A 121896-nucleotide genomic window follows, 5' to 3' on the forward strand; every position below is an offset into this window, starting at 1 on the left:
GGTTGATTGCAGGAACAAACTCTCATCTGGTGGTTTAGAGGTGGGTAATTGGAATTAATTCAGTGTAGAACTAGATAATCCTTTAGAGGGGATGAGCAGGTGAAATGGGAAGTATTTGTTTTTTTTTTTGTTTTTTTTGGCTGATGCTCTATACACTTGCTTTTTTGCATCATTTGCTACTCCTGCTACTATTACTACTACTACTAATAATAGTAATAGTAATAATAATCTTAGTAGTGTGTCATCCTGTAGTGCAGCTTCACAAGGACTGTGATCCTGGGGAAGTGGGAAAGAAGGAAAAGAGCAAGTTACATAAAGGAAAATAAATAAATTACATTGCACCAGGACCCAAGCTCATGATTATATGCTACTCAACCTCAAGCAGTATGAAGAAAGTAACTGTCTCTATAGCCAATTCAATAATTTTGTGTTCTTTTGAGTGACCTCTCAATAATTCAGGTTGTGACAAAATAGTAATTAAATCTGCAGTATGCGATTGCACTGGTCACCCATGTCAACTGGATTCACAGCCTTAGATTTCTTTGTGGTTCTTGGCTAAGAATATTTAATTTAACTAATTTTTGTGCTTTTTAACCCTTCCCCCTTCTTATCGTGTCTATCCTTTCTCTATGCATTTTACTCCTCATATTCAAATTCCATATCCCTTATATCTGAGTAACACCACATTTCTGAAATCCCAACAATGTCTGAATTTGGTGTCATGACCAGCACTTCAAATTCATCAAATTTTTTTACTGTAATCCTAGCATTGGTGTACATGCTAGCTGCATCATATCCAAGTATCATCGTAAGGGGAGGAGCATGACGGCCAGGTTTTTGAGTATTTTTGATGTGAAAACATCTACGGTGGCACTGGAGTAAAACCGATTGGTAAAGAAATTTTCTTACGAAAATGAATGAAATTTTTTATGGAAATGATGCAATTGACGTCACTTCCTGTTAGGTGGCTATTAGATTTTTAAATGATGTCACATCCTAAATGGTGCTAACAATGCTAACTCAGTCACTAATGTTGATTCGGTAGAGTAAGTAGGTAGTTGATGCACTAATGTATGCTGATGCATCTAATAAACCTCCAAACAAACAAACAAACATCATACTAAGATATGGAAATGACATCACTTCCTAAATGATGCCAACTCAGTTATTAACATTGATTTATTATTATTATTATTATTAATAATAATAATAATAAATCAATGTTAATAACTGAGTTGGCATCATTTAGGAAGTGATGTCATTTCCATATCTTAGTTTTGGTAGAGTAAGCAGTGGGTAGTAATATTATGCAAGAATAAAAGATTCAAAGCCACCAAAGAAGCCTCTCGTGTTGAAAAGGAACAAGTTCAAAAACATATGGAACGAAAAAAATGCAGACTTTAATAAAATCTGCTTCTCAAGATTTTGATCAACATCAGCCTTCTAAGTAGCGTAAGTAAGTGATCAAACCATTCAAAATTTTTAAATAGTTTTATTCTAGTGCTGCCATAGATGTTTTCACATAAAATAAAACATCTTTCATGCATACAGGGTACACACACTGCTGTTTTTTTTAGTTAGACCTAGGAACACTAATGTTTGTTTGTTTGTTATTTGGTTTTTAGGAGCATTAGCAACTAAGGCCATATTGCTCCGGGATATGTGGTGGTCATTCCCTGACCTTTCCGCGTCCTGTATTTGGTGGTGACAGGCTCGAACCCCGGTCTAATCAAGAAGCGTGTGCTATGCACTGCTGCTCCTTCCCACCTGTCAGGACCACTTATATGCATTCATTTAGATCATGATTTGGGGGCATATGCATACAAGTACACACACACACACACCTGTTCTTACTCTTAGTTACCCTCACACAGCCCATATATTAATTGTTTCATGATTACTCCCAGCAGGCCTCGAAATATACAGCACCTTGCTTTCAAGACTGCTCCTCATTCCACTAGAAGCAGTGCAAGAATCACTTTCACCTCTGCCTGCGGCTGTTGTTAATGTATTAATCTGTGTAACCTCCCAAGCTAGCAGTTGGAAGGTTACTGACTTGAGTTTCAACTCTTGTTGGTGAGAAGGTATGCAGTGTGAAAACATTAGCAACTCAGCTATGGTCTTCACTTTGCCTACACACATTTAAATAAAACATATATACTTCTCCACTGGAGCAGTACATTTTATTTAGAGTAGTGCAATGCTAAGACAACTTGTAGTGAAGGTGCCTTCACAATATGAGATCAGTGCACTAAATAGCAAATAGTTTGCTATTTAGTGCACTGATCTCTGTTTGCCTGACACTACATAGAAAAATAGCTTTGTCAGCCACATACAATAATGTTCTTTAGTGCTCGTAGCACTGGCTTTCACCAGTCACTTAATTTACTAAATTTTATTTCTCTCACATCTGATATTGTGTGGATACTTCTTGTCATTGTTAGGTGGCTGTTAGATTTTTGGCAGCCAACTTGTGATGAGTGAAGGTGCCTCCACAATATGAGATCAGTGCAGTAAGGAGCAAACTTAGTTGCTCAACACTACATTAGCATTAGTAAAGGCATTTAATGCAAGAAAGCAAGCTTATGCAGCATCAGCCAAAAAAAAAAAATAAAATAAAATAAAATAAATAAATAAAAATAAATAATCACTTCCCCTTCACCCCTCTGTTCGTTCGAAATACCTGTCCAGCTGAGCCTTAAACTTATTTAGGCCATCAACTTCCACGACAAGGGATGGAAGTCTGTCCTGCCAACCAACCACCCGCTGGCTAAAAGCAAATTTCCTCACGTCTATCCTACATCTGTCTTTCCTCAATTTGAATTTATGCCCTCTCAGGTGATTATTCTGAGCAAGAGGAAGAATCCCATCAGCATTGAGCATGCTCAAACCATTCAAGGCTTTATACACCTCTGTCAGGTCACCTCGCTGGTGCCTAGTCTCCAGACACTGTAATTTGCAAAACTTAAGCCTTTCTTTGTAAGAGCACCCCTTTGTTCCATTCACTAATCTTGTTGCCCTTCTCTGTACCCGTTCCAGCATCTCCACATCCTTCTTGAAATGAGGCCTCCAGACCTGTATACAGTACTCTAGGTGTGGCCTGACCATTGCCTTATACAAGGGAATAATCACCTCCTTATCTCTGCTAGAAAAATTCCTATATATCATCGACAATACACCATGAGCTACTCTTGCAGCCTGTCTGCACTGATCAGAAAACTTCATATCTGCCTTCACACAACCACCCCCGGGTCCCTTTCATTCTCTACCACTGTCAGTGTAGTACCAGAGAGTTGATACATTGCTCTGGGGTTGCTGTTTCCCATATGTAGTACTTTACATTTGTCAATGTTAAACTTCATTTGCCATCTCTCAGCCCATCTGCTCAACCTTTCCAGATCCTGTTGCCGTAGCATAATGTCAGTAGTGTCCTTGACAACCCTGCCAACCTTCGTATCGTCTGCAAACTTGGACATTAAGCTTGATATACCATCATCAATATCATTTATAAATACAGAAAACAATAATGGACCCAATACTGAACCCTGAGGGACTCCACTAATAACATTATTCCACGATGAGCAGTGTCCATTGATTACCATTCTCTGTCTTCTCCCCCTCAACCACCCCTTTATCCATAGCAGCAATTTGCCTCCACTGCCACACTGCTCCAATTTGTGCAGCAGTCTTCCATGTGCAACAGTATCAAAAGCCTTTCTAAGATCCAAGTATATAATATCAAAGTTATTCCCTGCATCCAGTTCTTTTGTGACTGCATCATAGTATCCAATCAAATTGGTCAGGCAAGACTTCCCCTTAACAAAACCATGCTGTGTCTGAGCTATAACTGAAGTCTTGTCTAGATGATCCTTCAGTGCTTCTTTAACCAGTGCCTCCATTAATTTTCCGGGAACAGAAGTTAAACTAACAGGTCTATAATTACTTGTGTCGCCCCTTGATCCTCCTTTGTGAATTGGGGTCACATTTGCACATTTCCAGTCTATGGGTACCTCCCCTGAGTCCAAGGAAGCTCTCATAATTATGGCTAAGGGTTTGCTTACTTCCTTTGCTGCCTCCTTTAATATAACTGGATAGATCCCATCCACCCCAGGTGCCTTTCTTGTATTTATCTTCAACAATTTCTCCTCCACTACTCTCAGTTATTACAAGATTCTCTAGCTTACTGCCAGAGTTGAGTACACCTCTGGCATTCCCCACGCTGAATAACTCCTCATGTGTGAATGTCGATGCAAAATATTCATTTAGTTTGTTAGCTACCTGAGCAGGATCATCAGCAGTTGACCCATCGATATCAAGTGAACCAATCTGATTCATCCCCTTCCTTCTAGAGTTTACATAAGAAAACTGTTTTGGTCACTACTTACAGTAATGTTTTTTTAGCATTTTTGGTACTAGCTTTCAACAATCACTTAGTGATGCAAATAAATTAATTTTTGTTTATACTGCATGCTCAACCTTTCAGCTATGGTAGCCTGTTATTGCCAATGAGATGCTTTAACTTTACAAGCTTGCTTAAAATTTTTGTCTAGTCACTCTTTAATTTAGATCAATTTCTTATATCCAAAAGTTTGCTCAAATAATTAAATGTTTGCCCAAATATTTAATTAGTCTTTGGAAAAGAAAATTTTTGCGTAATTATTCTCTAATTATCCTTTCTCAATTTAAATTTGTCCACATATGTATATCACCTAAAACAGAGTAAAAATGTCTTCACCATTTAGTTTATTCAACCCTCTTAGCATACTGAGGTGCCTCCGTAGCCAGGTGGGAAGGAGCAGCAGTGCGTAGCACACGATTCTTGATTAGACCGGGGTTCGAGCCTGTCGCCACCAAATACGGAAGATGTGGAAAGGTCAGGGAATGACCACCGCATATCCCGGAGCAATATGGCCTTAGTTGCTAATGCTCCTAAAAACCAAATAAACAACAACAATCTTAGCATACTGAATAGTTTTAGGAAAGTATTTACACTATGGTATAAATTTTGGTTTATGTGTATTTCTGAAATTTAATTTCAATATTAGCATTTTACCTAAATTCAGTCTGTGAAATTTAGTTTTATAACACCTTAAGGATTTTAAGTTTACTTTTTTATGTATTTTGGTACTTCATCTAATTTTATGTGCACCAAAAGTGATTATATTTCACTCGATCATAAAATGAACCATTTTTGTTTTTCTTTCAAACTAGAAATATCATTTTTCAAAAGAAGAAATGCGTGCTTTACGTGAATGTAATCGAGAAAGTTTTTATTACAGATGTAAGTATTTACTATTTAGTATTTGTTTTTTCCTGCAATTCATATGTGAATTGTAATATGAAAAAATTGCAATTTTTTGGCTGAATCCTAGGACAGGTCTACCATTCACTTAATGATAGCATTTCCTCTGACGATTGCTTTCTGTTAACCCAGATGAGTTATGGGATCCAAGTTATGTGGGATCTATTGTATAATTTGGTAACAGCATTTAGGGATTCTATTTTGATTGCATTTCTATTGATGTACATTATGATTTGGATCTCTGTGAACATTCTAGAATGCATGAAGAGGCTGCTACCTTGTAATATTATCAAGTGACACTAGCAATGTTTCTGAATAACTAAGGGTTATATCAGATTTGTATTTCTGAAAAGTGTCACTAAGAAAATTCAGTAAATGAGAAAAAAATCAGATTATTAATTTTGCTGTTTCATTTATAAAACTGACAGTGTATTTATTCTATGAACTGAAGCACATTGAAAAGCTGAGTGAAGGTCTTGTGATCGATAGATCATTGTGGTGATGTAAGTGCTAGTTATGACTTGCTCATAACTAGCTGTAATACTGCACAATGACTGAACACCTTCTGAACATCTCCATTGTTACCTTATAGTTCTAGAAAGTCACCACCTCTTCACACATATTTAGCTGTGTGAGAATCATTAAATTAGGAGCTATCACTTAGTCACTAACTGAATACCGATTGTTAGAACTCATTAGGCGGACAGTATGGATTTTTTAGTTACCAGCATGTGCATTCTGTCCTAGAATTTTAACCATGTACTTATTAAAATTGTCTATAAAATATCATTGTAAATACACCATAGTTAGCTCATAATAATAAACTACATTTGTAGTGACAATAGTCTTCTCTTATTAATGAAGCATTACTTATTTGAGGTAGTGCAATACATGGTAACTCATTGTGAAGGTACTCACATTATGAGATGCAATTAAATTGATGCCCTTACACTACGAATGTAATTTATTTTTATGAGCTAACTATGGTGTATTTACACCAATATTTTATAGTTAATTTACACTCATATCCTATTATGCCTTGTGCATTTATATTTTTATTATTAAAATTGTGTAGAAGGCAGTGAAAGAGCTATTAATTAAAAGAATGTGTTTATTAAAAAATTAACTTTAATCAGAGTTAATAAGATGCTCATCATACAATCGTGGTGCATACTGTCTTTAATGGAACAACAACCATATGCTTTTTTGGCACATTTGTGTGTGTATATATATTTTTTTATATATATATTCTAAGTGCGTATTGTCTTCACTGTGCTTGCCCATCTGCAAGTAACAGAGGGATTTCCAGGTGACAGATTTTCATGAAATTTTGTATTTGAGCCTGTGATAAATATTTGTTGAGTCAAAACAAATTTCATTAAAATTGGACAAATAGAAATCCAGTAATTATTTTTTTCATTTTTCCCTACAAATTCTATGGAAAAAAAGAAATTCATAGATTAAATGTAGTTTTAATGCAGTATTATTAGCTTTAGATGGGCTGTGCATGCCTAACCTGTATTGTTATGTAAAACTTATGAACATAATGTCACTTATGAAGAGATATATATAGAGAGAGGAAAAATCGACTTAAAAAAATAAGAGTAATAAATATTATATAGTTGTAATTAAACTGAATGACTAAGTTTAGAGAACATAAAAGTATAAAGTTATAATCTTAGTAATTAATAGATAAGGAGATAACTATATTTACTTTTCACTTCTATTAATCATAGATAAATAAAGAAAAATTCAATTAATTTAAGAAAAATTGAATGCACCTAAAATGTAATGCACTGTGTGCACTGACTAACATTTTTTTTTTTAAAACACAAAGAGCATACAATTATACTGTGGAAACTTGGTAATAGTACAGTGTTAACACACTTTATAATAATACAGTATTGAAAGGGCAATATAGATTTACAGGATAGAAATATATTATATGCATAGTAAAGTTGAAAAGTTTAAATTTTTGCTGCATCAGCAAAAATAAATAAAAAATCTTGTGTGTACAACTTATTCACTCTTTTATATTCTTCCCACCACTCAGCTGCCCCTTAATTTGGTTGCACTGTCAACCTTGACCAGGGAGGCTGTTTATTCTTGTGGTCAACAATGTGCTGACTAAATGTCCCAGCAGCTCATATCCCCCCTTTTCCCCTGCTAAATTTCCAAGCTTTCTAACCAACACCTTTGTAGTCTCTCCTTATAGGTTCTCTCTTTTCTGTTCTCAGCAGATGTGTCACCCATCTTTGGATCCTATCAAAGAAGTTCAGTATCTTTCTTTATATGCAGCCTCCCAACTTGAGCACAGTATTCCAAATGTGGCCTCAGCAGTGATTTGTTTAATTGAATAATAACCTCCATCTTCCCAGATAATATACACACATAAAAAATAATTAAAAATTATTATATATGGTAAAATAAAAAAGACCATGGTGGCTAACACTAGAGAAAAATAGCAAATAAAAATGCACAAAAAAATGTTTTCTCTGCATAAGATGGCGCCTCCGTAGCCAGGTGGGCAGGAGCAGCAGCAGTGCATAGCATAATGCTTCTTGATTAGATCAGGGTTCGAGCCCATGACCACCAAATACAGAAGATGCGGAAAGGTCAGGGAATGACCACCGCATATCTCCGGAGCAATATGGCCTTAGTTGCTAATGCTCCTGAAAACTAAATAACAAACAACAATCTGCATAAGATGTACAGGATGTAATACTGTTAATAAATACCAATACTATTAATAATAATAGTAAAATCCTGTTGCGATGAATATCGTTTGAATGAAAATATTTCTGGTCCCAGCCAATTCCCCTTATTATGAGTGTTTTATGAGTCTCTTTTGAACAAAATACTTAAAGAAAAATTTGATGCAGCAAATTATTTTTCCAAGCCTACCTGTGCTAAAATGTAGTAGTCGTAGTGGCAAATATGCAAGAAAGCACACTTATATAGCATCAGCCAAAAAAAACTACACACTTCACTCATCCATAACCTCCAAAAATGTGTCTAGTTCTTCCTTGAATTTATTCAGACCACTCACTTCCACAATGATAGATTGAAGACTATTCCAACAATCAACCACCCACTGGTGAAGGCAAACTTTTGCGTATCTATCCTGCAACCATCTTTCCTCAACTGGAATTAGTTCCCTCATGTGGGTAGTCTTAGCAAGAGGAAGAATGCCATCAACATTTAGTTTACTCAATCCATTCAAGATCTTAAACATCTCAATCACATCTCCTGCAGGTGCCTAGTCTCTAGACACTGTAGTTTGAAGAACTGAAGCCCCGTTTTGAGCAACCTTTTGTTCCTTATACCAATCAGGTTGCCTCACTCTGCATCCTTCCTAAAGTGAGACCTCCAGGGCTCTATACAGTACTCAAGATGTGGCTTAACCATGGCCTTGTACAAAGAGATGATCACCTCCTTATCCCTGCTGTAGCAAAGTTTCTATGCAAAACCCCATGACAAAACATTGACAAAACCCCATGAACTGTCCTGCTCAGAGAATTTCATATCTTACTGCGCAATTACATCCAGGTCTTTTTCATTTTTTGGTACTGTGAGTATAGTACCACATGTTGATAAGTTACTCTGGGATTATTGCTACCCATATACTCATGTCAGTGTTAAACTTCAACTGCCATTTCTCAGCCAATCAATCTAATTTACCAAGATCTTGTTGCATTAGTGCACCCTGATTACTATCATTAACCACCCTGCCAACCTTTGTATTATCTGCAGACAGACATTAAGCCTGATATACTTTTATCAATATCATTAATAATTTGAATATTGAATAAATATTCGAATGTTGAAAATTTTTGAATATTGAATAAATATTGAAAACAATAATGAAAACAGTAATAGGCCCAACACTGAACCCTGGGTGACTTCACTAATAACATTAGTCCACGAAGAGCAGTGCCTGTTGATAACTACTGTCTTCTTCCACTCAACCATCCCTTTATCCATAGCAGTAACTTACTCTTAATACCACATTGCTCCAGCCGTCACCACCAAATACGGAGGATGCGGAAAGGTCAGGAATGACCACCGCATGTTCACGGAGCAATATGGCCTTAGTTGCTAATGCTCCTAAAAAACAAACAACAACATTGCTCCAGTTTGTAGTACAGCAGTCTTTTATGTACAACAGTATCAAAAGTCTTCCTGAAATCCAAGTATATGATATCAGAATTATTTTTTGCATCCAGTTCCTTGGTCACTGCTTCATAGTATCTCATCAGATTGGTTTGACAAGACTGTCCCCTAACAGATCCATGCTGTGACTGCAGTATAATTGCATTCCTGTGTAGATGGTCCTGTTTTACTTTTTAACCAGTTACCCCATTATTTTCCCTGAAACATGTTAAGCTAACAGGTCTGTAATTACTCATGTCATCTTTTGATTCCATTTAAGAATTGGGGATTTATTTGCACATCACCAGTACATAGAACCCTCTCCTGAAGTCAAGGATGCTCTCGTAATTGGCTAAGGGTTTGCTTGCCTCCCTTAATGTAATTGGATAGATTCCATCCACCCCAGCTACCTTTCTTGTGTTTAGCTTCTACAATTTCTCTTCCACTTTCCTTTCAGTTATCACAAAATCATTTAGCTCCCTGTTAGAGGTTGAAAAGCTTCTGGCATCCCATCCCTTAAAAAATTCCTCATTGTGTGAATTTAGATACAAAATACCTATTCAGTTTGTAAGTAACATGAGCAGGATCATCAGCAGTTAACCCATTGACATCAAGTGGCCAAATGTGATTCAGTCTCATCCTTCTGCTGTTGATATTGTCTTTGCTGTTTTTCTTTGCATTCTTTGTCAGAAACTTCTCATGATCTTCCTTTGTGACTTGATTACAGACTAATTTATATGTACCATTATATTCTGTATCATCTGATAATTTATATGCATCCCATTTGCATTTTTCTTCTCTACCAAATATCTCAATACTTCATCTTACATCCATTTAAGTCTAATAAACCTCGAACATTATTTCTTTGTTGGTATGGAAAGCCTAGTACTTTCATTATTACTTCCCTGAATGCTTTCCATTTGCATAGAATTTAAAAACTGTGTGAGACCACAGTAATCACCCTTACAAAAGCACTTTTCACTTTACCCTTGACAGTAGTTATGTCTTTAATTAAATTCCACATTAGCACAGTGTGATTACTGCCACATAGTATTGGTTTACACTGAAAGAAAAACTTTTTTAGAAAATTATGAATGGCACCATGTGGTTCATGTCGTAAGGAACAAGAATGACTGAATTCACTTGGGAAACAAAAATGAAAGTAGTAAAATATGCGGCTATAGACATCATTCTGTACCACGTTTTCCACATTTTTGATGTAATGGTATACTAGCATCTTACAAAAATATATCAGATGGTATGATGAGGAAAAATGGATACCTGTAGGGATTTTTGTTGTAAGGGAAATTTAAAAAAAAAAATACTGAAGTTGAGGAAGGCATACCAAAAACAGATATCAAATATGAGAATAATAATGATTGGTTCTCCTGTTTTCGTGATTTTTTTTGCTCTAGAAACATTCCCATAAGTGATTTGCTTAAGCAGCAAAAGAAGTGTCAGAAAATGTGATTTATTGGAATTCTGAATTCACGTATTTTCAGTTGCACTAAAACTGAGTTTTCACATAATACAGAAAAAAGGTGAAAATTAAAACCAGAAATTGGTATAATTATATATGTTATGTATATACAATATTTCTGAATGTATAGTATTTGTTAAAAATAAAAGGCTCTTTCAAAAAAAAAAAAAAAAAGTGCTCCGAACAAAATGTTTACTCTTGTAGTATATGTTTTTCTCTTTTACTTATTCATTATTGATTTTAAGGTCAATATTCAAATAAAATAAAATAGAAGTTACTACTTCTGTATATCAGAAAAGTGCATCAGAATTATTTGAAAAAATAATGATTCCTTTGAAATAATTTTCAGTGATATTCATTAAAATGAAATTTCTGTGTTACAAAATGAGGTACTTGTCTGTTGTCTTTCCACTAGTAGTTACAGCATCAGAGCTGGTATAACTTTCATTCTAATTAAATACACATGTACACTGGTTAGACTTGTTACTTACACTGACAGGAAGATAATAGACAAGTACCCAAAATGAAAAAAAAAAAAATATAGGCTGCAACACGAGTGTGATGGTTCATTGTTTCTGCACAGCCACATTGAATACTTTCCACATAAATATGGTGCCGTGATTGAAGAGCAAAATGAAAGGTTTTGCCAAGATATCAGGATAAATAGAATGAGGCGATCATGGCAGACTACTGTTGATTTTTGAAAAGGGGTTCATTTGATGAGCATTTCAAAAAGGGCAAAAATTTATCCGTGTACCGCAGGCCCTTGTTATAACGCGGTTCGCTTTACGCTGATTCGCTATAACGCTGTTCTTATATTATAACCCATGTCTGACTATAACGCTGTCACAAATCACTATAACGCTCTTTTACAGATTGCATTTTTGGCATATTTAACGAAATCTTTTCATTTGATGGAGTGGATAGCTTGAAAATGAATAACAAAACAGCATTAAAACATTTCCCACACCGAACTTGAGAAAATTTCCCACGCTCAGTGAAATTTTCTCGCACACTAATTTAATTGCAGTACAGTGACTTGTTACATAGTTCCGAGATTAACATTTTAAAATATGATCAAGTATATTGCTTGTAATATTTGCATTATATGCATTTATCCGAAGTCTAGTCATCACTCAGTACAGCATTAGACATCGTGCGTAACAGACAGTTTACTCAAACATTGTATCATAATTAATGCAACCAATGCAGTTACATTTTTGAAGAGTTAATAACAGCGGATAAGAATGAAAAAGCAACGTCTGGACGCAGTACGGAGACTACAAATGTAAGAAAAAGACTGAATTTGAAAATTAAATTAGATGTTTTGAAGCAAATCGATTCCGGTCAATGACAAGCGGATGTCTGCCATAATTTAGGACTGGCAAGTTTAACTGAAAGAACAATTATAAAAAATAAAGAATTAATTTTAGCAGCAGGAAAGACAGCTGTTCTCTGCAAGCAACTAGGGCTACTTTAACTAATTTTATTGAAGATAATATCCAATGCAGAATTCAGTAGGTTAAATATTATAAAAAAAAAAAAAAAGAGAGAGAGAGAGAGAGATTAGCCTATATGATGATCTGAAGAAAACTCACCAAAAAAAGAAAAAAAAAAGTGGAACCATTTAAAACTAGTAAGGGCTGGTTGAATAGATTTAAAATCCAGGGAGAAGCCGCAAGTGCAGATCAAGGACCCGAAACTTTCAAAAAAGAACTTGTTAAAATTATTGAAGAGGGGTATTATGTGTTATACTTCTCAACAAGTTTTTAACATAGATAAAGCAGGATCTTTTTGGAAACGAATGCCTAAAAGAAGTTTCATATTGAAAGAAGAAAAAAACATGCCAGATTTCAAAGCGGCAAAGGATTGGTTGACTTTATTGTTGGGTGTTAATGCTGTGGGGGATTTAAAATTAAAACCCCCTTTTAGTTTACCAGGAAGAGGGCCAAAGTACAACCCAAAATCGACAAATTTTTCATGATTGAATTCATGATTTTAATTGGAATTTTAAGTTTAATTTTGATACATAAGTAGTTACCACATAATTATATATGCATGTAATGCAAAATATTTTATATGTACAAATATTTGAATATTAAATATTCTGACTGACATTTGTGCATCTTTTCACTACCGTTTATTATTGATTAGGAAATATCCTATGGCACCGACCGCAACTCACAAATACATATGTTACCTTATGGGAATGCGGTGCGTGCTTAGCGCAGATTCACTTAGCGCTCTGTTTTTCTGGAACAAATTATCAGCATTAAGCGGGGGTCACCTGTACAAATAAACTTCTCAGCCACTAAATAAAATATTGATTTAGTGAGATGATTGAGCACCAGTATACATTACCTGTAACTCTTAATACCCTGTACTGAAAACTCTTTGCTGATATTTGAAATATGTATTTTTCATTTTGTGCAAAAGAAAACTGATGTAATAAAGCAGAATTAAATACAGATTTGGCATTATCACCAAATTTGATTAATTTTGCAGATTTAACATCATCAACTTAAAGTAGCTAAAGTTCACTTATTTGCATTATAAAAGTTATGGTCTGTTTGTGGGGTCAGGAAAGGATCTGTTAAAGGAAGCAATTTCTATTGCAGAAATGTGACATAGAGTATCCTAGCAGTGGGGAGGGGAGCATTCCAGTAATCATTGTATAATTTGGTAACAGCATTTAGGGATTCTATTTTGATTGCATTTCTATTGATGTACATTATGATTTGGGTTTCTATGTGACAGGAACCTTTGATTCATATTTACTGTATTTTAGCATTAATTTAGTACAGCTATGAAGGTGAGTTAGTGAGCTCTTCATGACATCAATTCTGTATGGACGAGCATTGATTAGTAAATCTTTATTAAATTTATTTTATAAATGTAAAATTGTTTTAATTTTTTATTACAAGCACTTGATATAAAATTTCTTTACTAAGTTACCAATGCCATTTAGTGCCTTCAAGTATCAGTGGGGCTGGAGATTATTGATTCTGGGGTAGCTTCTGGATCTTTCTCTTAGGCGGCACACTTTTCCAGCAGCAGGCCACAATATTTCCAACATAATATTGTGGCCTGCTGTGGGCAAAGGTTGGCCACTTTTGCATTAATTTCATGATTTTTAAGATTGATAGGCACTGCAGCTCCACCGATTTTAGAGCCATATAATAGACTTGGCAAAAGTTACACCCTTGTATACTTTATGATTAGCTGAACTGTCAGAAATATAAACAAAATTTTTGTTTAATTTCCTTTTTTTTAAAACATTAAATAGGTGATTTTTGAACTGGCTTTAAAAGCTTTGCATCAGAAATGGTTACAGAATCTTTTTTGAGTATCCTGGATGTTGTGGTTTCACTAGATGCTCATTTGGAGTGAACTGAGTTCAAATTCTGTTGAACACTGGATGAATTCTTAAAGGCCTTGTTAATTGGGACCATAGTTACCTGATTTCAATCATCAGGAGGGAGTGGGGGTTTACCCTTAGTGAGTTATTGTGGGTTTTTCAGTCGTCACAGCAGATTGGTCTGTGAACACACACACACTTATATACTCATGATATGCTAGAGAAATCTGACCCAAGATGTAGATGAGCTTTAAAAAATATACACGGACAGGGTTTTTTTGAGCACAAATGGAGTCTGAGTTCCTTTCAAGATTGGGTAGAAAGGAAAGGTTGGAGTTTACTCTGAGAGAACTCATGAGCAGACTTTTGTTGGATAATGGAAGACAAAAATGTACAAATTAGCTGTTGATTTGTTAAAAAGAATTACAAAGTTTAAATATGTTACTTCCTTAGGTCCAAAACAATAATATTAGTATTGGCAAATGATGAAAATGATGCAAGGAAGCAAGTTTATACAGCATCAGCAAAAAAAAAACACCTTTCCACATCACTTGTCCATTCCTTCTAATAATTTGTCTAATTTTTTAAATTATTCAAGCTACCCACTTCCATAATACCAGATGGAAGCCTGTTCCAAAATCAACCACCATCTGACTAAAAGCAAACTTCTGCACATCTACTGTACCTTTTAACTATCCTTCCTCGGTTTAAATTTATGGCCCATTATGTGCATTGTCTGAGCTAGAGTAAGGATGCCATCAACATTTAGCTTACTGAATCCATTCAGATCCTTAAATACTCAATCAGTTCCTGATGCTACAATTTGCAAAACCAAAGTTTTTCTTGGTAAGAGTACCCCTCTGTTTTCCCTTCATAAATTTGGTTACTCTTTTCTACACTCATTCCAACAGATCCTTCCTAAAATGAGACCTCAAGACCTGTGTGCAGTATTTAAGATGTGTCTTAATTATTGCCCTATACAATGGGATAATAATTACCTTATCTCTGCTGGAAAAATTCCTGTATGTCATTGAAAAAGCCCCATGAGCTGTTCTAGCAGTCTGTCTTTGTTGCTCAAAGAATTTCATATCTGACTGCACAGTTAACCTCAAGGCTTTTTCATTCTCCACTATCCTAAGTACAGCATAATGCAAGGTACAGCATATGCTACCCATATGCTGTACCTTGCATTTTTCAATATTAAACTTCAATTGCCACTTGTCATCTTATCTGTCTAATTTTTCTAGATTTAGTTGCAGTAACGATTGAGTGTCCAAACAGTTTGCTTAACCAAAGTAGGTTTCTCTCCTTCATCACTACAAATTTCAGGTTCGTTTACATCTCCTGTGAGATTGATGCACAAAGTAGCAGCCCTAGTGTGCTCATTATTAGTGGAGTCTGTTGGGGTTCAGTGTTGGGTCCATTGTTGTTTTCTGTATTTATAAATGATATTGATGATGGTATATCAAGCTTAATGTCCAAGTTTGCAGACGATACAAAGGTTGGCAGGGTTGTTAAGGACACTACTGACGCTATGCTGCTGCAACAGGATCTAGAAAGGTTGAGCAGATGGGCTGAGAGGTGGCAAATGAAGTTTAACATTGACAAATGTATACAGGTCTGGAGGCCTCATTTCAAGAAGGATGTAGAGCTGCTGGAATCAGTACAAAGAAGGGCAACAAGATTAGTGAATGGAACAAAGGGTTGCTCTTACAAAGAAAGGCTTAAGTTTTGCAAATTACAGTGTCTGGTGACTAGGCACCGGCGAGGTGATCTGATAGAGGTGTATAAAGCCTTGAATGGTTTGAGCATGCTCAATGCCGATGCGATTCTTCCTCTTGCTCAGAGTAATCACCTGAGAGGGCATAAATTCAAATTGAGGAAAGACAGATTTTGGATAGATGTGAGGAAATTTGCCTTTAGCCGGCAGGTAGTTGGTTGGTGGAACAGACTTCCATCCCTTGTTGTGGAAGTGGATAGCCTAAATAAATTTAAGGCTCAGTTGGACAGGTATTTGGAACGAATGGAGAGGTGAAATGGGAGTGGTTTTTTTTTTTTTTTTGGCTGACGCTGCATAAGCTTGCTTTCTTGCATTATATGCCTCTACTAGGCTTGCAAACCGTTTTTATAAAACCGGTTAAATCGGTTTTCATATTGAGTTGTTAAAACCGAAACCGAGCTTCTAAAACCGGATTTGAATATTTTCTTAGTTAGCCCTTGAATATAGTTTTTTGTTTGTTCGTTTGTCTAGATCGTTCAACTGCATTATGTTTTAAACATGTGTTTTATTTTATTTTATGTTTAGGTACGAATCTCATGGGCAAGTGGCCCAAATGTAGGGGGGGTACCTTTTATCTTCCCACCTGTATCATGGCACGATGCAGGTGTACTCATTTACAACTGAGTGAATCGGAGCGATAGCGTAAAAGAAAATGCTCAACATTTCTCCGTTCCATCTATCTTGTTCGCCAGGCAAGTTATGGAACGTGCCTTATTGATAGTTACCCACTAGAAACAGATTCACTGAATATTGCATCAAATTTCGTTCGTAGAAAGTTTTTTGCTTCTTTATTCCTATTAAATTTGAGATCAAACGTTCTCCAAAAAGCAGCTTCATCAAATTTAGTTTTTATGTAATTTTGAAAATACAGTAGATTTAATTGGGGGAAAAAATTGCGAGTAAATAAATAAAAAATTTCTTTCGTGAAAATTTTGAAACTTGCCTCGTTTAGACTCTTCATTCAGTGCTTGCGGGAGGGATGCATAGTATTGTGCCTTTGTGATCTTCAATATTTTTATTTAAAATTGTCGATGATATAAATTCCTACTAATTAATATTTATTACTCTTAATATGTCTAAGATGAAATCAAAATGTGTGGAATTATTTTGCTCGAAAAAGCAAAGATGAAGCACAATTTTCGAAATTTCAGAAGATAATGAAGTCGTATGGAGGATCTACATCATTTTTGATGTTGCATTTAAAGAAAATGAATCAGATTGACATTAAACAAGATAACAGTGAACCTCCCGTAAAAATGGTAAGAACATTAGAAAACTTTATCGTTAAAAAAATCTATGGAAGAAGAGATTTCAAAATTAGCTGCTTTAGATGGATTTTCTTTTAATTCAATTGCCAAGAGTGAGTTTATACAATCAAGCCTTCACCTTCAGAGAAATAAATACAATAAATTACCACCAGCCTCAGTGAATGGAATTAAAAATATGGTTCTGAATTATTATAAAACTAAGAAAGAACTCATTCAGCATTTCAAAAATTCATTGGTTTTGGGTGCACAGTATTCATTGACTCTAGTCGAATATACGTCTATACAAAATAAAAGGTATATGAATATAAATGTGCATTAAAAAGACAATCATTGGTCGTTAGGTGTTATTGAGATTAATGGTTCACTTGATAGCAGAAGAACTGAGCAAATTGTGAATGGACACTTGAAGGAATTTGGTTTGAACTTGGATGAGGATATTGTTGTCTGCACCACCGATGGAGCAGCAATGATGATTAAGTTTGACAAGAAAATCACGCCTAATCATCAACAATGTATAGCCCATTGTATACATCTGTCAGTTATAGATGTACTTTATGAAAAAGCAATCAATTATGGTGCCACAGTCTCTGAGTCTCCCAAAGACAATGAAGAAAATGAAAATAATGAAGAAAGTAGTGATGATGATGAAGTTGAAGAAAGACAGCAGAGCATGCTTTATATCAAACCGACTTTACCGATGAGCTCATTTATTTCTTCAATTCAATGGCCAATATTGCACAAACTATTAACAAAGTCAGAAAAATTTGCAAGCTTTTTCAAAAATCGCCTACCAAAAATGACATATTAAAAAATTTTGTTAAAACAAAATTTAATGGGAAAGAATATAAACTACATTAGATTGCAAGACTAGATGGGATAGCACATTCTGTATGATTGAGAGATTTTTGAAATTGAAAAATTGCATTCCAAATGCTCTATGTGCAGTAATGTCAACTGAAGCCGTGTCTGACGATGACTGGAAAACACTTGAATTGCTATGTGAAACTTTGCGACCAGTTGAAATGATTCTGAAGGCTGTAACCTCAGAAGATACAGACTTACTTAAAGCAGAGTCTTCAATAGAATTTCTGCTTGCTAAGCTTGATACAGCAGAAAACCCATGCTTTAAAGTTTCACCAAAGCCTTTTGCAGCATTACAATGCAAGACAAAATTGCCAAATTGTGGCTTTGCTGAGCTATCTACACAACCCCAAAAAGTTTTTAGGAAAGAAGATTCAGATTCAAGAACTTGATTTTCCAAGTAAGCAGGTTTTGAAAAAGCATGCTGAAGAGATTTATCAGTGATTATTTGCAAAACATTCCGAAGGAGTCTTAGCGTTGAATGAAGAAACTGAAAATAAACGAACTGTTCTTTTAGAAGAAAACAAAGACTCGTCTAGTTCCGATGTTGGAGATACACTCATGCGAGAGTATGATAGTGTAATAAAGAGATTAACTAAAGAGCCTTCAAAATATCTGAGTGAATTGGAAATCAGCAAAGAATTTAAAATTTTGGAGGCAACTAACAGTAGAAGTGAAAAGCTGGATAAAGTTTATAGAGCATTGCTGACCATTAAACCAACAAGTGTCCAATCTGAGAGAGTGTTTTCGATCACTGGTCTCTTTAACACAAAAATAAGGTCAAGTCTATCAGGAAAAATGCTTAATATACTGTGTTTTTTAAAGGATCATTTTCAGAAAAAAGCTGAGCAATAAATAGTAAAGTAATTTCCCCAAGCTGTTTTTTTTAACATTATTTTTAATTATTTATTATTATTATTATTATTATTATTATAGGGCTTATTATTTTTTTGTTTACTATACGAGAAGATAGTTTTTATTCAAAGGATTTGAATACAATTTGTAATTTTGTATAATCTCAAGCTGGTTACTTTTTTGGAGCATTTTAATTTTTTTATTTTTTTTACTATAAGAGGTGATAGATTTTGTTTAAAAGATTTGATTACGATTTGTACAATCTACCCAAGATAAAATAAATACCTGTGTTATAAGCTTTTAATTATTTTCCCTAAGTCTGAGAAAATCGGTTTTAAAACCGGTTTTAAGAGTAAACTTCGGTTAAACTTGGTTTTGAAATTTCTCGGTTTTATGCAAGCCCTAGCCTCTACTACATGTGCAATGAGACTTTTGACCCAAATTACTTGAATAAATGCTAATCCTGTTTCAGGTAATTACACCTTTTTTTCTTTCATATCAGTCTGAAAAACATTCATCAATTAATTGGCATCCATTCACATTTCAACTCTCAATCTCCCCACTCTTAACTTTTTGTTCTTTTCGTTAATCCTTTCTACTTTTGTGCCTTGGAAGATTGGTCTACAGAGATTAAAGCATCAAGTATCGTCTGTCTTTTCAAATCATACACCATGCTAATGTACTGTAGATTCATCTTATGTTGATAGTTACCAGAATAAAAGTCTTATCTTTTCTTTTGGAGATTATTATTATTATTTTTTTTTTTATGTATTTTTAACCCTTTCATTAGTGAGCTTGTCAGATGTGTGTGGGTTCACAGTAGTGAGGTTTTCTATATAGCCAACTCTGTGGAGTAAATTTTTTTGTGTAATTTTTGTGTAAAAATTACAAAGGTGAAAACTTTGTACCTGAATGCATTTAAATATTACTTTGTTCTTATTTTGACCTGATTTGATTGAAAAAAAAAATTAAAGAATAATAGCAACCTTGAGGGGTTTTTTTACAAATTTTTAATTTTGAATGAATTTTTTTCTGATTTTTTACAATTAGACATTAGTTTTTTCACAAAAGACAGTAGGAAATACCACGCACACTATCAATAACAGCGGCGTATTCATTCGCCTTATTAAAGAGCTCTCAATTCCTGAAAACGCTGTTATGACATCATTTGATGTAGTGTCGCTATTTATATCAATCCCTGTCCAACAGGCCGTGCACTGCACCAAGAGGCTCCTTGAGAATGATTCAGACCTTTCAAACAGAACATTACTGTCTACTGACGACATCTGTATCGCCCTCAACCTGTGCTTGTCAAGCAGCATCTTTACCTTCGAGGATTCTGTATACCAGCAAGTACATGGCACTGCTGTGGTTGCCCCTGTTAGTTCCGTAGTAGCCAACATTGCCATGGAAGAATTGGAAGAACAGATATTCCCGAACCCACGAGTACCTATTACAACATGATGCAGATACGTCGATGATATCTTCACCGTCATCCCACGTGGCTCTGAAGCAGTATTGCTAGAATATCTCAGTTCCCTGTCTGTGTTCATCCAGTTCACTCTAGAGTCAGAGGTTAACGAATCTCTCCCATTCCTGGATGTCTTAGTAAAACTCGAGGGGCCCACATCTGGAAACCTCAGTATACTGTAAGCCTATGTGGTGTGGACAGTTCACAAACTGCAGATCCGGCCATGCCCCCAGCCATCTCAACAGCACTGCCCGCACTCTATTCTCCAGAGCTTGGAGCCATTCCAGCACAGATGAAGCTAGGAGCAGCGAGATTTCTTGAGTGAGGACTGACTTAATCAATTGTGGCTACCCAACGCACATACCAGACAAGTGCCTATTGCAAGCACAGGAGCTCACAGTCCACCTGAGACCACCAACCCAGGACAGTATACCTACCACCTACGTTCCCTACTATCCAGGCGTGTCAGGCTGAATCTCGAAAATCCTCAGAGATACCGCATAAAATGCATGCAGTTGCCTGGTAGAAGCTTACGTTCTCTAGTTTCCAGTGTAAAGACCCCTATCACCCCTCTCTTATGCGGCAGACTGCTACATAGGAGAGACTTTGAGATGTCTTCAAGACTGCCTTGCAGAACACGACAGAGCAATTCGCGTTGCTGAGACTGATCAGTCTGCAATCGCAGAGCACTTCTGGCTACCCACCACGACCTCAATCCCAAGCGAGACTATGAAATAATAGACCACTCCCGGCACTTTTGCCACCGCCTCTGGTTAGAATCACTCAGTATATTGAGCAATTCAAGAGCCATGAACTGCTGCAAAGGCATGAGACTGCACCCCATCTTAGAAACAACCATTTTATGCCTCGAAAACTGCGCATGTCTGTGCAGCAACAATAAACGCCAGTTTAATGATTGAATAACATGCCTTCACGCGCCTCACTGCACGTAACTGTGTCCATTAAGTTCAAATTCTGTTGAAAAAGGGACACGATTTGTCTTGAAAGCTACAGTATCTATTTGTAATCAGATATTCTGTATCTATTTGTAATTAAATTGTTTTTACTGGTTAACACTTAATCTTCTTTCAAATATAACTTTAACAATAAGCATGACTTTCAGGCCTCTTAATTTATTTTTCAACCCTTTATAGAAATAAAAAAGAAAGGCAAGAGTCTCACTGAGGACATACTACATAATGTATTTGCTTTTTAATAATTTATTTTGAAAGCATTTCTTTTTATTACAGCTCTTCCATTTGCTGCAGCAGCCATGTTAACTGTTCATTACTGTGTAAGAAGAGGTAAAATATAAATTTTTTCATCTACTAAAGTTGTAGAACTTAAATATGCTTTTTAGTTTATTTAATATGTCATATCACAGTTTGAAGCCTCTGAATAATTCCATATGAAATCAAACACTGTTTCAGGTCGGAACATATAATATAACTACATGTTGGGTACACATAGATGAGAAAGGTACTTCTGCTTCTGTTCTCAAAGCTTTTGAGGGAATTTCTTTCATCCTCAGCAACAAAATGTAGCTATTAGTTTGTTGTTTAATGTGAGTTTTGTTTATGTCTGTTAGTGTTTTTGATATGCTTTGTTCTATAAAATTATGTTCAGAAATGACCTGTCAAAGAACATTGAAAAGTTCTTTTGTAAAGTTAGGTGATTTATGATGTGTGGTAATTGAATTAATGGTGGTCTGATCCTAAGTTAATTTGGGATGGGATTGTGGTATTTATATCAATTTGTACAGATAGCATGCTGCAAATATCTGCCACCACATAATTTCACTTATGGAGCCTCCTAATATTTCCATTAAAGAACCATTATTTATGTTGATCTTCCAGTATAGTCTCCTTCATGAATAGTAGATACCATTTTTGTATCTCTGCTTGGCTTGCTCTTTATCAGTATTTTAAAATATTTTACTTGGTAAAACAGTGGTTTAGGAACATTTCTGCTGATTCTCTGTTTTGAATAGTTAGATTGATATATAATCAAATGTAATTGAGTGCTTAAAATATTAATTTCAGATCTCCAGAATATTACTTATAATATGACTTCTAAAGAACAGCATGCAGTAGTAAAAATAATAGTACCTTACACTGGGTATTACTTATAAGAATCATAGATCTGTGACTTTCAGCTATACATCACTACTTGCTGTTGCATCCATTTTGTTATTTAGTTTTTAAACCTCTCATCTTTTTGGATGTACCAGTGTGTAAGGACTAGGTTTAAATTTTCTTTTTATTTTTTGTTCAATTCTGAAAAAGTGCTTATTGTATAATATCATTATCTGTTTGAATGTTAATGGAAAAATATGCCCTTTTAGCTTAAAATGAAATCACTTAAAAATATTTACCAAAAAATTCTTATTTTTATTAATGTTATAAAACTGAATGAAGTGTAAAGGAACACTGGTACTAGTGACTTATAAAAAGAGATAGGCAGGGATATCTTTGAAAAACTGACAAACATTTGTAGTTATGTTTCAGCTGTTTTGATATTTTGCAGTCATTTTGATCAAATCACACTCAAAAAATTTGCATTTGCATTGAGCATTACATATATCAGTATTTATTTATTTTTTTTTTTTCAAAAAGAAAGAAAATGGATACAAAACATTGTTGCAATTCTATCATGGCAACAGTCTCAAGAGTTTAATATGATACTTGAATACAGTAAGATATAAAGAAAAATAGAATAACCTTACTTTTTTATTATTTTTTCAAGAATACAGTAATAGAAGCTCACATAACATGATTGCTGTAGTTTATTGACAGATTATGTTACTTTGAGGTATAAAATTAAAGACTAAAAGTACTTTGTTTTATATTTTTTTCAAGTATTTTTAAACATTTCCTTTAATATCATGTACTACTAATGTTTTTTACTGACTTATTTTTTTAGGATATCTACAATCTAATCCTAAGTGGGGTTCTTCACTTAAAGTTATAGGTATGCACTTTTTTTTTGGAATTCAAAATATTACTTTTTTTTATTAAGTAATTCTTGTTTAGTAGTTGTTTTTATTTGTATGTTATACAATGAATTTTAAGCTGTTTAGTGTTTCTAAACCTTTACTGATATATACTATGATTACATATCAATAAAGAAAGCAGCCTTTTGTAACTTGACTAATTCCAGTGTAATCTGTTTAGTTCTGTTGAGCTTTCGGGTACAAAGGTAAAAATTGTAACATATGATAAAATGCACCTATTCTAACAATGTTTATATAAAGTAATTAGGCCAGATCTTAATATTGTATACAGACTTGGAAACCCATTTGAGAAAATTGTATCAAGAGAGATTTGTTATGTTAGTTGCTGTGTTTGGGGGCTAGGCATCTTCTGGGTTACATAATTGATATGTTTAACTTGGCAGTTACTGGTGCCTAGTATGATAGACCCTTTGTCGAAATAGTTGATGTGCATTAATCACTGGTATGAAATTAATGGTCATTACTCTGTCTGCCTTGCTTATTATACATACAGGTCTCACCTGAGTAATTTTGGTAGTTATTTTATTGCTTTCCAAGGCCTTACAGTGAAAAGGAAAAATATAAAGCCAGTAATGGTTTTACTATTTTTCACTTAAGCATTTGTTTAAATGACAGCAATACTAGTACCTGATCAGACAAACCTCTTGGTGAAATAGCTGTTTATAGTGCTTTATTTGATGTTTCAAGGTTCATGACTGAATCATACTTGAAATCATCATTCTATTTTATCCTACAGATGTGTAATTTGGTTGCATTCTATGGATTGTACTGACTAAAGCAGACTGATAGTATTACCATCATGTTCTACATCCTGAAAGTATTAAATTTTTAAAAGTATGTATAGTGATGCTCAAGTAAATTGTGTTGTCCAGTGGGATCAGGGAATTGAGTATGCCATGAAAACAGACCACCATTATTCCTCATTGCCGATGAATGTAACACTTTTTTTTTTTTTTTTGAGATCTCTTGCATACATCACAAACTACATGTTTTGCATTGGTTTTTCATAACTATGCTTCAGCACAAAGGTCCACATTAATCCTAATAAAGTGGCTGAGCAGTGGGTATTCACTTCCTGGCCACTGAATGTGTGTGGCATTTGTGTACTGTCTGTATTTCAAAATATATTGATTGCTCCAAAAATTTCTCTAACATAATAATTTGTGGTAATTATTTAAATGTGCATAAAAATTGCAGGTGCTGGATTTCTTGGCTGGCTAGTAGGAAAAATTTCATACCGATCTGCATGTGAAGAAAAATTAATGCGCATACCGAACAGCCAACTTGGAGAAATTCTCCGGACAAAGAAAGGCTATCATTCAGAAATGTAGGTAATTTGTAATTTATTCTTTTGGATAGACAATATGGTTTTATATTTATGTACATCTCTAAAAATTCTAGCTTTTAATTACTAATGGTTTTTAATTGTTGTAAACAAGGTCTTTTTGAAAGATTGGTTTGAAGTATTTGTTATTATTTTTAAATAATAAACATGGAAAGCAATAATTACTCCAGATAGAGAGTTAGCGACATGCATAATATTCAAATTTTGACATGCTAAATTTGAAATAAATGTTGAAAAAAAAAATTTAAAATGAAATAAATATTTAATTTTTTTATATATTACAATCCGTTGATAAAATACGAAATATTTCTATACTGCAAGCAGAATTCAAAAAAATCCATAAACTTTTTCTAGAAATTAAAAATAAAGTTTATACCTATCAGGTGTAGCACCACCATATTTATAACAATTGGGGGCACCATGACTGTAGGGTTAATAGATGGCAGCACAAAAATAGTTTAAAAATAATGAGAACATTGCTTCTGTCAGCCATTATTAACTGATTTTGGCTTATAAAAGCTAAAATTAAAGACATTCTACAGAATTCAGATCCCAAAGTTGAAAAATTAAATTAAATTATGTAGATGTAGAGAATATTATTATTTCAAAAAAAAAAAAAAAAAGAGTAATTGTTTTTTTTTTTTAAAAAAGCTGGTCTAGTTTCTCAAGTTAAAATAAACATTTTCAGCCAAGCCAAAATAAGAAAAAATTAATATTTAAATACATTTATGTGTAAAGTTTTATTTTTATAAAACTAAAATTTTCTAAATAAACTCTCTACAGAGCCCATCCCTATTGAAAACTGGCTGTACGTACACTGGTGTGCAAAACTTAAGGACCAACACTATTTCTAAAGGTTACAACCACAAAATCTTTACTTAAGTACTCTTTACTGATGAGAGTAGATTCAGTCTCAGCAGCGATTCTGGACATCAGCTAATCTGGCGAGAGGTTGGCACGTGGTATCACCCCACAAACATCACTGAAAGGGATGAATATGGCATTCGAGGTATTCTTGTCTGGGGGAGGCATTATCTTGGATGGATGTACACAACTCCAGATACTGGAAGTCGGTACTGTAACCGGTGCATGCTACTGTACTTAGGTAATCCTTCCCCATGTCATCTGTTCTGAGGTGCCATTAGCCCCAAGTTCGTGTTTATGGATGATAATGCCACACCCCATTTCACTGAAGCTGTGATATGCTTTTGGAAAGTAAGGACATTATTTGTATGGATTGGCCTACCCGTTTCCTCCGATCTTAAATCCCATTGAACTTATATGGGATACTCTGGGGAGACACCTAGCAGCACATCCACACCTACCAGAAAATGTTCACCAGAGAGAGGAATGGACAATGTTACCGTAAGAACTTATCAACAATGTTGTTCTAAGTATGGACAGGTGGTGCAAAGCCTGCATTGACATTAGGGGTTGTTGTTGTTATTTGGTTTTTAAGAGCATTAGCAACTAAGGCCATATTGCTCCTGGGATATGCGGTGGTCATTCCCTGACCTTTCCGCATCCTCCGTATTTGGTAGTCACGGGCTCGAACTCCGGTCTAATCAAGAAGCATGTGCTACGCACTGCTGCTCCTGCCCACCTGGCTACAGAGGCGCCGACATTAGGGGTGGCCATATCTCTACTGAGGACCACCTCTTCCCTTTGTTCCATCTTTGGCAGTGATGTATCTGTATCATGGCAGCCAGTGCTATGTTGCCATTTTTGAATAAAGTCCCTCTGTACCGTTTTGTTTCCATTGTTGTGTCGGTGTTGTTTCCTTCATCATTTCTGTACCTCACGACGTTCCTTAGGTATGCTTTTCCCATATCTAGGCCACTCCTATGAGAAGCTATAGGTGAAAACCTGGCTGGTCCTTAAATTTTGCACACCAGTGCAGTTCATGTTTGAGTATCTCCCTGTGATGGAGTTAAAAGTCCCCTCAGTGACATTGACAAGGAACGTAGTACTTTTTCTGTTCAAATGAGTGCAATCCCTGCAAAATAAATTCCTTTTACTAACTAGGACAAGCCATATTGATTCATGAAGCCAGAATTAATCAAATACTGGCTTGCATCATAAAATTCCTCCTGTTGTGCTTGGGCAGGATTGCAGACAAGAATAATTATATGTTATACTAATTGCAGTGTTGAAACTACCATACTACCACAGTGGATAGGCAAGGAGTAAGGGGCCCAATGACTAGTTTCATATGGCTGTTAAAGGTCATGTGGTAGGCCGATTGACAATCTGGCAGAGAGGGCATAAAATTTATAGTTTTGCAACTGCCTAATTGACAAAATTTTCAATTTGATGTATTACCAAAACCTCATTAGCATTTTTGGGAACTGAAAGTTGATTAGTTACATCACTGATTGCTATGCCGGGCAGACTTATATTGTTTTATTGTGCTTTATTGTGAAATATATTCCTGGTTTCCTCACAATCGAATCTGCTAATAAGATTATCTCTTGTTGAACCAATATAGTCCGCTGTTGATGATTCATATTTAGGGCCTGAATCAAGAGAGAGAGAGAGTTCCAGTGACATATCACTAGACACTTGAGTTCCTGCTAAGTTCCTGGTTCTGTTATGCCCTAGTGCATCAACCAGCTTTTTCAGTGACCCAGTTTCATCTATTAATGCAGCAAATTTTAATTTCAGATTATCTTACTCCCTGCATCTAGTTTATAGAAATGAGTCATCATCATCAAGGGTGACCATTTGTGTGGGAGCTTTATTCTGTGGTTAGGCAGATTTGTGATTTGTACAGATTAGCAGCTGTTCAGAAGAAAAATAACACCAAAGTAAAAGATAGTCTTTTTTTAAATGCAGAGATAGATAGAATATTTCAGATATGTTTATGTTGAGAAAGGTTATATGTCAGGGTTATTTTCAGTAAAGATGTTCTCCTTTCTAATAATCAGTGTTGTTGAAGATGAGTATGAGAATAGCAGACTGCTTCTGCAAGAAATAAGATAGGACTGGATTTTTTAATGGAGGTTAGTTTACTCCCCACTAGAGAATTACATAAGGATTTTGCTTTTAAGGAACTGGTGTTGTTGATTGGTGGTTTGGATATTCAAGAATTGTTGTGGTTTGTGCAGAGCACGATTTGTTGATCTGGAAAGTGAAACGTAGTGTATTACTATCAGCAGAAATATGGATAGTATTTACAGTCATAATAATATTTACTATATATAATATAAAAAGTGGGGGTTTTAAGAATAGAACTTTCAGGAACTCCGTCATTAGCCAGTAAATTAAAAGACAAAGACACCTACTATCACATGCATTGACTGAATGGTAGCTGGTTCTGTCTTCTAATTTCAGAGAAATAGAAAATTTGCTACCATTTGCAAAGGTTGGACCATAAGATGGAAGAATAAGTATTGAGCTACTGCAAAATTTTCCATGGAATTTGTCCACACATGTGTAACATAATCTAAAGTGTTACTAACGGATTGGTGCAAATGGAATCCCTTGCTACTTTTTTAAAAATGCCACTTTATCTTTTGCTAATGCTATATATACATCATACATATTTAGTTTTGATGTACTATAACTATTCTTTTAATATTTATTTGTGTAGTATTCTGTAATAGTTCAGACATTCTGCTGCACATTGTGGGGTGCTATGATGATTGAAGCTAATAATGGTGCAGTCCAGCTATGCTATTTACCTTACTCCTTTTAAGATTTCTAGTTTCATAACCATATGGAAAAGAACTGAAATGTTCCAGTAAATAAATAATATGCCTGTATACTTAACTCTTACCAGTCTATTTTAGTATGAATAGTGTTATTTAAATTTCTGTCTAACATTCATTTTCAGACCCTCATCTGATTATAGTGGATTTGGTAAGAGAGATGAAACACTTTCTGTTGGGGAAGTGTCAAAGTATTCACAATCAGAAGGTGCAGACTATAGCTCTAGTTCAGCTTCTCTAAACTTAGACACTGACAAGAACATACAAAATCAAGGTTTGGATGACAGCAAAAGGCCAAGTTTAGACAGTTGAGTAACTTTGATATATTTCTCTAAAGTTTTCTGTTTTTCTAATGTGGAGTATTAAAAAAAATGGAATGTTTTGAAATTTAACACCACTCTGCATAACGTATGACTTGAATTTATTGTTTTTGGTCTTGTACAGATTTCAGGAGTGACATCTGTGTGCAGTAAATTTAGCTTATATATCACACAGATTTATTTTATTTCAAAACATGAAGTTTTATATTGACTGCACGTGAACAAATGCTCTTTAACTCCTATAATTATATTTATATAAAAAATTATTATTTATAAGATTGAAATATTAAATCTTATGCTCACCTTCCTTTAGATCTCAAAACTTGGACTAATTAATTTAATTAATAGTATTCGCAAATTCATTTATATACATTTGAAATTGGCTTTGTCAAATAAATATGAAATTTTCCACATTTGAAGTAATCTTAAGTTTACTTATTTGTACAGCCTTATAAGATGACCCCACCCTTCAGTGTTTTGTAAAATTCTTATAGTACACCAGTTATCTAAGCCGCTATGAAAAATGGCTTTTTCAAATATAAATACAACTCACCCTGCTATGAGGTGTGATGTACATTCTGAAAAAAAAAAAAAAAAAAAACAACCAGCACATAGAAATGTGTGTTACAGCATGCACATTTCCATATTAACAGTTAGGAATAGATTCCATAAAAGATATATTGCTAGCACTTACTTCAGTTTCAGACTTATTTTTATCAATACATACTACACAATGATTGGCAAATAAAATAATATATTAAAAATCAAAAGTTATTATATAAAAATTTATTGAAATAAAACAGACATGGAAAGCGTTGTTTTGTTTTGTTTTGATGGCAAATTTTTCAGTTGGAGGAAGGGAAATCTTAGTCTGGTCTTAGTCTTAGTTTTAGTCTGGTTTATTCAAAGAATAAACAAAAGGTCAATTGCCTAGCTTGCTTTTCTTTTTTTCTCTTTTCAAATAAATCTGTAACTGCCCATCAGACATCCAATTTTCTGTTGGGCATGCAGCTTCTCTCGTTGCCACATCAGAAATCATTTTCACCAAACATTAAATCTTCCATTTATATTTCAATATTTAAAACTTTCCATTTTTTTAAACAGTATTGTCTTTTTTTTTTTGCACTCATTGTTTACAGTATGGTTAGTAAGAATATGTATATACTAGATGTACCTGGCGTAACATATGCCGTCTTTCTGATTATGGCATAAATAATTTATTCTAGATCTTTCAGTCTTTACCATTCTTGTTTAGTGGTGATATAATTCTACAGGATTCACCTGTGGGATACATGCATATGTCTTTATTTGCAGGCGGTTCCCCGTCTTCTCCAGCAAATATTGCAGCAACCTCCATTTTGGATGTAGGTGCATTATATCATTTCTTAACCATCTCGTCCAATTGTTGCATTATTTCAGCCACAAACCCTTGCTTTGATTGTTTTTCAATCCATTTTGCTGTTGCTTTAGCAGAATTGAAAATATAAAGTTGTCCATATCCTGGCTTATTTGCTTTGTTTGGATATAGTGGTGAGACCAAATGGTAAATCTGGCTGTGTATTCTAAAACAGTATAGACCATTTCCAAGTGGTAATTTAATCTCTGCACCCATTGATGCGGACGCCACTCAGCAATGACGTTCGCACCCATTGATGCAAACGCCATTGCTGTGTTGTACTCCCATATATGTTCTCTGTAGTTATTTGCTTCACGTGTATAACCTGTAAACTGTTGTAATAGAATAGGTATCTCAGACAGTGGGTCAAGTGAAACCTTTCCATCATGACAGCATTTAGTGTATTTATTCAATGTGTTTATTAACTCACATCCCCAATATCTTGCATTGCAATACTCACAGTTGTAACACATATCTCCTATATCATGCTCTTCCACATTAATTACAGCTTGTTGATTATTTGCATCCGGTTCTTCTATTTGATTAGTCCTACGCATTTTGCCCATCTTCTCATTTCCAGTCTTGCTTCTCTTTCTGGTAGTGTGACTGCCATATTAGATATGCACATGATACAAACACGATACGCACAAGTGAGATACAGAGTAATGAGTTTCTGAAAATTTATTTATGTTTTTTATGATTGAATATTTCATGGAAGGGGAAACACATTTCAACATAATAATGTGAAAATCCACAGAATTCCAGATACTATAGCAAATGCAAGAAGATCGAGTTTACTACCCATTTATAATTGATTACACTACCAGAAAAGCCCAATTAACCGGAAACTGCAAATTATTTTTATTGTTTTATGGTAGTGACTTCCAAAAATGTGCTTTAGAAAAATATCACAAAGGCAATAACGACTAGTGAGTCAACAGCAGGAATTTACAAAAAGGAATGGAAATGTTGAAAATTACATCTAACATAATAGTAGGGTTTCCCCAGCACAAAAGCTCAAAAATACCATGTTATGAAAGGTTTCTTGCAATTCTCAAACTGTATTAGAGCAAAACCGTATTATATAAGTACCATGTTGTGCGAAGATTTCTGCAATTCTCACACCATGTTATATTGAAACCGTGTTGAAGTACCCTGTTATATGGGGGTTGCCTGTATATTTTTTTTTAGTTTCATGCTTCATACCCCCTGCTTTCTTGCATCAATTTACCTATACTAATACTAATGAAAACACTCTTTATTCTACAGGTTTATATAACACGATATGAGATAGCTTTGCAATATGAGAAGTGTAAGGTTAAGTAGAATAACTTTAAGCTGAGTATCTGTTGAGCTGTGTCACATGACATAGATCAGGTAGCGATAAGATTGTTATTGCTGTTATTGACTGAAGGAGAAGGCTTCCTGGTAGGGATTCTTTGATGCAGACAGTGATAGAGATGTGAGCATCAGCGTACTTATTACTTAATCTACATAATGTCTTTGCTCAACAGCTTCAGCTCTAACTGGTTTTTTGTGGTCCAGGACTTTATATGTATTGATGAAGAACTAAAGCTCTCAGTGGGTTGATAGGTTTGCTGCATTGAGTTCACTTGTTATTCTCAATGGTAGGCTTTTGTTACCCATAAAAATACTTTTGACAATGTATCACTTCCTGCTTCATTTTGTACTTTGTGCATCATGGCCTATGTTGCTCACATGCCATAAAAAAAAAAAAAAACTAACCAATCAATCAATCAGTAATCATCTTGCTCTTTTCTAGTTTTATGGGGCGCCTCCATAGCCAGGTGGGCAGGAGCAGCAGTGCATAGCACACGCTTCTTGAATAGACTGGGGTTCGAGCCCATGACCACCAAATACGGAGGATGCGGAAAGGTCAGAGAATGACCACTGCATATTCCCAGAGAAATATGGCCTTAGTTGCTAATGCTCCACATAACAAACAAACAAACATCAAGTTTTATAGAGTTGATCCTTATCTTTTTTTAATATCCTTGCCTTATCATTCATGTCTTCAAGCCATATTCTGCAATTGTGGGAGCATTAAATAATAATAAAATAGCCACGAGAATGGCTTATGCAGAACAATATTGTAACCCTTCAGTTGGTAGTCCAGAACCCTTAGCTCAATTTAATTCAGTTTCAGAATGTTTTGGAGCATCAAACAGCACTATATGCAAACAGCACTACTTGCTAAATTTCTGCACCACAGCATACCATGTCATTGAATGTATTTTTATTAATTTTATAGTTTGTGACATTAATATGATGTAGTTTTTTACACTACATATGGAGATACAGATAGGCAATTAATAGAAGTGTTTAAAATAGCAGTAATTGTGCAGTGTTTAATATGTTTTTTCTTAATGTGTTTTACCTAAAATTTAAATTTTAGATCCTTCAGTTTCTACTGGAGAAGAAGAAAAACCATCCAAAGATTTTGTGACATATGATCAATTAAGAAAACAAAATAGAGCAGAATATGACGTGAGACATTCTGGATTGCATCGTCCTTCTTATCAGGCCCCACCGACCCAGCCAAAACGAGAACCACAGAAAGGTCCATATATTCCTGCTGAGAGTACAGGTATTTACCATATGCTTTTAATTTGAAGGAACTGAAAATTAAAACTAAACCACTTAACTGAAAAGTTTAATTAAATTAAACATTGATTGGAAATTACGTGTACACAACGTATATTAGTTTAATATGATTTTGAAACAAGAGTTTTAGTGACTAAAGAATAATTATTTTATAATAGCAGGACTATTATTCAATTTTTTTTGTTCTGAAATGCTTGTCTGTTTCCTAATCTGTGCCTTCATTAAGAGTATTATGACAACAGCAAATCTTATGTTTGGCAATCTAAATGAAAATGAATTTCTACTAATAATAAGTAGAAGTTCTTATCCAGTTGTGTAGCCTTGACAGGATAGTATTCGAAATATCAAATTTTTATTGAGGCTTGACTGTGTGATATTGAAATGTGAGGTATTCAGAGTTATTTCTAAATTCAACACAATGTACAGCTTATAAATGAATACTAGGCCTGAGAAGTATACATTATATATAAAAAAAAATAGTTTAGACTGTGCATCACTTCCTGTTCTCATCTTCTACTTTGTGCATCATGCTAACATACTATAAAAATTCTAACCAGTCAGTCAGTCAATCATCCTGCTCTCTTGAAGTTATATTTTTGCTATTAGTGTAATAGTTTTTGCTTTAAGTATACCAATAATTACTGGTATACTAATAACAAAGACAAAAAATAGTTTACCAATCAGATTTTAATGAGGTCGAGGTCTCCTTTAGCCTGAAAGTGGAACATTTTCCACCAGTTTATGGTATAAGTTAACAAAAACGTTTCTCCATTTCTCCAGTAAAAGTTTTTAATTGAATAACTGATATTGGCCTTCATGAACATGTTGTCACACATTCGCAGTTCATCCCACAGTGATTCTGTTGGATTCAGATTGGGACTTTAAATGGGTCAGTCCATTATTGTCCCAAGATTCTTCCCAAGCCAAGCCATTACACACCAAACTTTATGAAAGGAGATATTAGCTAGTTGAAAAATGTGCTGTGCCATAAAGTTGCCTCAGTATTAGAAGAAGAACATTATTGAGGATGCTGCAGTGTTGTTGTTTCTGCAAATGACTGTCTACAAAAGCCAAGTCGAAATAATCAGTATTTTACTATTTAGTATTAGAATGACCAATTTTTATTTATTTTGTATGATGTAATCAAAACACGAACGAACCAGTTTTTTTTTTCTTGTTTCCTTCGTGTATTGTGGCCATGATATCCAACCAACTGGTTGGTTCGGCACCATTGGATATCCAGCCCGAGGCGGGAATTGAACCCGCGACCTTTGGGTTGCCAGGCAGGCACTTTACCTACCCGGCTAGCCCAGTCGGCACCAATGATGTAATGTAGTCTCATCCGCACACAAAAAAAAAAAAAAAAAAAGCTTGGCCTATTGCATGGTAAATAAGTACCTAATTCCTCCTTATATATTTTTTAAGCTCTCAACTTCAGCAATCCTGGATGAGCTGTACTTACCCTCTACAAAGCCACATGCACCTCAATCAACCCCCCCCCCCCCCGCAAAGTCTTTCTAGTTTCCAGCATTTGCAGACCACATCTTTGGACTGTTTACTTGTAGGTATCACCCTTGCACTCCTTACTATCTGCCCTTAATTATCTGATTTGTAAGTTATTCTTGGGATATTATTTTCCAGGTAAAGGCCTTGCAATTCATAAGATTTTCAATATTTCACTGACCATTCATGTAGCAAGCCCAAATTGTTTTTAAGAAGTATAGCCTGCTTTCTGTTGTTCATGACTTTTCTCACCTTTATACCCTCTACAAATTTTGACAGCATGCCTTCATCATTGTCATTTATGGATGTCAGGAACAGTCCCCTTGAGCTCCTGTCACCTTTCTACATTCAAATTCATCGACCCCCATTTCCACATGGAATATTGATTATAAATGATATCTCTACTTCTACAGCTTCATTTATACCTCTCTGCTAACACTTTGTCCTCTACAATATTTGCATAAACAACAATCTACAAAATGTGCTTACTTATGTGTGCCCCAACAGACCTGGAACTAAGTTTGTGAGACTGGGTGCAGAACCCATGTGTAGGGCTTGAGTGGATTGTACCTTATGCACCTGCCTAGAACCAATACTGCTTATGGTAGTGTCATGTATGTGTACAAAGTTTGGCTACTGCTTACAAGTTGTCAGTTAGTCATCTGATGTTATAAACCAGATGAAGCAAACATGGAAGTTACTTTATACATTGCAGCTGTCAAAATCACATCAGATATATGTTGAGAGGGATTACTTTTGTCGGTGTAGAATTCGCTCAATGCATTAGACTTAAGTTACAATGGGTGATAAAAATGGCATGTTTTTAAATTAAATTAAATAATTTAAGGGTGTTGATGAGTAGTTGAGAATGACCATATTTTTTTAATTGAAAAATAACTGTTACTCATGAATTAACCTTGTTAGTATATCACTTTTTAAATTTATTATTCACATAAACAGACAACAGTATGTGGTGCTAAGTTTTTCATACAGTTGAAAACTGCAAGAATTTTACAAGTTGTTTCAAGGACCTTGTGGTAATGAGATATTGCCACAATCATATTATTGCTTATGTTTCCCACTCAATTTAAGATTTAAATAGTTTAAATCTCGATTTAAATAGTTTAAAGAAGGCCAGCAATAATTAGAACAAAAAAAAATTAGGACTACTGGGTGGAGCTACTCTACTTTTACAAAGAACAGGTGAATGAGTGTCTCCTTTAAACCATGGTTTAATCTAGTCAAATTGTTTTTCACAAGCTCATAAAAAAACAAAAAAACAAAAAAAAACACAATTCAGTTTTTATTTTGGGTATATTGGATGTATGTAGTTTAAATTTTCCTTATCACTGTTCTCACTTATAAAAATTTAAGAATGTGCATGTGTTTATTTATACATATATATGTAAATACAATTAATAGTTGCAGTACTACTCTTTACTCCTCATATAGAGTTTCAAGCTGTATGTACACAGATGTAATTTGTTGATAATGCATTGAAACAATCTTAAAAATGCAGGTATACATTCATTTTCACAAAAGGGCTAAATTCATCATTTTTACTGACGAAGTTGTTTTTAGGTGTATCAAAGTAGAGTCAAAAATAATGTTGATATTTAATTGTTGTCCAATAATATGGACAAATCATGCTTCTGGATAGGATCACAAGAGAATAAATATGGGACCTTCCATGAAATATGAAAAGGTTAGCATCTAAAATTTTGTAAAGGCAAGGATTCATTCCATCTTCTATATGCTGTTCCTTTCTGTCTTTGAAATCTAAACTTAGGAAATCTGTTTATTTATTTTTTTATTTGCTTTGATTTTTACAAGTTATTTATAATATAAGTGACAGGAATTTATTATTTATTTTCATGTTGTTGCCATAGCAATAGTTGCAATACCAAAATTGCAATAGAAGTTTGGAATAAGTGAGAGCAGATTATATTATAACTGTCCCTGTTAGATTTTCATAAAAATATCTTTTCTTATCTAATTTCAGGTGATAAGAAGAACCAATATGGAGATGTGTGGGATAATTAAATGACTTAATGCAAATAGAACAAAATTAGGATGATAGTTGTATGCTTCTAAAAGAATTATATGATGCTAGGTAAAAAGGGCATAAGTAATAGACTTTTTTTTATGGAAAGCTAAAATAAATTCTATAAGACCAAGCACTTTAGTATAAAAGAACGGTTGATTATCTTATACCCATAGTAGAATTTATTATTTTGAGAATTACACTGTAATACTTGTCTACTGTTATGACAAAACAGTATTTTAAGGTAATTTTGGATATAAACTTGATTTCTGTATAGGACCTTTATATTTATTTAATAAATAGTTCGTTAAAATCTATTTCAATGGGATCTGTATCAACACATCTCCTGTTTTGTTTTTAAAGCTAAGTAAAAATAATGAAAGATGAATAGAATTAAGAGAATAAATATAATGACAGAAAAACATAACTTCTTGACATTCTTTCATGTGATATTGGTATTATATCTTAAACTTATTCTACATTTATTTATCGTTAACATTTGAAGCTGTGTTTTAACTATAATGTTTGCCTTGCTAACTCCTGTAATTAATAATACAGAAGTCTGTAGCACTATAACTACTTCATGCCATGCTATTTAAACTTTAATTCCTAAGTCATTCTTCATTTTTTCCAGCAGTGGTCCATTAGGGAAATTTTCAAAATTAAAAATCTTATGGCATTTCATGTACCTTAACCCTTAAGTATTTATTACACACATACACAGATATGTAGATGTATCCACACATATTCTTAATTTATGAATGAGCCATTTATTGCATATGTGTTCAGTCCTCATGGGTTGAACACAAATGGGGCAGTTGGTAGGATTGCCGTCCTCCTCACACTGGGTGCAAAAGACCTGAGTTTGAGTACTGTTGATGATGAAAGGAATTTTTATGGGTCTGTTTCACAATGTGGCTGAGTTAGTCAGTCTCTGGTGAGAGTAGCATGGTTTTTCTCCTGGAAACGGTTTTTTCATCCAGCAAACAGAAAATTGACCTCAGAACACGTGCAATTTACAGAAACATGGAACAATATTGCCTTGGTTTCTGATGCTCCTAAAATCCTACAACTTGGAATTTGACATATGTGTACAGACTTTTAATTCCATTAGAAGGGGATTTCTTATCCACATATGCATTTTTTTTTCCTCTATTCACTTGACAGGCATCATTTGACACAAATGTACTTATGTATGTTTGCATCAAAATAATTTCATATTCTTAGTGAGTAAGAAACCTTCCAGATTAGTCATTTGGCACAGCAGTATGTACTGCCCATTTGATTGGCCTTACCTAGGTTTAATCCCATTGCTTTGGAAAAGATGCACAAAATACTGAAATTTCTAGAATAATAAAAGATTTCTAGATAATAAAACCATCATCTCCCTTTTCTAGAAATGAACACACAAATTCATAAATCTTCAAGTCTTATAATGAATAACTTAATGAATTAAATAGCAGCAGTTTATCTTTGTCAAGGTGCACCTCTTTATCTACAAAATTTGATGTACTGGAAGAATTGAAATAAAAAATACTTGAAAACAAAGATTTAAGGGGATGTTAACATCTCATTTAAGAAAAGTGTTCACTTTTGCATTGGGTTGTTAATTTAATGAAATTAAAAATGTATATAAAATATTAAAAAATATATAAAATGCAAAGGGATGTTATTTTATTCACTTTTTATTATCTTTTATTTTAATTAATTTTCCAAGTACCTGAAACTTCACTGATTAAGAGGTGAGTTTTAATGTACATATGCCTCAGCTGTCAGCAGCACATCTGCTGTCATCAATATGTCTTCAGTATGCTGGTGTTTGATAACTGCAGTAAGTCTCCAACTTACAAATGGAGCATGTTCCAGAAGTTCATAAGTCTATCATTCAAAACTGAATTCATTTTCCTATAGAAACAATGATATAAATGGTTGTTTGGTTCCCCAGCTAGCCCACAAAACCTTTTCAACTCATAATGTAACTAAAAATAGTAGAAACAGTACTGCCACATTATTTGTATCTAAACAGAAATCAGCAAAACTTAAGAAATACAATATGCTACTTTACATTTTCATTTTCCTGAATGTTGCTGCTGCTACTGTACAGGGATAGAACTTTCACCTGAGAGTCAAAAATTCTTACTGCTCTCCAACCACTTTGAAGTGAACACGTGGTAACATACGATACACACAGTTATTTTAGAATTAAAGCTTGTTTGGGTAATTAATTTATGGCATAGAGAATAAATGAATCTCCAGCCAGAGGAATTTGCAAAGTTATTATAAACATTTTACTGTAGCCGGTATACCAGCACAACATTTAACAGTAAGCTATGCATTTTTCAAGGCATCATGTGGTCTTGATTTCACAGTGGGTATATCCTTATCATATATATTATCCAAATGTGACAGTGAGCTCAAAGTTTGTTGGAAGGTAATGAGATTGTCCATTGTCTTTTGTGTGCAAGATTAGAGACTCATTGATAATTAGCAATATGGTAATAAAAAGAGTTTGAGCCCCACAGCTCTTAAGTGGAGCCAGTGCTGGCTACAAGCATGTTCAGCCAGTTCTGTCAAACAGGGTCCCATTCTCATATGGTCAAAACAATATTGTTGATTAATGTATTAAATATTATTCATATTTATAATTTTTGTTCAGTATAATATAAAATATTTAATTATTTCTTAGTTACTGTAAAATTTGAAAAATTAAAAAATTACTATTACAAAAATACAAAAACATCCTGTATAAGTTTTGCACAGCCCCCTCAAGTAATTCTTGGTGGGCCAAGCCAATTTTTTGGGCCAGCTCTGAGTGGAGCATTTGGCTGGCATAACACATTCAAGACCAGCTTTTATCCATTTCTATTTGACCAGGAAAAGAAAACCTGAAGATTATTTATTCATGAGAGCATTATACTCTGTCTTATGAAGCTTTGTTCATGTGTTTTGATTTTTGCCATTTATTGTTTAATCTATCATCTCCTTTGTTTTTTTCAATTTGTGTTGCTACAGTACTCTGTTTTGTAATTAATTTATAATGACTCATTTTTTAAGGCATCCCTCAGTTATAATGGCCCCTAAATCTAAAGGAACACAAAAAAGAAGCATACTTTATTAGAAATTCATTGTAAATTATAAACAGACTTAAGAAAGCTGCTTGTTGGACAGTTTTTGACTTCAGATTCTAGCATAAAACCTTAACATTACTAGTAGTAGTAGTAGCATATGATGCAAGGAAGCAAGCTTGTACAGAATCAGCCAAAAAAAAAAAAAAAAACACACTTCCCTATTTCTCCAATCCATTCCCTCCAAAAGTTTGTCCAGTTCTTCCTCAATCAACCACTTGCTGTCTAAAGGCAAATTTCTACACATTTATTATGCAACCGTCTTTCCTCAGTTTTAATTTATGCCCCCACCAGTGTGCAATCTGAACAAGGGAAAGAATTCCATCAGCATTGAGCTTGCTCAAACTATTAAAATCCTTAAACACCTTAATCAGATCACCTCACAGGAATTTGCAGAACTGAAGCCTTTCTTGGTAAGAGTAGCCCTTTATTCCCCTCACCAATCTCGTTGCCCTTCTGTGTACTCCTTCCAGCAGCTCCTACATCCTTCCTAAAATGAGGTCTTGAGACCTGTATGCAGTAATCAAGGTGTGGCATGACCATTGCCTTATAAAAGGGTTTAATCACCTCCTTATCCCATGAGCTGTCCTAGTAGCCTCTTTGCACTGCTCAGAGAACTTCATGTCTGATTGCACAAATACCCCCAGGTCATTTTCATTCTCCACTATCCTGCGTATAGTACCATACAGTTGGTATGTTACTCTGAGGTGACTGCTACCCATATGCAGTACTTTGCATTTGTCAATGTTAAACTTCAGTTGCCATTTCTCAGCCAATCTGCGTAACTTTTCTAGATCTTGTTGCAGTAGCATACTGTCATTAACAACCCTGCCAACCTTTGTATCATCTGCAAACTTGGCCTGATATACCTTCATCAATATCACTGATAAATATAGAAAACAACAATGGCCCAACATCGAACTCTGTCTTCTCCCACTCAACCATCCCTTAATGCCCAATTTGTACAGCACCCTTCCATGCACAACAGTATCAAAAGCTCCTGAAATCCAAGTATATATCAAATTATTTTTTGCATCCAAAAAATAATTCCTTTGGGACTATTCCATAGTATCCAATGAAATTGGTGAGACAAGACTTCCCTTTAACAAACCCATGCCGTGTCTGAATTATTACTGCTGTTTTGTATAGATGACCCTGCAATGCTTCTTTAACCAGTGACTCCATTATTTTCCCTGGAACAGAAGTCAAACTAACAGATCTGTAATTAGTTGTGTCAACCTTTGTTCCCCTTTGTGAATTGGTGATACATTCATACATTGCCAGTCCGTGGGACCTCCTGTGAATCCAAGAATGTTGTCATAATTATGTCTAAGGGTTTGCTTATTTTCTTTGCTGTCTCTCTTAATATAATTGGATAGATCCCATCCACCTCAGATGCCTTTCTAATGATTAATTTCAACAATTTGTCTTCCACTCCCCTCTAAGTTATTACAAAATCATTTAGCTCCCTGTTAGAGTTTGGTAAACTTCTGGCCTCCACTTCCCTTTAGAATTCATCATGTGTGAATGTTGATGCAAAATACTCATTCAGTTTGTCAGCTACCTGAGCAGGATCATCAACATTTGAACCATCGATGTCAAGTGGACCAATCTAATTCATCCCCTTCCTTTTAGAGTTTGCACAAATAAACACTATTTGTGTAAAAAATAATTTATATAGTTCCACAGAAAGAGGTAGTAACCTCCTCGCTCTGGGGGACTTACTATCACTTTCTGTGTAAACAGTATAGTTGAAGTAACATGGATTTATTTTGTAAATAACAAAAATAAATACAGATGCGATTTAAGACCCTTCACAGCATTATTTGGGTTTACCTTATAATATCTTTTAAATGTCCATGTTGGATTTTGTAAACAATATCAATTAATAATTTTTGGACATTTTTATACAACCATCAGGAGTAAAGGGAAGGATTCTTGCATTCGTCAAGGTGACTACATTGGTCTCAGACAGTTTTTAAATTATATACAGTGAGATTGACTGATGATGTTACCAACGGTGAATTCTGAATGGGAAGCCTTCAGGGACTTAATCTTGGAGGCTACTAGGCTTTTCATACCAACTAAAGGCGCCTCCGTAAGCAGGAGCAGCAGTGCATAGCACATGCTTCTTGATTAGACAAGGGTTCGAGCCCGTGACCACCAAATACAGAGGATGCGGAAAGGTCAGGGAACGACCACTGCATATCTCCAGAGCAATATGGCCTTAGTTACTAATGCTCCTAAAAACCAAATAACAACAACAACATCATACCAACTAAGAAATACTGTTCAAAGTTTAGGCCTAAATGGATGTCAGATGAATTAATGAGGCTCGTGGCAGAGAACAAAAATGCATGGGATGCATATAAATTATCAGGCGACACAGAAGCCTGTGGCATATATAAGCCAGTCTGTAATCAAGTCACAAAGGAGAGTTAGGCAGGTGCAGGCAGATTACGAGAAATCTTTGGCAAAAATACAAAGAAAAACAGCAAAGACTTCTTTACTTATGTAAACTCTAGAAGCTAGGGGATGAATCAGGTTGGTCCACTTAACATACATGGTTCAACTGTTGATGATCCTGCTGAGGTAGCTGATAAACTGAATGAGTATTTTGCATCCACATTCACACATGAGGAGTTATTCAAGGAGGGGAATGCCAGGAGTGTATCAAATTCTAACAGATAGCTAAGTGATTTTGTAGTAATTGAGAGCAAAGTGGAGGAGAAATTGTTGAAATTAAACATAAGGACACAGAACAGAGCCTTCAAATGTCTATACTTGTATTGTAACGTTGTTGCAAAGTACATATTCAGCTCTTCTGCTGGTCTTTCTCTGACTTTACTTCTATTAAATATCAGACCTACCTGATTCTTTGTTCTTTTTTCATATTCACATTCGAAAAGTAACTCTATGTATCCATTTTTAGCTCTCTTTGCCGTGATTTCTCATACCCAGCTTTTGCTTTCTTACTCTGTCAGTACTTTTTTTTACACACTTCAGACTCAGCATTAATAGCAAATTATTCTCATAATGGGAAAAGATGTAAATTCCAAATAGCTGTTTTTGCAAATTCATCAAACATGTATAGGTTTTTTGTGTTTAAATCTTATGATTACAGATAAAAATTAAGAGTTGTGTTCAAAAGATATTTATAAAAAAAACGTTTTCATAATTTTGAAAATTGGTGCATTTTTTGGTTGAAAATAAATTATTTATAAAAAGAATCACTAATAGATTTCATAACAAATATCTCCTAATTACTGTTTTGTACCAATCAGTTTAATATGTCCTCTTATTCAGTATTGATTAATAATTTTTGACATTGTTAGTAGTGGTGTGTATGAAATTGTGTCCTTATGAACATTAGTCTCATAAAATTAATTTCAGCAATAAGGTGTACATGCCATTTATAATAATTCTCAGTAAAACTATTGTAATTGTTTTGTATCAGAAGGAGGAAAAAAAAAATAATTTACAGATGGCAGAGTTTGTTCTTTGTACTAGTTGAAAGCATGGATTATTTATTTTTTTTTAATATGGAGGATAGAAGATACCTTTTTTTAGCTTATGCCATTTCTGCTTAGCATGAGAAAATTATAATTTCTTGAAAAAATAGTAAAATATATTATGAAATGCTTTGTGCTGTTTTACTTGCTGTAGGTTTTAATATTATATAATGAGTGAATATGCTTGAGAAAAAAATTCAACAGCTTCACTTTCAATTTTTTTTTTTTTTTTCCCCGCTGAAGGGTGGTTTAAGATAAATTTATGCAATAATTCTTTACTTAATACAATGGATACATTCCTGAAAATCACTGTTTAATATTAGTTTACATATTTTCATACACTAGAATTTTCAATTGTTACACACTGGTAAAATAAAATGTTACCACAATATTTTTAATTTTTTTTTAAAAAATGTATAAATGTCTATATGAAATCTGACACCCTGAAGTAATTTCACATGATGGATTCAAATACGAAGTCAAAATACGATCTTTGGCTCCAAAATATACTCATCAAAAGTGTGCCCTACACCATTACTGCTCATTTCAAATATATATAATGTACAGAACAGAGCATAGTTTAACTTTCCTCTTTTTGTGGACTGCAGTGTACCTGTTTGGGAAATTCAGACTGGTAAATTGCTGTTGGTAGGATGGTGTTAACATAGTTGAAACCTGAGGTAGCTATAGCCTTCAAACTTTAAGAATAGTAATATTAAAGTAGTAATTCATCAGTAGCAACCTGCTTTAAAAGCAAGTTCATGGTCAGCCAGGAGTTGCACCGACTTACATTGGCTTCTCTCCGATCCCAATACCGTATGCCACAGAGAGCTAAAATAAAACTGTGTGTGTGTGTGCCGAGCACACATGGCGGAAGTTAAGTGAAACTTCTTTAGGCAAACATTTATCACTTAGCTGAGGATCCTGTCCCTGACCATATGAATGCCACAGGCAATGAATCTGCACGAATGGCAGCCTTGGAGATATGAGATGTTACTTTACCAAAACTAGTTTCAGCAAGTGCTGTGGGATCGGATGATATTTAAAACCATTTGACTTCGATAGAGCTGGAATCACTTCGTTCTTGAGAGAGCCATGACAGCTGTTACATTTGACTTACATCTTCATTTGGAAATGCTATTTGAAAATCATGAACTTGAGCTGCTGTAATCTTCACATCGTTCATGAACCAAAGCTGATCACACACGGAACAGACTGAACTGAAATCATCATCCAGGAATGCACATTTAAACTGGCAGGATGCTTCAGTGTTTCTTAAAATCCTGTTGCTGCTCTGGCTGTGTATTACGTGTTCGTACTCCATCCATGATTTGATTTGATGGAGCACTTCTGGCAGTCAGTTTTGGCTTTGCTTTTCATTTACTACTGGGCTTTGAGGACTTCATAGTTTTCATTTGAAGTTTCAACTTCTGTGACTCCTTCCAAATTCACTTTTAACATTTTTGGGAAGATGGAAGGCTCAGAAGATGTGGATGGACCTTCTCTGGCTTCTTTGTTCAATTCCATTGCATGGTGTAATTTCTTCCACTGTTGAAATATCTTAGATCTCTGCTTTGTACTCAATGGAGGTGGTTTCGGTGATCATATTGCACATATACGTGCTCTGTATGCATTACAATGCTCACTATTATAGTCTTCAACATGTTGAATTATAATTTCCGTTTATTTTTTATTTTTTTTATTAAGTATGGTAGAGAATGATGAAAGAAATAGCATGATGTAATCAGTAGCGGTAATGATTGGGTCATGTGTCGCTCGTGCCTGGTATGGAGTGGTACAATGGTGGGTGGGGGGGGATGAATCATATTGTGTTGCATTTTGGCAATTTTTTTCAATCCACAGATTCATTGCACCTGTACGTGCATATACGCCTTACAATGCTCACTACAGTGGATTCCCCTGCTGCTTTATGATCAGTTCACTGTAGGATCAAATCGCTTTATGATGGACACTCCATAACAAAATACCATTCACTATATGATATGCAGTAAGCGCCAGTCGTGATCATATTTATGAATTGAATTTTAATTCTATTAACGGTGATTCTGATAAGCAAAAACAGGAGGAATATTATCCACAGGCTATAAAAGTAAAGATATGAAGCACAGATTTACATTTTATTACCTTACGAATTAATAAAATTAAATGATACGTGAAAATGAGAAGAATATTTTCCACAGGTTAAAAAAAAAGTCACCTACACTGTATTCCTAGGTGGTCACGCTGCCAATTACTAACCACACCTAATGCTGTTTAACTCTGGTCATAGTACGAGAACCGGGACGTTTAACCTACTAGGATAGTTGGCTGTTCAGAATGCCTGTAATATACATTAAGTTATGGCAACAGTCGCATTTTTGTTGCCTTTTTTGTCAATCCATGAAAGCAAGTTACTCCCACCTGGAGTGCCTAAAGAAGTTTCACTTCAAAATACTTGGCACTAACCTGTTACTTGCATATTTGATGACAGCTTCTGTCCAAATCAGCAGTAGCAATGGTCAGATCTAAATTATACCATTATTGAAGTTAAGACCATAGGGAGATGACATTGAGGCACTTCACTGTCAAGCCACGAAAGTTAGTCATTGTCACTGGATACCCCCCACTACTTTTGGCTAAAGGGTAAGTCTGGTAGGCAGCAGGCCCAACTTCGGTGGGTGACAGGCTGCAGTTTTAGAATGGATATGATTTATGCCATTTAATCTGATAAAAATATTTGTGCATAGGATAGGAAACAGTGTTAACATAATGAGCATGGCATTAATGCTACAAAATGTGAAAAGAAAAAGTTTATAGTGCAATTTTTACTTTAAGAAGTCTACAATACTAATGCAATTTGTGGCAAATTTTGTTATGCTGTGAAGCAGGACTATTGCATTAACACTACGAATCTTGTAATTTTTTTTTTTCCATAGTTAAATTTTACTTTTAGACCATACTTATTTAATAAGTGGAAGGTTAATCTTTAAATGAAAAATTTGTTTGTCTGCAAGTGAAATTTTTTTTTATGCCTGATTCATGAACCCCTCTGAGGGGAATATCCATGACCCATGGGTTAATCCCTAGTCTAGAGTGTATTCAGAAAAACAGTAAAACTACCATACCACCAAGGCTTGCTACTACTAGGAAGCCTGAAGAGTCCTGAGGCACAGACTAGCATTGTATGGTTTCTAATGAACACTAGTCCTTTTGAAAATCATGTGAAGACAGAATTTTAATTTCATTACAATTTAATTTAATACCATACTTTACCATACTGAGAAAAGGGTGCAGTGCATTATATGAGCCAGTGGTGTAGCTACCATGTAGGCAGGCAAGGCAATTGCCTCCGGGCCCGAGCCCTTTAGGGGCTCGGCATTTTTGGCTGTCTCCTGTTTTTACAATTTTCATTAATTAAGTAGGGGCCGAAACATGTTCTTTGCCTCTGGGCCCTAAAAAGGGTAGCTACGCTAGTGATATGAGCTGCACCCTTTGCTCACCACGAACATCTACCTTGCATAATCCTTTACACTTTTGGCCATGGGAGGTGGTTTGACCCATTCTTTGTCAACTATAATCACAGTGGGATGTGAGCAACTGAAAAGATATGCTGTTTCCGATTTGGAAGCACATGAGTTCCCACTATTATGCCCTCTTGATACTCAATGATATCTTTATTATGATCCCTTACTGCTGCTTATCACTGACTTGTATGACCAAATGCAAATTAACAGAGCTGTACAGCTTTTTATACTACGAGTTATGGGGCATAGTCCAATACGTGGGGTAGTTGTGATTTGGAGATCAATGAGCGTATATAGTGTAATATGGTCTTAGTCACTGATGCACCTAAAATCCAACAACATATATCACATACTTGGGTTTGAAGAATTGCACTGGCAATTTCATTCTTAATGGTATTCCTATGTCCTTGCAGCAAAAGTAAGCCGAACTGAATTGAAATGTGAGAGGAGGGGAAGACTAGACCTGGGTATTCACAGTAATTTAGGCAGGTGTGAGTCTACATGTGGTGGTGATTACCATTTCTGTGATTATCAGAGGCTAGCATTTGTTGAGGTGATCAATCCTTTTGAACTGTTCAGGTAATTCTGTTGAATGTGTCATCTTGCATGCCCACTTTTGCAATTGTTCAAAGCCCAGTGTGCATATTTATAGCAGGTTCTGTGGCATGTTGCATGCATAGAACCTGTTTCCCCATGGAGGGGCATCCGGATATTAATGGTCGGGCAGCGTATGTGCTACCAGGTGATGAAGAACCGGAGATTCTTAGAATGCATGGGGTAGTCATGGTGTTTTGACTGGACAGTGCATGTTAATATTAATATATTTTTCTCAGTAATGCCCACCTGCGCGGGTAAGCCAGTGGTATTGTCACCTCATACCGGGTGGAATAGGTCCGGGTTCGAATCCCGTCGATGATTCGAAAGTTAATGGGCTTTTTTCATTCCGTGGCTAAGTTAGTTGGTCTCAGGCATAGATAGCAGTGTTTCCCCCCCCCCCAGAAAATGGATTTTTTCCGTCCATCAAAACAGGCAAGTCGATCAGAGAACACACGCAATTTACAGACATAATACATATATGGGTATATGTAAGAAATTACCGAATGGCCCTGATATGTTTTTCCCCTCAGTAGTACCACCGATATACTACTTTTGCACTAGTTCGGCCCTTTTATACCGTTCTGGGTATCTGAGAACTGTTTGTGAAGTCCATGAGAAAGCTGAGTTTGATACTCCCTATTATTTGGAATCTGATTTTTTAGCTGCGAATGACCACGGGGAATTCTGTAAGCATTTGCACAACATATTGAGATCTGTATTGCTCGAATTTTAGCAGAAGAGCTTCAGCCTGCAAGCCTTTGATAATAAAAACAAATGCACACGACCACAGCGGCCAAACTACACTGGCGTGCAAAATTTAAGGACCATTAGCATTAGCATTAGTAGAGGCATTTGATGCAAGAAAGCAAGCTTATGCAGCATCAGCCAAAAAAAAAAAAAAAAAAACCCACTTCCACTTCACCCCTCTGTTCGTTCAAAATACCTGTCCAGCTGAGCCTTAAACTTATTTAGGCTATCAACCTCCACCACAAGGGATGGAAGTCTGTTCCACCAACCAACCACCCGCTGGCTAAAGGCAAATTTCCGCACGTCTATCCTACATCTGTCTTTCCTCAATTTGAATTTATGCCCTCTCAGGTGATTTTTCTCAGCTAGAGGAAGAATCCCATCAGCATTGAGCATGCTTAAACCATTCAAGGCTTTATACACCTCTATCAGATCACCTCGCTGGTGCCTAGTCTCCAGACACTGTAATTTGCAAAACTTAAGCCTTTCTTCGTAAGAGCACCCCTTTGTTCCATTCACTAATCTTGTTGCCCTTCTCTGTACTCGTTCCAGCAGCTCTACATCCTTCTTGAAATGAGGCCTCCAGACCTGTATACAGTACTCTAGGTGTGGCCTGACCATCGCCTTATACAATGGAATAATCACCTCCTTATCCCTGCTGGAAAAATTCCTGTATATCATTGACAATACTCCATGAGCTACTCTTGCAGCCCGTCTGCACTGCTCAGAGAACTTCATATCTGCCTGCACAACCACCCCCAAGTCCCTTTCATTCTCTACCACTGTCAGTGTAGTACCACAGAGTTGATACGTTGCTCTGGGGTTGCTGTTTCCCATGTGTAGTACCAGACCAGTCAGGTTTTCACCTGTAGCTTCTCATAGGAGTGGCCTGGATATGGGAACAGCATGCCCAAGGAACCTCGTGAGGTACAGAAATGATGAAGGAAACAACATTGACACAACAACAACTGAAACAAAACAGTACAGAGGGACTTTATTCAAAAATGGCAACATAGCACTGGCTGCCATGATACAGATGCATCAGTGCCAAAGATGGAACAAAAGGTAAGAGATGGTCCTCAGCAGGAGATATGGCCACTCCTAATGTCGATGCAGGCTTTGCATCACCAGTCCATACTTAGAACAATGTTGTTGATAAGTTCTTGCGGTAACATTGTCCCTTCCTCTCTCTCTCTCTCTCTCTCTCAGCGCCATCTGCAGCTGGCGAACGTTTTCTGGTGGGTGTGGACGTGCCGCTAGGCGTCTCCCCAGAGCGTCCCATATGTGTTCGATCGATTGGTGATACCGGCAAGCCAATCCATACGAACAATGTCCTCACTTTCCAAAAGCATATCAACAGCTGCAGTGCGATGCGATGTGGCGTTATCATCCATAAACACGAACTGTGGGCCAATGGCACCTCGGAACCGACGCACATGGGGAGGAATTACCTAAGGACAGTAGCGTGCACCGGTAACAGTACCGCCTTCCAGTAACTGGAGTTGTGTACGTCCATACAAGGTATCGCCTCCCCAGACGAGAACATCTCGACCGCCATATCGATCCCTTTCAGTGATATTTGCAGGGTGATACCATGTTCTAACTTCTCGCTAGATTAGCTGATGTCCAGAATCGCTGCTGAGACTGAATCTAATCTAATCAGTAAAGAGTACTTTAAGTAAATATTTTATGTTTGTAACTTTTAGAAATAGTGTTGGTCGTTAGTTTTGCACACCAGTGTGTACATTCTGGTCTCTCGTCAGATTTGTCGAACATAGTTCTCTCACGTGGCTTGTAACAACCATACCAAACTGACCATTTCGCCCTCGCGTACCTTAAGATGGCAGTCCTGGCGGTATGGTAGTTTTCACACTGGCACACTGTGCCAGTGTGAAAACTACCATACCTGAATTTTTGTTGCAGGTTTTAGGCACATCAGCAAGTTAGGCCATATTGTGCTGCATGTAATATGTCTCTAAATTGCGTACACTCTGTAGTCGTTTTGCAGGACGAAAAATCCGAATTTTCTGGAAAATGAACCATGCTACCCTTGCCTGAGATCGCATAACTCAGCCATTTTGTGAAAATTCCCATAACAGTTCCTCCGCTCATTGACGGGATTCGAACTCAGGTCTTTTCCACCCACTGTGAGGAGAACAGTGATTACACCAACTGTGACCTACCCATGAGAACAGAAACACTGAATCTAGACTGTGGAGGAGCGAGGATTCATAACACAGATTTTTTTCAGTTTCTTGGGAGTCTTTGGGTATGGAAGTTGCCTGTATAATGCTCATCGCTTGATTGTATTTTCTGCGCCATATTGTGTCATTGTGTCAATTTCTTGAAACGTCTTTTACACCGTCCAACATGATAAAGTGCCATGTCCAAAAGTAATGATTGTAAAAGCATATCTTTATGAAAATAACATTTGAACTTTGCCCTGGCTCTCCTTCTTCTGGCCATTGCAAAGTTCAAATGTTATTTGAATCTTGCAATGGCCAGAAGAAGGACAGCTAGATCAGTTCAACTTCTTTGGAATGAATTCTAATGCAGAATTAGGGCCCGAAAAAGACGGTCCTCTTCAATAATGGAGATATTAATGCTTTTAAGTAGATGTGGAGCATAATATGTGGAGCTCTATACCAGAAACAGGGTCGGATTGGTGTATTTTGGTCCTGACAGCGTCCTACAATGTTGCCTCCATCTGAATCGCTTAACATGTCATGACTGTCAGTAAATGAATCAAATTTGTTGTTCGTTCCGGTGGCAACCCCTTTCGGTGACGTGGGCCAATTTCCACCTTACCAGATATTAGTAGAAAGTCGTCAACAATGTGGTGAAGCAGAATTTTCAAAATTTTCGCCAACAAAGTATTATATATTTTTAAATAAATATACGTTTTGTTCATAATTTCACTAATATCATAGGATAATATGCATGCAACCATTAATGTCTATATGTGCCCTTGCATTTAGTTCAGTGGTATAATTACTACTGAGCTAGACGCAAGGGCACATAATATAAACATTACTGCCCTTCCACACCGTGTGGAAAAGGCCTGAGTTTTGAATACCGTAATGACGCATAGAATTTTTATGTGCCTCTTCACAACGTGACTGAGTTAGTCAGCCTTAGGTGCGGATTGCATGTTTTTACCTCCCGGAAACTCAGATTTTTCGTCCAACAAACAGCAGACCAACCCAGGTTAAGCTCAATTGCAGGATAATTTAAGGCTATGGCTAAGATCCGTAGTCGTAACTTATCTTCGAAGCTGATTAACCTTAGCCTTAGCATCATAGCTAATTACATTATGCAAATCTACGATGTACAGTATTGTGATTCCTTTTCTGAATGATAGGGGCGCTACAAGCATATTGTTATTATGTTTTTATAGCTGACTCTGATGGTAGTAGTTTTATCGTGAAAGTTGTGAAAATAGTTTTTTTTCCTTCTTTTTTTTTTTATAACGAAGTTCGACTACTTAATGTATAAATAGTGCTATGTATAATAACGAATTTTATGGAATAAAGTTGCGAAGTCAAAGGCAGTCAGCAGTGCATTGGTTTGTCAAGATAATTTCTGTGTCAAGCGATCTGGACGAATATCACAAATCGCGTTTATTCAGTGCATTGCATTGTATATTGGCGATAAAGTGACATGATCTGTGATCAGTTATATTTTCGTTGTTTAAAAGAAAATACTTGTAACACAATGAATCTCCAGAATCTATTTCAGGATTTCAATCCAAGGTTCGTTTGAGAAATTATTATTTAGCTACTGTATGTGAATTTTTTCTTTTTTTTCAGTGACATTTTATCCCGTTTTGACTTGCCTGGCTAATTGCAATGGTTATTTTCTTTTGGTGAGCACACACACAATAATTTATGTATGACATAACCTGGTGGAGCAATTAAGATGTGATGTAGATATACACAATCCTTCACAGGTTCTTCAACGTGTATTAGGACACAAAAAAAAATAAATAAATAAAATAAAATAAAAAATAAGGTTAGAAAAAGAAATGGTTAATATTGGCTTTAACGACACCAGTAACTATTGGGACACTTGACAAGTTTTTGGTCTGTGGAGAGTGGAATTTCCCCTCCATTCTTGTAGACCTACAGCTAGTTCTGTGCTTCAGATAGGACATTTATGCTGATCCCCAATTGTTTCAACCCCCAACGTTCTTAAGTTGTTCAGGCCGGATTTGGATCTGGGCTGGAAATTGCAGAGTCATCCATTTTTCTCAACCACTGACACACTGTGCTTTGTCACATGGAGTGCTGTCATATTTATGCAAACATGGCCTCTCTCAAAATAACTGCCACACTGAAAGTAAAGTAGAATTTTTCAGAATATCACAGTAGATGGCTGCATTTCAGTTTCATCAGTGACAACCAATGGACCAAGTCTGGAAAACAGGCCTATATGCTGCCACCACTTCCAAACTTCATTTTTGATGTAATGCAATTTAGATGAAGCTGTTCTTTAGATATATGCAGGTGCATCCATTCTGATGCCTGGACTGTTTAACGTGATTCAACACTGTGTGTCCTGCTGCTGTTAATGTTGTGCTTTCATTATCTGTGCTTGGATAACTGTTGATATGCATTGCACAGACGGCTTTAGCTTACAAGTAGCCATGCAACGATAGTAACTCATTCTTTCGCAATGTTTTTTGTTGATCAGTCCTTCACTTATTCCAGTTCTGATAAGTACCTCTTGTTTCAACCCCCAACGTTCTTAAGTTATTCAGCCGGATTTGGATCTGGGCTGGAAATTGCAGAGTCATCCATTTTTCTCAACCACTGACACACTGTGCTTTGTCACATGGAGTGCTGTCATATTTATGCAAACATGGCCTCTCTCAAAATAACTGCCACACTGAAAGTAAAGTAGAATTTTTCAGAATATCACAGTAGATGGCTGCATAAAGATGCTTTAAGGATAGCTTTCTGATTTCGTCTTGCTATTTGTTTCAACTGTTGACATGCTCTGGAGATTGTTAATGATGATTTATGATGAATGGCTGCATTGTCTCCTGTCTTCCATTGGTGCAGTGTTTCTTACAGATGATTTTTCTTTCAAAATCAACTGTGAGAAACATATATTTAATATATAAAAAAATAATCTATATAATATTGGTGTAAATACACCATAGAAAACTCTTAAATGAAAAAACTGTTTGTAGTTTGAAGGGGCATCATTTTATCTGTACCTCATATTGTGCTCCTCTTTCATAACGAGTTGCCATGTATTGCACTACCTCGAATAAGTAAAGCTTCACCAAAAGAGAAGACTATTGTTACTTATTCTCGGTGGACACCACCACCCAGACGGCACCGTTTCAAGGCTTGTTGGTCCTTCAAACTACAAACGTAGTTTTTTCGTTTAAGAGTTTTCTATGGTATAGATTTACACCAATAGAATATTTAGCACTCTTAAACATATTATTATTATTAGTAATAGCTACATGGTGCAAGGAAGCCTGAGGCTTGTGTTGCACCAGCCAAAAAAAAAAAAAAAATTCCTAAGTTACCCTGAGAGAGAGAGAGAGAGTCGAAGGGCGTCACCCAAGAAAAGAAGAATGATGATATCCAGCTCAGGACCCTGGGTGTGCCAAGCCCATACTAACCAGATGTGAGCCCCTGGGGGGTGTATATATATGATGCATTATTGCATCAATCTTCATTTTAATAAAAAAATTAAAATTAAAACACACGCAAATATACAACTTTGTTTTATTTTCAATTACTTTATAGAAAACACAGAATGAAAAAAAAAAAAATTCATTTTATATTCTGGATTTTGGGGAGGTCATAAGATAAAGACTGCTATTATACCTGTTTTGAATTCTCAAGATTTTTCTTAGAAACCTGCATTTATATCCATTTATGATTATTTTTTATCATTTTATAGTATATAATTACATTTATAGTAGAAAACTAACTTCTTGGTTTTGCTATTTTTATTAAAATACAATGAATGTGTCCTGCCTGTGACCTTTCTCATTGGAGCAATAGATATGTAAATAAACTAGTAGATGTATGTTAGGTATGGAGCTTATTGACTGGATGGAACTGAGACACACACAACAGCTTTATTCGTAATTAAGAGCATGCATTAATTTACATTCACTTATTCTCTGCTAACCTGCGTTAACAAAATTATGCACTTTCAGTTGCCCCCCCACCAACACAAATATTAGTCTCGAAAAATTTGCATTGGAGTTGGCGCATTTGTGCAGAAAATTCTTAACAATAATAAGTCATCAAAAAAGACAGTTTGAAATATCCAATGAACACAGTTTTAGTAAACAATTGTTCACAGCATATTCCTTGGAAAATTTTGAATGTATAGAATAATAATAATAATAATAATCAGTGGCACCCAAACTACTGAGCTCTACAGACCCTTCAAAAATCAAAAAAATGTTTGCGGACTCCTACGTATATATAAACCCATTACTTGATATCGCGGACCCTCTGGAACTGGTCTACAGATCCCCAGACCCCATTTTGGTAAACACTGATAGTAATAATAATAATAATAAGAAACAGTGCTGTCTTTACTCACAGCAATACCACTTCTTAAGCACTCACAAATAATTGTTCCATTCAACTGGTTTAAAAATTGGTGAAAAAATGTAATCCCTCCCCACTCTCTCTCACCCACCCACCTACCCTTTCTGTTCTTTTCATGGATCTGCTAGACGTTTGTATCTGATAGCTCATTCTTAACCAGTTATGTATAAATGTGAAAAATATATCTAGCCTTTTGATTATTATGGCAATGAATTGCACCTTTGTTCTTCAGAATTAGCAATTTTTCTAAGCTTGGCCTGTCATTATTAGTGGAAGGAATTTTGTTTTGTAAATATCAAATTCAGTTGAATGGGGGATGCAGGAGACTGCTAATATCAATGAGGGGAGCCTTAAAGGTTTGTGAAAATTGCCAATTGCATGAGTCATAGAAACAATTCAGGTTAATATTAGTATTGGCAGAATTATGCAAGGAAGAGAGCTTATGTAGTACCAACCAAAAAATCATTAATAAACAAAATGATTTAAATTTATTTTATTTTTAAAAAAATAAAATAAAACAACTACTGTCATCTTCTCTCCATAAATTTACTGATTTCTTTCAAGTATTTATCCAGTCCCTCCCGAAATTTAGATGAACTTCCAACTTCAACAAGGTGAGAGTTTATTTTAACAGCCAATCTTTGACTAAAGGAAAATTATCAGTCATGTGGTCTACGATTATTTCCTCTCAATTTAAATTTATGCTTCTTTGTGTGTTACATGACTAAGTGTAAATATTCCCTTAACATTTATCTTACTAAACCTTTTCGAGACCTTAAACATCTGTCAGGTCACTTCTTAGAAACTTGGTATGCCAACACTGTAGCTTACAAAACTGGAAGCCTCTTTTGATAAAATACCCCATTTTTCCCTTAAACGATCTAATTGCTCTTTTCTATACCCCTTTTTAACAAGTACATATCTTTCCTAAAATGGGCCTCCAAGCATGCAGTTTTCAAGTGCAGCCTATTTCTTTATGTAATGGAATAATCACCTGTTTATCTGTAGTGGAAAAGTTCCAAAATATCATTGACAAAACCCCATGAGCAACTTGCTACCCTGTCAGAAAACTTAATACAGTATTTGATTGTATAATTACACCCTAAGTCCTTTTCATTATCCACAATTTTGAGTTTGCTGATACCCAACTGGTACTTATATATTCAGTATTAGTAATCCTATGTTACTGTAGGGATACTGAGATGCAGAACCTTGCATTTTCCATTATTAAACCTCAGCCCATCCAAATAATCTGTCTTGAAGTAGCATACCCTGATTACTGTCATTAGCTGTCATGCTCACCTTTTTATCTTCAGCAGACTTGGACATTAAACTTGAAGTACAATACTTACAGTAAACCCTCGCTAATGAGGTTACAGTTAATCCGGATCGAAAAATGCAAAATTCTGTTCACAGTGTCATTAGTGTTGCATGCCAATGCTACCTGATAAATGTATAAAAAGACAATACATTTATCCATCTATGGATGGATAAATGTATTGTCTATATATATATATATATTTTTATTTTTTTCTTTTTCAATTTATTTTCTTCAGCACTATCATTAAATTTTCCATTTATTTGTATTCTAAATTTTTTTTTTTTTTTTTTTTTGTTTTTTAGGCCTATCTTTTTCTTCACTGATCCAGATTACTGTTTAATCTTGGTGACCTCTCCCCCCAATAAATCCGAACTAACGAGGGGTTACTGTATCTCAATATTATTGACTATTAAAAATAAGAGCCACAAATCAAAATCTTTGGGACCCCACTTTAAAATTAGTCCATGAAAAACAGGGCCATCTACCACTTAACCATCCCTTTATCCATAGTAGTAACTTACCTTTAATGCCATATTGCTCCAGTTTATACAACAGTCATTCATCTGGAACTGTTTCAAAGGTTGCTGGCATGGCCCAAAATTATATTTACATCATCCTTGAGCATACTACATGATATCTTTTTGTGTGGTCAGGTGCAGAAACAGATGTCTAAATAGGTGCAAAATTCAACAGCAGGCATATACTAATGATTAGAAAAGTGTTTAAACAGCTATAAGGGATGTAACAAGGTTATACAAAGTAAAAAATATACTTTTAAGTCAGCCAGTGCTGATATAGTAAGACTAACAGAGACATGGTACCATTCAGAAATAAGGGGTGAATAATTTCATTATGATTAATGCATTGTGTTCGTCTCTTTTTCTGTGCATAAGGTCAGGTGCAGAAAGAAATATTGAATTAGGTGTGGAATTCGCCAGGAGGCTTATACCACCGATTAAAAAAGAGTGTAAGCAGCCATAACAGATGTAACAAGATTATACAAAACGATTTGTATGTGTAGTAGTGCCAGGTGTGTTATAAATAATTAATCAAACAAAGGTAAATTTGATTAAGTCACCCAGTACCCATTTGCATTAGTAAAAGCATATGATGCAAGAAAGCAAGATTATACAGCTTCAGCCAAAAAAAAAAAAAAACCACTTCCCATTTCTCCAATCCATTCTCTCTAAATGTTTCTCTAGAATTTATTTTTCTCTAGAATTTATTTATATTTCCTTGAATTTATTTAAGCTATCAACTTCCACAACAACAGATGGAAGTTTTTTCCAGCAATCAACCATCCACTGGCTAAAGGCATTCTTCTGTACATCTATTCTACAACCATCTTTGCTCAATTTGAAATTATGCCTAATCAGATGCATAATCTGAGCAAGAGGAAGAATCAATCAGCATTGAGCTTGCTCAAACCATTCAAGGCTTTATACACTTCATTCAGATCATCTCACAGGTGATCTGAATGCTGCCATTTGCAGAACTTAAGCCTTTCTTAGTAAGAGCAACCCTTTGTTCCCCCTCACCAATCTTGTTGCCCTTCTCCGTACTCATTCCAGCAGCTCAACATCCTTCCTAAAATGAAGTCTCCAGACCTGTATGCAGTACTCAAGGTGTGGCCTGACCATTGCCTTATACAAAGGGATAATCTCCTTATCCCTGCTACCAAAATTCCTGTATATCATTGACTAAATCCTATGAGCTGTCCTGGAAACCTGTCTGCACTGCTCAGAGAACTTCATATCTGACTGCACAATTACCCTCAAGTCTTTTTCATTCTCCACTAAGTGTGTTACCACACAGTTGGGACATTACTTTGGGGTTATCCATATGCAGTACTTTGCATTTGTCAATGTTAAACTTCAGTTACTACTTCTCAGTCAATCTGCCTAACTTTTCTAGATCATGTTGCAGCAGCAAACTGTCAGTCTTGTCATTAACAACCCAGCCAACCTTTGTATCATCTGCAAACTTGCACGTTAAGCCTGATATACCTTTATCACTATCATTGATAAATATAGAAAACAACAATGGACACAACACCAAATCCTGGGGGGGGCTCCACTAATAATATTAGTCCACAAAGAGCAGTATCCATTGATTACACTCTCTGCCTTCTCCCACTCAACCTTCCCTTTTATCCATAGCAGCAACTTGCCCATAATGCCATACTACATTAGACTGTTGGCATTTGTGTTGAGCAGACATATCTTGGTAGTGATCTACATAGTGATTACAGAGAATTAGAGAATAGATGGGATTAGTGAAGTAGAATAGGATTACACAGGTTTGAATATTGCTTATAAATAATTTATTTAGTATATTGAAAGTTTATTTTGATATGATTTTTTTTTTCCTGTCAGTTTGATTTTTATAATATAAACTAGGGGACTTTGCCCCCTCCTCGCTTCTTTGATAAAATAAATACTTACAGAAATTTTCAACACTGTGTTTGTCTCTTCCTCAGCTATAAATACGTTACAATATCTATATAATATTGGTGTAGATATACCATAGAAGACAACTCTTAAAGAAAAATTACGATTGTAGTGTGAAAGGAATCATTTCATCTGTATCTCATATTGTGCTCGTCCTTCACAATGAGTTACGATGTATTGCACTACCTCGACTAATTGAGAAAACTATTGTCACTTATTCTCAGTGGGCACGACCACCCAGAGAGCACCATTTTAAACTAGTTGGCTTTTCATCAGTGGTGCCTTAGCATTAGTGGAGGCATATGCTGTAAGAAAGCAAGCTTATACAGCATCAGCCATCATATTTTCAATGTACCAAAAAAAAAAACAAAACCCCTTCCCATTTCACTGATCCATTCATTCCAAATGTTTGTCTAGTTCTGCCTTGAATTTATTTAAGCTATCGACTTCCACAACAACAGATGGAAGTTTGTTCCAGCAATCAACTACCCGCTGGCTAAAGGCAAACTTCCACACATCTCTTCTACAACTGTCTTTCCTCAGTTTGAATCTATGCCCCCCCTTGGGTTTGTAATCTGAGCAAGAGGAAGAATCCCCTCAGCATTAAGCTTGCTCAATCCATTCAAGACCTTATATACCTCAATGAGATCACCTTGCAGGTGCCTAGTCTCCAGAAGCTGCAATTTGCAGAACTTAAACCTTTCTTCATAAGAGCACCCCTTTGTTTCCTTCCCCAGTCTTGTTGCCCTTCTCTGTACTCATTCTAGCAACTCTACATCCTTCCTAAAATGAGGCTTGAGTGTGCAGTACTCAAGGTGTGGCCTGACCATTGTGTTATACAAGGGGATAATCATCTTATCCCTGCTCACAAAATTCCTGTATATCATTGACAAGACCCCATGACCTACTCTGGCTGCCTGTCTGCACTGTCAGAAAACTTCATATCTGACTGCACAATTACCCCAAGGTCTCTTTCATTCTCCACTGCCCTGAGTATAACACCACATATTTGGTACATTTCTCTGGGGTTAATGCTACCCATATGCAGTACTTTGCATTTGTCAATGTTAAACTTCAGTCATCACTTCTCAGCCCATCTACCCAACTTTTCCAGATCCTGTTACAGCAGCATACTCTCATTACTGTTATTAACAACCCTGCCAACCTTTGTATCATCTGCAAACTTTGACATTGTTTGTAGATGATACAAAGGTTGGCAGGGTTGTTAATAATAGTATGCTGCTGCAACAGGACCTGGAAAAGTTGGGTAGATGGGCTGAGATGTGGCAACTGAATTTTTAACATTGCATTTGCCAAAGGACTGTATATGGGTAGCAGTAACCCCAGAGAAATGTACCAACTATGGTGTTACAATCAGGGTTACACTCAAGGTCACACTGCGATCATAGTTTTTCTTTAAGAGTTGTCTAGATGTATCTACACCGATATTATATAGATATAGAATCTTAAAAGTATTATGCCTTGTTGCATTTAGTTTATTTAAATAAATATGTTACATATGGAAATCAAGAATGGTACTGTGTGGTCCTGTTAGATAAAGTGTGTGACCATGCTTAAAGAGAAGCTTGTTTTACTACGGTAAAACAAGCTTCTGTTACGTATTTTTGTATTTGTTACTTATTACACATAATCTGCATCCCTTTCTCCCATTGGCTGAATAAATATCATTAGGAGGAAAATTATTTTAATGTATAGAAAGATATAATTTTTTTGAAAATTACTTTCATTTATATTTAGTCAATTTTACAATGGTTGTTACAAGATCTGCCTTAAACACTTTGTTAGAGGATATCATGACTCATGGAAATAGCCAATGGCGATTTCCAGGTGAGTCATGATTTTATCCTTTGCAGAACCTGTAGCACATTCTAAATCTGCCTAGTGGATAATCACAGTTAACCGGTGATTCTTTTCTTTGTCACCATTGTACGGAGTGTACTGATCTTAAGTTAAAGTTTGGTGCATTGCTAGAACAATTTGAGTCACTGAAAAATGGCTGCTTGTCCTCAAGAATAATAATGTAACTGGGAGCTCACAGGGACTCAAAACTCTAGTAACCTACCAGTGATGCACTCCCGATTCGGGCCCCAGAACAGAATAACCAAGTTCAAACTACTCTGATTCAAAAGGACTTAGGTCTATTAGGAGCCTCCATTATCAGAGAAATGGGAAATATTTTTTGTATGTAATAAGGATAGTTGGACTAGAACCAGAGTATATCTGCTGGGACCAACAGTTAATGATGTCACCAACAGATTGTCAGATTTAAGGTGGATAAAGAGAATATTATTATTCATGTGGTGACTAATGATATTTAGCACACACATTTTGTCAGAAAAATATAGGACCATGCTGAAGAAATGCCACGAGTTAGGTCACAATATCTGTGTCTGCAGTTCTGTCCAGACATGATAGGAGGTATTATATGCTGAAAGCCTTGTGGATTAACTCAAGACTTGAAGGGCTGTGCAAGGCTTTTGGGGGGAAATTTTTATCTGCTTGACCCACACTTGTAGGTAGAATCAGAGGTGTATTCAGGGGTGGGCAGAGCAGACATATGACCCCCTTAACCAAAAATTTGAAATTAAAGAAAAAGAATGCAGGAGGCATTCTAAAAAAACAAAACAAAACAAAACTCAAAGCCTGTTTGCCATGCCCCCTTTACAATGATAACTGGGCCTGGTCGGCATGTCCCCCCCCCCTACGCTGATATCTGGCTACGCCACTGGGTATAAGTAATCTGTTTTGTAGAGACAGGATACATTTAAACAAAGGTGGTACATAGGTTTTTGCCAGTATTATTGCAGATACCTTAAAGGTTCAGGAAAACTGCTAGTTTGGGGGGGGGGAACAATGATAATATAGATACGTGTTTATCTGATAATATTGGTCAAAGTAATGCTTGCACATACTTCAAGAGTTCTTGTTTGTTACTGCAACTGAACATAGCAAGATGTTCTGGGGGCAGAAATATTTCAAATAAGTGGGTAGCTAATGCCAAGGAAGCGAGCTTAAATAACTTTACACCAGGTCTTAATTGTTTATACAGTAATATCAGAAATGTCGTCAGTATAATAAGTGAATTCGAACTGCTGGTTAGGACAAGTAACACTGACATAATAGGGCTTACGGAAACATGGTGCCACTCCGAAATAGGGGATGATAAGTTTCAGCATGTGCAACAGCATATACAGTATGTGCAGATGAGTACAGCATGTGCAATGTATTTAGGAAAGATAGGGCAGATAGAAGGGGTCATGCTTCTTATCAAAAGCAGCCCGAGCATGATGAACGCTTTCTCGGATTGAGACGTTTTGTGTGCTAGTATAGAATCTGTATGATGTGAGCTAGTTGGAAGCAAAGGTATAATGAGAGTGGGAGTAATCTATAGGCCAGGTGTTTGTGAAGATTATGGTGAGAGCCTCTACATGCAAATGGAATGGGCAAGTAAGCATGAATGTCTTATTATGGGTGATTTTAATTTGCCTCTAATTGATTGGAGCAAATGGGAAGGAAACTCTACATGGGGGACAAAATTTTTAAATCAGCTGGATGTTTTTTATTTGTACCAACATGTCAGGAAAAATACTAGGGGAAAAGAATATTCTAGACCTCATCATCACCCGTGAACCAGATGACATAATAATGCTGTGACAGTACAGGAACCTGTCGCAAGAAGTGATCATGGAGTTCTACGGTAGGTGATGAAGTGAGCGGTAGCAGTAGTTAAATGCAAAGGAATGGGTTATAATTTCAGAAAAGGAAATTGTGATGCCTTAAGGCAGGGATTCCCAAACTGGGAGGTGCGCCTCCCTGGGGAGGCACGGACTAGTGCAAAAGGAGGTGCGAAAAGTTTAACAGAAATGTAATTTTCATAACATATATAAATAAAAAAATATATACATATAAACTTTCATAACATAACATTAGATTTTATAACCTATTTTTTAAAGCATTTACCACCACCTATCTCACTCTAACTTCGATATAAACATGAGATAAACATTTATTTGGAAAAAAAATATATTTTGCTGAAATGGATTGATGAATTATGATTGATATGATGTAATGTAATATATATAATTTAGTACGTACTATGTATGACATATATAGGTAGATTGCATAGTATAGCATTAGCTGCATGGTTGAAAATATGGTTTCAGCGGTGTGCGATTGTGTTTTTTATTGTTTTTGGTGTGATTACTTACTGAAAATAATCGTTAGTAATTTAGAAGTTGTAGTTCTAAATTTCTAACTAAATTACGTTCTAAATTACGTTAGTAATTTAGAACTACAGATGCTTATTATTTCATGTAGTATTAATAATTATTGTATTAACATATTAAAAATAAGAAATTGCACAATTATAGATGCTTTACTTCAAGGGAGGCACCGGGAAAGTTTTACAGGTCAAGGGCGGCATGGGCTCAGAAAGTTTGAGAACCGCTGCCTTAAGGTGTTACATGGCCTCTATTAACTGGGTAGATATTGTACAGAAAGTGAATATAATTGAATTAGGTATACCTTTAAACATTAATCACAGAAGCCTTTAATGCGTATACAGGTAGTTCTTGACTTTACGAGCTAATTCGTTCCTAGCGCGCACTTGTAAAGTGAGAATTTATTTCCCATAGACATAATGTTAAAAATAGTGGTTACGTTATCAACAATGAAATTAGCTAGCTAATTAGTTTGTTTAAACAATGATTGATTTATCAAAATAAATGAAAACGTAGCCTGTAAAATCAAGCAAATTATAATAGAGAAATTATTTATGACTTACAAATGTTAAGTTATTCTTCATCATCATCGAATAAATGCACACTCATTGATCACTTGTTATTGGCTCGGCACTCATTGGTTTATTGCACAAGGAGTTGTCTTCTTCAGAAATGCTTCAAGAGGTTTATTTCCAAGATAATTTTCTTTATAAATTTCAATAGCAGGCATAAGCATTTTTTAACGGAATGCACAAATTGCAACTAACACGATTTGTGCAGAGTAACAAGTTTATGAAGTTTTAAAAAAAAGGAATGAAGAGAAGATTCTGAAAATTTATGTTTTTCATACAATTGAAGATTTCAGTAAAGGGCAAACACATTTCACCATAATAAAGTAAAAACCCACACAATTCCAGCTATCGGTATTTTCACGAATGCAGTAACATCGAGTTTACTACCCGTTTAGAATTGCTTGTAGTAACAGAAAAGCCAATAAACCGGAAAATGCAAATTGTTTTAATGGTCGTGACTTCCAGAAATAAATGTGCTTTAGAAAAATATCACAAAGCCTTTCAAAATTGGTTCTTATATGATAACGATGAAAGTGTATTGAATTTAATGACGTGAATTGGTATAAAAATGACCTTTCAAAGAGTTATATAGCGAAAATTTGAACTTCCGAGGTTGTGGAATGAATTACCAAAAAACAACGTGTTATTGGGTTCACATTATGATATTTTTGCAATATGATGGTAACGGATTAATATCGTAAGGTGGGGTACACTGTATTGTATAGCTACATGCGTGGTTTGAAATGCAGTATTTATGAATGTTTCACATTCATTTTTTGCAATTAATGTTCATATTTTCAATTTTGTTGATACTTGAAAAAAATTTTTTGTTGAAAAAAAAAAAAAAAAAAACTCATGAATCCGGGAACTCGTAAAGCAAGAACTGCCTGTATACCATTAAAAAAAAAAAAAAAAATACTCCACGAGGAGGATTCCAAGTTGGATGAATAATGAATTTGCCAGATTATTTGAGCAGAAAAAGACAGCATGGAAAAATTGCAGAGCAATAAAAAGTACTGAAGCCTATAACAGCTACAGATTAATCTGTAGTAATGCCACAGAAAAGTTTAGACTGGTAAAGGCAGATTATGAGAAATCCCTAGCGAAGAGTCGGGATAAGGAATTCTTTGCATATATAAATGGAAAGAAGAGAAAGGACAAACCAGATTTAACCGTTATGTAATGGGCATGGGATAGTATTAGATAGCTGATATTGCAGATGAACTCAACAGTTATTTTGCATCTATATTTACAGAAGAAAAGGCTCCTCCATAGCCAGGTGGGCAGGAGCAGCAGTGCATAGCACACGCTTCTTGATTAGACTGGCGTTCGAGCCCGTGACCACCAAATACGGAGGATGCGGAAAGGTCAGGGAATGACCACCGCATATCCCCGGAGCAATATAGCCTTAGTTGCTAATGCTCCTAAAAACCAAATAACAAACAAACAGAAGAAAAACCCTTTTATGTTGAAGAGAAATTGCGGGAGTGAAGTTGAAAAATATGTAATTCGTGATATTGAAATTTCACATGATTATTTAATGAAAAAACCTTTCAGCTTACAGGCCAGTAAGGCTCCTGGGGTTGATGGCATACCCTATAATCTTAAGGGAGGTGGCAAGTGAGTGCATTGCACTATTGAGGTTAATTATGAGAGAATCACTGGACTCGGGAGTGATTCCGTTGGATTGGAAAAGTGCCAAGTGCCAAGGTGATACAGAAGCCTATGGTAGATATAAATTAGTCTGTAATCAAGTTATAGAGGAGGCTAGGCAAGCTAAGGCAGATCATGAGAAGCAGACAATGCAAAGAAAAATAGCAAAGACCTATGCTTATGTTAACAGTAGAAGGAATGGGTTGAATCATTTCGGGCCACTTGATGAGCCCAAATAATTGTTACAAAGAATATTTCAATGTGCCATGATAAAAGCAACATATTGCAATTGTTTTTTTTTATTTCAGCCATGCTGAATTTCACAAGAACCTTAAAAAAAAAGGATACAAATGATTTCATGCATATAATATTTGTCACATACAAAGGCAAAATTAATGGAAAATTATTATTTTTTTCATTGGAACATGTTAATTTCAAAGTTTTTTTTTTTTTTTTTTTTTGACAATATTGCTTTAATTTGTTGTGTTGGACTAATGCTGAAGTTTCGTGCAATTAATGCCTCCACAAACTTAACTTTGGCGGAGATTAAATATTTTGTTTCTATTTTGTTGCCAATCTTTTTCTGAAAATATAATTATAATTAATAAACTTTTTATTTCATTAAAACTTTAAGTATTTTTAAAGGCAAAAGACACATTTGCTTTATTTGTTTTTTTTTTTTAATAATAATTTTCCGTTCTTATTAAAATAAAAAAAACTGAAATTAATAAATATTGCAATCTACAATGTACTAGTAAACTATAAAGCATTAGTACAGTAAAGCCCAATTCAATAAACAAAATAGTTTTTAAAATAAAGTTAAATCTTGGGCCTGTCAGGGGATGTGTGTTATGCATGTTACAAAAGGGTTAATGATTGTTATCACAACAGGTTTCCTATACTTACTGTACCACACAATTTGCGTGTTGTGATGTGGCAGTCCTCCTTCATCGTGGTGTCGATCCAGTTCTTGTTGTCACTGACATTACTGGCAGGCTGCTTTGGGAGTTGTCAAAATTATCACTTTCCTCACTAGTGTCTTACCCAATGCCTAACTGTACTCACATCTAAAGTATTCTCACCATAAACATTTTTGAGACGTGTATGGGTATGGATATAAGCATAACTTCTTTTTTTGGTAAGAAATGCAGTTGCCACTCTTTGCTTGATATGTATATCTGTAACATCTACCATTTTGAACTATCTAGGTGCTACACTCACGAGACCGATCACAGCCCCACTCAGTGACACGGGAAATGATCTATGGTGCCACATTTTAAAGCAAAAAAAATTGGAGGCATTACTTTTGTACAGGTATTCGTAACTACAATCCCTTTCTTTATCATCCAACATAGCACTCCTTGCTAATGGCTCCTGTACAGTCAAGTCCTGTGGTGCTGTCTGGAACATGGGCTATGATCAGGTTTAGAATATTTTTTCTCATAATCCTTTCTGGCTGATTTAAAAAAAATGTGGTCCCTGTTGTTGAGTTTCTCTTTTTTTTTTTTTTTTTTTTTTTTTCTAATCTGTATCATATAGATTGAAAACACTTATCAGATGGCATTCAGTTTTGCCCATTCCATATATATATATATATATATATATAGAGAGAGAGAGAGAGAGAGAGAGAGAGAGAGGCTCATATCTTACTTTTCACACTCTTCTGGTTTATAACATATTCCAACCAGTCTAATTTTCTCTTTTTAATTCCAGATATTTCATACTACGTAGATTCTGTATTGGCATGCATAAGTTCCAAATCTGGGAATGTTTTTTTTTTTTTTTTTTTGCCATCCAGCTGTGTTTTGTTCAGATGCCTGGTCCCTGTTTTTCCTTAAAAAAAACATTGCCTGTTTCTTAAATACATTACAAAAGCCATAGTCATTGTTTCTATTTCTTTGTAGTACCAAATTTTTGTTAACCCTATTATGTTTCCCGTTTCCCAGGGAAACGGGAAACATGCTTTGTAAAAAGGATAGGTGGAATAGGACCAGGGTATGTCTGCCAGGGGCAAAAGTTGATGACGTTGTAGAGCGGATATCATCTCTTAAGGGCACAAAAGGTGATATAGTTGTACACGTTGGCACTAATGACATTAAGAGTAGGAGACCGGCGGAATTACTTGACAAGTACAGGTCACTGATGAAAAAAAGCCGTGAATTAGGGTTGAAATTGAAAGTGTCTGCAATTCTGCCCAGACACGATAGGAGGGGGTATATGATGAGAGCCCTGTCAATCAATTCGGCCCTGGAAAGATTGTGCAGGGCTCAAGGGGTAGAATTTTTTTCAGCCTGGTCTGTACTTGTTAACAGGAGAGACTGCTTCTACAGGGATGGGATACACTTAAATAGAAAGGGTGCAAGAATGTTTGCTGATGCTATCGAGGCAATGTTAGGTGGGTCGGAAAACTGCTAGATTGGGGGGATACAAGGACTAATAGATTAACAGTAGCCACTGGCAGAGGTGAAAGTGATTCTTGCACTGCTTCTATTGGAATGAGCCGCAGCCTGGAAAATAAGATGCAGGATATTTCAGAGACTTCTGGGAATCATTGGGGTACAAGTAAACACATGGGTTGTGTTAGGGTAGCTAAGAAAAAGAACAGGTGCATGTATACTTGTGTGTACACCAATGCTAGGAGTTTAGTAAATAAATTTGATGAATTTGAGGTATTGCTCAAAACATCAAAGGCAGATATTGTGGGGATTTCAGAGACGTGGTGTCACACAGATATAAGAAATGCAGAACTGGAATTTGGGGAGTACAATGTCTACAGAAAGGATAGACAGGATAGGAAGGGAGGAGGGGTTATGCTATTAGTTAAAAAACACATAAAATCCAAGGAAGTGAAGCCAGTCGACATCGCTGGACAGTGCAGTGTCGAGTCAGTTTGGTGTGACATAAGCATTGGGAGATCAAAATTGAGAGTAGGAGTGTGCTATAGGCCTAATGACTCTGATGAGTATAATAAGAAACTGTTCGGAGAAATAGAGTGGGCCAGTAAATCAGAGAGTCTTATAATGGGGGATTTTAATTTCCCAGATATTGACTGGAATTTGGGGGCTGATCACTCACACAGTAGCAAGGCTTTTGTGGATTTATTGGATGATTGTTTTCTACATCAGCATGTTCGGGAGGCAACTAGAGGGAGTAATACTCTTGATTTGATTATCAGTAGTGATTCTTCATGCATTAAGAATCTGCAGATAAATGAACCACTTGGTGGCAGTGATCACAGTGTGCTGAAGTGGGAGTTACTCAAAGAGGTAACTACCATTAGGGGTAAAGGGAAGGGGTATTGCTTTCGTAAAGGCGACTACAATGGACTGAGACAGTATTTAAATTCTATACAGTGGGATCAACTGATGATATTGCCAACAGCAAATTCAAAATGGGAAGCATTCAAAGAACTTATCGTGGAAGCTACTAGGCTTTACATACCAACTAAGAAATATTGTTCAAGGTTTAGGCCTAAATGGTTGTCAGATGAACTAATGAGGCATATGGCAGAGAAGAAAAATGCATGGGATACATACAAATTAACACGTGACACGGACGCCTATGATAGATACAAGTTGATCTGTAACCAAGTTACAAAGGAGGTTAGGCAGGCGAAGGCAGATTACGAGAGATCCTTGGCAAGGGATGCGAAGAAAAACAGCAAAGAGTTCTTTACTTATGTAAACTCTAGAAGGAAGGGGATGAATCAGATTGGTCCACTTGAGATCGATGGGTCAACTGTTGATGACCCTGCTCGGGTAGCTAACAAACTAAATGAATATTTTGCATCGACATTCACACATGAGGAGTTATTCAGCGAGGGGAATGCCAGAGGTGTATTCAACTCTAGCAGTAAGCTAGAGAATCTTGTAATAACTGAGAGCAAAGTGGAGGAGAAATTGTTGAAGATAAACACAAGAAAGGCACCTGGGGTGGATGGGATCTATCCAGTTATATTAAAGGAGGCAGCAAAGGAGGTAAGCAAACCCTTAGCCATAATTATGAGAGCTTCCTTGGACTCAGGGGAGGTACCCATTGACTGGAGATGTGCAAATGTGACCCCAATTCACAAAGGGGGATCAAAGGCTGACACAAGTAATTATAGACCTGTGAGTTTAACTTCTGTTCCCGGAAAATTAATGGAGGCTCTGGTGAAAGAAGCACTGCAGGATCATCTAGACAAGACTTCAGTTATAGCTAGGACACAGCATGGTTTTGTTAAGGGGAAGTCTTGCCTGACCAATTTGATTGGATACTATGATGCAGTCACAAAAGAACTGGATGCAGGGAATAACTTTGATATTATATACTTGGATCTTAGAAAGGCTTTTGATACTGTTGCACATGGAAGACTGCTGCACAAATTGGAGCAGTGTGGCATTGGAGGCAAGTTGCTGCTATGGATAAAGGGGTGGTTGAGGGGGAGAAGACAGAGAGTGGTAATCAATGGACACTGCTCATCGTGGACTAATGTTATTAGTGGAGTCCCTCAGGGTTCAGTATTGGGGCCTTTATTGTTTTCTGTATTTATAAATGATATTGATGATGGTATATCAGGCTTAATGTCCAAGTTTGCAGACGATACGAAGGTTGGCAGGGTTGTCAAGGACACTACTGACACTATGCTGCTGCAACAGGATTTGGAAAGGTTGAGCAGATGGGCTTCGAGGTGGCAAATGAAGTTTAACATTGACAAATGTAAAGTACTACATATGGGAAACAGCAACCCCAGAGCAACGTATCAACTCTGTGGTACTACACTGACAGTGGTAGAGAATGAAAGGGACCTGGGGGTGGTGGTGCAGGCAGATATGAAGTTCTCTGAGCAGTGCAGACGAGCTGCAAGAGTAGCTCATGGTGTATTGTCAATGATATATAGGAATTTTTCTAGCAGGGATAAGGAGGTGATTATTCCCTTGTATAAGGCAATGGTCAGGCCACACCTAGAGTACTGTATACAGGCCTGGAGGCCTCATTTCAGGAAGGATGTAGAGCTGCTGGAACGAGTACAGAGAAGGGCAACTAGATTGGTGAATGGGACAAAGGGGTTCTCTTACGAAGAAAAGCTTAAGTTTTGCAAATTACAGTGTCTGGAAACTAGGCACCAGCGGGGTGATCTGATAGAGGTATACAAAGCCTTGAATGGTTTGAGCATGCTCAATGCTGATGGGATTCTTCCTCTAGCTCAGAAAAATCACCTGAGAGGGCATAAATTCAAATTGAGGAAAGACAGATGTAGGATAGATGTGCGGAAATTTGCCTTTAGCCAGCGGGTGGTTGGTGGGTGGAACAGACTTCCATCCCTTGTCGTGGAAGTTGATAGCCTAAATAAGTTTAAGGCTCAGCTGGACAGGTATTTCGAACGAACAGAGGGGTGAAGTGGAAGTGGTTATTTTTATTTATTTATGTTACTTTTTTTTTTTTTTTTTTTTTTTTTGGCTGATGCTGCATAAGCTTGCTTTCTTGCATCAAATGCCTCTACTAATGCTAATGCTAATGTTAGTGTTAACTGTCCTTACTAGGTGTTCAAACTCACTCATTTTATTGACAACACTGATCTGTACACACAATTTAGACTAACTGTTCTTCTGTTGTTTAATATGCTAATACATCCTTTGAAGTTATGTAAGGTTGTTGTCCTAGCATTAGCTTTCCATTCATTTAAAACATTGTGCTCTCAGCACGTCATCTGAATATCCTGGCTTTTGAGGCCTCATACTTGAATTCTTGGGATGTATAAAAATGTAACTTTGACCTATGTCATCAGATGAACATATTTTATGTATTACACATCCCTCTCCCCAATAACTGTCAATTTTCCTGAGTCCTTAGGGCAGAGGTTCCCAAACTTTCTTGGTTAACAGCGCCCTTAGTGTCCCAGTAATTTTTTCATGGCACCCCTAGGCCAAAAGAAATACCTGACACAGTGGTTTTCGACCTTTTAATATATACCTATATAATAATTTTATTCTTTATATAGAGGTACAGTACTAAATAATGATCAATTATAGATCCCCACAAAATTAAAAAGATACGGTACAATGGATATCATGCACCTTTTTATAATGAAATAAATGTATAAATTTAAAAAAAAAAAATCAATAAAATAATAATAACTTTTATTAACTTAAACCGAAATTACACCCCAAAAATGTTGTTGTGGCACTCTAGTGTGCTGCGGAACCCCGGTTAAAATCACTGCCTTAGGGCTTCCTCAGTGATATTGGAGCCTACAGAGTTGTTGATTGGTCAAACAATTGCTTGTAGAGATTCAAAGTTATAATTCCATTGGTAAGGTGTTGTGAAACTACATTTGTGAGAGTGTGTCCAGGTACAGAGCGCCACCTGAAAAAAAGACAGCTTCTTGCAAAGGTCCAAAGATGAGCAATGTGTCTGATGAGATTGGCAAAAGAGAACCTGTATGAGGCTAAATTTTGAATATGTTGATCACAGAGCTAGGTAGCTATTTACCTTAAAGGGGATTTAACTGAGATTTATATGACTATGAGGTGAATATAAAATTAATGGTGAAGTTTGTGGTATTGAGCAGAATTTTGGCACTAAAATCAAGGTGCATAAATTGTAACTATAAGAAAGATTTATAGACAACTTTCCTTTAGTCGGAGTTATTGAGTGTTAGAATAAGTTGTCTCCATGGGTATTTAAGGCCAACTGTGTGAGGAGTTTAAAAGAAGTGCCGTTTAGGTACCTACAAGATGAGGAAAATGCATGTTTTTTTATAGCATATTCCAACCAGTCTAATTTTCTCTTTTTAATTCCAGATATTTCAGGAATTAAATATAAGTTACTAAAATATGGCAGTATCTGCCATATTTTTTTAATATGGCAGATACTCTCATAATACAGTTAAGCTTGAATATATATAAGATTTAAGAAATTTATAAGCAACTAGAAAATGTAATTGAGGGAAATCAGACAGATAGATTTTTGGTGATTATGGAGGAGCAAAGTATGTGAGACAATATGGACTGGGTTGGTGAAGTTTTTTGATCAGAATGGTCTAATAACAAATACTTCGTTTAGATGGTAAAAAAGGAGATATAATTGAAAATTGCCTGTGGATGGAAGTAGATTTCAATTGGACTATAGCTGGTCTTGAAACAGATACAGAAACAGTATGGAAGAACTCCCACACATACACAGGACCTGACATAAGTTCTGATCATAATATTGTGATAGTGGATATGGAATTAAAATTGAAAGGATTAGAGTGCAAATAAGGATTGAAGATGGAACATGGAAAGAATAAGAAAAACAAGTAAGAATATTATGGAGATGAAATTAAGGGAAAGGCTATTATTGAAAGGGATAATTAAATGGTTAATCAAAATGTAAATGAGTAAATTTAAGAGATTGTATAAAGAATATTGCTGAAGAGGAAGTAGGACATATATGTGAGGATTAAGACCTAGGAAACAATGTGCGACAGAGGATATAATACTAATACCGAAGATAGAACTAATACTGAATACTAATATAGAGAGATTAACAATAGGCTTAGACAAGAAACAGTTGAAACAAGAAAGGAATGATGGGATGGGTTCATAGGGAATTAGAACTACAGGGTGTTATAAAGGATGCAACAGTATTATAGGAATTTTAACAAATCACACAAAAGGGAAATAAATTACTCATAATTTCACCTTACAATGGAAAGAAATTACACAACCTTTACAACAAGTGTTGGAAATGGTTTCCACTCGCCTGGATGCAAGTTTGTGCCCTTTTCATGACATTTGCAGCCACCTTACGTAATGTTTGCAATCTCTTTTTCAATGTTAGCCTTTAATTCATCAAGGGTATGAGGATTGTTGTGAAACACTGCACCTTTTAATTGTCCCCAAAGAAAAAAACCTGGAGGAGTAAGATCTGGAGATCTTGAGGCCACAAGGTTTTTGATATCACGTGATCTCCGAAAAATTCCTGTAACATGGCCATCATTTCATTTGCTGTATGGCAGGTTGCACCATCTTGTTGAAACTAATATTCTCATTCATTTGCTCCAACAGTGCAATAAACTGTTGGATTATGTCATGATAAACTTCTCCATCCACAGTTTTGTCTATAACACGATGGCGTGAGATGGCACACCAAATCCCAATTTTCAGGGTATGTAATGATTGTTCGTGATACGCATCTTGGTTTTCACTGCTCCGTATTTGGCTGTTCTGACTATTCATATAGCCATCCAAGTGGAACCAATCCTCATCACTAAATTAAACACGATCCAACACCTCAATTCCATTTTCATCAACAAAAGAATGAAACCAACGGCAGTACTGTACACATTTTTCATGGTCAGGTTCTTTCAGTTCCTGAACGACACCAATACAGTAAGCATGCAATTTTAACTTCTTTGTACCCCTGAAAACAGTAGTTGGTGACAGTCCAGTTTGAGAAGATAACTTCCCAAGCGATTTTCTTGGTAAGCAGGTTAAACGTTCATTCAGATCATCCAGAATGTTCGTAGTTAACAGTGATGGCCGACCTGGGCTCTTTTTGTCTTCCACACTCCCAGTCTCACGAAATTTCACAATTATACGCGATATTGTATACTTGTTGGGGACAAATGACCGAGGAAATTTCATCTGAAACTCGTCTTGCGCACGTTTATAAAATTTATACGCGAAGTAAGACTCCACAATAAACACACGCTCATTCTTGGAAAACGACATGGCCGACAACACAATGGACCGGATACCTGACTGAGACTAATGCATGTCATCATGGTCATTCACCTGCTTACCTTGGGTGCAGTGCTGCCACCGACACTTCAAACTTGACATAACATTTGCCTGCCCGTAAGTTCTACCTTCTTAATTTTAGGGTTGCATTCTTTATGAAACACCTTGTATTAGAAAGGTTTGATGATTTAATATATGAGAAAGTAAGGAATAGGAGCGTGGAAGAGGTCATGGGTTATAGAGGGAAGGAGTGGAAAAAAAATTACTAAGAAAACCAGAGGAGATAAGGAGGGGATGAGTGGAATATATAAGAGGGTTATAATTGACAAATGAGTGGTAGGAAGAGAATGATTTTGGTAATGTTGAACTAATGGATTGCGGCATCTTGGGGCCAGTCATAGTGAAGCATAATAAAGAGAAAGGATGCATAGGTATTGATGGAATTCATTGCAGTTTAGCATTAGTATTACTAGTGGCAAATGATGCAAGAAAGCAAGCTTGTACAGCATCAGCATCACTTGATGCTGTACAAGTGATGCTCTATACGCTTGCATCATTTGTCATCAAAACAAAAAAAGCCAACACTTTCCATATCACCTCTCCATCTCCTCTAACAGTTCAGTTTGTCTAGGTATCCTTATTCCTTGAAATTATTCAAAGTACTCTCCCCCCCCCCACAACACAATACCAGAGATGAGAGTTTGTTCCAATAATCATCCGCCCTCTAGTTGAAGGCAAATTTCTATGCACCTATCCTGCGACTATCCTTCCTCAGTTTGAATTTATGCCCCTCACGTGTGTAGTCTGAGCAAGAAGGATTCCATTGGCATTGAGCTTACTCAAACCATTCAAATCCTTAAAGACCTTAATCACATCCCCTTTCAGAATTGAAACTCTGTTTTGGTAAGGGCGTCCTTTTGTTCCCCTCACTAATCTCATTTCTCTTCTCTGCATCTGTTCCAACTTATTCTCAGTTGAGTACCACCACCCAGACCCAGCTCAACTGAGAAAGCAAAATTTTAAAGTGTGGTACTGTTTTATCTAAAATTTTGAAATACTTTATTAGGAAAAATTTAACAAAATATTTGAATTATTTCTTTTTCAGTAAGTTCCTGGTTTACCTGTGCCTGCTAGTATTTACTCTTCTTTTTGCATTGCGCATGGATGCCATCATTGTGTGGAGTTTTTGGGCTGTATTTTTGCCTTTATGGCTCTGGAAAGCAATGGTAATTACAGGGGCTAGTGTTGGAAGCTATGTATGGTGGAAACATCCGCAATATAGGTATGTATTATGAATGTTGTATATTATTACATACATTTTGAGTAAATAGTATTATAACCATTATAATTTTCATAACTTTTTGTAATCTTAGTTTTTCTTATGTGATTAGCTTCATTAAAAATGAAATGAGAATCTTGATGGGGGGGGAGAAGTCAATACATATTTTCATGTTTATTAATAATGCCAGAATTTTTTTAGAAGCAAATTTTAAGGAAAATGAACCTTGAAAAGAATTTATTCAAACTAAGATAGGAATAGTAAGAGAGGAAAGAAGTAAGATGCCTTCTTTTCTTTAATATTCCTTATAATAATCACTACACAGCAACAAATGCTATGCAGTGATTATAATAAAGATATTGTGCTAACAAGAGAATGACATGCCATAGATTTTCCAATTTTGTCATATGCAAAGCTTGACTGTTGGGTAAATTGAGTGTGTATGAGATCCTTATACCAATAAAAGTAAAGAATAAATTTTCAATGTTAAAATACTAGAATGTCATCAAAGGCACAGTATATATATATTTCTGACTAAGCCATGTCTAGTAAAAAAAGAAAATTAAAAGTTGTTTCAATGAAATTTTTATGTAGATGTAAATTTTTATCCTGTAAAAAAAGTGAAGTAATTAAAATGATGATAGGGATGATTGTAACTTGCAATTTTGGTACTAATCAGTGTGTGTTTTCCCAACAGATGATTATGACAATTAAAATTAATTGTAGCAAATATGTAAGGTGAATCAGTTTGCCAATTATTAATAAAATTCATGTCTATAATATAGAAATATTATAGTCATGATTTTTAAGACTATATATTTTGTTTGGTGAAAGAAGAAAGAGATCATCTTTATCATTCCTCATATGAGAAGAGCTGAATCGTTTACAATTTGTGACTTAGGACAACATTCAGTAGCCAATTACAGATAAGGAATGAGATGAGAAAGTCATCTCTAATGGATGGCAGTGATATTGCATTCAACATAGCTGAAATATGTGATGGTAAAGCTCCTATTAACAGTAGCAGGAATATCTTTTACTATTGTAAAGCAAGAGATTCTGAAATTTAAATGGAAATTTTGTGGAATTTAACAGCCAAAATAATAGGCACTCTTATATGAGCAGCTTTGTGCATAATTGCATAAAGGCAAATGTTTCTCTTTCTAAATCATGATGCTTTATTGGAAAAATAATTTAAAAATTAATTTTAATTACTTATTTCAGTGATGTGTATGGACTCTAGCCCATAGATGCTAATAGATTTTCACATTCACACTGATTTAATGATAAGGTTATTGTTGATTTATAAGTTGCAACTTATCAAATGGAAAGCAGAGATGAACTCGTTAAGATTGAACTAATTGATCAGTATAATGTGATCCCTCTTTAGGACATACCATTGTTGGCTGGTATATATCATGCACATTTAATCTTTTTTCAAACATACTGTACTGTAGTGTAAATAATTTGTAATATGAACATCATTCATTGTATATTCAGTGATAGGTGGGGTGGAAAACTGCTAGCTTGGGGGTGGATACATAGACTAATAGTTTAACTAGAGCTGTAGGCAGAGATGAAAGTGATTCTTGCATTGCTACTATTGGTACATGCAGCATCCTGGAAAGAAATATGTCTGGGATTTCAGGCCCTGCTGTGGGTCATCATGTAACAAATGAATACATGGGCTGTGTTAGGGTATAAGAGTAAGAACACTTGCATGTACACTAATGCTAGGACTAATGTAAATAAATTTCATGAATTTGAAGTACTGATTAAGTTGTTGAATGCAGACATTATAGGAATAGCGGAGAAGTGGTGTCACTCAGACATAAGTGATGCTGAATTTGAATATGGGGAGTCAATGTATACAGGGAGGACAGACAGAAGAGGTGGAGGGATTATGCTCTTAGTTAAGAAGAATATTAAATCTAAGGCAGTGCTTCCAGTTGACTTGGGTGACAAGTGCAACGTTGAGTCAGTTTGGTGTAATATAAGCACTGGGAAAACAAAATTTGAGAGTAGGTGTGTGTTACAGGCCTAATGACTGCGATGAGTAACTTATCAGCTGAGTGGTACTATACTCAGGTTAGTGGAGAATGAAAAAGACCTGGGGATAATTGTGCATTCAGACATGAAATTCTCTCAGCAGTGCAGACATGCTGCCAGAACAGCTCACAAGGTTTTGTAAACGATATACAGAAACTTTGCTAGCAGGGATAAGGAGGTGATTATCCCTTTGTATAAGGCCATGGTTTGGCTGCAACTTGAGTACTGTATACAAGTCTGGAGGCCTCACTTTAGGAAGGATGTAGATCTGTTGTAATGGGCAGAAAAGGGCAACCAGATTGGTGAAAGAAACAAAAGAGTGCTCTTACCTAGAAAGGCTTCACTTTTGGAAATTGAAGCATCTCGAGACCAGGCACCTGCTGGGAGATCTGATTGAGATGTTTAAAGCCTTGATTGGATTGAGTTAGCTGAATGTTAATGGTATTCTTCTACTTGCTGAGACTACACACATAAGGGGGCATAAATTCAAGTTGAGGAAAGATGGTTGCAGGATAGCAGTGTGGAAGTTTGCCTCTAGCCAGCGGTTGTCGATTGTTGGAACAGGCTTCCATCTGTTGTTGTGGAAGTGGATAAGCTGAATAAATTCAAGGGAGAACTAGACAAATTCTTGGAGGATATGGATGGGTGGACTGTTTTTCCCCCACTGCAATTTTTACCAGTTTCAGGGTTTTCTTACTGGGAATTCAAGTTTTTCATCTGTGAAACAAGCAAACTGACTATAGGATACATGAAATTTAGAAACATATATACTGACACCTCATGGCTTTAGTTGCATTAGTTCAAATTGTAAAAAGCAAATCTTGCAGCAGACAAAAATTTTTTATATAATTTTTATATATAATTATATATTTTTATAATTATTAAGCTATAAGTGTAGCAATTTATTCTAGATATATGCAAGGGTGAATCCAGGTTTCATGGTTGGGGTGGGGGCGGTAACAGCCGGGCCAGGTTCAGCTTTCTGTTTTGGAAAGGTATGTAACAGCAGAGGAAAATTCTGTTTACAAAGAACAGAAAACTGGAACATGCAAAAATATGCTTTTGGAATAAATTTTTTTTGGGGGGGGGGGATAATTACTCCTTACTACTATGGATCTGCCCTTGGTGTATGCTGCCTAAAATTTAAGTGTAAAAGTATGTGCAAATAAATTCAGATATTGTCTATACAACTGTGTTTTGCGTCGAGTCACACTTTCTAAGGTGGCATTAATGATGCAGTGCAAAAATGAGAATATTTTTCTGAAATTATAGCATGAATTGCATAACCCATATAAATAACCCAAACAAGTAGACATGATGATATAAAAGATGATATAAAAAAATTCATTGTTAATTTTAACTTGCTGTTAACTTAAATAACTTTAGTGGTATGTTTAATAAAAGGTTATTTGTTATCCATATTTTTTTGCGCATTTAATATTTGAGAATTAGAATTTTGTGTGATATGTTCTCCTTCATTATATGTATAAGTCTAATGAAAAATGTTCTTTAGAGTTGAAGGGGAAGGATATGTACATTACAAGGCAATGCTTATTAGCTTAGCTCTTCAACTGCTACTTTTGATGTTCGAACTGTTAGTTTGTGACAAGTTAGAGAACAAACGCCATTTGTGGATCCTTGTTTTTATACCCCTCATCTTTATATCCATTATATCTGTTGCAGTCTGTATATGGGCTGTGAAACACGATCGTTCCTTTGAGGTAAGTTTTGCATGACAGATTATGCTGCTTTAATAAATTGATAATATTTATTTAGCATCTGTATTTCCTAATATGCATCATGCTGCTGAAAGTCATTGGATAGCTCTCAAAATCTCTAAAAATGTCTAAATTTGCATTTCATAGTTAATTTGTTATACAATTTACAGATGAGAATGAGTTTTCTCAGTGTGTATCAGAAAGAAGACATGAACGGCATTTATCCAATTATAAATCAGTAATCTGTAGTGAAAACTTCTGTCATGATACATACTTTTTTAGTTATTCCCCGAATTATGTGAGTAATGTGATAATGAGATACAGGACTGAATGTCACACTGAAACTAATTCTCATTCTTATAAGTGCTAAGAATACTAGATTTTAAAATGATTGAACCAAGTAAACCTAAGATTAAGAAGTTGTTGGGTTTACTTGATTGAACCAAGTAAACTCAACAACTTCTTAATCTTAGCGATATGAATTGTGAAACACAATTGTTTCTTTGAGGTATGTTTTTCACAACAGATTGTTGCTTAAGTAAATTGAAAATATTTAACACCCATATTTTTAAACATATGTCATACCGCCAGAAATCATGGGATGTCCAAGTGGTTCTCCCTCTCTGATTACATGCTTCTCAAATAAAGGTTGTGTTTTATTTAATTTTATTGAGGTATAAAACATGATGGTAGCTCAGTGTTTCTCAATCTTTTTACTCTCGTGGCACATTTTCCAAAGAAGAAAAATTTCGCGGCACACCTACGTAGTCATAGAAGAAGAAATTTCTAAATTTTGCGGCACACCCTTTGAGAAACACTGTGGTAGCTCACTCTCCTCCAGTTCACCTTTCTAAAGTATGAGGTCCCTAAAGTTAGCTCCATTTGCAACTTTTTCTCCCAGAAATAAAAGGCTAATCATGCTAAAATTTAAAAAAGTTGGTCTTTCATTTGTCTATCTTAAGATTTGGCTGTCTTATCTATAAGGAGTGATTTTATTTTTTATACCAAAATTTTATAATTCACACTTTTTTTTTGTCTAGTCTTAACCAAGAGAACATTACAATTATTGCTCCCACTTCTTGTAGATCAGATGAGAGTGGGTCTTGTGGGCAATAAGGTGTATGTAAACCCCAAAGCAGCTAAGGCTCTAAGGTATCAGTATATTGTGTCTGTAATTGCATGTATTCTTCAGTCAGCTTAGTGTTTGCTGGACGAAAAACCAGTGTCGTAGTTTATTAGTTGAATGAAACTCTTGCCTGAGACTGACTAACTCATGCACTTATGAAAAAGGCCATAAAACATTCTTGAATAATTTATAGAATTTGAATTGAGGCTTTTTAGGAGAAGGACAGTTTTTATAATTATCCTACTATCTGCAAGGGACTAGTGGGTGATGCTGGATTTAGGTAATCTGGGAGACCCTGGTGCATATATTTTTTAAAAATAAGGGTCATGGAAGCCCTGGATCAACAATAATTACATTGTTTCGAATTCTCTGTGGCCTTGGGGACTCTGTAATAACCATACCCCTAAATCCCAGTAAATCTGCCTTGCTAGGGCATACAGGAGGAGGGGGAGGGAGAGGATGTTCTACCATCTTCTCCCTAGATGTTTATGTTCTACCATCTCAATGATGCCCTAGTCAATATTATATATACCAGTGGTCACCGATTTTCTTTCTGGTCCATATTAGTAAAAAATGTAATTTATCTCAGTCTGGATCCCTTATTATGATAATATATTTTTATTTCCTTTTATTACAGCACACAAAGAAAATTTAATGCATTTAAATTTAAAGAAAAATGCATGATCATTATATTTAAACATCACACATCAGATTAAGGGCAATGTTGAAATTTATTGCCCACTATTATTTTTTTAAAGAACTGCTACCATATTTTTATTTTTACAGGATTTATGCAGCATTAATATGGAGAGGAAAAAAAAAACTATTGAAAAATACCCTTAATGGCTACATCTGAAAGGTTTGGTGTGAAAATTGTCTCATGCAGTCACTTAGATTAAGAAATTTAATGAATTTTTTTTAACAATGTTTATAGTATTATGGACCAGTGAAAAAATTACCAAGAAATATTCATGGCTGCATAGTAAATAGTAGTAGGAAGTTTTATTTTAGCTGGTGAGCTCTAAATTACTGGAATAAGTTACCTCCATGGTTTGTTGAGGATGACAGTTTGGAGAAACCCAATAGTGTACTTGTATAGATATCAGCTCGTGCCTACCCATCCAGAGTATGGAGGTTTGTAATTGCTGATATATAATACAGTGGATTCCGGTTATTTGGGCCATGGGTTAATTGGGGCAGCCATTTATTTGGGGCAAACCTTAAAAAACAGAACCCAATCAAGAAAATAGCCAGGGTTTACTTCGCTTAATTGGGACAAAATGCCATTTAATTGGGGCAGGAGACCGCAGCACTGAAGATTACCCTACGATTGTCTCTGACCGTACCACGTAGTTCGGTCGGATTTCTGGAGGTCACAACCATAAAACAATAAAAACAATTAGCAGTCACCTGTTTGTTGGGCTTTTTGTATTAGTGAAATCTATCATAAACTGATAGTAAACTCGATCTTATTGAATTTGCGATAATACTGACAGCTGGAATTCTGTGGGTTATTATGGTAAAATGTGTTTACACTTCTATGGAATCTTCAATCGTATAAAAAAAAAATAATTTTCAGAATCTTTTCTTCATTCCTATTTTTAAAGCTTTGCAATTTGTTACCCCGTTCTCACTTGCGCGTATAGTGTTACTTGCAATTTGTGTGTGCCATGTTCTTTGTTATTGATTGCTTATCTTTTTACTGTTTTAAATTTTAACCCCCACCCACAAATGTCAGTGAACAGAAATGTCAACTAGTTTAGTTAGTATGTACATATTACAGTATGTATTAATTCTTCTGATTATCACGTATATTCTTCAGAATTTCACGTATCATTTAATTTTTTAATTGGTAAGGTAATAAAGGGTAAATTTGTACTTAATATATCTTTACTTTTATAGCCTGTGGATAATATTCCTCCTATTTTTGCTAATTAGAATCACTGTTTAATTGAATTAAAATTCAATTTACAAACGTGATCACAATGACCGATGCTTATTACACATTGTATAGTGAACGGTACTTTACAATGGTGACTCCATCGTAACGCGATTTGGTTGTACAGTGAACCAATTGTAAAGGGGAGCATTGTATTTTTAACTATTTATGTGAAACTTCGGATAATTGGGGCAGCCGCTTAATCGGGCCAAATAACCGGAATCGGCTGTATTTGATAATTCAGTGCAGCTGAAATGTGCATTACTTTGTTATGTTTGGGATGATAAAAATATTTTATTTTTACTGTATATGTAACATATGCTTTTGCCATTTCAGATGGAGCTGTTTTGCTCTGTTAATATTCTGCAGTTCATTTTCTTAGCCCTGAGGCTAGATGAATTCATCATGTGGAATTGGGTTGTAAGTATCATATACTTTATTCTTTTTTTTTTTTTTTTAGTATTTATTTAATGGTTAAGCTGTATTCTTAATTTGTAGTATTTTAATTGATGTTTTAAATGATGAATTAAAATATTTCAATGAAGTTTTAGATTATTAAATTTAATAATCTTGATAATTTTAATTGAAATATAGAATGTTAATGTGGTTATTTCTTGTAGTGTTTTAAATCTGAATTACAGCTAATACTGAAAAAAAAACCCTCTCTGAATACATTTATACACTTTTATTGCTCTGAGCAGACTGCTGAATTTTAATAATATTCTAAAACAGCAACTGAAGGTGTAAAAATATACCTTAATATGTGGATTAAAATTACAAGATGAAAACATTTAAAAGGAATACATAAAATTAAAATAATACAGGTAGTTACTCACTTTACACTTTAATTCGTTCTTAGTGCAAGCTCGTAAAGGAAAAATTCATAAAGCAGGAATTTTTTTTCCCCATAGACGTAATGTTAAAAACAGGGGTTCAGTTCCCAACAATGAAATTTGACCAAAGTGATGTTAAATAAAGGTCAACTAAGCAATAATTTATGCTTAAAAAATGATTTATTTATCCAAAGAAATGAAAATATAGCCTTTAAAATCAAGCAAATTATAATAATAAAGATGTTATTTATGTTATATAAATGTTAAAGAATGTTTATTTTTCATCATCATTGACAAAATACACGCTCGATGGTTCTTCATTCATTGGCTCGGCACTCATTGGTTTGTTGAAAGCACAAGAAATCATTTTCTTCTTTGGAAATGCTTCAAGAGTTGTTTCCAAGACAGTCTTCTCTTTTCTTTAGAAATTTCTCGATAGCATGCATAAGCATTTTTTTAAATCTGTAGCACTTTTTTAGTACACTCAATTTCAATCCTGTGACTCAAAAATCTCAATTGCTTTTTCTATGTGTTCAAAAGCTTCATCAGGCTCCCTTGAGAGCAAAGGAACAGACAGGAGTTTCATCTATTAAATCTTCTTTTTCCTCAGCTTTGCATTTTGCTATTTCAAGGAGGTCTTGATTTGTGAGCTCTCCATTGTGTGTTTGAAGCAGATCAGTGATGTTAGTTGTAGAAACCTCAAGTTACAATTGGTTAGCAATATTAACAACCGCTTATTTCATCTTGTATAGTCTCTGCTGGTTCTTGAAATCCATCAAAATTATCGATAAAATGATGATAGAGTTTATTTCAAACACTGTGTTCTTTCTCTGTAATTTTGTCCCAGGCTCATTTTCTTATTTTGATTGCATCTAAAATATGGAATTTTTTCCAAAATTTAAGTTGGACCTCATCTCTGAATGAACAAATAGATGCACACACATTAGTAATGTATTGTATGGCTATGTGCATGATTCGAAATGCTGTATTTATGACTGTTTAGCATTTATTTATTGCAATTAATGTTCATATTTTTGATTCTGTTGATATTGTACTTGATATTTGAAAAAAAGAAATCGTAAACCCCGGAACTCATGAAGCTGGAACTGCCTATATTTGGAAATTGGTGATATTGTACTTGATATTTGAAAAAAAGAAATCGTAAACCCCGGAACTCATGAAGCTGGAACTGCCTATATTTGGAAATTGGTGAAATAATGAGCACTTCAACTTGCATGTAGTGTAATGTCTTTAATTTCGTAAAGAATTACAGATTATTCTCAGACATTTCATGATATTTCCTGTACTACTTTTGAAGAACTGGTAAATTATGGTGACTTCATTTACATAAACTTAACAGAATTTTATTTTGAGAGTTTGGTCTTCTATCCACAGATTTAACGCCTTTTCCATTTTTTTCTAATTTAACATCACGAGTTACAGAGTAAATTTTTGAAGCAATTAGTGCGTTTTCACAGACACTACGGCGGATTTTTTCTTCCGATTTTTTGATTGATCGTACCGTTGACTCATTGATTTTATAATGTTTTGCCACTGAGGAGACACTTTCACCATTAGAAATTTTGTCTAATAACTCAATTTTATTCACTAATGTCATCTTCTTTGATCTTTTCACATTTCCCTTGTTATTTGTAGCCATATTTTTGTAGGGGTTAGAAAGAACTTGTCCACAATAAAGTCACTTTCTTCCATTAACGCACTCGAAAAAGTCTGTTTTATGCTGCAAAACGATAGATTTATCACTTTTGTAAGCATATCAATTTATAAATTGATAAATTTATTCAATTTATAAGCATATAAATTAAAAGCAAACGACGAAACCTTCCATGACAAGTGCATAACACATACTAAACAAGGATTAGCGAGTAACATCCACAATCGCAATTTTGTCACCCCTCTCCCCCCCACCCACTGAGCACTGTTTTGACTGGGAAAAATGATTTTAGCCACGCCCATGTTTTTTTATGGCGGAAAATGTTCACAGCGCTTTAAAATTCACATTTTTTTAGGTTTCATTTTATATTAAATCGGCCACCGCGAAACCGTGAATAGCGGGGGTTTATTGTATACATAAAACTTATCGTTGTCTACCCACAATCTAGATGACTTCAACTGGGGCCAACCACCCAGACTGAAGGCAAAAAACGACAAGGAGTTCTCTGTTTCTGTAATGATCAATATCTGCTAAGATATATAAAATATAAAAAATCCAGAAATTAAGTAATTTGAATCTAAACCAATTAAAGGTAGTTAATTTTTTGAATCAAAAGGAAGATATTATAAATGTAAGCATATATTGAACATCGTTGACCCGACAGAGAACGTAATTTAATAATTAAAATAAGAATAAATGTAAAGTATAAAGCATATCTACTGTATCCAGGATAATGTAACAACTAGTCGTTATGAAATAATAATCCCTCTAGTGAATATATACGTGGTGACCCTTATGTGATGGATATGGTAAAAATAAATAAATAATTATTAATTAATTAATTAAAGTTAAGTTAACGCAAAGAGAAACATGCAGATAGTAAGAATAAAAACTAATAGAGTAAGAATAATAGAACCTGAACTCCATAAAGGTGAAAATATAGTAGTATAAATAAGAAAGTTTCTCCTACATCCTCGGATTACCCTAATAATTTCGGAGAAATAAGGACAAAGAGTGTAGGACAGCTTAAAGACAATACAAGATATAAGTTGTAGCTCGGGTATGCCTGGGATCGCAAACCCATTCCTATAGTAGGACCCTGAGCTGAATTTGCATGTCGCCTTAGCGTGAACTTAAGTATATACAGTATGATTATAAAATAAGATAAGATAAAATAAAACAAAATAAATGATACACTATAATTTGCAGGCCGGTGGGTACAAGTTTTCTAAGCCGAAAGACGCCAAGAAAACAAAGTGTACCCTATGTACATAATATACATGGCTCTAAATCCATAATTATGGTAATTATATTGAAGCAATGGGTTCAGAAAATAAATTTTTGAAATTAATTATATCAATTGCCTTCCTGAAGTGGTATTTCAGGTAAGCAATAGGGAAATTATTATTTATCAACTTATTGTACAATGCTATTATGTTTGCTGAACAGGTTGTGTTTTTATTGCAAATAGAAGCAATCCTCAGGCATTGGGATAAAATATTAGCATGCACTGATTTCGATATATAAGATCTCCAGTTTGTAAGGCCGACTACATTGAAATTAAATGCGTCTCTTTTTTTATATACGTTTACATCTATATCATTATGGAATATTTCTATATGAAGATCCAGGTAATTTGCAATAGTATCAGAACTGTTAGTTTTTCCCAATACAAGTTCTTCTGGATATAATTTGCTGTAATCCTGAACAAAATGCGGACAGTTAAACACACATAGAGCATCTACGTATCTGAACATATGTAGGTTATCTTGGAATGTTCTTTCTGTAGAATATAGATAGCGATTTGCAATTATGCAGGATGCTGGACTTCCCATAGGGGTGCCATTCACTTGTAAGTATAATGAAGTTCCATCATATATGTAATTCTTAAAAATACATAAATTTATTAGAGTATCCCAGTAGGTTAAATCAAACTTTATAGCATTATTATGTTCCAAATATAGTTTTTGGAGAACATCTTTTAAATTGTCGAGATTGATACTAGTGAATAAACGGTTAAAGTCAAATGTTTGTATTTGCTGAATATTGTTATTTTTTATTGCATTTATAATCGGTAAATTGTTATTTATTATAATAGTTTTATTTACATTATTTAATATAGTTTTAAGTAACTTTTCTAATGTTTTACCTGGAATTTTAGCATAACTATCTCTACACAATGTTAAATCTAAATGCAGTAGGTGATTTATAAAATTTAGGTATACCATATATAAATGGATATTTTAGGTTATTGTACTTTAATTTTTTATGCAGTGCTATTAGTTTTTTGATTATTACATTAGTGGAAGATGCTATGTATTTGTATGTGCTACTGGACTGCAGTTCATTTTTAATAATTCCTATGTAATATGACTTACATATACAGTAAATCCCCGCTATTCGCGCGGGTTACGTTCCTGAGAAATGCTGCGAATACCGAAATGTGAATACTGAGTTATGGCTTCCATAGTAATAAAGGGGTTCTGTTCCAAAGTATGAAATATATAAGAAAAACTAGTCTAAAATTTTGTCTATGTATGTATTATATGTACCTTCATAATATGACTATGCATATAGTGAAATGCAAGCATATGGCATCCAAATGAAAATAAGACACAATTTAATATTAAATGTAATATATATTAGAAATATCGAACAAATCTTTCAAACCAGCGCCTTTGCTAGAAAAAAAAAAAAAACTTATCCCGCCAGTGCTATCACCAGTTTCGCTGAAGTGTTGATAAAGGAGTTTTACCTTTTCACGAATGATGAGTGAACTTAACGGAATTTTATTTTGAGTTCGGTCTTCTATCCACAGATTTAAAGCCTTTTCCATTTTTTCTAATTTAACATCGAGTTACAGAGCAAATTTTTGAAGCAACTATCGCATTTTCACGGACACTACGGCGGATTTTTTGATTGATCGTACCGTTGACTCATTGATTTTATAATGTTTTGCCACTGAGGAGACACTTTCATCTTTAGAAATTTTGTCTATTAACTCAATTTTATTCGCTAATGTCATCACCTTCTTTGATATTTTCACATTTCTCTTGTTATTCGTAGCCATATTTTTGTACGGGTTAGAATGAACTTGTCCACAATAAAGTCACTTTCGTCCGTTAACACACTCGAAAAAGTCTGTTTTACACTGCAAAACGGTAGATTTATCACTTTTATAAGCATATCAATTTATAAATTGATAAATTTATTCAATTTATAAGCATATAAATTAAAAGCAAACGACAAAAACTTCCATTGCAAGCGCATAACACATACTGAACAAGGATTAGTGAAAAACATCCACGCTGGCGATTTTGTCAACCCTCTCCCCCCACCCACTGAGTGCTGTTTTGACCGGGAAAGATAATTTTAGCCACGCCCATGTTTTTTTATGGCGGATAATATTCACGGCGCTTTAAAATTCACATTTTTTTAGGTTTCATTTTATATTAACTCAGCGATTGCGAAACCGCGAATACAGATACCGCGAATAGCAAGGGTTTACTGTAATTACATAATTGCAAGCAGCTTTGTCAACCGGAGTAATTACAAAATGTTTATGTATTTCTATGAGCTGCTTATTTATTAATTTTGTATTATTTAGATTATCCGGTATGAATTTCAATTGATCATATTTGTTAAATATGATATTTAGCATTGTGAACAGCCACATATGGTATGCCTCAACCAGTATGTTATATTTGTATGCAGATCTTATGCAGTATTTTAATAAATCTAGATATAACAGTTTTTTAATAAAAGTTGATTTATTAATAGGTAGATTAGGTCAAAACCTAAAACCGAGTGATAAAATATCTCTCTAAGCTTGGGATATGGGGTTATATCTAAATCGCCGGTTATAATGTGGTTATGGTTAGGATCTATGTATCTAAGAAATGAAGGCTTGTGGCAAACAGATATATCCTGTCCAATGTTAATATTGTGAAGGTTTGTAGCTATTATTTTATAGTTACATGCTTTAAGACCAAATGGTTTAGCATATCTAAATCTGATATTAATATGTAAGTTACCTACATATTAATATATTAACATATTAATATATGCTACCTACGTATTTATATTAATATGTAGATAAAATAAGTGTGGGTGAGTGATAGGTTAAGATTTGGGACCTAAACGTGGTTTTATTTTTTGGACTGAACTTTTTAAAATGGTTATCATTATTATGTTCGGACATAGGAAATTTCAAGGTCATTAAATTTTTAAGGAACTATAATCAGTCACTGGGAATTCTTAGTAGAATAGTTGTGCTACATGATAGCTTTGATGTAGAAGTTTTCAGGATACCAAATTGTATTTAAAAATACTCACGTTTTGCTGAGTTATACATTATTGGTATTTTCAAGGTCACAGTAATTTTACCGAGTCAGCCATTAGATGTTTCCAGGAGATAAAACTACAGCAGTGCCACCTGCTTGGTCAGTGGTGACTAGAAATTCGGCATAAATTGCGTAAAATTATGACATCACGAGGCAGCTTCATCACTGAATAAGAGCTACTCCATTTATATGGCTGCGGCAGGTTTAGTAGTTTAATTTGTTAAACTACTAAAGCACCGAAAGATATATGCTCCCAGAAGGGCCTCCCATGGCGGAAAGGTTTCAGTGGAGACGTCAGACGAAACCCGTTTCAAAAGGTCCACACACGACCTTTTCAACTAAATTGTGATCCAAGAAAGCAACGGGAAACTACTTGGATTATCCTTCCCTTGAAAACTTCAATGATAGATTACGCACATTGAAATGCTACATCTGGCCAATACTGCTCTACGGTGTAGAAACCTGGACTCTAACATCAGCCACTACAATAAAGCTCCAGGCCTTCGAAATGTGGCTCTACCGAAGAATGCTGAAAATTCCGTGGACAGCCAAGATAACCAACGCACAGGTCCTGCAGGACATGCACACGGAACGGGACCTGCTCAAAACCATCATCAGCAGGAAATGCAAATACCTAGGTCACATCGCTAGGAACCAACAAAAATATCACCTACTACCACTCATCCTGGAGGGAAAAATCGAAGGCAAGAAACGCCCAGGCAGACCGAAAATGGCATGGCTAGATAACATCAACACCTGGCTTCACATGACAACAGCACAAATTCTACACGCAGCGCTAGACAGAGAACAATATCAAAACGAAGTCGCAAACGCCATTCGGCAGCATTAAAGAAGAAGAAGAAGATGTAGGTAGCAAGTTGTTACGTAAGTTAATAGTTCTATGTATATCCAAATTATCCATCATTTTATTTTGAAAATATAAGACAAGGACAGTTTTCTGGTTGCTTGTTAATATTCAAAATATTAATTCTGAATTTAACAATGTCTAGTATAATGTGCATAAGGTGACAAGATCCAAAGACATAATTATTGGCTTTCCTGCTTAGGACTTTGAGTGCACTAAGTTTAATGCTGAAGAGTCTGTTATGTATTTTACCAATGTTTATAGGATCGATGTCTCAAATTTTAAATAAATCTATGAAATCCCCTAGCTGTTCTCAGTCGTTCTTAAATGTTTTAGATTTACTATATTTTCTTTTGCATTTAGATTTATGAAGTTTAGCAATATCGTTGACTCGTTATTTCATAACGACTAGTTGTTACATTATGTCCTGGATACGGTAGATATGCTTTATACTTTACATTTATTCTTATTTTAATTATTAAATTACGTTCTCTGTCGGGTCAACAATGTTCAGTATATGCTTACATTTATAATATCTTCCTTTTGATTCAAAAATTTTTAACCACCTTTTAATTGGTTTAGATTCAAATTACTTAATCTCTGGATTTTTTATATTTTATATATCTTAGCAGATATTGATCATTACAGAAACAGAACTCCTTGTCGTTTTTTGCCTTCAGTCTGGGTGGTTGGCCTCAGTTGACGTCATCTAGATTGTGGGTAGACAATGATAAGTTTTATGTGTGTATATATATATATATATATTTTTTTTTTTTTAATATATTTATATCCCTTGCGTTTCTTTAAATCCAGCTTGGTATTGTCTGCTTGAATTATCTTCTATATTATTATCTTCAATATTATATATTCCACTGTATATATTTTATACAGTGGAATATAGAAGTTCCACTGTATATATTTTATATATATACAGTGGAACTTCTCTATTACGAACTTCTATTTAACGAATTTCTCTATATTACGAATTTTTTCGCAAAACACTGCACCTTGAAATGAAATTACATGTAAAATTAACCCCATATAGCGAAGTGTTAGTCTCTCTCTATAACGAATTTTTAAAAAAATTAGTAAAAGCATTTTTGAAGATTTTCAAGCATTTACTGCTAAACAGCCGCTCAAATATACTGCCTCCTTCTGAAATTGCGCATTAGCATCTGGAATTAAATAATCATCCTTTTAGTGAACACTTGTGGCCATTGACGCCTGTAGGAGGATCTTTATTTTATTTTTGTTACAGTTATTAAACCAAATGGGTTTTCTTAAAAGTGGTCATAAACTTATAAATAGGGTAGATTTGTAAATTGGTGTTGGCTCAGGGGAAAACGAAATTCGCTGCGGCAATACATAGAATGCTTCCAGAGTCTGTTTTTAGTAACGCCTACTGAGCGACATTCGCTTCTCACCTCAACTATACCACGTGACCTTCCTTTCAATCGTTATATGATATGTCCGTTCTCATCTAACTGGACTCCCAATAGATGGTTCTCATGAATTTTTTTTTTTTTTTTTTTTATTTCGTTCATCATCAATCGCATGGGCTATATGCTCTTGTATTTTTATTTTTTTTTCTGAAAAGTAACATACAGCATATATTAACCATAAATTTTCTTTCGTGTATATATGAATGAAAGCGGAATAAATTCTTTTATTCTGCTTTCATTCATGTATATACGAAACTCACAGTCGCATATTTCTTTAAAGTGATTGATAGGAAAGGTCACGTGATACTGTTGAATTGGCAAGCGAACGTCATTGGGTAGGCGGTACTAACAATTCACTATATGGCCAGCACAGCGAAGTTGGCGGTGTGTGTATCAAGAGCTGCATTTGAGTAATCTTTACAATTGCGGAAACAATGTCGAAGAGAAAGTGTTTAAAGTATTAATGATAAAGCAAAGATTGTTATGATATTGACCAGGGTTTTAAGAAAAAAGATGTTGCGGAGAAATATGGCATACCTGCAAGCAGTTTATCTACGATTTTAAAAAATCGAGAATCGATTTTAAATGCAATTGAAGGAGGAGCAGACAAGAAACGAATTAAGTTGTGTATATACGAAGATATTGATAAAGCTGTTCTAAAATGGGTGCAAATGATACGTGAAAAGAATATACCAATATCGGGCCTAATAATTAAGCAACAACTCTGAAATTTGCACAGTCCCTTGGAATTTCAAGGGACTGCTCAAATACAGAATTTAATGCGAGCACTGGGTAGTTAGATAAATTTAAGAAGCTCCACAGAATTGTGGAGAAAGTGTTAATGTAAGCGAAGAAGATTGCAACAGTTGGAGGAACAATACCTTAAAGAAGATTTTGGAAGAATATTTTTGAAGAATGGATATTAAAACTAGACAAGCATATAACAAAAAAATTAAAAAGGAAAATCGTGTTGGTAACTGTCAACTGTCCGGCACATCCTGCCAGTATTTCTGCCAAACTTAAAAGTGCGAAGTTGTTGTTTTTACCACCAAAACAATGGACCAAGGCATTATTAAAAATTTTAAATTTCATTATCGAAAGAGAATAATAATGAAGATTGTCAATGCGTTATCAGAAAACAGAAACTTGGAGGTTACAATTAAACTTTAGACAAACGATGTCACTGAATACACTATTCAAAATTGTTTTTCGAAAGCGGGATTTGCATTGAATACAGAAGTCGAACAACGACTGGACGAACAAGATGAACTGTCCCTTTCACAACTGAAAAACTTTTGGACATTATTAGAATCGTCCGGAAACATCGAAAATGAAATAACACTGGATAGTTATGTTTATGTAAATCACAGCAGAACATCCAAACGAAGATGAAATACTGCTGAATGTTAGACACGACCATGATCACGAAGAAATTAATGATGACACTGAAGACGCATCAGAACAACCCGTAGAAAAGCCAACTCGTGAAGAAATGATTAACGCTTTTAAAACGGTTCGTATGGGTCTACAGTTTTGTGAAAGTGTTCCTGATGATGTTTTTAATGCTCTGAACAAATGTGAGGTTTTCTTTGAGAATCAGACAATTTTTTAATTGTACTGTGCAAACGAAAATTACAGATTTTTTTTAATTTGTGATACTTACCGGCGAAAATTGTCTAAACTTGATTTAAATAAGTATGTTTTTGAAATAAAATACATTAAAAATAAATGTAGATTCGTTTTTATTTCTAATTAGATAACAATTTCTAATAAAAAATATATTCTCTGTATAACGAAATTTCTCTTTAACGAATTTTTCGCTGGATTTATCGAATTCGTTATAGGGAAGTTCAACTGTATATATATATACACACACAAACTTTGTCACTAGTCATTTTAAAATTGATTGAAATTCAGGAATGGTCAAAGCAATAAAAAGGAGTGTGCAATACTGAATTACTTAAGTGAATTATATCTACTTTCAATTCATCAAAGAAAAAAAATTCCATTTATATATCAGATTCTGTAAAAATTGTAAAATGCTTCTAAAATTTAGTATCCAAAGGTTTTGCTTAAGTGCAGCTTTACATTAAGTGCAAATTTGAGGTTCGTTATACAGTCCATTCCGGTTATTTGGGACACATCGGGACTAGTGCATTTTGGCCCGATTAAGTGGCTGCCCCAATTATCCGAAGTTTCATGTAAATAGTTAAAAATACAATTTATTCCCCCCCCCCTTTACAATTGATTTACTGTACAATCAAATCATGTTACGACGAACTCACTAGTAAAGTACTGTTCACTATACGATGTGTAGTAAGCACTGGTCATTGTGATCACATTTGTGAATTGAATTTTAATTCTATTAAACAGCGATTCTAATTAGCGAAAATAGGAGGAATATTATCCACAGGCTATAAAAACAAAGATATATTAAGCACCACTTTACCCTTTATTACCTTACCAATTAAAAAATTAAATGATATGTGAAAATCGGAAGAATATACGTGATAATAGGAATAATTAATACGTAATATGTACATACAAAATTAAAAAAAACAGTAAAAAATTAAAAACAGTAAAAAGATAAGCAATCAATAACAAAGAACACGGCACACACAAATTACAAGTAACACGATATGCGCAAGTGAGAACGGAGTAACAAGTTACAAAGCTTTAAAAATAGGAATGAAGAGAAGATCTGAAAATTTTTTTATATGATTGAAGATTTCATGGAAGTGTAAACACATTTCACCATAACCTACAGAATGCCAATTCCAGCTGTCGGTATTATCGCAAATTCAGTAAGATCGAGTTTACTGTCCATTTATGATAGATTTCACTAACAGAAAAGCCCAATAAACAGGTGAATGCTAATTGTTTTATGGTTGTGACCTCCAGAATTTCGACTGAACCACGTGGTACCGTTGCAGACAATCGTAGGGTAATCTCCAGTGCTGTGGTCTCCTGCCCCAATTAAACGAGCTGCTGTCCCAATTAAGCAAAGTAAACCCTGGATATTTTCTCCATTGGTTTATGTTTTTTTAAGATTTGCCCCAAATAACCGGAATCCACTCTATTAAAAATTACTAATTATTGACATGCACAATATACACGAGAGGAGTTGTATTTGCATTATTAGAAATGTACTTTGTCTTCTTACTTGATTTCTTTAAAGTTATTGACTTTAGGATAGAATATTGCTATTGAACCTATGCCTCAATCTTTGGCATCTCTAGATTTAGTCATAAGCTGCAAATCTAGCTGAATGCTATATGTGCCTATTTTTTCAAGCTTTGTATACATCATTACAATTTAATTTTCATAACAAATTATTTCTATCCACAGCAGTTTTTTGGTGACTGTTTTCATCATAACTTTGTTAATAAGTTTAATGCTTTTTATCAGATGTTGAGTTTGAGTTAGTCAATATCAAGGAGAAGGTTATGGGATGTCCCCCCTCCCCACACTGGGAACTCCAGTTTATCATCCTGAAAAATAGAGCAATCACTCTTTAGAATAAAAAAAATGGGTATAAAAAAATTTTGTACATTATCAGTTTATTGTTTGTTATTTAGGAGCATTAGCAACTAAGGCCATATTGCTCCGGGGATATGCGGTGGTCATTCCCTGACCTTTCCGCATCCTCCGTATCTGGGGCTCGAACCCCAGTGTAATCAAGAAGTGTGTGCTATGCACTGCTGCTCCTGCCCACCTGGCTACGGAGGTGCCCTATCAGTTTATGTATCAATTCAAATAAATTCAGGATCAGGCTAATGGAAGTGCTGTGGCTCAGAGCAGAACTGAGGGGGGCAGTTGTCCTCTGACTCACAGCCTTATAAAATGCACTGTTTGCTTGATGTTTGCAGAGCAATCGGGTACGGGACATGATACTGCCAAGGGGGATGTCTTTGTGTGTGCGCGATGCAAGGAGTGTATCGATATCAGGCAACAACTCGGCGTTCTTGTGGGCCTATATGAGAGCTTGAAGGACAGGGTGGATGCCCTTGAAGAAACTAAATTGAGGGGCCCATCAAGCTCTCAGCTGCCCACATCAACGCCAGAGCTTGCACTTGGGCATCGCGTGACACAGAGACAACCCCCAAGGCAGAATGCGCTGGTCCCGAAGGAACTAGTAGTTGTTGGTGACTCTATTGTCAGGGAAACGGGGAACATGCTTTGTAAAAAAGATAGGTGGAACAGGACCAGGGTATGTCTGCCAGGGGCAAAGGTTGATGACGTTGTAGAGCGAATATCATCTTTTAAGGGCACAAAAGGTGATATAGTTGTACACGTTGGCACTAATAATATTAAGAGTAGGAGACCGGCAGAATTACTTAACAAGTACAGGTCACTGTTGAACAAAAGCCGAGAATTAGGGTTGAATTTGAAAGTGTCTGCAATTCTGCCCAGACACGATAGGAGGGAGTATATGATGAGAGCCTTGTCGATCAATTCGGCCCTGGAAAGATTGTGCAAGGCTCAAGGGGTAGAATTTTTTTCAGCCTGGACTGTACTTGTTAACAGGAGAGATTGCTTCTACAGGGATGGGATACACTTAAATAGAAAGGGTGCAAGAATATTTGCTGATGCTATCGAGGCAGTGTTAGGTGGGTCGGAAAACTGCTAGCTTGGGGAGGAGACAAAGACCAAAAGATTGACAGTAGCCACTGGCAGAGGTGAAAGAGATTCTTGCACTGCTTCTATTAGAATGAGCAGAAGCCTGAAAAACAAGATGCATGGTATTTCAGAGACTGCTGGGAGCCATTGCGGTACAAGTAAACACATGGGTTGTGTTAGGGTAGCTAAGAATAGAAACAGGTGCAGGTATACTTGCGTGTACACTAATGCTAGGAGTTTAGAAAATAAATTTGATGAATTTGAGGTATTGCTCAAAACATCGAAGGCAGATATTGTTTGGATATCAGAGACGTGGTGTCACACAGATATAAGGGATGCAGAACTGCAATTTGGGGAGTACAACGTCTACAGAAAGGATAGACAGGATAGGAAGGGGGGAGGGGTTATGCTATTAGTTAAGAAACACATAAAAACCAAGGAAGTGAAGCCAGTCGACATCGCTGGACAGTGCAGTGTTGAGTCAGTTTGGTGTGACATAAACATTGGGAGATCAAAATTGAGAGTAGGAGTGTGCTATAGGCCTAATGACTCTGATGAGTATAATAAGGAACTGTACAGGGAAATAGAGTGGACCAGTAAATCAGAGAGTCTTATAATGGGAGATTTTAATTTCTTAGATATTGACTGGAATTTGGGGGCTGGTTACTCACACACTAGCAGGGCTTTTGTGGATTTATTGGATGATTGTTTTCTACATCAGCATGTTCGGGAGGCAACTAGAGGGAGTAATACTCTTGATTTGATTATCAGCAGTGATTCTTCATGCATTAAGAATCTGCAGATAAATGAACCACTAGGTGGCAGTGATCACAGTGTGCTGAAGTGGGATTTACTCAAAGAGGTAACTACCATTAGGGGTAAAGGGAAGGGTTATTGCTTCCGTAAAGGCGACTATGATGGACTGAGACAGTATTTAAATTCTATACAGTGGGACCAACTGATGATGTTACCAACAGCAAATTCAAAATGGGAAGCATTCAAAGAACTTATCTTGGAAGCTACTAGGCTTTACATACCAACTAAGAAATATTGTTCAAGGTTCAGGCCTAAATGGATGTCAGATGAACTAATGAGGCATATGGCAGAGAAGAAAAATGCATGGGATACATACAAATTAACACATGACACAGAAGCCTATGATAGATACAAGTTGATATACAACCAAGTTACAAAGGAGGTTAGGCAGGCGAAGGCAGATTACGAGAAATCCTTGGCAAGGGATGCAAAGAAAAACAGCAAAGAGTTCTTTACTTATGTAAACTCTAGAAGGAAGGGGATGAATCAGATTGGTCCACTTGATATTGATGGGTCAACTGTTGATGATCCTGCTCAGGTAGCTAACAAACTAAATGAATATTTTGCATCAACATTCACACATGAGGAATTATTCAGCGAGGGGAATGCCAGAGGTGTATTCAACTCTAGCAGTAAGCTACAGAATCTTGAAATAACTGGGAGTAAAGTGGAGAAGAAACTGTTGAAGATAAACACAAGAAAGGCACCCGGGGTGGATGGGATCTATCCAGTTATATTAAAGGAGGCAGCAAAGGAAGTAAGCAAACCCTTAGCCATAATTATGAGAGCTTCCTTGGACTCAGGGGAGGTACCCATAGACTGGAGATGTGCAAGTGTGACCCCAATTCACAAAGGAGGATCAAAGGCTGACACAAGTAATTATAGACCTGTGAGCTTAACTTCTGTTCCAGGAAAATTAATGGAGGCACTGGTTAAAGAAGCACTGCAGGATCATTTAGACAAGACTTCAGTTATAGCTCAGACACAGCATGGTTTTGTTAAGGGGAAGTCTTGCCTGACCAACTTGATTGGTTACTATGATGCAGTCACAAAAGAACTGGATGCAGGGAATAACTTTGATATTATATACTTGGATCTTAGAAAGGCTTTTGATACTGTTGCACATGGAAGACTGCTACACAAATTGGAGCAGTGTGACATTGGAGGCAAATTGCTGCTATGGATAAAGGGGTGGTTGAGGGGGAGAAGACAGAGTGGTAATCAATGGACACTGCTCATCGTGGACTGATGTTATTAGTGGAGTCCCTCAGGGCTCAGTGTTGGGTCCATTATTGTTTTCTGTATTTATAAATGATATTGATGATGGTATGTCAAGCTTAATGTCCAAGTTTGCAGACGATACAAAGGTTGGCAGGGTTGTCAAGGACACTACTGACACTATGCTGCTGCAACAGGATCTGGAAAGGTTGAGCAGATGGGCTGAGAGGTGGCAAATGAAGTTTAACATTGACAAATGTAAAGTACTACACATGGGAAACAGCAACCCCAGAGCAACGTATCAACTCTGTGGTACTACACTGACAGTGGTAGAGAATGAAAGGGACTTGGGGGTGGTTGTGCAGGCAGATATGAAGTTCTCTGAGCAGTGCAGGCGGGCTGCAAGAGTAGCTCATGGAGTATTGTGAATGATATACAGGAATTTTTCCAGCAGGGATAAGGAGGTGATTATTCCATTGTATAAGGCGATGGTCAGGCCACACCTAGAGTACTGTATACAGGTCTGGAGGCCTCATTTCAAGAAGGATGTAGAGCTGCTGGAACGAGTACAGAGAAGGGCAACAAGATTAGTGAATGGAACAAAGGGGGTGCTCTTACGAAGAAAGGCTTAAGTTTTGCAAATTACAGTGTCTGGAGACTAGGCACCAGCGAGGTGATCTGATAGAGGTGTATAAAGCCTTGAATGGTTTAAGCATGCTCAATGCTGATGGGATTCTTCCTCTAGCTCAGAAAAATCACCTGAGAGGGCATAAATTCAAATTGAGGAAAGACAGATGTAGGATAGACGTGCGGAAATTTGCCTTTAGCCAGCGGGTGGTTGGTTGGTGGAACAGACTTCCATCCCTTGTGGTGGAGGTTGATAGCCTAAATAAGTTTAAGGCTCAGCTGGACAGGTATTTTGAACGAACAGAGGGGTGAAGTGGAAGTGGGTTGTTTTTTTTTTTTTTTTTTGGCTGATGCTGCATAAGCTTGCTTTCTTGCATCAAATGCCTCTACTAATGCTAATGTTTGTTTGTTATTTAGGAGCATTAGCAACTAAGGCCATATTGCTCCGGGGATATGCGGTGGTCATTCCCTGACCTTTCCGTATCTGGGGCTCGAACCCCAGTGTAATCAAGAAGCGTGTGCTATGCACTGCTGCTCCTGCCCACCTGGCTACGGAGGTGCCCTATCAGTTTATGTATCAATTCAAATAAATTCCCCCCCCCCCCAAGATTTATAAATATCAGTGTTCATTCCATACACACTGGTATATGGAATGAATATCACTGTTTGTGTTTATATTAATGATAAAGTAAAACCTCGTAAATGTTTCGTAATTTTGAAACATGGTCCTTGCCATAATTTTTAAAATTCTGAATTTTTTGAAACTTAATATTGTGTAGCACTGTTAGTAGTAAACTTCCGTTGATCATGAATTACTTAGAAAGCTTATGCAGCTTTACGACCTGCAGATTCGTGCCACATAATGTTCCTCATAGGCAGTTAAAGTTTTATTGTGATAGGGCTCTTTTTTTTGATAAAGGATTTTTAGCAGTGGGATTTGCTGCTCTCCTGCATCTTTGTTATACAGCCAAATTTTAAAAGTGCATGGTGTTATGATGAAAGAATAAATAAAAGCTTATGCCCTTACAGAATTTCTTATAACTTGTGCTGTTTGCAGGTGGTATTTGTGCCTTTGTGGATTGTGATGTGCCTCGCAATTATTGGAGTACTTTATGCTATTATATTTGCAAGTATACTGATGCGCACACCAGAAGTCAGTCCTGAGCAACGTCGCACCAGCATGCATTCAGCCATTTCATATAGCATGATTGTAGTGCCTCTGTTAATATTTTTGGTAAGTGAATATTGTTTCCCTTTTCTGGTAAGTTAAAGTATGATTTTACTGTTTTATTGCATCAAGGTTTGGTTTGGTTTGGTTTGTTTTGATTTGATTTTAATTTTAATTTTATTGGCGCATTAGCTACTAAGGCTATAATGCGCCATTGCATCAAGAAAACAGTTATAGGATATGTGCATTGAATAGGAATAAGGTTGAATTGTTTATTATTTTTCGTTATAACACTCTGTAGCCAAGTTTTGTAATTCCACTTTAATCTCAAGGAATTGATAACCTACCAGTGATAACCTAAAAGTTTGGTCTTTGTACCATTTGATGACTTATTTGAGAAATAGTAATCGTGTATTTCTCTGAATGAACCAAAAATAAGTTGGTGACATTAGGAACCTGGTCAGAACATCATCTGCATGTATGAGCCAGTGTTTTATAGTTTTCAGGTATTGTTTGCTTAAATTTCAGAATTATTTCAATTTAAATTGCTTAAGAAAACATTCAACTTATGTTTAATTGTTTCAGTAATTATGCTTACTATTATTGATAAAAAAAAAAAAAAAAAAAAGTCCAGTAGCCTGGAATTTGGTGGTTCCAGTAATCTAGCATCTGAGAAAGTCAGCCAATGCATTAAATAGTTTTTTTTTAAATTTTTGTGTGCATTGCCTTAGTATTGTTAAAATTAATCATTTACCGATTATATTTATTTATTCTGTATAGAATAAGTGGTAGTCACTTAAAGAAATTTATGGACTTCTCATTTTTATTAGTGTAATTATCAACAGACTATCCGATTATATCATAGTGTGATATGAGTTTGATATCATTAAAATGAAATCAAAGGACTTTATGCAATTGTTGAAAATCACTGTTATCATGGCTAAATTTAAATGGTAGCTCTTCTACTTTGTGTTACATGGCATTAAAGAACAGAAAAGATCAATTGAAATAGCTGAAGATTACTTCAGTGTATATTTTGTTTCTGTACTGTACAGTTTTATGCATTTTTTGATTGTTTTATGTAAAATAAATAGCATATAGATACACTAGAATTTGGGTTACATGAAGATATTTTAAAATAAATTGAGAATAAACATAATAAACAGTTTTTTGTGCATTCTTCAATATGCTATTAATAGTTAATTTACATTTTTAATTAATGTAGCATATAAAATAAATGTTAATCACTTAGAGAAATTTGCAACTTCTCATTTTCAAGTGTAATTATCAACAGACTATCCAATTGTATTATAGGAGTAATGTAAGTTTGGTATTAGCAGGCATGTAGCATCTAATAATATAGCACTGTTGGTCCAGCAGATGCCGAGTTAGCTTTGCTTCCACTTTACTTTACTTTTATCAAAATATTTGTGTGTGTGTGTGTGTGTGTGTGAGAGAGAGAGAGAGAGAGAGAGAGAGAGAGAGAGAGAGAGAGAGAGAGAGAGAGAGAGAGAGAGAGAGAGAGAGAGATGCAAAACCAATTGCTTACACAGTACTCATCATGATCACCGTGTAACCAACTGCTTACATGGTGGTCATGATGAGTACTTTTTTCACTCACTGTCATCTTTGGTCTCGTTGTGAATTTCAATTCCTTGATGGTAGAAAGATTCAAATGTACTGAGACTTTTCAGGCATGTCTTTGACAGCAGATACTCCTTCTCCTGCCAAGCTTCTTTATCTCACAATCAGGAAACTAGTCTTAGAAGACAATTTTCAGATGTAATACACTAATCACAGTCACCTTGGTGTTAATTCAGCAAGCTATAAATTTGTGCACACTCTTACACAACAATAAATTCTTAGATTTAGATATTTTTCATACCATTAGATTAGGTTGCTTTTCCTAAACTTTGCAATGCAAGCTAGAAATTGTAGTTTACATTGGTGTAACCAATGTTGAGTTTGAAACATTAACCTCTATTGTATGAAATATTTTCACTTATAGAAAACAATAAAATGAAATATACTAACTCCATCTTAACATTATTGTTTTGGTAACAGTGAAATTTTCGTTTTTTCCGGAATTTAATGTGAACAACTGATGGTACAGTAAAGAAAAAGTTCAACTTATGGATTTCATCACCATTAGCCTGCCTGTTTGGTTGGTTGAAAAAAAAAATTTTTTTTTTTTTTGCATCAACTACTTTGGCCTTAGTATGTCAGTTCATAAGTTTTGTTATGTATTATGCCTGCAGAAATCTGTGTTGACAGCTGATTTACATGTTGTATGGCCTTGAAAACTCAAATTATGGTGGGAATGCTCTCTTTCTCTCCCCCTCCCTCCACAACACACACCAGCTAACTACAGTTGAACAGCTTTGGAAATTTAAGAATTCCTCTAGTCTTCAGATAACTTGAATCCACACTTCTCTACAGATGCTAAGTGGAAAATCCCCCCCTGTACTGTACTGCCATGGAAGAATGTTAACCCACAGTAGATTAGCAATCATGGTACACCATTTCAGAAACAGTAACATAGAAATAAACGAAAAAGCTTAATTTACAGTTAATAAAATTTTAAGGAAGAAACCCTCAAACTATAGGTGAAAGTGCAATTGCACTAACAATGTTATAAGCACATGGGAGCTTATCTTATAGTAGCTCTGCCCTTTTTGCATAGTTTCTTTTAACAGAGAACATTCAACCAGCTAAAAACACACACACACACACACACACACACACACACACACACACACACACACACACACACACACACACACACACACACACAAAAAAAAAACTGAATTCAGATTTTCTTTGTAGTGCAGTTTTGAAAATTCTCTTGACAGCCAAGTCTGAACAGTGGTGTCATTGTAATAAACAAAACTTTGACTGTACATTTCTGAAGGTGTACAAGTCTTATAGTGTCTTTATTGAAGAAATCATAATCAGGTTGATTGTGGTTGATGTCTAAAAGACATTTCGAACAGAAATATGCAAACAGAAAAATGTTAGGTAAGCTAATGTTTAAAAGCATGCTGTACTGATGAGCAATCCTATGGCTGTATTTTAGTATAAAAATGTATTTTGTGTGTGAAAATTTAATTTCTAGCACAGTGTGGACTTAAAAAAAAATTAAAATAACTGGTCTCCAGCTTTTTGAAAGACAAAAGTTGGAAGCTATGTCCTCGTCAAGATGGGGAGAATAAGAAGATCACATGTCCTTAAGCTTTGAGAAATATACAACTACTATAAATACAATTAATGCTGCTAACCTTTGGCTGAAAGGAAACATAACTAAGTTATATAACATTTAAAAAGCAGACATTGTATGGACAATTTTAAATATTAAATAGTAGAACCAGTAAAAGCTTCATGCTGGAGATGAAACACTGTTACTTGTACTACACAGCATTTTTTATCCCAAGCGTGAAGCTTTTTACTTGTAACCCTGTTTTCATGAAGTCATTACTTTGTTAGAGTGATAACCACATGAATGTTAATATTACTTCATTGTAGTTTTGATGGTACATTTTACATAATGTTGGTTACCCTGAAAAAAATTTTAAATTAATAATATTAATGTTAGAATAATGAAAAAGAGTTACCTTTATTTAAAATTGCTATATTTCTTATTTTTTTTTTTGATAGTTTTCCTAAAAAGATAACACTTGCTGTTCACAGAGGATCACTGGGAAAGTCATTAGGCTGTTATGTAAAATGAATTTTCAAAATTTAAAGAAAAAACCAGTAGAATTACCTCTCTCCCAATAGAACATTTGCTGAGCAGCACTGCCTTACCTTATCATCAGGGTTGTTGGCAGTTTTTTCCCTGTGTTGGGTGCTGTGGAGTTGCTACCATAGGAAGCAACTCCACAGCATAGGTGGTGGTATTTTAATTTTTTTTGAAAGGTGGTCATACTGTTATTCAAAACAAAAACAGTACAAAAGTATATATGTACTGTTACACAGTACATATATACTTTTGTAACGAATGGGCCTGGTGTACCGGGGTCCATGGTTAAGAAAAATATATACATACAATGATAACCCAGTTTAATATAATATTATATTAAACTGGGTTATCATTGTATGTATATATTTTTCTTAACATATATATACTTAACATATATACGTTCCAGACATGTAGTATTTATACCCTGTACATAATTTCTGCCTTGAAAACTGTGATATTACACAGTGTTCACAGAGGATCACTAGGAAAGTGATTGGTGCACAAGATACATCATATTTGTGTAATACTTTTTGGATTGTTCTCTGTTTCATTGTTGTAATTAACCCTGTCAGGAATGTGTCTGTAGACTTGTTTTTCATGTGTGTGCTCTGAGCAGTATATATACTGTATATACTCATCAGAGTTTGAAGGATACTTCAGTGTGTCTGTTCATATGTGAATTGTCTTGAAATGTTTTTAGTAGTACATGCTGCCATCTCTTATCTGTTTCCATTTAATTGTAGACATTTTGTGATAGGAGGAGCACAGAAATAGTTTTGAGAGGTGGAGGAGAAAATCAAATCTAGTGTATACATAAATAGACAATAGAGGATATTATTTAAGAATAAATTAAGAAAATCATGTGTAAAGTTTTCATTCTTAGTAAATTTCAAAATTCCACAGAGCTTGCCACTGTTGAAAATTTACTGTAACGATAAATTCTAAAGTACAGAATTTTAAACTTATTAAGAAAAACTGATTGGTGAATGCATCTGCTTGTAACTTTTTTTATTTTATTTTATTTTTATGTTTTTTTTGTGCCTGGTTAAGGGTTAAAAATTACTTTCAGTTTTATACACTTTGAACTGATATTAGAACAGTTCACTGATTAGCATATTTTAATTTCAGCAATAACTTTAAAGTATTGACAATATACAAAGGGTACTAGGAAAGTTTTGCAATACAGCTTTGTTTATTTAATTTTTTCAAAGTAATTTCCTCTACATTCAATACACCTCTCCATCCTCCGAAACCAATCTTTAAACCAGTTCTGCCAAGTTTCACTAGGGAGTAAAGCACACTCGTTGTCCCAAGCCCGTAGAAGGTCCTCATCACTGGAAAACCGCCTCCCTTTTAGCTTCATTTTCACATGCGGGAACAGTGCAAAGTCGCAGGGAGCAAGGTCTGGACTGTAGGGAGGGTTCTCGAGAAGTTTCAGTCCTGTCGTGGTCAAATATTCGGTGCAGGCTTTGGCGCGGTGAGCTGGAGCATTTTCGTGATGAAGGTACCAGGTGTCCATTCTTGACTTTGGCCGCAGGTTCTTCATAGATCCAATGACTTTAGGCAGGCATTGTTCAGTATACCACTTAGCTGTGACTGTCTTCTGCGTGTCCAAAACGACACATTCCACAATTCCACTCGATTTGAAAAATACAGCTATCATTTTCTTCTTTACAGATCGGGATTTTCTGACAATTACGGGTGTGTCGTCATCATCAAAGACCCAAACTTTGTTTTGAGCCTTGGTCGGCAGATCGTAATAGTACAGCCAAGTCTCGTCACCTGTCACGATGTTGTTCACATACCGAGATTGTCCCTTATCAAACTTTTTTAACATCTCCCGGCACCAAGTCACATGTCGTGTCATCTGCTCTTCAGTCAGTTGATGCAGCACCCAGAGAGAACAAAGTTTCTTCACGTGCAAATGATCTTGCAGAATCGAACGAATTGCTGGTGCATTTAGGCCCAAAGTATCCTCTATCTGTTGGTAGGTCACTCGCCTGTTTTCGTCAAGCATTTTCCTCACAGCAGTAACGTTTTCCTCCGTAACTGACGTTCGTGGCCTTCCCGGCCTCTCAGAATCCTCCAGAGTGAAATTTCCCCTTTGGAATTCTCTATACCACCTGAATATCGTTGTACGATGTGGACAATCATCATCTAGTGCAAGAGTCATTTCTTCTAAGCACTGGTCTATGGTTAAACCACGCACGAAATTATACCGCAAAACTGTCCTTATCTCATTTCGTGACCACGATGCCATCGCAACCACTTTACACTCTCACTACTAATGAATAACTGAGCCCATCGACTTGGCACGGCGGCTACTATGCACGTATGAACATGTCTCAACATTCAGCAACAAGCAGCTTCCTGTGATTCATTGTTGCGTCATATTGCAAAACTTTCCTAGTACCCTTTGTACAATTAATGCTGCTAATAGAATTGTTGTCAGAATAATTGTTGTTTTGATACTGATTACTACATTTCTATTTAACAGGTTTTGTTGTCTAATAAACTGGATAGTGACAGCAGCTTAAGTTATACTGCAACTTGTATTCCTCTATATTTTACTTTTGTCGTGCTCATTCTACTTTCATTTGGATCCAAAGGAGGTAATCACTGTAAGTAATTCAGATGCTCTTTTGGTAACAAATGAAATTTAAAAGCAGAAACTTTTTTAAATCTAAACCAAAAATTGTTTTTTGATCTTACAAGTTTGTATAAACAGGCTATATTGTTAAAGCACAATATAGATATGTTCCTTTCTGCCTGAACTTTATTAGTTAAGATAAATAATCCAGTTGGGATGATAATGATTGGTATCATATATAAGGTGCCACCCAAAAGTTAAGTGTGTTTTTGTAACAATGCTAACAACAGTGGTATAAATTTTTCTAGCTAGGTAGTGACAGAGGACACTTTGGGGGTAGTGTGCTTTAGTGTATATGCTGTTTTATGTTTTGTTAGTTAAGTGAACAACATACTTTGCAGTTTGGAATAAGCATTTCAAATGAACAGAGTTTGCATTAAGTTTTCTCTTTCTTTTAAGACACATGGCATGTTGCAAACAGCAGTTTTGGAAAAGATGCCTTATCAAAAGTACAAATGCTCAGGTAGTGTTTTATTTTGACGGAAAACAGTACCTGTTTGCTTTTATGTCCCCTTCCCCCCCCATTTTTTCTTTGCTATCTGTTGACTTATTGTTTCCACAGAAGAAGAAGAAGAACTGAGGAAAGATTTAATGATGTGTTGGAGATTCAGCAAATATTGCAAGAGATACTTGATAATATTATAAAAAAAAAAAATTCAGGCTTGCTTCCAACAATAGTAGAATTTCTTAGCACTGTGTATATTAAGAAAAGGGGGGACCACAATACTCATCAGCATCCAAATCTGTTTTACTCACTGGTTGCGGTCATTGTGGTTGTAAAAATCAGTCCTGGACTATCAGCTTTCCGTTCACTATATTTTCTGCCAGACTAGCCTATTTCTTGTTAGATCTTTAGCCTAGCCAGACTAAGACCCCTCTGAAAGACTGAATAATGATGTTATCCAATATCTTTGATTGGATTACCTCAAGATTTTTCTCTAATTTCTGAAGAGTCTTGTTTTTGTTCAGTCCCTTTCTTACATGTGTTAAAATATGCTTAAAGCTATACTATATAGCTAATTTTGTCCTTTGGGTAATTTCTTTTTTGCCCAAAATAAATTTGTTTAATTGCCTTCCTGCATTTTCTGCTTTACTTATTTTATTGTGTATTTGCATGTCTAATCTTCTATTTTCTTTAAAACTGTTCCTATATACAGAAAATTACTGATTTGCATCAATTTTTAATTATTTACTCTACACTCAAGTATTCTCTTTTTTCCCATCTTCCATAACTGTGGTTGTTGTATAACCAATTTTCATGTCAAATTCTCCACAACCTTTAATTTTTCAAAGATTCTTCAATTCTTGCAAGCTTTAACAGCGCAGCATTATCTGCATATAATAATGATGCAATTTTTGCATCCATTAAAATTATAAAAAGTAGTAGTGATAAGGTACAACTCTGTCTCACTCCAATTTAATCAAACCAGTTTTCCAATCCCCCTTTCAATCCTTGCTGTAGATTTGCTGTTTTCATACTTGAAAACAATGAAGCAACGTTTGTGTAAAATTTAAAAGAAAAAATTTCTAGTTACTTTATTGTATTCTATTTCAAGATCAACAAATACAGATTCTTGTTACATTATCATGATTTTTCTGTAATTTGTCTGAGTGTGTATATTTGATGCTGGTATACCCTGCTTCACCTAAAACCTGACTGTTCTTTCCTAAAAATTACATTCAACAATACTTCCAACTCTCTCCCTAAAATGCTTTACAGGTTTTACATTATGGAAATTACACAGTAATTTCCATAATGTAAAACTTGTTTTATTTTATATATTGGTACAGTTAGTGCCTTGGCTCAATATTCTGGAAATTGTCCTTTAGAAAACTACCTCAGTATAATGTGATAGAACCATGGTGATAGTATTTTATCTCAGCTAAGAATTTCGAGTCTGATTTGTTCTAGACTTGCTGCCTTTCCATACTTGATATTTTTCATGATGTTTTCTACTTCAGCGAGAGAGAGAGACAAAGTGAGAGAATGTATCCTCCATTTAAATCTTTCCTCTTCTTTCTTTCTTTTAATAATTATGATTTTTAATTTGCTAAATACAAGATGATAGTCACTTCCAATCTAAACTCTTCTATATAGCCAGTTTTTTGAGATAATTTTCTGTAATGGTATAGTCAGTTATGCTTTTCATGTTTTTATTATGCAGCTTCCACATAAACTTGTAGCTATTTTTAAGCTGGAATACTGTTTATAAGTAAAAGTGTTTGACTTGCACAGTATTCTAGTATCTGGCCCAGAGTGCCAAGCGAGTGATCAAAGCAAATTTAAAAAGTGAACCTCAAAGCGACTTCTCCAGAATCATCAGATTACTGAGAATTTAAGTCTTTATTTGCAAAATTATTTCATTTCTGTTCTTCTGAATAAAGAAGCAAGCTCTTCAAAAAAAGAAAGGAAAGGTACCTTTCTTCTTGTATATTGAACTAATTTATATAACACACTAGCCTCTGATCGCTTGGTCTACCAGGTAACACCGCTCCTGCCTCCACGTGGCGGGGCCGGTAACCTGGGGGAAAAGTTATCCTCCAGGGCTAAAAGGAGCAACCATGGAGTTTGACAATTATACAGCACTTGAGCCTAAACGGTCAACTCATGACCTGATTGAAACCGAACATGACGTATCACAAACCAAAAGACAACGTAGAAATGAGAATCAGCAGGAATTCCCAACATTCCTTATATTCCATTCTCTCTCATCCAAGCCTACAAGTGCCCTTTCACCATTTATAATTCAGAAATGTTTAGAAAGCGTGGCTGGTTCACCGAAAATGGTGAAGAGACTCCGATCCGGAGATCTACTAATTGAAACAGCGACATATCAGCATTCTCAGGCTCTACTAAAATTATCAAATTTTGGAGGAATTCCTATACAGGTCACCCCTCATGCTACACTAAATAGTTCCAAAGGAGTAATAGCTGATTGGGACTTGATGAATGTCGCTGTAAATGAGATAGTTGAAGAACTAAAAGACCAAAAAGTCGTCCAGGCAAAACGAATAATGATTAAAAAGGATGGTGAACTTGTTCCAACTAGAAACATTATTCTAACATTCGATACACCCACCTTACCATCATGTGTGAAAGCCGGATATCTAAATTGTCGAGTACGTCTGTACATTCCCAACCCAGTCAGATGTTTTAAGTGTCAAATATTTGGACACTTGCAAACAGTATGTCGAGGGGACACTACATGCCCGAACTGTGGCTCCAAAGATCATGCACAAACTGACTGCACTGCAGAAAAGCCACAATGCCCAAATTGCAAAGGCCAGCATCCAGCGTATTCAAAAAATTGCGAACTCTGGAGAGTGGGCAAACAGATCCAGAAATATAAAGTCGAAAGGTCACCTATCAGGAAGCAAGTTATGTTCAATATGCCAAAAGTCACGTATGCTGCAGCAACCAAAAAATACCAGTCAACAGCAACACAAACGGCAGAAACAGTACCACCATCCATTTAAATTGCTGATTGGGCGCGATCAGTGCTATCATCCCCACAGCAGTCACCTACAGAACAATGTAAAGTAACTTCTGCTAGCAATACCCCGCTAGCAGTCCCCCCAACTGCTTCTGATACCCTACCAGAAACTGCAAAATTAAAAGCATCACTCCCAAACAGTTCAGACCAACCATGCACAGCAAACATGGATATTGATTCTGGTACCCTACAGAATGAGCCAATACTAGATCTACATGCAGAAGATGATATGGAAATTAGTTGCCCCACTTTTCCAAAAAAGGAAAAGATGAAACTAGATCGAGGTAAACAGGCAGTATATAAAAACAGACAGAACCATACAGAATTTCTAAAATTAAATAATGCACAACATTATACAATGGAACTGTATATATGGAACTTTATATACAAGGACTAATAGATTAACAGTAGCCACTGGCAGAGGAGAAAGTGATTCTTGCACTGCTTCTATTGGAATGAGCAGCAGCCTGGAAAATAAGATGCAGGATATTACAGAGACTGCTGGGAATCATGGGGGTACAAGTAAACACAGGGGTTGTGTTAGGGTGGCTAAGAAGAAGAGCAGGTGCATGTATACTTGCATGTACACCAATGCTAGGAGTTTAGTAAATAAATTTGATGAATTTGAGTTATTGCTCAAAACATCAAAGGCAGATATTGTTGGGATTTCAGAGACATGGTGTCACACAGATATAAGGAATGCAGAACTGGAAATTGGGGAGTACAATGTCTACAGAAAGGATAGACAGGATAGGAAGGGAGGAGGGGTTATGCTATTAGTTAAGAAACACATAAAATCCAAGGAAGTGAAGTGCAGTGTTGAGTCAGTTTGGTGTGACATAAGCATTGGGAGATCAAAATTGAGAGTAGGAGTGTGCTATAGGCCTAATGACTCTGATGAGTATAATAAGAAACTGTACAGAGAAATAGAGTGGGCCAGTAAATCAGAGAGTCTTATAATGGGGGATTTTAATTTCCCAGATATTGACTGGAATTTGGGGGCTGGTCACTCACACACTAGCAAGGCTTTTGTGGATTTATTGGATGATTGTTTTCTACATCAGCATGTTCGGGAGGCAACTAGAGGGAGTAATACTCTTGATTTGATTATCAGTAGTGATTCTTCATGCATTAAGAATCTGCAGATAAATGAACCACTAGGTGGCAGTGATCACAGTGTTCTGAAGTGAGAGTTACTCAAAGAGGTAACTACCATTAGGGGTAAAGGGAAGGGGTATTGCTTTCGTAAAGGCGACTACGATGGACTGAGACAGTATTTAAATTCTGTACAGTGGGATCAACTGATGATGTTACCAACAGCAAATTCAAAATGGGAAGCATTCAAAGAACTTATCTTGCAAGCTACTAGGCTTTACATACCAACTAAGAAATATTGTTCAAGGTTTAGGCCTAAATGGATGTCAGATGAACTAATGAGGCATATGGCAGAGAAGAAAAATGCATGGGATACATACAAATTAACACGTGACACAGAAGCCTATGATAGATACAAGTTGATCTGTAACCAAGTTACAAAGGAGGTTAGGCAGGCGAAGGCAGATAACGAGAGATCCTTGGCAAGGGATGCAAAGAAAAACAGCAAAGAGTTCTTTACTTATGTAAACTCTAGAAGGAAGGGGATGAATCAGATTGGTCCACTAGATATCGATGGGTCAACTGTTGATGACCCTGCTCAGGTAGCTACAAACTAAATGAATATTTTGCATCGACATTCACACATGAGGAGTTATTCAGCAAGGGGAATGCCAGAGGTGTATTCAACTCTACCAGTAAGCTAGAGAATCTTGTAATAACTGAGAGTAAAGTGGAGGAGAAATTGTTGAAGATAAACACAAGAAAGGCACCTGGGGTGGATGGGATCTATCCAGTTATATTAAAGGAGGCAGCAAAGGAAGTAAGCAAACCCTTAGCCATAATTATGAGAGCTTCCTTGGATTCAGGCGAGGTACCCATGGACTGAAGATGTGCAAATGTGACCCCAATTCACAAGGGAGGATCAAAGGCTGACACAAGTAATTATAGACCTGTGAGTTTAACTTCTGTTCCCGGAAAATTAATGGAGGCACTGGTTAAAGAAGCACTGCAGGATCATCTAGACAAGACTTCAGTTATAGCTCGGACACAGCATGGTTTTGTTAAGGGGAAGTCTTGCCTGACCAATTTGATTGGATACTATGATGCAGTCACAAAAGAACTGGATGCAGGGAATAACTTTGATATTATATACTTGGATCTTAGAAAGGCTTTTGATACTGTTGCACATGGAAGACTGCTGCACAAATTGGAGCAGTGTGGCATTGGAGGCAAATTGCTGCTATGGATAAAGGGGTGGTTGAGGGGGAGAAGACAGAGAGTGGTAATCAATGGACACTGCTCATCGTGGACTAATGTTATTAGTGGAGTTCCTCAGGGTTCAGTATTGGGTCCTTTATTGTTCTCTGTATTTATAAATGATATTGATGATGGTATATCAAGCTTAATGTCCAAGTTTACAGACGATACGAAGGTTGGCAGGGTTGTCAAGGACACTACTGACACTATGCTGCTGCAACAGGATCTGGAAAGGTTGAGCAGATGGGCTGAGAGGTGGCAAATGAAGTTTAACATTGACAAATGTAAAGTACTACATATGGGAAACAGCAACCCCAGAGCAATGTATCAACTCTGTGGTACTACACTGACAGTGATAGAGAATGAAAGGGACCTGGGGGTGGTTGTGCAGGCGGATATGAAGTTCTCTGAGCAGTGCAGACGGGCTGCAAGAGTAGCTCATGGTGTATTGTCAATGATATATAGGAATTTTTCTAGCAGGGATAAGGAGGTGATTATTCCCTTGTATAAGGCAATGGTCAGGCCACACCTAGAGTACTGTATACAAGCCTGGAGGCCTCATTTCAAGAAGGATGTAGAGCTGCTGGAACGAGTACAGAGAAGAGCAACAAGATTAGTGAATGGAACAAAGGGGTGCTCTTACGAAGAAAGGCTTAAGTTTTGCGAATTACGGTGTCTGGAGACTAGGCACCAGCGAGGTGATCTGATAGAGGTGTACAAAGCCTTGAATGGTTTGAGCATGCTCAATGCTGATGGGATTCTTCCTCTTTCTCAGATTAATCACCTGAGAGGGCATAAGTTCAAATTGAGGAAAGACAGATGTAGGATAGACGTGCGGAAATTTGCCTTTAGCCAGCGGGTGGTTGGTTGGTGGAACAGACTTCCATCCCTTGTCGTGGAAGTTGATAGCCTAAATAAGTTTAAGGCTCAGCTGGACAGGTATTTCGAACGAACAGAGGGGTGAAGTGGAAGTGGTTATTTTTTATTTATTTTTTTACTTTTTTTTTTTTTGGCTGATGCTGCATAAGCTTGCTTTCTTGCATCAAATGCCTCTACTAATGCTAATGCTAACTGTAGAGGTCTACAAAGCAATATTTTTGATATTTATGAACTAATCATAGTCCAGTTATCCTATGCCTGCAAGAAACCAATCTAACTCCACAAGTGACTCCAGTGATCAAAAACTATAGTATCTGTCAACAGGACAGAAACAATACTAACTCAATAAGAGGAGGCGTAGCCATAATTGTCGATAACAAGGTTCCTACAAAACAGATCCTGCTGCAAACCACATTAGAGGTTGTAGCAGTACGAATTGATTTGAGTGTTATGTTAACTGTAGTCTCACTGTACCTTTCCCCAAACAAAGAATTCACTGTGAAAGAGGTGGAGGAACTTATAAAGCAGTTTCCATCTCCTTTTATTCTGCTAGGCGATTTCAATGGGCACCACCCTATGTGGGGATCTCCCCAGATAGACAAAAGAGGAAAACTCAATGAAACAGTTATTGATAACCAGAATCTCACATTATTAAATACTGGTGCTGACACCTATATCCACTTTCCCACCAGAGTATCTACTGCCATAGACTTATCAATACGTTTTACCAAAATTGTTCCCAATCATTCAGTGGTCAGTCTCAAATAACCCACTGAACAGCGACCATTACCCGATTATTTGCAAATTACAAACAGAACCTCACATATAATCAGTCCCATAAATTGGAAATTCTCCAAGGCAGATTGGAACAAGTTCACCAATGCAATTTCCTTTAATGATCAAGTTGTTAAAAACCAACCTATTGATGATGTTACCGACAATATTACTACACAGATAATAACAGCTGCAACCAGTGCCATAACCAAAGTCACAATTGGTCCACATAGATATGCCAATATTTGGTGGAATGGTGATTGCCGTGATGCTAAAAAAGAACGGAATAAGGCATGGAATCTTTTTCACAAGCACCCAACAACTGACAACCTAATTAATTTTAAGAAACTCAAAGCCAAGGCACGTTACGTGCAGAAAAAAGCAAAAAAAGACTCTTGGATCCGGTTTGCTTCTACCATCACTAAAAATACTGAAAGTAGAAAAATATGGAATAAAATAAAGAAACTAAATGGAAAATACCTCCCAGAACTAATGCCTATTCTAAGCTGGAAGGGTAAAGAGTTTTCCTCTTCAGTGGATATTGCAAATGCCCTGGCAGAATGCTTTTCTCAAATATCAGCCACATCAGCATATGAGTCTGCCTTCAAACAGCTTAAAGCCAATGCAGTAAAGTATAAACTGAACTTTCATACAACGGCATCTCTCTCTCGTATAACCGACCTTTTACATTACTGGAACTAGAGAGCTCCCTAAACCGGTCAGCGAATACTGCACCAGGGCCTGATGGAATATATTACATGATGCTTAAACATCTAAACAATCAAGCTCTGAATTCACTACTGGCATATTTCAACCGGCTATTCTCAGAAGGTTACTTCCCTCGTTCTTGGCCCCACTCAGTAGTCCTAGCCTTTCCTAAACCTGGAAAGGATCAGTCAGACCCACAAAACTATCAGCCAATATGTCTCAGCAGTTGCCTTGGTAAGATAATGGAAAAAATGATTCATGCTTGATTAGTCTGGTTTCTAGAATCTTATTCGGTAATGGACAAGAATCAGTATGGCTTTAGGAAAAATCGGTCAACTCTAGACCTTATGATCAAGGCAGAATCCAACATACGGAATGCTTTTATCCATAGAGAACATCTCGTCATGGTCTGCCTGGACATTGAAAAATCCTTTGATACAACCTGGCGCTATGGCATTCTTCAAAATCTGTATGCCACAGGACTTCGGGGCCAGCTACCACTAATTGTACAGAGTTTTCTCCAAAATAGAACATTTCAGGTGCGTTACTGCAATACACTGTCCCAAAAAGTTGTTCAGGAAGAAGGGGTCCCACAAGAATCAGTTCTTAGTGCAACACTCTTTGCAGTTAGGCTGAACAATGCAGCAGATAATATTCCGCTTAATGTCAACACTTATCTATATGCAGACGACCTTACAATATCCTGCCATTCACTAAATATGCGTTCCATTGAACGTCAACTGCAACTCTCAATAAACAAAATAGAGTCATGGGCATCCCACAATGGCTATCGCCTCTCCAGAACAAAAACAACTGCTATTCACTTTTGTAAAAAGCGACAGCTTCATCCAGATCCTGAGCTAAGGTTAGGAGCCCAACCAATACCCCTTAGCAACAATATCCGGTTCTTGGGTTTAGTACTGGACACTAAACTTACCTTTCAGGCGCATATAATGCAAATGAGAACTCAGTGCATGAGAAAGATGAATATTCTTAAAGTTATCTCTTCTATGACATCGGGAGCCGATCGCTTCACACTCTTACACTTATGTCGTACTTTAATAAGATCTTGTTTAGATTATGGAGCCCTAGTGTATGACTCTGCATGTAAGACAATACTAGCACGGCTCAATCCAGTCCAGCATAGTGCTCTCAGGATTGCTTTAGGAGCCTTTAAGACATCCCCAGTGCAAAGTTTGTATATAGACGCCAATGAACCTCCACTACATCTTAGGAGAAAAGTATTGCTCCTTAACTATGCAGCCAAATTACATAGCCTCCCTTCTCACCCCATCTGGACATATCTGTTTGAACCTCAGTGGGAAAATTTGTATAAAAATAAACCCAATGAAAACAAACCTGCTGGTATCTGGCTACAAGAGCTAACCAAACATTGGAACATCTGTCTGGGAAACGTCTCTCAAGCTGCAGATGTAGTACAAGCACCATGGGCAATGTATATACCTCTTTGCGATAACTATTTTCTACAGTGGGGAAAACACTCCCTATCTAACCACAATCTTAGACAGTTGCATGCGGACCATGCATTGACCAATGCTCACAGTCTTCAGATATACACAGATGGATCCAAAACTGATATATCCGTGGGAGCTATAGTAATCAGTCCTACCTCCACTGCTTCTGTACAATTACCATGTGAATGCAGTGTATTTACTGCTGAATTATATGCAATCAAAATGGCTCTAAATCTCTTTAATGATCTTCTAAGTACCCAGGTCATAATATACACAGACTCTTTAAGTGCAATGAATGCCCTACAGGAAAAACCACAAAATTCCCATCCACTTCTCACATAAATCAGATCACAGTTATGTCACCTCAATAAAAATAAGCTGACTGTCACGTTCTTCTGGATACCCAGCCACGTTGGAATTCCAGGAAACGAGTGTGCAGACGAAGCAGCAAAACACCCTGCTTGCTTCAGTCCCATCCCAGTTCCTTTTTCTGATTACAAGCCAATCATACGGAGGATATGTACAGAGATGTGGTCTGAAAAGTGGCATAATCAGATATCAAACAAACTTCTTGAAATAAAACAAAACCCACAGCTATGGAGATCTAGTTCCTGATTAAATAGGCACGAAGAGGTTGTGCTTGCAAGAGCACGAATTGGCCATACACACCTAACGCATCTTTTTTTACTGCTAGGAGAAGAGCCTCCTCTCTGCTCGCATTGTAGTTCCATTCTTACAGTGAAACATATTATTATTGAATGTGCACACTATGATTCAGCTAGAAGTGAATGTTTCAGATCTTTAATCAACTTACAAAAACCCTTGCAACTAGCTCATATACTTGGAGATGATGCCAATCTATCAGAGCTGTTTAAATATCTAAAAATGATAAATGTATACAGTCACTTCTAGACAATTCCTTTCATATATTGACCAATAATCTTAAGTTATAGGCGCATTTTGGCATAGCAGCCCTTGCGCCAATAAATTCCACTTCAACAACATTCTAGTATCCTTTTTCCATTATTGTTACATTTACCCTTTTCTCTAAATTTTCTGAAAATATCTCTAGATGTAATTATTATTTCCCACCCTGGTATTTAAATCTTCAACTAATACTATTCTTTCTTCATCATTAATTTATTTTGCTATTTCTAAGAAAAAAAGAGGATGAAACAGAAGAGCTCTTTAATATCACCTGTCCCACATGTACAGAAAAAATTTATTACCCAATTTTCCATCTTAAATTTTTCCCACATTAAAATTGGATAATGCTCCGTTGCCAGTTAGATTTCCTTCCAAAAGTTTAATAGTTGTTACTATGTCTTCCTTGCACTATATCTTACTTCCAGAATAAATTAATGTATAATTTTTGTTTAGCTGTAGTTCACCTGTGTTCATCCTCTTGATTTCTCTGATTCCTGCTATTTTGATGTTTTTTTGCCTTAGTCCTTTGCTAATTTTGCTTCTTTGTCATTTATACTTCTGATGTTGATGGTTCATATCTTGGTGGCCAACATGAAACATTGAGGAAGTTTCCATTGTGTAGTGGATGATTAATGGCTGCAGTTTAACCTTTTTTTTTTTTTTTTTTTTAATCTTGGTGACCATTCCAATAACATAACACTGTTTGCCCTGGTTCTCTGATAAGTACAGTAGTAAGGATCTTGTTGACCTAGGCTACAAAACAGGTGGTGCAAATATGTTACTTTCTTCTGACATTATGATGTCAGAATTCATCTAATTTTTTTTAGCTTAGTACCATATCATCAGCTTGTTCAGTAGCCATACAGCAGTTCTCTGTTAACAGGTTACACTACAGGTTTGTGAGGATTGAACATTAAGTCTTGACTCCAGTCATTTCCGTATTAGACTAGCTTAGGAAATTATTATTATTATTATTATTAGCCTTATGGTGCAAGGAAGCCTGAGGCTTATGCTGCACCAGGCAAAAAAAAAAAAAAATAAAATTCTGAACTACCCTGAGAGAGAGAGAAGTAAAAGAGAATCACCAAGAAAGAGAAGAATGATGATATCCAGCTCAGGATCCTGGGTGTGCCAAGCCCATACTCACCAGATGTGAGCCCCTGGGGTTATGTGGAATGTGGATTGTTTTCTCCTGGTTAAATAGTCTCAGACCCTTTAATAAACATTGCATGTCAACAAAATATTTTTTTAAAAATATATTAATATAACATATTTGTTTGATATATATTTGGTCTATCTAAGAATGAACAAAAGTTCAAGGAAAATTATCTGTTGGCAACTGCATTATAAAGTGAAAAAAATATGTCAAACAGAAAATTTTTTTGATTAATTTTGGTAAAAGAAAAGCATGTTTTACCTCATAAACAATTCCATTTGAAAAATAATAATGAAGTAGCTTTTCCTTGGATGTGTGTTTGATCTGGTAATGAATTTCAAGGAAAATTATCTATGTCATCGTGTTATAGACGGACATCATCATCGTCATCATCAGCCATTTTCAATCCACTCCAGGATGAAGGCATATCCAACAACTTTCCAGTTCCTTTTGTTTTGTCCAGTGGCCATCCATTTACTGCCCACGAACTCTTGAATTTCATCTGTCCATTTCCATTTGTTGTCTTCCAGGTTTTCTTTTAGTTCCTCTTGGGTACCATTGTATTATTTTCTTAGTCCATCTGTCATCATATCTTTGAGCTGTGTGTGCCCTGCCCAAGTCCATTTCATTTCTTTATAAGAATGTCCTTTACTTGAGTTTGCTGCCTAATCCATGTGTTTCTCTTCTTATCCAACAGTCTGATTCCTAATATAATTCTTTCCATTTTTTGTTGTTTAGTTTTCAGCTTCTGTTCCATTCTTTCGGTGAGTGATCAAGTTTCACTTCCCTAAGTCGTGGTGGGAATATACGTGGTTCATTATTTTACGTTTCAGACAAATTGGTATATTGCTCCTCAGTATGTGACTATATTTCCTGAATGCTATCCATCTGAAGTTTATTCTTTTCTTGACTTCCAGCCATTTATCATTATTACAGCTAATTACTTGTCCAAGATAAGTATATGAATCCACCTTTTCAATTTCTGCTCCTTCAATGATTATATCCCTTCCTGTGATATACTTGTTCATCATTACTTTTGTTTTAACCTTATTCATCTTTAGTCTGAAATTCTTACTAACTCTACATAACTGATTAAGATTTTCCTTTAATTCTTCGGGATCGTGGCTTATGATCACAATGTCATCTGTAAATGGTTTAAGTACTCTCCATTCACATTAACTCCCTTCTGCAACCAGTTCAATCTTCTGAAAGCTTCTCCAAGGGCAGCAGTAAATAACTTTGGAGATATTGTCTCTCCTTGTCAAACTCCTTTCTCAATTTTAAATTTGCTGCTGTCTTTGTCTAGTTTAATAAAGGAGGTAGCATGCTCATATATTTTCTTCAAAATCATAATGTATGGGATGTCTATGCCTTGTCTTTCCAGTGCCTGAAATGTTGCCCTATGCTATATGGAGTCAAATTGGTTTTCATAATCCACAAATGCCAGGCATAATGGCATTTTATATTGATTTTCTTTCTCCATTAGCCGTGACATTACACGAAGGTGATCCATAGTTGAGAATTCTGTCCTAAAGTCAGCTTGCCCTTTCAGTTGATTCTGATCAAGTATTCTTTCTAATCTGTTGGTAAAGACCCTTGTGAACAACTTGTAGATACAACAAACAACAAGCTAATTGGCCTGTAGTTTCCAATTTCTGATTTATCTCCTTTCTTATGCTGCAAAATTATGATTGCATTATTCCACTCCTTAGGCATGATGCCTTTTATAATGTATTTTGCAAGAGTCTTGCCATTTTCTGTGTCATGTCTCTTCCTCCTAATTTTAACAGCTCTACGGTAGCTTCATCTTCACTTTCAGCTCAAACTTGTTAAGTTTCAGTACATGCTGCTTTTTCTCCTCTTCTGTTATCTCAAAAGCCTTCGTATTATTTACTCAAGTCAGTTTTTTCCTTTCTTTTCTTTCATCTATATCAGGTGTGCATCTTACCATTCTGTGATCACTTCCAACATTTATCTTGTTTAGGACGGTAACATTGTTCACAATATATCTTCTGTTAGTGAGGATGAAGTCAACTTCATTTGTTGTTAATCCATTTGGGCTCTTCTGTCCACTTTCTGTTTATCCTTTTCTTGTAAAAAGTGTTCATTACATTCTTTGAGATTCTACGAATTCCACAAATTTTTCATCTCTTTCATTTCTCTCACCAATTCCAAAATTTCCTATAGTTTCCATTTCTGTGCTGTTTTGTCTCTTTGCAACCTTAGCATTAAAGTCCCCCATAATTGATGGTGTATGAGTTTTCTGTTCATCTAAAAGTCTCAATTTCAGTGTACATTTCTTCAACCTCTTTATCATCGTGGCTCAATGTTGGTTTATATGTCATTATAACCTTTAGTTTGTTTGTACCTGTTAGAAATCCTGAGTAGCCTTGACACCCTTGGTGATGTACTTTTGAATTCCAAAATGTTTTTAATATCTTTATGGACAAGAAAGCTGACTCCATTTTCATTCTTTTCACTGTTTCCATTGGTGTATAGCAGATTTCCACTTGATTAACTTGCAAGTGATTCATTTCTTCTTCTTGTTTTAGCCAAGCTGATGATATTCCAATTCACGTTTTCTAATTCCTTTTCCAGCTCTAATATCCTATCTTCACCGATGAGCGATCTTGCATTGTATAACAGACCAAGTTCAGTTTCTGTGCATGGCAGCCTGGTCATACCCAGATTTCCTTTGCACTTTCTGCTTCCACGCTGATCATCTCACTGCTGTAAGAGGGAGAGTGAAAGCTGCTGGGGACTGGAGGCCATTTGTTTTGTCGCGTTGTCATATTTAACAAAGTGCTATAGAGGGCTTGGTCTTTTCGTCTTCACACTGTCCAGCCATCTTGAAGAGAACTGTCAACAGCTGCTGTCAAATAGAAAATTTCACATCTGCTTTGCATTGTACACAAAAGAATAAGAAGTGCAGTGTTTGTAACAAAAACACTTCCACCTTTCTTGGATGTATTTTTGATCTAGTAAACCACAGTTAGGAAAACATCCACTAGCAGCCATGTCATAAATTTTCAAAAACTGCCTTCAAATTGAAACAGGATAGAATAATGGAATGAAAGTTTTATTTATTAAAGTAAAAATTAATAGCTGCTGCTGTTATGAATATATTGTTTTAATATTGCAAGCTTGATAGCGTCTGCGATCAAAAAAAAAAAAAAAAAGAAAATTTCATAAATCCTGACACTATTTTAGTGTTGAAAATTGTGTTCTTTTCATTCCCACATAATTAATGGAGTTGCAATATGGGGAAATGACAGCAGATTGGTGAAATGGAATGCTCACAATTGAAATTATGACAAAAAATTAGAAGTTCTCATATTTATAAGGAAGTGTACTAGATGCTGTATGAATTATTATGGTTTTGTTGAGTATGCATTATCCTCTAATAATTTCTTTTATATTGTCATCTGTGCACTTTTATGTATTTATGTAGTACAGATGACAAAGGTGCATAATTGGTACTTACTATTTAAAAGGGATGAATAGCTTATTTTATTATTTTTTAAAATTACTTTTTGTATTACAGTTATCTTATTTAATTAAACCTTTGTTTTAATTTTGTGTACAATTTCTTTCCAATTTTTTCTTTAGGGTGGTTTGGTATACGCAAAGACTTTTGTCAGTTTCTTCTAGGAGTTTGTCCACTTTTACAGGAATATGGAAATATCTCATATAGCTTACACAGCAACGAACCAGAAGAAAATGACCCTCCAGATAACTTAGCATGTCGAAAAGCTCAGTGTCCACGTTCTAAGAAACGATGTCCTTCACCTCATTCAGAACCAAGAGCTGTAGTTCCTGCCCTGTCTATTGAGACTCCAGATTGATGATAATCCTCTATACAGATCTAGTCAGTGGCTGTATATTTGTTTACATGTGAACTATATTATACATTTAAATGAGCTTTGACGAGGAAATGAATCTCTAATTTCCTGCTGTGATTCCTGAAACTGGCTGTAAACCAGAAAATTTTCTCCAGAGTGTATTCAAAATGAAAATTTTCTCTCTTCATTCTCTAACATATGGATTTCATATATGTGTGTGTGTGTGTGTGTATATATATATATATATATATATATATATATATATATATTTTTTTTTTTTTTTTTTTTTTTGCTATAATTTTTTTTAATTTTGGAGTGAAATTCTACATATTTTGAAGATGTTGGTTTTTTCATAGATCTAAATTATTTTATACAAATAAGAGAAAAAAATGGTAAAAAACTGGTTTTCTATTGTAATGACCCACATTCATTAAAGCCTGCCAACCAAGTCCTTTCCATACTTGACTATATTGAACATTATTGGTAATATTTATAATCATAATATGCATTTGTAAATGGTATATTCTTAATTCTTGATTTTTTATACTGTTTATTGTATATAGAAATGACCTGATGATTTTTTTTAAATAACACTAGGAGGCTTCTGCCTCCTGTCACTTCACTTGCCAACACCCAGCCAATATCAGATATACAAAAAAAAAAAA

The 121896-nt window shown here is 35.7% G+C and overlaps 2 protein-coding genes and 1 non-coding gene across 3 annotated transcripts in view; 2 read left to right on the top strand and 1 right to left on the bottom strand.

Moving 5' to 3' along the window:
* The window catches only part of asrij (OCIA domain-containing protein asrij), a 40462-nt gene extending 3855 nt beyond the window's left edge, over positions 1-36607 (top strand). Inside the window, exons 2-8 of the mRNA XM_090379959.1 lie at positions 5212-5281; positions 21778-21831; positions 23450-23497; positions 24738-24867; positions 28721-28902; positions 32728-32919; positions 36442-36607. Coding sequence (XP_090236085.1) covers positions 5212-5281; positions 21778-21831; positions 23450-23497; positions 24738-24867; positions 28721-28902; positions 32728-32919; positions 36442-36482 — 717 coding nt within the window. The 3' untranslated portion in view covers positions 36483-36607. The remainder of the gene's footprint in view (positions 1-5211; positions 5282-21777; positions 21832-23449; positions 23498-24737; positions 24868-28720; positions 28903-32727; positions 32920-36441) is intronic.
* LOC150082079 (small nucleolar RNA SNORA17) lies at positions 30485-30574 on the bottom strand. The gene has a single exon (XR_016547343.1). It is a non-coding gene; the product is annotated as a small nucleolar RNA SNORA17 (small nucleolar RNA).
* A 15076-nt stretch (positions 36608-51683) lies between the features above and the next one.
* On the top strand, positions 51684-121292 carry LOC150082080 (transmembrane protein 185A). Its single transcript, XM_090379960.1, has 7 exons — positions 51684-51740; positions 74623-74799; positions 78359-78566; positions 81965-82048; positions 99125-99301; positions 105472-105595; positions 120999-121292. Exons 1-7 carry the CDS (start codon positions 51703-51705, stop codon positions 121232-121234), a joined length of 1044 nt encoding a protein of 347 aa, XP_090236086.1. The 5' UTR covers positions 51684-51702; the 3' UTR covers positions 121235-121292.
* Positions 121293-121896: the final 604 nt, after the last annotated feature.

The sequence above is a fragment of the Mastigoproctus giganteus genome, chromosome 8 (assembly GCF_048544385.1).
Source record: "Mastigoproctus giganteus isolate SK-2022 chromosome 8, ASM4854438v1, whole genome shotgun sequence".
Lineage (NCBI taxonomy): Eukaryota > Metazoa > Arthropoda > Arachnida > Uropygi > Thelyphonidae > Mastigoproctus > Mastigoproctus giganteus.

Coding starts and splice junctions, on each gene's coding strand:
- LOC150082080 (XM_090379960.1), top strand. CDS start 51,703: ATGAATCTCCAGAATCTATTTCAGGATTTCAATCCAAG. Junction 78,567..81,964: donor AACACGATCGTTCCTTTGAG/GTAAGTTTTGCA, acceptor TTGCCATTTCAG/ATGGAGCTGTTTTGCTCTGT. Junction 82,049..99,124: donor TCATCATGTGGAATTGGGTT/GTAAGTATCATA, acceptor TGCTGTTTGCAG/GTGGTATTTGTGCCTTTGTG.